General features: G+C 34.6%; 6 protein-coding genes and 1 long non-coding RNA gene across 11 annotated transcripts; 3 read left to right on the top strand and 4 right to left on the bottom strand.

Annotated features, from left to right (window-relative positions):
* Nucleotides 1-24531: 24531 nt before the first annotated feature.
* LOC140015784 (uncharacterized) lies at nucleotides 24532-26445 on the bottom strand. The gene is made up of 3 exons (XM_072068602.1): nucleotides 26209-26445; nucleotides 25249-25253; nucleotides 24532-25102 (listed from the first exon to the last, which is right to left on the bottom strand). Exons 1-3 carry the CDS (start codon nucleotides 26443-26445, stop codon nucleotides 24532-24534), a joined length of 813 nt encoding a protein of 270 aa, XP_071924703.1.
* A 6049-nt stretch (nucleotides 26446-32494) lies between these two features.
* Nucleotides 32495-35181, top strand: LOC113714377 (uncharacterized). Its single transcript, XM_027238186.2, has 2 exons — nucleotides 32495-33992; nucleotides 34646-35181. Exons 1-2 carry the CDS (start codon nucleotides 32625-32627, stop codon nucleotides 34961-34963), a joined length of 1686 nt encoding a protein of 561 aa, XP_027093987.1. The 5' UTR covers nucleotides 32495-32624; the 3' UTR covers nucleotides 34964-35181.
* Nucleotides 35182-54183: 19002 nt separating this feature from the next.
* LOC140015693 (uncharacterized) lies at nucleotides 54184-58491 on the bottom strand. Of its 2 annotated transcripts, XM_072068459.1 has the most exons (5): nucleotides 58375-58491; nucleotides 55213-57833; nucleotides 54927-55130; nucleotides 54618-54803; nucleotides 54184-54539 (listed from the first exon to the last, which is right to left on the bottom strand). In XM_072068459.1, exons 1-3 carry the CDS (start codon nucleotides 58376-58378, stop codon nucleotides 54927-54929), a joined length of 2829 nt encoding a protein of 942 aa, XP_071924560.1. In that variant the 5' UTR covers nucleotides 58379-58491; the 3' UTR covers nucleotides 54184-54539; nucleotides 54618-54803. The 2 variants fall into 2 exon arrangements, with proteins under 2 accessions (XP_071924560.1, XP_071924559.1); XM_072068458.1 differs by having other exon boundaries at nucleotides 55213-58491.
* A 1593-nt stretch (nucleotides 58492-60084) lies between these two features.
* Nucleotides 60085-61801, top strand: LOC113713176 (UDP-glycosyltransferase 88F5-like). The gene has a single exon (XM_027236817.2). It carries the CDS (start codon nucleotides 60239-60241, stop codon nucleotides 61679-61681), a length of 1443 nt encoding a protein of 480 aa, XP_027092618.1. The 5' UTR covers nucleotides 60085-60238; the 3' UTR covers nucleotides 61682-61801.
* A 1273-nt stretch (nucleotides 61802-63074) lies between these two features.
* Nucleotides 63075-66998, bottom strand: LOC113713177 (transcription factor bHLH80). 2 transcript variants are annotated; one of them, XM_027236819.2, is made up of 5 exons: nucleotides 66144-66995; nucleotides 64402-64545; nucleotides 64105-64170; nucleotides 63747-63815; nucleotides 63075-63507 (listed from the first exon to the last, which is right to left on the bottom strand). In XM_027236819.2, the coding sequence occupies exons 1-5, from the start codon at nucleotides 66657-66659 to the stop codon at nucleotides 63460-63462; spliced, it is 843 nt and encodes a 280-aa protein (XP_027092620.1). In that variant the 5' UTR covers nucleotides 66660-66995; the 3' UTR covers nucleotides 63075-63459. The 2 variants fall into 2 exon arrangements, with proteins under 2 accessions (XP_027092620.1, XP_071925277.1); XM_072069176.1 differs by lacking the exon at nucleotides 63075-63507 and having other exon boundaries at nucleotides 63752-63882; nucleotides 66144-66998.
* Nucleotides 66999-72374: 5376 nt separating this feature from the next.
* LOC113713663 (uncharacterized) lies at nucleotides 72375-74317 on the bottom strand. The gene is made up of 2 exons (XR_003453607.2): nucleotides 74180-74317; nucleotides 72375-73272 (listed from the first exon to the last, which is right to left on the bottom strand). It is a non-coding gene; the product is annotated as an uncharacterized lncRNA (long non-coding RNA).
* Nucleotides 74318-89042: 14725 nt separating this feature from the next.
* Nucleotides 89043-114733, top strand: LOC113713662 (uncharacterized). Of its 3 annotated transcripts, XM_072068231.1 has the most exons (4): nucleotides 89043-89288; nucleotides 97538-97650; nucleotides 113749-113804; nucleotides 114509-114733. In XM_072068231.1, the coding sequence occupies exons 1-3, from the start codon at nucleotides 89142-89144 to the stop codon at nucleotides 113783-113785; spliced, it is 297 nt and encodes a 98-aa protein (XP_071924332.1). In that variant the 5' UTR covers nucleotides 89043-89141; the 3' UTR covers nucleotides 113786-113804; nucleotides 114509-114733. The 3 variants fall into 3 exon arrangements, 2 of the variants coding, with proteins under 2 accessions (XP_071924332.1, XP_027093242.1); XR_011822207.1 differs by lacking the exon at nucleotides 97538-97650; XM_027237441.2 differs by lacking the exon at nucleotides 113749-113804.
* Nucleotides 114734-128728: the final 13995 nt, after the last annotated feature.

Below are 128728 nucleotides of genomic sequence, written 5' to 3'. Positions count from 1 at the left end.
CCACCATATACACGAGCATGTTCATTTGTAGTGCTTCTCTATCACATGACCAAATAATCTCATATACTTAATGTATTTTTGCACATTTATTCAACATCAATCGATGGTTTGTGTTACTTTTGAGCAACTTGAGCATTATCTTAATTGCATTAGTAGATTTCTTTTGCATTACATGAAATTTACTAGTCTCAATTTCGATTTAATCTACTAGTGGTTCTTGTATCTAATGGTATTCTAAATAACATGTAAATAACCTTGCTAATTATTGACAAACACTGGTAGTTCTTGTCTTAGATAGCATGACAATATTTGCTTAATTAATGATTTTTTAAAATTTGTGTAGGTGGTGCTGCTGAATTTTGTAGCAATGGCTGGTAAAAATGTTACTATATTTTTTTATTGTAATGGTAGGATGACAACAGGCATACATGGTCTTAGTTACGAGGGTGTTACTCCAAAAGCCATTCGAGTAAGTTATCAGATAAAATACCATGAAATCATGGACAAGATATATGTTATCAATGGCTATGAAAAACATCAAGTTGCGATAAAAAACTTCTAACTTGTGATACCTCTTTGTTTTCCTCATTCCCTATATGTGATTTGCAATGATCAAATAGAACTTACCCATTTTGGAGATAGGATTAGTGATGTGCTCGAATTTAGCATTATTGAAGTGCCTGAACATAGAATGAGTGGATTGCGTAATGATATTTTTGTATTCATTTCCCCTTTGCTAACACTTAAGGAAGTTTCAAGAGTGTGGGTTCAAATATTTCAAAATTGCTTGCAATTGGCAATGATTATGAGACACATTTATTGATTGCAAATTTATTGTAATTATACTATGAAAGTTTATTTACTTCAGAATATCCTGTTTTTTTAGTTCTTTGCATAAGATATGGATGTTGAGAACTTTATTAAATTTTTAAAATTTAATTAGAAAATCTTATTTTTGTCTTTTTTTTTCCTTACAACATGACTTTTTCCAGTAGTAGGATGCCATTTGCCTTTTATACTACTTGATTACTTATATAATAATCAAATTGAAAACTTGAAAATTTCAGTTTGATTACTTTTTGTAAAAGTTCTTTTCAAGGAGTAGGAAGCATAACATAAACAAATATGATAACCTTGAAGTTTTTGTAACTTTTTCTTGTTATTACTTACAATTTTCATTGCAATTTTTGTATTTTGCAAATTTATTTTTGAAAAATATATGAAATAGGTTGATACATTTTTTTAAAAGTGTAGAGACCAATAATAGTAAGGTCAATAACGGTATAATTTATTTTAAATAATTATAAGGAAATTATCAAAGTTACGCAATTTTCTTGTGCCTTTATAATAAAAAAGTTTAAATTTTTAGTTCATGTTGGAAACTATAAACTAGATTAAAGTTTTCCTTTCTTGTTATGCTACATGGAAATCAATTAGGTGACAATAATAACATCATTATGGGAATAAAATTTGAAAGTGAATCACATTGAGAATATTTTTTAGAAAGAGTGTTATTTTGGCAAAAACTCCGAATATCAACTTGATAGTTTTATATCATGTGACCTTACCCTATAGAAATCTACCCTAGTCATTTGCATACCAAAATAGAATGGTCCAATCTTTTCAACTAGTCTGGGCAACAACTTGGACTTGCAGATCCACCAACAACCGTAAATAAACGCACACACATGCTATCTAAGAGAAACCCACAACCCAATCCAAAAGGCATGCTGACTTTCAGGTCACACTGAGAACTTGCAGATCCACTGTTCTAAATTTGGTATAGAATGTAACCTTACGTGCACTTATGAAATAGGAAAATTATACAATTGTCTCTTTAAAAAAGATGCCCAATAACTTTTTAAATTTTTGATTGATCAAGAAATTTGAAATTGCTCAAGGGAAATGAAAGCCACCTTACTTTTTTGTCTAGGGAGAATTTTGATTTATTTGGGATCTCCAAGTTGTTTTATACAAGCTGGCAAAAATCATAAGCTTGGTTCTTGTCGATTGATAGTGAATATAGAATTGATCTCAAGAAAATAAAGTGTTGATTTGCTCTTTTTTTTTTTATCACTTTTTACTTTAGTGGTTAACTTAAAATCAATATGTAACCAAGGTTTATTGATTGATGTCTACCTACTCATACATTTAAACGTTCTTTAACTGTCTATTATTTATTTGAGAACTCGATCCCAAAATACATATTAATCTGGCAAACCTTCCTCTTCAAGCTGTACTTGGAGTTTGATTCACATCTTTCATATCAATCTTTTTTAATCTGGGGACACTCAATTAACTATACAAAATATTTGTAGTGTAACAAACAAGAACTACAGCCCATTGGTGCTCGAAATTAACGGTGGAAATGGTAAGTAAACAATGATAAAATCTTTTTAGCAATGCTAATATTTGTAATTTTCTCAGATTTGAGGTATCTACAGATTCTTCAGATTTATTTCTGTGACCTGTTTGATGATATTTTTTTGTTATTAGTGCAGATCTCATGAATGAAATTATGATTTCTACCCAAAAAAAAAAAAAAGAAGACACTAATATTACAAAAATGAACTAAGAAAACTCCCAATGAAAAACACTCGCATTTCGAATATAGAATTGAAACTGGTGGGAGATGTAAGTAACAAATTAAGATCTATTTAAACGCATTTATCTGATTTACTTCCATCTTCAAGCTGTGTTTGGAGACATCATCTTGTTCTTATTTGAGCACACTCTTATTGAACTATACACCCGATGTTATATAATAGACAAGAACTACAGCCAGTTGATGCTGGATGATACCTCTTTCTATATACAATGCAACAGCTTTGATTTTAGTACTAAAAAATTATAGGGTCACGAACTATTACACTAGTTGCATCTTGTACTCTAAACTATTTTAATAGGTACTTTTCACTGATCGTCAACTGGAAAATAATAAGACAATTAACTCCATCCAAATAATTAATGAAATGATCAATTTATCCTCCATTAAAAGCTTGTAAGTGACAAAAATTACGTTTTTAGTGGAAAAGAATTGTCACTTTAAATGGATTAATTTTCACTTCATAATAAATTTCTAATTAAGAACGTATAACAATAAAATATATAATCACTTCGAATGACAACAAAACAAAAAAAGTAGGAAAAAGGAAAGAAAGGGGATCCATTTAGTTCAAGAATCTTAGCAATCCTATTTTAGTACATATTTCAAGTTAGCTTAGGTGAAAAAAGATTGCTATCAAGGAAAGGGTATTGTGAAGTTCTACTCATTCCTCTAATTTGAAGGTGTATTTTCAGTTTCTTTCTGTATGATTTAGGTGTTTTATTGAAACTTTTGAGTCCAATATTTTATTTACTAATATGTGGGGTTATAATTTAGGTTTGGCATTGAATCTTTATTGCAATGAAAATTTTTGGGTTTTACTCCAAATTTAGTCTTGTGAAGATTCCAAGTGAAATTTTGCTGATTATATAAGGTGACGTTATGATGGGTTGAAGAAAATTGTGAAATTTTAAAAATTGCAACAATAGTCGCTCAATATTTTCATATTTTGCCCTTATTTTGATCCCAGTAGTCTTAATTCTCATTCAAAGTGAAGCAGTATAAATTTGTTAATGCATTAACAATTAGATTTTTTGTTATAAAGTGAAAATTGATCCATTTAAAGTAGTAATCTTTCCTACTAAAATGGTATTTTTGCCACTTGAGTTGTTAATGTATGATGAATTGGTCATTTCATCAATTACATAGATGAAATTAATTTTTATTTTATTTTTTAGTTGGCCAAGGGTATAAAAAGTGCAGTTAATATAATAGTTCATGGGGGCTTTTTGCATTTAACCCAAAATTATATAATAATTTTTTATTCCAAACATACCCTTTTAGGATTTAGGCTTCAATATAATATATCCATAACCTATTTGCTAAACTTCTCTCCCCCTACATAAGTGCTACCACTAATTTTTTCTTTTGCAACGATAGATGTCCTATAACCTAATCTAACTTAATTTAGGGAGAGGGAGGCCAGAGGAGATGGTCAACTAAAACCAACCATCTATTGTGACAAATTTGAGGGACAAGTGCTGCCACTATGCTCTTCCCATTTTTAGTCCTTTGACTGTTCAACAGCCTACTAGTCAGCAAAAACCACCAATGGCCTCCTTTCTTTTCTGTATACCCTTCCCACATCTAGTCCTCAACGATTTAACAACCTACTAATTAGCAAAAACCACCAATAATCTCCTTTCTTTTCTTTTAAAAAAAAATACTTCCATTTATAAATCCACAAGCGACCCAAGAAGTAGGAAAATCCAAATTTCACATATAAATAGGGTGCTTCTCTTCTGATCAAGGGACGTACAGACAAGAGACAAACACAAGTTAAAAGGGACATACGGACAAACAGGAGATGAGATCATGAGACAAGCTTCTGGAGAAATTTCGCTTCAAGTGGCTGCTGGAGAAATTCTACATCAAGTCCCTCAAGTCTACATCAAGTCATCAAATCCTCAAGTGTGTGTTACTAAATCTTCAAGTTGTCAAGTCAAAGTGGTGGATCGTGAGACGTTTTCCCTCACAATCATCGCAAATTTCAAGTGCTGCCAAATCAATGGACTCTTTGTGGATCAAGAGACGTCCTTCCTCCTGATTTGCGAGGCCATCCGTGTTTAAGTGGTACTAAAAATATCCAAATTCCTCTTAGATCTAGAAGCGTTTTTCCTCGAGATCTATGCAAGTGTTCAACTATCAAAGCTTTTTGACAATCTTTAGTCAACTACCAAATTATTATGACAGATTTCCCATCCTCTACGCTAAAAAACCACCGGCCTTTGAGCCGGTAGCCACCACCTAGCTTAGTGGAACCCTTGCCTCCCACCAAAATATCACATTTAAGTGATTTATTTCAAAAAAAAATTCAAGTGGGTGTGTTGTGCATCCGTTTGGTCCGGTGGTGATTCAGTTCTCTCCGAGTTATCCCTAGACCTCCTTAGGTCCGTCCCCTCCTTCTTAGTGTAGCATAGATTAAGGGCCTATTTGGAACATGAATTTTTTGGAAGTTTGTCTAAAACTTTACTGTAGTGCACTGTAGAAGTTTTTGAAAAAATTTTGTAGAAGGTTTTGTAGAGTGAAAAACTTTTTTTTCCTTTTCTTTTTTTTTTTCTTTCTGTTTCTGTTTCTCTTTCTTTTTCTCTTTCTTTCTTTCCTTTTTCTTTTCTTTCCTCTCTTCTTCTTCTTCTTCCTTTTTCTTCTTCTTCTTTCTTTCTTTCCTCCCCGTTACCTCCCAGCAGCACTCATGCCCGCCACCCCCTGTGCCCCTTCCCCCTCTGCCAGCGTGACCCCCTCCCCCCGCCACCCCCTGTGCCCCTTCCCCCTCTGCCAGCGTGACCCCCTCTCCCCGCCACCCCCTGCCCTTTCCTCTGCCAGCGCGCCCCCGCCCCCCGCCACCCCCCCTGCCCTTTCCCCAGCTTCTCCCGCCACCTCCCCTGCGCGACCCCCTCCCCTGCCCTTTCCCTAGCGCGACCACGTGGACGGCGCTGAAATAGTCCCCCAGTTTCCGGCAAAAAGTATCGAGGAATTTGCGGAACTTGGAACGCTTCGTCATGGAGGATTTGCTCTTCTGCATCTAGTTGAATAAAGAAACCATTACGTTGAATTTGATGTCAAATTCTTCTATTCTGGACTTTTTTTTTTTCCCTTTTTTGCCTTTTCTGGGCTATGATTTTGCTTGTTCGGTTCTTGGGGTTCTATGTTCATTTTTTGTGTTTGAAAATGAAGGATTTAAAAACCGCCTGAAATGGGAAAGGGGAAGGGGGTAGGGGAGGCAGAGGGGAAGAGGGGAGGGGGGAGGGGGGAGGGAAAGAAAAAAAAAACTTTGTGTATGGTCGGAACTGGCCGCCGGAATAGTAACCGGCACCGGAAGTGGTGGTGGAGGTGGTGGCCAGCGGCGGAGGATGTGGTGGGTTGGGTGGGGGAGGAAAAAGAAAAAAAGTTTGAAGGAAAAGTTTTTTTGTATATTTTTGAAGTGTGTAGGTAAGAAGTTTTGAGAAGTTTTTTAGGGTTCCTGTAACAAAAGTTGTTAAAAAACTAGTAGATAAAAAACTTGGTCAAAAAACTCACTTCCAAACAGGCTCTAAGTTATACAACTGTTGTTGTCTTCGAAAAAAAAAATCTATGCTAAAAAAGGAGTAAAATTCAAGGAAGTACTTTTACTTTACCTTTTTGTAAAAGAATTCAGAGTTGTACCATTTGAATTTCAAAGTAATTAAATCGATATTTTCATCAAGTTGTTCTTGACTTTTCAGTTGCTTTTTCACATGCTCAAAATTTTGTGTGAACTCCTACTAATCAGCAAAAACCATCAATAACCTCCTTTCTTTCCTTTTTTTTTTAAAAACTCGTATTTATAAACCTAATAAAATTTCCAATAATCACTAAAATATTATATCTTTTTCTTTGTGAATATTTTTTAATGTGCACACACATAGTTTGTGTCCTTGCCACTAGTATATAATGCAGGAAATGATAAACATACATAATTAATGCCAAAAATTAAGTTTCAGCAAGTCTTAGAGGATCGATTATGTTCCCGAGGACTCCCTCAACCTGCTAGACACTAACATCACAACAATCACCTAGAAAAAACCAACCAATTGAAACAGGCCCATAGCCGATATAGAATTGAAACTGGCAACAGATGTAAGCAAAAATTCAGATTTAATTAGTTCAACTTGAAAAAAAAAACCTGTAAATTGATAGTAGCAAAAACATTTATTTTACGGAAAAACTGACAAATTGGAGTTTTTGCAAAAGCAACACTAGTTTCCTTTTTCTTACCTAGCAAAGATTCTCTACACTAATCCATACAAAGACAAGTTTCTGAAAATCCTCATGTCATGTGTTGACTGCATCAAGATATCATAAACTCCCCCAACTTTTTGTAACTTCACTCGACACTCGATAGTATGTGTTACCAAGATATCAAAAACGACTTTTCCATATCTCACAATTATGATTAAGACAATTATTTTGCATTAGATTATCACCAACGATGATGTATACGAAGACACATTAGTTTATTCTACTTGGTGAATTTGTCGGTGCGAGAAGCTATAATTTGACATAACTTCTTGGACCTTTCAAGATTAGCTTCATGTTACATTTGGTATTGAATATACTTTATGCTCTGGTGTAGTTACTTAGGCTCTGTTTGATACTCCCTTCGTCCCGTTTTGTTAGTCTTGGTTTATTTTTCACACAGATTAAGAAAGTGTAATTAATTTGGTTGGAAACATAAATTTAGATTAATAATTTCCTAAAATACCCTTATGCTAATCACGAAGAGTGCCAATTAATATCAGTTACAGCTAATGGGTTAGTATTGGAAAAGTTCAATGTATTCAATGTAGTAGGTTAGTATTTAATAACAATGTATTAATAACAAGATATTTAATAAGGATATTTTAGACAATTTGAAAGATTACTACATTTCTTAATGGGAAAGTGGATTACAATTTGGGACACATGAAAAAGGAAAACAAGACTATTAAAGTGGGACGGAGGGAGTATAAATTTTAGATAAATGGCCAACAACCTACTTTATTGTGTCTGACCCACCCATAAAGGTCTTTTATTACTTGCCCGCAAAACAAAGGGGGAAAAGAAAAAAAAAAAGAAGCTAAATTCCCATAACGAGGGACCCCACAAAAGCTTGGAGTCAATCAATTAACGTCCTCCTATTATTTATGTTGTTTGTTACTCCCTCCGTCCCGTTTTGTTAGTTTTGGTTTATTTTTCACACAGATTAAGAAAGTGTAATTAATTTGGTTGGAAACATAAATTTAGATTAATAATTTCTTAAAATACCCTTATGCTAATCACGAAGAGTGCCAATTAATATCAGTTACAGCTAATGGGTTAGTATTGAAAAAGCTCAATGTATTCAATGTAGTGGGTTAGTATTTAATAACAATGTATTAATAACAAGATGTTTAATAAGGATATTTTAGACAATTTAAAAGATTACTACATTTCTTAATGGGAAAGTGGACTACAATTTGGGACAGACGAAAAAGGAAAACAAGACTATCAAAGTGGGACGGAGGGAGTAATACTGAATCTGAATTCTGAATTCTGAATACTGAAATAATTAATTTGCTGAATTTTAAGCACTGAAAAGAGATATATGAATGTCTGAATCTTAATGCTGAATCTATTTATACTGTTTGATAAATATTCATAACTTAATGCTTAATAAACTAAATTGTACAATTTTGCCCTTGTATCTTTTAATCCAAAAAGGAAATAGAACCTATGATTTAATTAACTTAAAATTGTTAGGTATGAAAATGACAATGATTGTGAAAAGCAATGCATACAATGACAATGTTTCTTTGTGTGGGAAAAGGGTATGGTTTCATCATTTTGAGAATGGGAAAACGAGCTTTTAATACTCCAAAAGCACGTTCAATTACATTTCTCAATCTTGCATGTGCTTGGTTAAAGCGTTCTTCTTTTGATTTTGGACGAGAAGCATTTCGAAAATCAGACAACCAATATTTAATATTTCGATATGGTGTCATAAAGCCACGTGTGTGTGGATAAGCTGTATCATATAAATAATATTTATCTACACAAAAAAATATATATATCAAAATATAAATGTTTGTGGATGAAAATTACTGCAAAAAAATACTATTGTTAAAAAAAATTTTGAATAGAGAATATTAGGTTGTTTAATTAGATAAGGATTTTGAATGTAATTAACAAACAGGGATATATTTGGTAGATAAGATAAAGTAGTTGAAGTAAATCTCTTGATTCTTATCAAATTAAGCATTCAGCTACGATTCTTATGCTGAAAAAAATACATACAAATTCAGCACCATTTAATAAGTTCAGCAGGTGAAATTTTATTTATCAAACACCCACAACATCTGAATGTCTGAATGAATTTAGTTTCAGCACTTTTTTATGTTATCAAAAACGACTTTTCCATATCTCACAATTATGATTAAGACAATTATTTTGCATTAGATTATCACCAACGATGATGTATACGAAGACACATTAGTTTATTCTACTTGGTGAATTTGTCGGTGCGAGAAGCTATAATTTGACATAACTTCTTGGACCTTTCAAGATTAGCTTCATGTTACATTTGGTATTGAATGTACTTTATGCTCTGGTGTAGTTACTTAGTAAGACCATGATTTGATTGAAGTTATTGGGCTTTTCTAGCAACTGCGTCGAGACTCTCGTTAATATACTTGAGTTATGCTTGGCTTACTATATAAATGCACATAGAAATGTTATTGTTTTCCTTACATCTAAATACTTTTCCGCTTTAATTGTACTTAATGAGTGCCCGCCAAACTCAAAGTTATTAGTGAACTTTTTGAAATCTGAATTACAAGTCTTGCTGGTTTCACACTCTAGATGTTACAATAGACCTATGAAAAAACACAAAGGAACGTGGCTCCACACTTGATATATGCCTATTCTTTGGTCCATGGTGTTTATCCCTTCTTATTTTTTTTCTTTCCCAAGTAAAATTTAGAAAACTTATGAATCATGTTTATAACTACCAAATAACTGTCCATAAATATATTTTTACTACATTATATTTCCTAAATTAATGTTGATCATAAAATATAGTATCAAATTTTACAAAATAATTGCTATGAATAATTAATATACACAAATATAACATATATATATGTATGTATGTTCCTATATATGTGTTTTATATTACTTTATAAAAATATATATATATATGTATACTTTATATATATATATATATGTGTGAGTGTAAAATATGCCTTAATCACTAGGTCATACATAAAGCATAAGAGAAGGATGTGGTGCAACGTCACATTAAGTGACTTTTCACAACTATCATTAACACAATTTGTTTTCTTAAGACACGACGGTCGAGGGAAAAGCTTACATGGTACATTTGTAATTTAAATAGACATTCACTTTCCCACATACATACATACATACATATATATATATATAAATGAAATTTAAATTTTAACTCCAAAAAAAGTGAAATATAATGATCCTAGCCTCACTAACTCTTTAGTGTATACTACACGTAAAGCACACATACCTCTTTTGTACAACTACAGGGTTTACAAATTCTGGGGAGGCAAATGTAGTTTTCTGTACAACGCATTTTTGTTGTAATTTTACTTTTGCTAGTTGGGTTTGGATGCTATCAATCATAAGGGGTAATGAAAAATCTTTGCTATGAACATAGATTAATTATTTTGGCATTATACGTGCGCTCAATTTAATAATCTACAACGCTTGTGTATATAATCCAAAATACACAATAAACATATTGACGGATATTGTAAAAGTAACTAAAATTTATAGGTCTTCTTATTTTATAAAGAAGATGTAAAGAATGTAGTGGTAGGAAAAGAGTGATTGAGACAATATGCTGGATGTGTTGTAATGAAAAATTTACCTGGGCTAAATCTTGCTTTTAAAACTAATATTGGATCATTATCTACTCCATATTGCAATTGGTTATCTAGGATAATGAATATTACGGCTGAGGAGACACTCAACCTGTATGCAATTTTGGAACCAAAATATAGAAAATCATTGACAGTTAAAAAGGAAAAAACAGACACGGACACATATATACCACACATCTTATAAAACCTTACCTACATAACTTCTCCGGATGGAAAATCTAAGATAAGGCCGAATTAATCGGTGGAATGTATGCAAGTTTTGTGAAGGTTACACTAGCAATATAAGGCAGAGAAGTAGTTCACAATGGAGTGCGAGTTGGGTCAACAATTACGAGGGGTAGTTTTCGTTCTAGTAGTTTGTTGTGGAGAAGTTGTGTACTATTGTGTTTGTGTAGTAAGTATCGAGATTAAGGGAGGAGTTAAGAAGAAGTTACGTAATATGGGCAGTTGTGTTTGATTTGAATTATAAACGTGATTGTCATGATTCAGAGTTAATTGGAAGTGTAAAAATAGAATTACAAAAAGTGACACTGAAATGTTTATATCAAATCAAACCTTACTCCCGCTTTATTATTATTAGTGACATACATTCGATGTGTGTGCAAGTGATAAAAAAAATCTTCAGTTGAACTAATGAATGTAGATTCATTATTTAACAACAAAATCTAGTAGTGGTAAATTAAAAAGGTTAATACAACAAAATATCATAAAAATCAAACAAAAAATTATATCAAGTAATTATTTGCAAGCAGTTAAATTTAAGTGATAACATGTTGTAGACAATAGAATTTTAATTAATTCTTAAAATTACCATTGGTCTATAAATTATTTTTATGGCTTATTTTTTTCCAATTGGATATTGACATATGTCATGTACACTTCGAAAAATTTGGTTATTAAATAGCCAATTATATTTCGCCACGTGTTGAGTTGAGGTGTTCCAGATCAATTCAAATTACAAGGATATCTCTACCAACCAAATCATATCATGTCACATGTCTATATGACTTGACAGAATTTTGGATAAGTATCTAAATATTTATTTCTTATTAAGGAGATAATATTTAGAGTCGTTTAATCGATATATATTTCTTATATACTGCAATAGATTGTCCAATCAAATGGCGCCACGTCATAGGTCCCTACAAGTTTGGCCAATCAAGGGACTACTTATTGGTATTATCTCTTTATTAATAAATGCAAAATAAAGAGATAATATTTAAGCTGACACAGTCCTAATATGACTGCACGTCTTGCAAGGCAAGTAAAGTGGTACACATGCTTTCAACCTCTATTTCATACCATAGCTATAAATAGGGGTCTCTCTACCAAGACACAGAGACACATTCAAAAGCATCTCATACACTCAAGTATTGAAATTCCAAACTACGAAGGCTTGGGTCTTCAAGCTCTTCAAGTCTTCCGTATAGCAAGACTTGAACTTTCAAATATTTCAAGTTCTTCAAATCTTACATATCAAGATTTGAAGGAGTCGGTGGTTTGTGACGGTCCCACCTCCCCCTAGGGCGTACCCGAGGGTTCGGCGGGCCGCCTGCCCAACTCTCGCCGGGACTCAGTCGTTCACTACAGTCCTCAAATAAATACAATACAAATCTCAAGTATACATCAAATGGTCCACAAATACACATCCGTCTCCAATAATTACATGTCACAAATGCAGCGGAAACTAATCCCAAATATACATAAAATAATTCCAAATCCAAAATTGTACAAAGTTTAGGCCATCCATTCACGTGAATAAGCACAACAAGTCCTTCTTTCGCCACGAGCCCTGTGGAGGGGAATAAAATAGTTTTTGGGGTGAGCTAAAAGCTCAGCGAGTAACCAGAAAATCATTAATCAAATCGGTTTCACAATAGTTCATTTCAATGATGTCATATAGCAATGATGTCATAAATCAAATGATAAATCCGGAAACAACTACAACATTTGCAAAAGAGTAAATATGGATTATCAATAATTCAAGAAACATTTACAATGGAAAGCGATAGTAACATTCATGAAAGGATACATTCATTCTCCTGACATTTTCTCGCTCATTTGGTCATTCATTTCATTTCATTCACCCCGTCCCTGGCTTTTGGCCAGGCTCCACCAACCTACATAGGTAATACTCGAGTATACCAAACGTTCACCCAAGTTCCTAATCGCCTGACCGAGTCCGCTTCTGGCTCAAGACGACCGGTAACAAGGGGCAATGGCCAGTTCAGCCCAAAAGGCTTACATTCATGCGCAAGTAACATTTCAATCGAAAATTTCACATTTATCGAGGTCGAGTGCGATAAAGTACACACTCGCCTCGAAAACTCGTTTTGGAAATCATTATAAGCGCTTAACACGTTATCAACCAAAATACAAGTCATGAAGTCAAGAAATATAGCAAACAAGGCACACTCACATGCCAGCACGCATGATATGCAAGAAAACATTTCAAAAGTAACTTTGGAAACAGTTCAAAAGTAAATAATGTAAGAAACGGCTCATAAATAACTTTAGAAGTAGTTTGAGGTCACTCACATCCATGGCTCAGAAACCATCCATCATATATCATTGCCTTGCTCAAATCCAAGTCTTAGATCACAAACTCAATGCAATCAAACCCTTTAAAACTTCGGACAGCACTTCCCCTAAATTTGCTTACTTTCCCAGCCATCATGGCTTCATTATATCTTCAACCAGTCCCAAAGGTACACATACAACAACAAGTTCATCTAATAGCCATTCAGCAAGCTCCAAGTAATACGAGTACAATTCAAGCTAGGGAGAAGTTCGGAAATGAAAATTAAGCTCAAAACCAGAAAAACAGTTTTGGACGTCATTTTGCGGTAATGGTACCAAAGGCACTACGATTGTGGGATGAAGGTGCAAGACACACCGTTTCGAAGCTAAGAGATAGGGCTACAATATTACAGAAGGTCACTCAACCCAGTTTCGAGTGTAACCAGGTCAAAAATGCAAGAAACTATACCAGAATGACAAAAACAGATTCACAGAACGCATTCTAGCGGAAACATCATAAATCAGGCTATCCAAGTCCAAATCCAGAAATTTCAAAACCAGCTGAAAGCTAAGAAACAGGGCTACATTTCATCAGAAGAGCTCAACAACCAATTCGGAAGCATTCCTGACCAAAACAACCAATTACAGAAGCAATTCTTACATTCGGGTAAAACCAGAACAACAATAGTAATTTCGACTTTTCTCATTCCACACTACTTCGATTGACCTGAAATTTTGTAGGCACCTTTAAAATGTCATTCCATACAACTTTCATGAAGACCACGCAGTCCAGTTCTCACCCTAACTAGGTCAAATTTTCCAAAACAACTCCAGATTTTCCAGTTCGAAATTCACTGCGGAAATCAACTAGCAGTCCTGCTTTATTCACTCATATCTCAGCACACACAACTCCAATTCAGATAATTCCAAAGCCATTTGAAAGCTAAGATACAGGGCTAGAATCCTTAAGAAGACATCAACAACTAAATCAGTAGTATTCCTGGTCAAACTACCCAATTACCAAAGCTGATTACTATTCTCGGATAGAAACAGGGTAGCAGGGGTATTTTGGTCTTTTCATAGGCTACCGAGCTCAGATTGAGCTGAAAATTTACAGGTAACTAGAAAACATCATTCTCTACAACTTTCATGTTTTGTGCTAAGGCCAATTCGGCCTCTAACCTGGTCAAACAGAAACGGGTAGAATAGGGGTTAGTGAAACCCAAATCTGGAATTCATGCATTCAAGTGCTAATCTTCCACAAAACAACATCTAAAACAACTAAAAATCACTAATAAGCAATTAATTGAAGTAAAGAGGATGTTCTTGGCAAAATACCTTAAAACCACAAGAAAGGTAGGAGCTTAGGCTTTGTCCTCCAAAAATCCTTCCATTCAAGTTCCTAATCTTCCTTAACTAGCACTTTGTATGGAGTAATTTGAGTTTCCAATGGTTGGAACTTAAGATTTGGCTTGGATTTGAAGTTGAAGATGAAACTTTTCCTCTCTTTCTTTCTCTCAAGTGTTCAGCCAAGAAGGAAGAAGAAATGGGATATTTTTGGTCAAATTTTGGTATTTAGTAAAGGTAAGAAAGTTAAGTCAAAGTCCAACTCCAATCGGGTCGCGACACCTAGCACCTTTTAATTGTAACACTTATCCTTTTGTCTCTCCATCATTAACCATCTAAGCAATCTCTAATTATCTCTTAACATCCGGTAAATTAAACCCAGTATCCAAAACTTAACCTAACTGGCCGAATTTTTCCGAACTTTTCGCACTAGTGGGTCCCACGTCCGATATACACTCTTTATTTCTCAAAAACTATCCAATACTAGAAAAATCATCTTAAAACTATATTTACCCATAAACTTTATCTGGGAAATTTTTCTAATAAAGAAAATGTAGAAAAGGCGGGCGATTAAATAAAATAAACCCTAAAAAATTAGAAAATTTTCAGGTTCTCGCACTCATACTTTTCGGGGCGTCACATGGTTGATCCAAGAACAAGCTGCAAAGCCCTTGAATTGGCGTTCGAGGAGAAGAATCGAAGGAAGTTCTCTATAAGTTCGAGAAAATTCCAGAGATTGTACCTCCATATTTTTTCAAATTTATATATTACATATTTGTCGTGTATTTCTTCTTTCTTGTTGTTTTGCAGATTTGAAATTTTAATCGCGTACACATGTGTCGCGCCCCATTTTTTGAATAAATAAATAAATGGTTTAAAAAATGTATTTGTGATTGGAAAATGAATTGTGATTTAAAAGAAAAATGGGTCTAAATGGGGTTTTGAGAATGCGACGATTTGACCCAAAATGTAGTTTAAAAAGGGTTTTTGAAATTAAAATCGGAGTCGCCACTTGGTAATGAGTTAAGGTGTACCAAGTCACCTAAAAATGAATTTTTAAAGAAAAATAGGAAAAAGTGGTAAGAAACCCCTTTTAAATGACTTCTAGTCCACGTAAACCAACGAAAAAGGTTCGGGAGTCACATTTGACGAAGGGGAAGGCAAGGATAAAAATCCAAAGCACCCCTTCGACCTATCCAAGGCTAGTTGCGTGATTTAATCAAAGATTTTCTTGTTTTAACCAAAGAATTTATTACATTTGGGTGTACTACATGAATGCAAAAACCTAGACCTAGGGGACATGGGGAAATTTCTCTTCAAAGGTTGAGTGGTGCCAATCACATTAATTGTGAAGCCCAATAATGACCCTTTGAAGAAGTCACGAATAATACGAGTGGGATGCAAATGAATGGAATGCATGTATGCAATGTGAGGATATGAGTTTGAAAAAGTAATAGAATATAATAAATATATAAATGAAAATGTGCACGTGAGTGGGCAAGGTACGGTATGTGAAATGATAATATGAAGTGCATGTGTGCAAGTGATGATAAAAGTGTTCGTGTGCAAGTGAAGAAACATAAAGGTGCACGTGTGTAAAATGGGAGGAAAAATGAAAGTGTGATGAGGGTATAAAATGGTAGAGTGGATTTAAAAATGCATGAGCCTAGGGAATTCATGCATATTGGGTACGGGGAGACCTAAATCGTGACTCAATTTGCCCTTTTATAGAGGGAATACAAGCGTGCTAAAGCTTAGAAAAAGCCACACTCGTCTATATCCCATATTTAAGGGGACTCTCAAGCAAATGAACCCTATAACTAGCATGAAATGCAAAAAATCCTAAAATGGAGGGAAAAGGGGTTCGAGGGGCATGCAAGATGATAAAACTAAAAAGAATGTATGACATGCAATGAACATGCAAACATGTACTAACGAGGAGAAATCCCTAAGGGTCTAGCGTTGGACTAGCCCATTCTATGAATTCCGACTAGCGTTGGACTAGTGGAAACGTACATTCATCCATCACATTCATTCATGGTTATGGAAAGCGAGTAGGCATGCCAAACACTCATAAACACATAGCACATAACATTTAGCATGCTCGACTAGATGCAAGGCCCTAACAAAGCAAATTAACACGTAGCAACTAAGCATGCAAGACACATAAGACAATTAAAGCCCTAACTATTACATTTGCTAGCTAGGCACATGTCTTCAACAGGTCTTCATCGAATGCTCCTCCAAGCCCTATCTATTACAAGCCAAGAGGTGTACACATACCCCATAAAGAATTACTTAAATAAAAAGCAAAAGTAAATGAAGTAAATGAAAGAATTAAAGAAAAACAAAGGAAGTAAGTAGACATGCAAGTTTCACTTAGCACGTTGGATCACATAGGAGAGACACAAAAAGGGATAAAAGAAATTATACCGCCCCCTTTGAATGGTGTCCAAATGAAAGAGAAATGGCTTCAAAACAATAAAAAGGTCAAGGTACCTTAAATAGTAAAGTATAACAAAGTCACCAAATCTCTCCTAATTGCAATTTAAATGAAATCAAACAATACATAGTTTCCAATAAAGGGATCCACCAAGGACTCAAATGCAAGCATTAATCAACCATTCAAAGCCAATTGAAACATTTTAAAAACTTTGAAAGTCCAAGAGCAAGAAAAAGGCCAAAGCCAATTTATTTCAGAAAATTCAAGAAATTAGGCAAACACAAGCTCATTTGATCATAAAGTTCACAAATTCATGCATTGAGTACCACCTAAACAAATGAAAGCAAACGAGCAATCGAATTGCAAAGTTGAGGCTGCCAAGGACTCAATTGCAAACGCTAACCAAGCACTCAAACCTAATCAAACACTTTTAGGAACTTCAAGGGTCCAGGGGCAAAGAAAAGGGCAAGTAATAGTTCAGATTGCAAATACTTTAGGCCTCAATTGCAAGAAATTAAAATAAATTGGGCCACAATGCAACAAAGGGGGACTCGGGGGATCAAAGTGCAAATTCCACAAGGTTTCCATGCATGCATACGAGGAAGATTTGAGCTTCTGCAATTGAGTAAAACAAATCTTCTGCATTTCGTTTCACAAATAGAGATTTATCCAACTTCACACTGAGCAGCAAAGCCAATAACTTTTACAATCAACAATCGAAAACATAGCAGCAAACTATACAAATTCTGATGAAAAATTCATGCAAACTCAAAGAAAATTTCTGCAACAGCAAGTTTCTGCAATATTTTGTTCTTATGCTTTCAGCCAACAAAACAACTCCACAATACACAGATTGTCTATCAAAAATCTGACTTTGCACAGCTTCAAACTACACAAACTACATACCAATCACCATTCAAACAGGTAGACACCTTAGAAAGATCTCCTACTCATACAAAAATTCTGGAAGCATACAAAAACTTGAAGAATACAAACTGCCGTAACTTCCTGCTGTAAATTTGCAGCTCAAACACAAACAGGCATTTTAGCACAAAAACTCAAGAAAACCAGCAACCAAATCGTCATACACCCCAAGCTTCTATTCCCAAACCCTCGACAGATTCACAAACTCCTTAACCAAAACCCAAATGAAACCCAACTTTACTTAAAACAGAAATCAGTCAGCTACGCTTTTAGAAACAGAGCAACATCGGATGAAAGCCATAAAGAAACTACTAAATCCCATGAAACCCCCAAAACCTAGCATCCGATTATCTATAGACCCTATTTATATATATCTTGAGCCTTCAAGACTGGACCTTTGAAACAACAGAAATCATCAAGGCGGAAATGCCAACAAAATGCATATGCGATGAAGAAAACCCATTCGGTGGTAAAAAAAATTATTGGGAGTATCAGATTAGCTAAGTAAAGGATAATTTATTACCTGGTGATGAACTTGAACGAAGTTAACACCAAAGAGACGAACAGATGATACTCCACAAGAATCTTCGCGAGTTCACCGATGCACCGGCAGAGACGATCCGCGACTTTGGAGGGCAGATTTGAAGGCTTTCCTGAGGGTTTTTGTTTTTTTTTTAACAAGATATGAACAAGAATTTCTCTCTTGATGTTGGTAAGTGCACAACAATCCACAGTTTGGTGAATGATGCCGAATTTATGGAGAAAATCTTCGTTCAAGAGGGCTGGATGTTCAGCCTTTTCCAAGGAAAAAATGCAGCCTGCATTCTACCTTTGTTGCTATCGCGTCTTGCCGTTCCTTTTTCCCAACCACTGCCCAGATTTTCAGTCTATCTTCCTCTCTAATCTGAGTTTTCCTAGCTTTTTTGGTTGTCACTCGATGCCCCCTTTCTCTCTTCCCTCTTGCTCTCGGCTCAGCTATCTCAGTTTTCAGCCGTCCAACCAATTTCCACCCTTTTTCCTTTCTTTCCGATCCTCTCCCCTTTGCGGCTGCTAACCTCTTTTCTATTTATACCAGCCCTCTAGCCCTAAAACAACTCAACCATCCTCTCCATATTGCAGCTAAGGGCTCCCCGAGTCCTTTCTTGCAAATCTGCAAAAAATGCAGCTTGCATGCCGCGACTGTTGTTGTTGTTTTTTTTTTTGTTTTTTTTTCAACTTAATAATTTAACAAAAATAATAGTAAAACTAAATAATAATAAAACAACAATTTTAATCAAAATAAACAAACTAAAAAATAACAAAGTTACCATTTTCAATCTTTTTCTTTCATTTTTCCATTTTTCATCATTTTTCTTTTTTTCACTTTCAAGAAATTCTATGCTAAAAACTTAAAAATAGAAATAAAACTAGAAACTAAAAACTAAAAGTCGAATAAAACGAACACGACAAATAAAAAAACTAAAAATAAACAGTAAATGAAATTACACCAAAATTTGGTGTCTACAACATGTATTTCATTGGGTTGTATGATATTAGTTGTTGAGTTAAAGTGGTTCGTGATGTAGAGTTATTTGAAAGGGTAAAAAAAATTATAAAAAGTGACAAGAGATTGTTTACACTAAACCATTTGCTCCTACTTTATTACTAGTGTGAATACCCATGCTACTCACGGTGCTGACATTATTAAAAAAATGAAAATAAAAGGGTGAATTAAAAAAGGTTAAAAAATTGTACCAACACAATTAAAATATAATATCTGTCTAACAATAGTTTGAAATATGATAGAATGTGTATATTATTCAAAAATTACCTTTTTTCGGAAGATAGATCCTGAAAAAATAATAGAAATTTATATTAGAAAATAAATGATATGTGAATAAAAGTGAATGTAATTAAATGTTGTTAAAATAAAATACTTACAAATATTATGCATTCGATTTAATAATCTTGCATGAAGGTGCGAACACTCTTTACACCAATCAACTTTTAGTACAAAAGTCAAAATTGATGATTTAATTAATTTTGTTGAAATTTGTGGAATGCATCCTACAAATGAAAATGCACGATCTTTACATGAATTGATTCGTTTGTTGAACAACCTATCACCATTGTCTTGAGAATTAAGTACGTACGAAATTCAAAATTATTGTATTTTTTTACATAGTTTATAAATAGCATTATAAAAAATAAATATATATATATCAAGAAATTCTACCTTCGTTTGTAATTTTCTGAGATAAGAAGCATCACAACCAAATACGAATCGTGCATGTCTGTCTTATAGATTAAGATGCATGTTCCCACTGGAATCTCTAATTTGTATGTTAACATTATACCTGTTTGATAAATAAAATGTTATATACAATACAGAAAAATACGTTGAAATTAATTATCTAACAACAGTGTCGACCACGTCATTACAATGCATACACACAATTTTTGAAAAATGACTTTCACATAGTTGTCCAGCTCATAGAACATGCTTTCTATGTTAATGCTTTGAATTTAAGTAACTATTTGAAAATATTTAACCTAGTAAGAATGAAAGAAGGTATAGGTTATGATTATAAATTTAAAAAATTTGTGCAGCAATTAAATTAAATAGAGTAAGTTTACCGTAGACATGATTGTATATTCAAATATCCATATTCTCTTCGAATTTGCTATCAACAATGCTTGTGATGTTGTAAAATTGCTTGATCTCAACCACGTAACTAACTTTCGAGCACATGTATCATTTTCAAACCTACAATTTTTTGAAATATATGTTGATAAGAGTATGAAATAACATTAAAAGTTTGATGTAGTGTTACTGATGGAACTCACCAACTGCGCAGGTATCGAACAAAATCTAAATTGTGATTGATATACAATTTACTAGCTCCAATTGTACAAAGTGATGGTCCTGCATAGTATGGTTATATTCGCTAAAAAACTATTCAAATTATATAGAGTATAAGTAAAAGCATTTGATTTACCTCTGAAATTTCGTATGCAAATACCACATGCTAGTAAAATATTATTTTTTTTGTAGTAGACTGATATTATAGGATTTGTAGTATATTCAATAATTTGATACTCAAATCACCGATGAGACAAAGTTTGTCTAAATAAACTTTACAGTGTCCTAACTTGCAAAAAAAAAAAAAACACTAAATAGTCCTAATTGGCATCACAAGTTACAGCAACGTGCCAGTGCCATCTAAGTTTAATTTTTCTTGGATCAAAATTTAGTCCTACTTGGTTCTACTGTTTATTGATCATGTTGTATGTTTACAAATTAAAATTGTATTAAAATAGCATGTGAATGAGCATTTGTCTTTAATTAAGGAGTAAAAAAGATTTAAAGTATAAATAACAAATTATAAACGGTTTATGAAGTAGATTATGGGAAAGTTTTAAATTTTAAATTTAACTGGTGATAGGGTTGGTTATAATCCACTACTTTTTATGTATTAAAATAAATACAAAAATCTATAACCCACTACTTATTACGTTCTTGGGATTTTTTTTAGGGTTAAATATAGTAAACCCCTTAACTTTACATTTAGCTGCACTTCCCCCCCCCTCAATTTTTTATTTAGTTGCACATTTGTGATTTTTTTGAAACGTGATTGTAATTTGCAAAGCTCATTTGTAGAGGTGGTTATAGGGTTAGTGTGGTGACAAATATTTCTTAATTATAAAAATGTAATATTGTATTAAAATAACATACGAATGAGCATTTGTTTTTAATTAAGGAGTAAAAAAGATTTAAAGTATAAATAACAAACTATAAACGGTTTATGAAGGAGATAGTGGGAATGTTTTAAATTTTAAATTTGATTGGTGATGGGGTTGGTTATAACCCACTACTTTTTATGTATTAAATAAATACAAAAATCTAGAAAACAGAATGAGAAGTTTGGAAGTCATTGAGGGGGTCTCTGCTAATAACCCCTTCTGCAATACATATAGATATAGATAGATTATGCAGACTAGTGCTTGAGGCACACCCTAAGTCTGCAATTAATAAAAAATATATTTATCGAAGTTACCACTTTATAATATTTTTTATTGGCCAAATTGTTTTATAGTGTAGATAATTGTATAGAAAGATGATGAAATTTGAGCAGATTATATGGGACTGTGAAAAAGTGGATAATCCCAACAAATAACTACCATTGATTTAACTAGCTCTCTGCTAAATGTGGGGAAACTTTTTTTAATAGACTAGGACAAATTTACCCTCATTATTAAGGGTAGATTAGGAATTTTAAAAGATAACACTGTGTTTACACTACACATTGATGATGCTCTTACTTTATATATATACTAGTGTGAATACCCGTACTATGCACGGTGCTGACATTATTAAAAAAAATAAAAATAAAAGGGTGAATAAAAAAATTAAAAAATTGTACCAACACAATTAAAATATAATATCTGTCTAATAATAGTTTGAAATATGATAGAATGTGTATATTATTCAAGAACTGTCTTTTTTCGGAAGATAGATCCAGAAAAAATAATAGAAATTTATATTAGAAAATGAATGATATATGAATAAAAATGAATGTAATTGAATTTTGTTAAAATGAAATACTTATAAATATTATGCATTCGATTTGATAATCTTGCATGAAGGTACGAACACTCTTTACACCAATCAACTTTTAGTACGAAAGTCAAAATTGATGATTTAATTAATTCTATTGAATTTTGTGAAGTGCGTACTACAAATGAAAATGCACGATCTTTGGATGAATTAATTCGTTAGTTGAATAACCTATCACCATTTTCCTGAGAATTAAGTACGTATGAAATTCAAAATTAGTGTATTTTTTTACATAGTTTATAAATAGCATTATAAAAAATAAATATATATATTAAGAAATTCTACCTTCCTTTGTAATTCTCTGAGATAAGAAACATCACAACCAAATACGAATCGTGCATTTCTGTCTTGTAAATTAAGATGCATGTTCCCACTGGAATCTCTAATTTATATGTTAACATTATACCTGTTTGATAAATAAAATGTTATATACAATACAGAAAAATACGTTGAAATTAAAGATACATGAAATTAATTATCTAACAACAGTGTCGATCACATCATTACAATGCATATACACAATTTTTGAAAAATGACTTTTACATAGTTGTCCACAATTTTTACATAGCTCATAGAACATGCTTTCTATGTTAATGCTTTGAATTTAAGCAACTATTTGAAAATATTTAACCTAGTAAGAATGAAAGAATGTATAGGTTATGATTATAAATTTAAAAAAATTTGTGCAGTAATTAAATTAAATAGAGTAAGTTTATCGTAGGCATGATTGTATATTCAAATATCCATATTCTCTTTGAATTTGCTATCAATAATGCTTGTGATGTTATAAAATTGTTTGATCTCAACCATGTAACTAACATTCGAGCACATGTATCATTTTCAAACCTACAAGTTTTTGAAATACATGTTGATAAGAGTATGAAACAATATTAATAGTTTGAGTTAGTGTTGCTGATGGAACTCACCAACTGCGCAGGTATCGAGCAAAATCTAAATTGTGATTGATATACAATTTGCTAGCTTTAATTGTACAAAGTGATGGTCGTACATAGTATGATTATATTCGCTAAAAAACTATTCAAATTATAGAGTATAAGTAAAAGCATTTGATTTACCTCTGAAATTGCGTACGTAAATACCATATGCTAGTAAAATATTATTTTTTGTAGTAGACTGATATAACCGTTCACCATTATCATTAGAAAATTTATCCCACAATATAAATCGAGCTACTGTCAAACTGTGTTAACAAAATTTTGCTATGTGCTAATCTAAGTTCTCTAAAAATAGAAAAATTTTAAAGAAGTCGGGAATTGTTAACTAACCTTTTGTCAATCAATAACATCTCTCGACCAATTTTGTTATTAGTAGAAATCTGATAGTATGCGCCAATAGATACAACTAAACCAATCACATCTGCAATAAATAAAAAATTTTAATTAATAACATTTGAAATGCAAAAATTTAATAAAAATGATATTAATTGTAAGGATGTACCTATCAATTGCAAATCATTATTCATGTATTGTTCTATATGTTTCAATTTGACCAAATTGAACTTGAAACGGGAGATGGTTGCACAATCATCTAAAATCTTCACTATTTTTGTATCATTTTCAAATGACAACTAGTACTGATGTAGTGCAATCCGGTACTTGGTATCTACTGGGATTACATCTATATTCTGGAACAAATATATCTTACCTTCACGGAGGTATTCTCCAAAAATATTAAGCATACTACTGCCTCTTATTATTCCTTGCATGACAAATTTCTGATAATTTTTTCAAAAATTAGTAAATATTAAAACTCAACATAATTAGTAAGGTATGATTTGAATGATTACCTGATCATTAATAAAAAGTATTTTGATGCACCCTGAACGCTGAAGTACTCCAGATATCGTCATATCAATCAATTTAAATAATCTAACCTTTACATTCCATGTACATCTTTGAAGGTTTAGAGAAATCAAAGGTGTATATCGAATATCTGTAAATATTAAATAACATACTGATTAATTATTTAAAAACTATAGTTGACACAGAAAGTAAAATAAAATGTAAATGTTAAAGATAAATATGAAAGTGTCATTTATTCACAATACATAAAATATAAAGGCAATACAAGACAAATTTTTATTATAAACTGAGATGTATAATTTATGAAAGATTCTCAAAAACCTCTCGATATACAATATTCTTTGTGTAATTCCATGAATCACAATCTCTATTAACAATGAGTATTTTCAATCCAGATGGAGAGGTAGCACGGGAAAGAGCAACATAAAGTTGACCATGAGAAAAAACAGGTTCAAGAAGGTAAACGCCAACTTGCTTAATATTTGACACTGACTTTTGTTAATAGTCATTGCAAATGCTACTTTCACTAGAAATTGCCTCCTTTTAATTGGGAAAAGAGCGCGTATACTCTGAGGTGTTAAAGAGATTCGAGGTATCGGTACTAAATCTCCAATATTGGATCCCGTTATAACTTCTGCTTCGCTAACTTTATCTCCCAATCTGGTAATGATAAGTCGCGTTCCATTGCAAAGACCCTCCAACTGATTAAGATTTCTCAAAAGAATTATGGGTGCTCCTTTTTTCAATTCCAAATGATGATTTGGAAGTCCAGGAAAATTCAATGAGTTCAGAACTTCAGGAGGATTCATGTTTTCAACAATATCTCCTTCGGTGGCACAAAAAGTATCATCACTCATGTATGCACGAAATTGATCGGGAAGCATTGACATCAACCTATCATTTAATTTATCAACATCACAATTTTTTAGAGCCAAAATAGCACGTTCTCTGAGATAACTGCTATCATTATATGAATTTCTCAAATTAGAATAGACAGAATCTACTAATGTTGTAAAAGATTCACTGTCATTTTTTATGAGAAATTGAGATGGTATCTGTATCCAATTTGCTTTCCTAAATTCTGTAAGTGAAATTTCTCGTACCTTTCCTTCACCAACAGACAACAATCAATTTGCAAACCATGTTAATTGTCAACGCAAAGTTTGAGAAAGATTCGAACCCATCACCCGCATATTTGTTTTGAGATATAACACTGTGCAGTGATTCCAAATAGGAGATTCTTTTATGGTGGCTGATACCATTGCTTCTCTCCTACTCTTGGCAACAATGGGTAATGTTTGTTGGAAATCACTACTAAGAATAAATAATTTTCCTCCAAAAATCTGATTTTCAGAATGATTATCATCAAATCTCAAAATAGCATTTAATGTCTGATCAATAGCTACAAATCCATATCGATGTGCTATTGGAATTTCATCCCAAATAATTAGAGATGCCTCTCTAATTAGTTTGGCTAAATCAGAATTTTTATTAATCGAACAACTAGATAATTCATCCAAATTAATGGAAATTTTAAATTGCGAATGTGTTGTTTTTCCACCAGGCAACAGTATTGCCGCAATGCCTGATGATGCAGCAGAAAGAACAATTTTTCGCTGAGATCTAACTCGAGCAATCAATGTCCTCCATAAGTAAGTCTTACCGCTCCCACCATTTCCATATACAAAAAAAAGTCCTCCACGATTTTGAGTGTATCATTGCATAATAATATTATATACATTTAATTGATCCTCATTTAATCTAGCACACAAATCATCGAACAACTGCTGCTCTGATAGAAAATCATAATCAAGTTCCTTTCTTATCAGCTTATTCATGGAGAACTGAGCATTTTGAAAAGATGGTAATGGCATCGGTGGGAAATCTCGTAAAGAGAAACTGTTTTTATTTAAAATGAGTTAAATTTCAACTAATCCCAAATTTTGTAACTCATCATCACCAATATGAATTTGAAGATTTTTCATGTCCCTTCTGATCTAATAAAGTAAATCATCTGTCATATTTTTCCAGTGACGTTGCCATAGATTGAAAGGGTTACTTACCTTAGAGTGCATAAGCATAGTACAGTACATGCTTCGCAACTTTTTTGCAGATGCCCACATAGATGCTTCAGTCAAAACTTCATTCCACTCGTTATCATCATCAAGAAGACCAAGTGCTGCACATGCTGCTTTAAAATTTGGATGTACAATTCCATTAATGGTACGAATATGTTGAAAGCTCACTTTGAGCTCCACGAATTTTATGAAGTACCATTTGCAAATAATAGCGTTCGCCATAGTAGGGATGTGCGTATGGCAGTCGTCCAATGCACTTACCACTCAATCTAGGGTCCCATTGTCCTATGTTTTGCGTCCAGGTCCACTTACTTGGAAACGCACTTACCACTCAATCTGGGGTCCCATTGTCCTATGTTTTGCGTCCAGGTCCACTTACTTGGAAACTCGACAAACGTCAAATTTCTAGCTGAAACATTATTTGTATTTGTTTCGAACCATTTGGTCAACATGGTGCCCTGTATATTTTCATGATCAAGAACATCATAAAGATGATCATCATCGTTGAAAATCACGAATTGATGATCTGGAAGATGATACTACAATCTAATCACAGACGGATACTACCTTTGCATTTCAAAATCAAATATCTTCCAACATGATTCAATTGGTGATAAATATCGATAATCGAGATATTGTTTAATCTCATCAACACTTCTATAACGATGATACCCACCTTTATTTGAGTGTAAAACACTATTCTCGATCTGTACTTTTGCTCTATCAACCATTTTATTCATATATTTGTACAGATATTTAGTGATCTCTGGTCGTGCGACTTTAGTCACGTTGATGTGGCCATCAAATATAACAATTAAATGTGAAATCATTGATGATCACCCTCTTAGATGGATCATCTTGACGCCTGTATGACACAAATCCATCTTCATCGATCGTAGTTTCATTACAGAATTTTTTTGGATAGTGTTTAGAACACTTTCCATTCATCATACATGGAGCGTTTGGATAAGCATCACCACAGGGTCCATGTAACATACACCTAATAACCGTATCATAAGCAAGTGGATCAGCATCTTTATCTGGTATTTCAGCACAAATGATGTCGTCAATTTGTTCTAGAGTAAGTGGTTTATCATTTGAAATTAATGTCAGAGTGATATAAGTATGTGACAAACCATGTGCAGGTATTTGTTCAATATATACAGAGATGTTCAAATTTGTTCTTTAGTATATTCAATTGCAGGTATTTCGGAATGCTAGAGACATTCAGAGTGATATGAGTATGTGGCATATCTCTAGCATTCGGAAATACCTGTACATATGGATTGATCTCATCTAACATATTCTGTAATCCCTCAACTACGGATGCATCAACTGCAATTGAATTGCCATCATGACTATTTAGAAGATTCATACGATTTTGTAACTCATTATCAGTTTAAAAAATATACAGTTGTATGAATCTATCTAATTCTCCAACAGATGGTAGGAGAGATCCAATTAAATGATAATTTTCTCCGCTAATTCGAAATGAATACGATCCAACAGAATTTACTACTAAATGATCTATTTTGCCTCCCATAGATGTAAATCCAAATAGAGAGTTCAACAATCGACTCTTTTCCTTCAAATTAGGAGTAGCAAGGACTTGTTCTAGAAGCTGAGGAGTTTCAGGTAGTAAAGGTAAAGTAACGTCTCCATCTTGACAACACAAATTGAATTTCCGAGCTTGTTTTGCACTATTTCTAACTCTTTCTTCCACCCACATTAGAGAATGACATTTCTGACAGATAATCGTTCTTGGACCAAACGTCTACCTTCTTAAGACATGATATAGGCGTCGTCTTGGACCTATTTAATGTAATTGATTGGTAAAATGAGTATTATACATTAGATGCATATAACTATCAATATGTCGACGATGTAATATAAATTTATTATGTCGAAACATTGGAAGCAGTGTTTTGTGTAAAGGGTATTTATTCTATAGGAATCGAAAAAATGAGTAATTGAGAAAATTGAATTGTTGATAATTGATAAATAGGATAACTAATGAAAATGTCAAAATTGATAAATCGAATATGAATTTTAATTTTAAGAAGCTATAGTTACTCGAATCCACGTATATAATTATTCATCATATAAGGTTAGTTAATGGAATTGATACTTAAATATTAAACAATAGTTGATTATTGATAGACTAATAATTTCAATTAAGAGAATCAATATCCAAATTTTTTAATACTTTGAAACTAATATACTAACATTTATTCCCATCTATATTTTACATAATTCACATTTGTCATTATCATTTATATTTACTATACTACTCTATTTTTTTTCCTATTTATAAATTTTGTTTCATTTATTGCTAATCTTAACTATCATCTACAATTTTCACTTTCTATATTCATCGTCACTAATTTTACTTAATCTGTAAGTCTAAAATTTTACATAAAAATAGTGATGGACATCTATTGCTCTGACCATAAAATAAATTTTTATGCTTACTGTTGCGTAAGGAGTTGTTATTGAATCATGAGAAAATGAGTCTTAAATGATAACCTATTACGTAACATTTCACTTCTATATAAAGACGAAAGATAATAACAGCAATAATCAATCGAAAATATTACAATATTGGGAATAATATTTAAAATTGCAATGGAAATGAACTCCCCTGTAAATGAACCATTTCCCTTGATATTCCATAGAGATCTTGTGGTTGTGGAAATCAAAAGTGATAGGACTAAAATGAGTCATCCAGTCTACTCCCAACACAATGTGCCATCCACTCAATTCCACTACCTTCAGATCAATACCAAACTTGTGCTGATTGACTTCCCACCTGACCCTTGGATAGATAGTCTTGCTGGTTACACATGCTCCATTTCGCACAATGATAGAGAAGGGTGGAACCATTCTGTAAAGTATATCTAATGCAATTACCAGTTCACTGTCAATGTAACTATCAGAGCTACCTGTATCCACTGGAATCAATACTTCCTCTCTATCTATACGTCCTGTGATTGTAATGGTTTTTCTTTTGAGAGATTCTGACAATGTGTGTAAAGACATTTCCATAACAGTTCCTGGATTCCTTGTGTGCTCATCCTGTTCCCCAACTGCATCCTCAAATTCTGATTTATTTTCTTCTTCCCCAATGAAGAAGTTTAAGTGTCCCATTTTACACTGATGTCCTGCCCCATATTTCTCCCCACACTTAAAACACAATCCATTGTTCCTCCTGTACTGTATTTCCTGTGCTGAGATCTTTCTGATGGAGCTATTATCTGGAACTGTCTTCCTTGCACTGGAGTACTGGTGTTGGCTAACAGGGGGAATCCTATATAGATTTCCTGTAGTTGTGTTTGGAGGCTAACTTTTATGCATCCCAAACTTGTTTTCCATTGAATTCTTCTGCATTTCTTTCCTTGCCTGTTTTGCAACTGTAGGGAGTATTCCTGTAATTGCGCCATCTCATAGGCAGCAGATAGTTCTGTAGGTTTTAGCATTCTGATTATTGGCTTAATCTCTTCTTTAAGTCCGCTAATAAAGCTTGACACAAAGTAGCCTTCATCTAGTTGGGGATTTGTCATCAACATTAGTGACTTGAGCTCCTCAAATTTTTCCTTGAAAGTCCTCCACTATATCTCTGCAAATTTTATTACAAAACCTCTTGCACAATGATTGCTCAAATTCCTTCCAACTGAGAACTGTCCTTTCCATTTTAAGTCTTTGAAACCACTTATCTGCCTTTCCTTCAAAAAACATTTCAATTACATCTACCTTCTGACTCTCAGGAACTTGATAATTTAGAAAGTACTTATTACATTTTCTTAGCCATTCCTATGGATTCCCCATAAAAAAGAGGTAGCTCAAGTTTTGGAGGATTAGGTACATAGATCCTACCTTCGTCCCTTTTGATGAAGCCTCCATTGCTAGGAGTGTGCAAAATAAAAAATTTCGATTTACCGATCAAATTCGAATTGAATTCGGAATTTCGAATTCGGTAATTCGATAATTCAGAATGAAAATCGGAATTTCGATTTCGAATTGGTCGAATTCGGTAACGAGATTTTTCAAATCGAATATTCCGATTTCGAATTCACAATTCGAAATCGGAATTCGAAATTCCTATTTCGATTTCAAATATGTTTTTCATATATATATATAATATATAATATAACATTTATATTATAATAATAATTTTTGTATTCATGAATTCGGTGAAATCGGAATTCCTATTTCAATTTCAATTTTGTTTTCACACACATATATATAATATTTTTTTACATATATGTAATATAATATTTATATAATAATAATAATTTTTACATTCATGAATTCGGTGAAATCAGAATTTACCGAATTCCTAATTGAATTCGGAATGAATTCGAATTCGGAATTAGTGAATTCGAAATCGAAATCGATCGAAAATTCTGATACCAAAATTTCGAAAAATTCCGATTTTAAAGTTCCGAATTACCGATTTCGATTTCGATTCACACCCCTATCCATTGCTCTCGCCTTCCTTGTTGAGCCTTTGTTGAGGCGGTGGTGTTGGTAGGAGTGGTCTCTCCCTTGCTTCCTCTACAGAACTCTTTTCTCTGTTCATCATCATCTGCAGGAAGGAATTGAATTTCTGCTCTAGTCCAGTCATTGATGCCTCTAGTTTCTCCAACTTCATGTTGGAATTCTCCATTTCAACCCTAATCTCGCTGCCAAAATCAGCTTGAAACTGCTGCTGAGAAGTGTGGAATGCCTCCATAGCCTCTTGCAACCTTGCTTCTTGTTTCTTGACGTGTTCCTCCAACGATTTCAGACGAGTTCTTTTCGCCTTTGGAACTTCCAAGAATCGATTGCTCTGGTACCAAGTTGTCAGGATCTTGGCTGAATCAGATTGGGAATTTGGAGGGAAAGGGAAAAGTTGAAGAAGTGATTTAGGAGAAATGAGAGAGGAGAAAGAGAGAGAGAGTGAAAATTTTTGTTAACAGAATTCTATTATTACATGTTAGATACATTAGCCAATCATAGAGCTTCTTTTTATAGTTTTGGTGCAACCGACTAACTAACTCTTTAAGTAGTACGACACCGTTTCTACAAGATGCATCCTTTAGCTAAAACGACGACGTATCCTCCTTGTTTCCTAACAAGTGGACCCTGAAAGACATGGTGACTTTTGGAGGATAATTTTGTCAAGGAAACTTTGTCTTGATGGATTATTGGTTTGACAATAACACTAATGGTTAATTTTTTGTCTAAAAGTGAAACTAATTCAGACATCAAGTTATTTTTTTACACGGGAAAAATTAATTGGAAAATAAATGTGTGTTACATGTGACGATAATAAATGTGAATACATGCTACATAATAAGTTAAATTTAATTTAAAGAACAATAAATATAAATATGTGTCACATAAGGATAAGTTAGAGATCGATGTATTATAGGTAATAAAGCATACTTTTTTTTTAATACAAAGGAGAGGTAACACCTCTATTGTAAAACGATAACTTACTAACTACAAATGCTTAATCACGACCTTTTCCTACCACTACGCTCTTTACATCTTTCTTTACAAAATAAGAAGACCTAAAAATATTAGTTACTTTTAAATTATCCATCAGTTAACGTATTGTGTCTTTATGGATTATATATTTTAGAATTTTTAAATTGATCAGACATAGAATTTGCCAATATAACTAATCTGTATGCACAACAAGAATTTTGGTTGAAACAATTTATGTCTTTTCTTAAGTTCTACTTTGTCCTCGTTGAAGTTTTTTATAATAAAAAGAAAATCTATCAAAGATAAATTAATACCCCATAATAGCAAGAAATAAACTCTTTTTATCAACTTTGTTTTTGTCATCATGATATATCTAATGGCTAGGCATAGGATTCGAATATTGAATTTGATAGTAAAGAAAACTTCAAGTGATTACAAGAAATAAACCTTAATAAAGAACTTTCACAATTATCTTTTTTTTCATAATTTTTTTAAAACACACATTAATGTAAAAGGTAAGTAGGTATTAATAAATGAGAAAGGCACATTAATGTGTGTGTGTGTGCGTGCGCGCGCGGAGAATTAATATGATTAAAGCATAATCACCACTTTTTGTCAAAGCATAATTACCACATTGGAATCCACATTTTTTGAAAAATATTATTCTACTTTCACCAAAATCATAAAACGCCCTTCACAGACACGTAGAATTCTACTCAGCCATGTGGCAGAATACGTGTTGCATGTTTAACCCTCATATGCTACGTGGGCTCCTAATTCTATTTCCACGTTCAACCAACCGATCCCTCGCAACACTCCCAAGATCCTCGCAAAAGATTAGCTTCCATTAATTCCATCCCCAATTCAGAGATTTTCAAGATCTAATCTAGTGTCCAGAAAAACACAGAAAAAAAAGACCAATAAGAAACATGATGAACATTGTTGCATTATGTCTGGTCTTAACTACACTTGCAACTGCTGGTGTATGGTCTCCAACCCCAGAAAAAGTTAACAACGACAAAGAAGATGTTATATTGAAGGAAGGCCACAGAACTGTGGTAGTTGAGTTTGAGAAAGATGATGGGAATACCAAAGTTTCAATCTCTCCTCAAGAGGCTGTGCATGAGGGTTTTGTTCACAAACCTTCTTCCTCAAGAGTTGATGAAAAGGGCCCTCATGATTCGTCTATAAAAGGGAAGGTTTCTGACTCGGTGGAAAATGTCAAGGAGAATTTGAAGGATGAGCAAGAAGAAGCCGGTGATCCTCATAAGGCAACTCCTAGAGAACTTGTTTGTGATGCTTTGGGCAGGTGTAAGCATAAGATAGCGAGTGCAATTGGGAAAACGAAGGAGATGGTGTCTGAGAATGCCCATGAAGCTGCTGATAAAGTTTATGAAGTTGAAGAAGAAGCCAAGGAGGCTGTGACGGATGCTTATGACAAAGTGAAAGGTACGGTTGAAAGAAAAGCCCACGAGGCTTCTGATAAGGCTCATGAAGCAAAGGAGAGGGCGAAGGATGCTGCAAGAGACAAGGCTCATGAAGTAAAGGAAAGGGTGAAGGATGCAGCGAGTGAAAAGGCTTGTGAAGCGGAGGAGTCGGTGAAGGATGCCGCGACTGGTGCGGCTAGTAAAGTAAACGAAGCAAAGGAAAGGGTGAAGGATGCTGCGAATTTGGTCTCTGGTAAGGCGAAAGAAAAGGTAGCGGAAAAAGTGCATGAAGTTAAAGGAGAAGTGGGAGAAGTGGTTGATACAGCCAAGACCCTCCAAGGAGATGTAGAGGGAAATTTGTCGAAACTAGTGGAGGCTACAAAAGGAAAGGTAAAAGAAGCAGAAGAAAAGGTTGAAGGGATTTCAAAAGAAGGTGAAGAAGTTATAGAAAGGGTTAAGGAGAAGGGAAAGAAAGGTTTGAAAGGAATTCTCCGGCGAGGCCGAGAAGTTGTGTATGGCTTTTTTGGCTATGTTTTTTCACGGGAAAGTTTGGCTTTCGGTATGAGAATATTGCAGTTATTGGGATTGGCAGGTGCATATGGGATGAGTATTTGGGTGACATTTATTTCTAGTTATGTTCTGGCTAGGGCATTGCCCAGGCAGCAGTTTGCTATCTTGCAAAGCAAAATATATCCTGTTTATTTCCAGGCTATGGCTTATGGCGTTGGGTTGGTGTTGGTAGGGCATTTGTTAAGTCGAAGAAAAAGAGTGTCCTCTAGCGCAGGGGACACTTTGCAAGGCTTCAATCTTCTTGCTTCTCTTTTGATGCTTTCGATAAATTTGAAGTACTTGGAGCCTCTTGCGACTAAGGTATGTTTTGATTTCTTTACTCGGATTTCTGATTATTTTTTGGTTTTAATATTGGATTTGGCTAATTTCTAATTTTTTTTTGGTGTAAATAAATGCATGATTATTCACTTTTGCGGTGCTGTCCCAAGTCTAAAGTTCTCATTTTGTGGGCTATGTTTTTAGCGTTGAAAACCTTGAAAAGCAAATTTTTGGGGGTAGTACTACATGGTTGTATGTGACAGGGATACATCATTTCACTCATGAATGTGGTTCTTCTGGGACTGCGACTTGGGCCTAACCAAAATTTTGGAGGTCTTTAATTATCCATTTGGACTTGGTGCTGCATTGTTCAATGATGTATTGATCAGTTATGTATGAAATTTTAAAATCCACTGATCGATTTTCGAATCTCAAATGTTACAGTCATCAATCGGTCAATAATATTCATGAACCAAATGATTAGACAAGTGAACTTTGATATGTAGCACATAGATTCCTGTCTCAATTTCAAGAATCCTATTCCTTATGTGCAAGGTAGGGATCCTTAATCCTTGCAGGAGAAACAACGGTCTTATTTTGCGATGCCATTTTATTGTAGATTGATTAGTACAAGCTTAGGGTTAATCAAAGACAATTTTGTAGCTCTACTAATATTCACTTTGAACTAATTGCAGGTTATGTTTGAGAGGATGAAATTGGAGAAAGAAGAAGGTAGAGGAGTCGAGAGCTCTAAAGAAGAACAGTCCGACGGAGTGGTTGATTCAATAACCGAGCCATCGTCTGTTAAAGCATCAAGCACCGCAACTAAGACTTGTCCATCATCCTCTACTCCTCATGAAAGCCCAGAAGCTGCAGCTTCACAATGTGAGATAGTCAGATTGAGTGAGGCACTGAGGAAGTTGAATACAATTTCATCCTTCCTCAATGTCTTGACTCTAATGGCCCTCACTTGGCACCTTGTACATTTGGGACAGCTGCTTTCACGCATCTAGTTGATAAGAATGCCGATACAATGTGTTGGTTCTTGTTGTATAACTTTATCGTAGTTGTAGCCTTGTATGGATGGTCTACGTTTTGCTATAGGATTTACTTGGGGTAGCTGATTGATTTGTTAGAATTTGTGAAGCATGAAAATTTTCTTGCAAAAGGAACCAACTTATGGTAATGTATGTTGTGTAGTGTCTGTATGATATTTAATCATTTTGATCCAGTTGCATCAAATTCTTATAGTTACATTTCATGCATGAATCAATTAAAGAACCTTAGGTTGGCTAAGGAGGTCTTGGTCTGAGAATTTAATTAAAGAGCCTTAGTTGGCTGAGGAGGTCTTGGTCTTGGTTCTGATAGTTAAGATTGAAGTCCTAGAAATTAGGGATTCTGGGTTTAAATCCTCGTCTTAAGTTTCATCCTTTCCTTGTTAGGAAATTTTTTTTTTTTTTTCAAAAAATGTCTTCTTGGTGTGGTAGGTAACTTGTTTGTAAAGCCTTGTTAAAGTGATGAAGATAATTTTGTTATCATGTATGATAGTGATTAATGGTTCATCTCATTGATATGAAAATTAAGTGATACGTCTAAAATTTTAAGGGTGTTGAGTGATATTATTATGAATTTTAGAGGAGGTATTTAAATTATTTCTAATCAAAAGGATAGAAAGTTTACAAGTTTAGAGGGCAAAAAACATATATATATTTAATAGTTGGAGGGTTAAAAGTCGACCAACTATATAATTTAAGAGTAATTTAGATTTGTTGCCCAATTAAATCGTCTATTTATGGGTGAATTCTTACTTTGTGATGGAAAAAAAAATGATTCTACAACAAGGGCGTTTTTTGAATGAGTTTCTGTAATTGGGGTGTTCGCATTCTCAGAATGCGAGCTCAATGAGGAGCTCACCGCCAAGCCTCCATTTCGAAAAAAAAAGGCAAAAGTGCACAGACGAAGCAGAAGTGCCTTTTATAGCTGTCGAACAGAAAAACAAAGAATACGAAATTGTACGTAAAAGCACAACAAAGAAAACAGAGGTGGTCGAAGCATCCAAAGACCGGAGCTGAGCGGATGTTCCAAAGACTGGTTCCGCGCGTGCCGCTTGCCAAAAAATTTTCTGCATTGCCGTCCCAACTCTCCAACAGCATAAAGGTTAGGCTTTTTCACTTGCAATGCCTCACTAATAGCATTTTAAGTTTAATTAATACTTGAATACCTGAATCCAAGACAAGTTCAGATTTGTGGTGAAATTTGGGTTTAAATTTGACGTGGGTTGTTCTTATTTTTGCATTTTTTGTGGATGGATTTGAGGATATACGTTATATTTTTCGAGCTCGTACAATGTTTGCACTCTCCAATGTTGGAGCAGTTTATTTGCCGTTTCTGCAATTAGTGCAGAAAAAGCATGATCCGAGCTCGGATACAGGATAAACACAGACAGATCCGAGCTCGGATGTTTTGGATACGAGCTCGGATCCATAATTGTTCACCCGGATCCGAGGGCTCGTCTGATCATCCGTTGACACAGATCCGAACCCTGTTGGATCCGAAGGATGCCATAAATTATCCGAGCTCGGATCTCTGCATTTCATAATACAATGCGAGGTGTGGTTTTTTTTTAAATTTTTTTTTGGGATGCCGTAGTTCGAAAATTCGAGCTCCGTGAGTTCAGTTTTGGTGAATGCGAAGACCCTTTGTACGTAGTCCCATTTGTACGTAGTCCCATGCTCAAAATGCCCCATTTGTAGAATTCTTTTAAAATTCATCATAATTTTTTTTTTAAATCTACTGCGCAGCTATTAGTTTTGGTCGAAACACTATCTACATTGGACAATGTATGTTTTGCAATTGGAGCTTAGAAATTTGGGATGTAGTTTATAGATTGGAGTTTTTGCATTTCATGGATATTTGGATTGTGAGCCCCTTTATAGGGGAGACTATGTCGATATTTTTGTAGATATTTCTTTGTGAGGGCAACTGACTATTAGGTAATTTATTTTATATTACAACTACCATTCCTTATGCATAAGGCTTAATTCGGATTTGATACAAGCCATTAGCTAATTTATGTTATATTACAACTATGGATATTTTTGGTCACTTTGACGAGACGATGGTTTGTTTAATTTTGTGAGCCGTAGAAAAAGGCGGTAGAACATGAAATACCAATTTATTTTAAGGCGAATTGATGGATTGAAAATCACTGACCAACCTTGTAATGTTTTTTGTAATTGGCAAAATCTATAATGCTAAAAAAGTGGCAAAATAAGTTACAGGGAAAAACATTAATTTTGTAAGATTCATTGGTATAATATCACATCATTGTCAATGTGGATCTTGTTATGCGGTGTGAATGTGGAGCCCAAATATATATAACTTCCGGTACATTTCTTACGCTTGTATATTTCTTACCCTGTTTGGATTTGCAGATAGAGAGTTGTAGTCTATTTTTAAGGGAGGCTCTGTCCAATTTTTCCAAAAACTTCGTTCGGAGTTTTAGGCGATTCGTATCGTCATTTATAGTATATTTCATACATGTTTTCAATTTTTTCATAAACATCTGGATCGAAATTAGTCTAATTAATTGTTCCAATTTCGACTTAGAGTCCACCCTCTTTCATTTGTTTGGACCCTTGGACTACTAATTTTAATTTATTGTCCTAAAAATAGGGATACATTTCACAGACATGTCTGTAGAAAGACCTCTGCGGGTAAACCTATACTGGGGAGGACAAATACATTACGAGGGTGACTTTGTTTGTTATTTGCCTCGTACTTCCAACCGGACATTCACTTTGAGGCATAGAATTGGATACGGGGAGTTGGTTGACAGGATTTACCACTATATTGGGGTCGATAAAGGGGTGTTCAAGCTGAAATTGTTTCTTCGTCAACTGTTGGAGAGTTCCAAATATACTGTTTCCGCAGTGGTGGATGATGAAACTCTTGATGTAATGTACGATCTTTGGATCGAAAGAGTTTCATACATGGCGGAGATTTATATCGAGAAGGAAGAAATCGTCCAAATGCCCAGAGTTAATAGAGTATTCACTGGACCAATAGGTAATGTTGGTCCAATGATGTCGCTTGTACATGCATTCATGGATCCAACAAAGTTTAACTTTGGTTCTAGTTCAGTCGTTCAAGAGACTTCATCGGCATGTCACTATATGCATGATGATCGATCTATGTATTCATTAGAACCAAGACTCACACCAGGGTCCATGGATGCCCAGGAATATTTTCATGGCCTGAATTCGATTCCAAGTTTTGAAGATCCAGGGCCATCATGCCATATTTCTGCACATGGGATCGATTATAACCCTGGTCAAGGTTGTCGCAGTTCGGCTGAAGATGATCTATATGCTAGTATACATGATAGACTCCGTGCCTCTGAAGAAGATAATCCGGAAGACGATGACCGGGAAGTTGATGCGGAAGAGGTTGAAGAGTCGGAGTCGCAAGATGTGTCTGGTAGTGATTCGGATGAAGAGCATGAAGGTGGGGGTTTAAGAGTAAACCTCGATATGTTCCAAGAGAACAGACGCAATAGCCCAGCTGGCAGCTCTACATATGTGCCAAGAGGAATGGCCTTTTTCTCCGATCTTGGGAGTATAGATGATGATGATATAGAAGAGGAGGATGGATTGGAGCGTATTGTAACATTCTGTGAGGAGAATAACAATATACGTCTCCATATGAGATTTGAGAGTAAGCAGCAACTCAGCCGAGCAGTTAGGATGTGGTCCATCAATAACAATAGGGAGTTCAGAGTTATTGAGGGTAAGAGTAACACGTGATTTGCTAAATGCAAATCATCAATTGAAAGAACTCCTTCCACTTCAATTTTCCCATCGTATCCACCATGCGACTGATGTGTTAGAGCCGTAAAGAAAAAGACCCATGGAATGTGGCAAATTACAAAATGGGTCAATGACCATAACTGCTTGGGCGATATGATTAGAAATAACAATACAAGCCTCACAGCTTCCGTTATTTCAAGGCACATCCTCCGTCGGGTTGAAGATGACCCTGGATTAAAGGTCAAGAACATACTAAGTGACGTTAAAGAAAACTTGAAGGTTGATGTGTCTTACAAAAAAGCCTGGTATGCCAGACGTAAAGCAATTGAGCTTGTGTTTGGATCTTGGGAGGCGAATTTTTCCGAACTACCACAGTATCTTGATGCCCTGGTACAATCCAATCCAGGCACCGTGGTAGAGTGGTCCCATCATTCGGATAGTTCGGATCGAGTTAAGACCTTTAAATATGTATTTTGGGCGTTTGGGCCGGTTATTGAAGCATTCCACATGTGCAGGCCGGTTATATGCGTTGATGGCACTCATTTGCGTGACGAATACAAGGGCAAACTCCTTGTTGCAGTCACTCAAGATGCGAACAACCACGTTCTACCAATTGCTTATGCCATAGTGGATGAGGAGACGATTTCCAGTTGGTCGTGGTTCATGGAACAATTGAGATATAATGTGGCGCTTGATCGACATCCTATCTGTGTCATTTCTGATCGCCACAATGGTATCATCTATACCATGACACACTTTGACTATTGGGAGGAACCTTTAGCGTACCATAGATTTTGCCTGCGACATGTTAGGAGCAATTTGATGACACACTTCAAAGGTTTACACCTTCGCAAGTTGTGTTGGGCAATGGGAAGGGCAAGACAATTACGCAAGTGGCGAATGTTCAGGAGAGAACTGCGAAGCATGTTTCCGGATGCTTGGAATTATCTGTCAGCCATTAGTCCAGAAAAGTGGTGCCTAACACACGACGATGGCCGTCGTTGGGGTATTCTAACTACCAACATATCCGAAAGCTATAATAATGTCTTGCGGGGGGCGCGTCATTTGCCAATTCGTGCATGCATTGATATGACTTTTCATCGGACAGTTGAGTTATTTAAGAGGAGAAGGGAAGAAGCTTCACATTGTCGCAATCCTTTTCCCTCAAAGATATGGCGGCGTTTTACAGTTGCTGAGCGGAAGGCAAGCGCCCACAGAGTCGTTGAGTTCGATGGCCCATCGGGCGTATACAAGGTCATCACAGGGCGGCGTGTCGATGGTAAAGGAGGCAATACGCAAACCATCAGGTTTTTTGATAAGACATGCTCGTGTGGAAAGTGGCAGATATACAGGCGTCCTTGTTCACACGCTTTGGCGGTGTGCAGGAATAGAGGTGACAATCCGGGATTGCTTTTTGACCAGCATTTTACCAAGACAAGGTGGGCCGTCCAGTATTCAGGGAAGTTTTTCCCACTGCCGCATCAAGATACTTGGCAACAGGCTGGGTGGGACCTGCAGGCAGACCCGAGCAAATTTGTGAAACGTCGGGCAGGGCGAGTTCGAGCTAGACGAATTCGGAATGAGATGGATGAAAGGGATGCAGACGAACCAAGAAGATGTCGAAATTGTCATCAGACGGGTCACAATAGTCGAAATTGTCCGAATTATAGGTCTTGATTTGATCGACTCCCTAGAGATTGTGGACTAATGTTAGTGCATTTCTTTTTGCTCGTGGGGTTCGAGTTACTTCATTTGTGTAATTTTCTGGATTTATTTTAAATAATTACATTAGTGACTTTCATTGTTCATTAGTCAGAATTGTTGCTTCGTTTTGTACTTTGATATGTATTGAAATAACTAGTTTACACGTGCAGCCCAACAGTTTTATTCATTGCTCGCTAAATCCCCTATCCATTGATTTGTAACTTATTTGTTAAAGGAATGCTTGGAAGGTGTGTTATATATGTAAGCACTCTTGCATGTACAGGTGGCAATTTATTTTTGTATATATTTTGGCAGGGAGTTATGGCCGCTTTATAGGGGTGATTCTGTCGTATTTTGATATTAATTGGTAAAATATAAATACAAATACATTGCTGCACGCTATGAATACATAGAGGGATAACAAATGTTATTAAAAAAAATATAAATACAAGGTAAAGAGTTTTAGGCGATGTATAACGGATATATGGTCAAAACTTGCTAAAATTTTACATCCCTACCTTTTTTGATTTGTCAAAAAGTGGATACAGCATACTTTTTGGATATTACTTATTCATTGTTCTTGCAATTTAATCGTTGCAGATATTTGCCTGGGATTATGGCCGACACCCCTATCCCTGCAGGCCTACATCCAGGACCATTCGTGCACGACATTATATCGGCGGAAACTGCACACCGGGCACATTCCATTTTTCACGGACATATTCAGGGCAATCAGTTAGATGTCAGACGGTGTGACAGAGAATTTTGGGAGCATACGCCTATTCCTGATCCGGTTTGTCGTTATATTGCCTTGGCTGGATTTGTGGGGGTGCTAGAGAGTGGATATCAGATGGTTGATCATTCTTTGATCACAAGTTTAGTGGAGAGATGGCGGCCCGAGACGCATACATTCCATTTACCGGTGGGAGAAGCTACCGTGACATTACAGGATGTAGAGGTGTTGTGGGGTTTGCACATCGATGGTCCACCGGTTATAGGGGTAGACACATACCGCAGCATTCAGGAGTGGGGAGCCATCTGTGAGGAGCTCCTTGGATTTTCTCCTGCAGTTGGATACTTTGATGGACAGAGGCTAAAATTGGGATGTTTAGCAAGAGCCTTGGATACAGAGTTGCCAGCCGATGCTTCAGATGCCGAATGTAGGCAGCGTGCGCGCATCTACATCCTACTGATATTAGGTGGACATTTATTGTCGGATAAGTCCGGAAACAAAGTCCCTTTGTTGTATCTTCCATTACTGCGGGACTTGGAAACTGTTGGGCAATATAGTTGGGGTAGTGCGTGTTTGGCGACTCTCTATCGGTCACTTTGTGATGCCACGCATCCTGCCAAATCGGCTATTGCCGGTCCCTTAGTTTTGCTACAGGTACATTACACTCAATAGGAACATCAATCTTCGATTTTTTTCATTTTATCATTTTGCAATTCTAACATTGATTATAATTTTCTAACAGCTCTGGATTTGGGAACATATACCAACCATGCGTCCGGACAGAATCGCGCCGTTGGAGCATTACCCTGGTCCATATGCAGCTAGGTGCACGTTTCGCACCCATTTAGGTTTTTTTAATGGCATTTGATAATCCAACCAACTTCAATTTGCTTAAGCTTGGTTTCCTGCTTTATTAAATATAGGTGGAATAATGACTTGGACGTACACAGAATTGTTAGGCATGTTGTGCCCGCATTCCGAGATCAGCTGACAGGACTGCGTCCTGAAGAGGTATTGTACATATGTCCGGACAATAGGCCTTTGTCAAAATCGTGCCATTCGTCTTTTCTGCCAATGTCTGGATAATTCAAATCATAAGTTTGTCATACTGCATTACATAGGTGGAAAAAAATGTTTGTTGGCAGGGAGTTAACCTCCAGTAATGATGGTTGTTTAGACTTTGATTTGCATGTTATGGCCAAAAGTGCCTTTTTTTGTGTAAAAAAAGGAAAAACGTGTTTGGAACCTCACCCTTCGATTTGCAATGTAGCAGTGTTTGATGTGTTTTACGAGATTGGATATTATACTTTTGGTAAATTACATGTGCGTGGGAGGTTAGATGGCCTAAAACGTTTGTCTCCCGCGTGTTTTGGAATTGTTTAGCAAGAGTGCGAAAAATGGTTGAAAAATTGCAGTTTCTGCTATTATTGCAGAGAACTACAGATCCGAGCTCGGATTGTAAGTGCACAGACGGATCCGAGCGCGTATCCATTGATCCGAGTTCGGATCCAAAAAATTTCAAATAAATCCGAGGGTTCGTCTGTGCTTCCGAAGGTGTGGATCCGAGCCGTGACGGATCCGCACCCTTTCAGGTTCGATACGAGCTCGGATCGGTTTAGTTTGCTCCCTTTGTTGTTTATAGCGAAGTTCTATTTTTCTTGTCGAAATCATTCTTTCATTTTTATATTTTTTTCAGTTCATATGGCAGCCATATTCGGAGGACGTTCTCGCTTCTCTTCCTGCGTATTGTACTGCAGGTCGGAACATTTGGAGGTCCGTAACGTATCTTATCTGCTGGGATGTAGTTGAGCCGCACCTCCCGCATCGGGTTATGCGGCAGTTTGGATTATATCAGTCCCTGCCTGCTATGAGGTTAACGGATAATCAAGCGCATCTACATTCTATAGATCGCCGTGGTAGGGCGAATCAAGACTGGAGCACCACGCATAGACAATATCTTGATATTTGGACTGATCGACATGTGCATGTACAAGACGGCACTGTAATTGCAGATACTACATATCCATCGGATGAGTATGTTCAGTGGTATCGGGAGCGGACGGTGATTTATATCTCAAATCCGAGTCAATTTCCCGCTTTCCCAGAGGGCTTTCAGGGTGATAGCGCTAGGGCACAATATCTTGTACAGTTTGTTTCCAACTCACTGTTAATAATCACTTTGAGCGTATTCACTGTTTAAACTAATTTTTACCCCAGTATCTCATTTGAGCGTATTCATTCTAATTCTTATATTTGTTTTTGCAGAGCGATGCCATGTCTCGAATGTATTTCATGGCACAGGACTCTCTTGTAGTTAGTGATGAACAACACAGCGGATACTTTCAAGAGTTGAGCGACTTTGCATCCACGTCTTTGCATCATGTAGGAGAGTCACGCCGACTTGCATTCCGCCCTCCACACGTACCACATGATATTCCACTATACCCTGATACATGTCGTGTCCAGCGAGCTCCTAGAAATACCCAGGGAAGTCAGCATGGCGGTGGCCGACGTCGTAGACTCCGATCACCAGAACCAACCATACAGACTACCTTCCATGGAGGTTCGATGGCTACGGAAGACCAAGCTGGCGCATCTACTTTTGTCACACCTCAGACCGAAGGCATGCATGGCAGAGGTGTATCGATTGGGCAATCTCACAGGTCCCCTGTGATGTACACAGAGTTTAGAACCGATAGGGACTCACATCGCCATGTTTCTGAGCAATGTGAAGGAGGTGAAGGCACAAGCACTGAAAATCAAGATGCTACACTGTTATCGCATATTACTCAGGTCCATACAATAGTGCCAAACCAACCACGTCGAAGCCAAAGAATACCCAAACCAACAACATGTGGTACTCATGGGAAACTTGGGCACCATTGATTGCACTAATGGTATTGTTATTGTATAAATAACCTTACTTATGGATTACATACTTTTGTTTGTGACATTTTTTTATATATTCTAAATTTTCAGGAATATGAGTGTTCCAACGCGAACGAGTTATCTTAGTTCTCACTTTATATGAGTACTCTTTTAAACACTACCAAAAAACTGCAGTTATATGAGTATTCTTATGCATTATACAGCCCTACACCTCTATTTTATACATATGAAATCAGTTAGATATCGGAACTTCGATCTTGAATGTTCGTTCAAGAACACGTGTCAAAAGGCAGTTTTTCTTACCAAATTGGGTTTTAAGTGCTCCTAGAAATTCCATTGCATATACATGCACTGTGCATTTCAAGTGAATTTTGGTGATATCATGGTTATAAAAGCATACTTATTCATTTTATATGTATTTAATGCCCAAAAATGCCCTTTTAGTGTAAAAGTGAAAAAATGACCAAAGTTCCTCACCCCCCGAATTTTAGGCATGTAAATGTGTTTGTTGTGTTTTGAGAGGTTGGATATTGTGTTTGTGGTATATTACATGTGCGTTAGTCTTTAGAATTGATCCATGTTTGTCCAATTTCCGAATTGGAAGTGGCCGGAAAAAGGAAAAAAAGTTCCAAAAAATTGCAGTTTCTGCAATTATTGCAGAGAATCAAGGATCCGAGCTCGGATCACAAGGTGCCCAGATAGATCCGACCACGGATGAAAGATCCGAGCTCGGATCCAGTTCAACCCAGATAGATCCGAGGGCTCGTCTGTCTTTCTGTTGAGAATGATCCGAGCCCTGTCGGATCCGCGACCTTACTGAACCGATCCGAGCGCGGATCGGTTCGCGGATATAGCAGAAACGAAGCCTCGTTTCTGCTATTTTTAAAAATTTTCTTCCCTCTTCTCACCGAAACCCTACCCCTTTCTTCCAATCTTCCAATTTAACCATCAATTATCCAATCTTCCATCATAAAAACCTCCAAAAACCTCTTCTGATCAGTAACCCCAATCTGTTTTACCAACAAACAACATCAAACAAGGGTTTTGATCTTCAAAACCTCATTTCGGGCCATAGCTGATATCCTCAAATTGGGGGGTATTTTGGCTTGTTTCTGTGTAAAATTTTACACCATTTTCATCCTCCATTATCAATCTACACATTTGAGGTAACAATTTGCTCATTTCTATCACATTTTTTAATTTCTTATTCTGCAATTTTTATAGTTTTTGGGAATATGATGATAAATGCATGTTTGCTGGGATTTCTTGATATAATTGTGCCACATTGTGCTTAACGAGATTGTTACAGCTATTTTCATGCTTATTTTTTTCAAAACTGTGGATTTGGTGATATTTTTAAGAGTTTTTCTCAATTTTTGGGCATGAGCATTTTATTTATTTAGACTTGTGAATGTTCGTTTTCATTGAATGAATGAATTTGATCTGAATTAATGAATTTGATGCTGAATGAATGAATTATGATTATATTATGTCCGAAGTATGAATTGTGAATGAATGAATTATGATTATATTATGAAACAATTATGAATTGTGAATGAATGAATTATGATTATATTGGCATATACATTCTGCATAAAAATTTCTGCCTGCAAAATTTTATCAAGTTGAACATGAAACTATCTCAGCATATAAAAATGCATCCATTATATGGTGTAACTTAGAACTGCGAGGTATAGTATTATAATATGAGAACCCTAATTCAATTTGTTTGTGTTTTACTTGATGTATTCTGTTAACAATGAGCTTCAGTAGTCTATCTAGGATATTTGGTTGTGTTTTTTTGGCACATGTTGGCAGGGAGTTTAGCCCTTTTACAAGGGGAAACTCTGCCGAAATTTTCTAAAATTCTTATTTAACAAGTGTGAGCAAGTTTATCCGTTTTCTAATGAACGTTCAAAGCTTTTTGGTATAGGTATTATGGCTCGCACAAGGAGGGCTCGCATTCGTACTCCTACTCCTTCCTCAAGTGAGGAACACACACCCTCTATGCACGAGGAGTCATCTGAGCAAGAATCTTCCTCACCTGAGTCGCCACCTCGTTCTCGCCGGAAGACCGCATCTACTAGCCGTGACGAGCCACCGCCGGACTACGATACCACACGATTCATATCGCTCGAAAACCAAGAGTGGTATGAAGCCGGACTGGACAAGGAGATCATCATTGAGAAACACTTGGCACCGGAGGTGGACGCGCACTATCACATTTCTACAGCATTCAAGAGACTTGGATGGGAGAACATCCTTCAGTTGCCCAAGCACTACTACCCCAACCTAGTCCGGGAGTTCTATGCTAATGTAGAAAACAAGGAGAGCCACAGTGGCAACCTCATTGTCTCACGGGTTAGAGGCAAGAGAGTGGCTCTCAATCGAGATGCACTGAGACGCTTCGTCGAACTGAAAGACGAAGGCGACGACGTCAAATTGACCAAGGAGTTCAAAGCTAGAGATCCTTGGCAAGTCGGAGAGGCTGTGGAACGTCTAAAGGGCCAGTATCGTGAGCGAGGAAGTTCGAAAAAACTCACGGTTTATGCCGACTCCTTCGAGCATCGGTACCACCTGATCTTCTATCTTTTTGCTTTTAATGTGGTGCCGAAAAAGAGTGGCAAACGGGAGATCCGAAATAGCGATCTCTATTTTCTGGATAAGATGATACATGGAGTGGGTAGGCAGTTGACCGAAATTCCTCTACCCAGCATTATCATCAGTTATATGCGGATCACAGCTCGCATGAGGCCCGGCGACACTTGTTTCGGATTTCCTCGACTACTATCACTTGTTTTTTAGAAGCTCAAGGTTCCTCTTGGAACCGAGAGAGCGGTTGTAACTAGGTCGGCCGAGGAGGTGAATGCTACGATACTCAAATCCTTGGGTATTTCTGCGGATTTTGGAGCTGCTTTGGTCCGGGACACAGGAGAAGCATCGACTTCCACTTAGCCTCCGCCTCGCACTGAACCACAAGCGGAAACTCAAGGGACGGAGGCACAACAGACTCTTCCTCCTCCGATTCCGCGACCACCTCCTCAACCGCACTCCAAGTGGCAAGAGCTTCTAAATGCCATTTGTTGTATGGAGACGCGAGTTGTTGAGCGCATTGACCAAACGGAGCGGATGATGACCGAGCGGCTCGACCGACACGATCGCCGTCTTCGTGCGATCGAGGATCATTTCCATATCCGTCGGTCCCCTACTCCTACAACTCATCAGGAGGAGTGCCATATTGGTACCTCACAGGGTCCTCATGGAGCCGAGGAGGGAGTAGACCCTCGTTCCCAGCAGCCATGATGCTCTTTAGCGGATTGGATCTTTTATTTCTTTATTTTTCTTTTCTTTTGTTAAGACAAACTTTGTACATTTTATTTTTCTTTTAGTTGAATCATCTTGTGCTACTTAAGCATGTTTGGTACCCTTGTTGTCTCATTTTGGACACAAATTGGATGATTGTGATGATTAAGGGCTTCAAATTGCATCACCACCTTTTTAATTGGAAGTTTAGGTTGTTTTACCTTCCTCTACAATGAGGACAATGTGTCTTGAAATGCATGATTTTAGTTGTTTATGGCTTCAAAATGTTGGAATTATATTTGGAGATACTGTACAGAGGAGTTATTTTTCTGAATTTGAGGATGTTGGCAGGGAGTTTCATCCATTTTTATGGGGAAACTCTATCAAAATTTTTCGAAAACGTTTTCCAATATTTCATTCCAAATCTTCCAATTAAATGCCCAAAATGTTCCAATTTGAAGTGTCTAATTCTTCCTTTGGATAAAATGCTATGTGTATTTTAGAAAAGTTTAATTCTTATTTGGCTTGGAATGAATTATTATGCTATTAGGATTTTTACATTTTCCAAAGTATATTTGGTTAAATAAGAAAAATTATGCTTGAAAATGGCTTGAAAATGTTGTCTAGGGCTTGAAACTGTTTTACATTTTAGTTGTCTATATCTTGAAAATGTTGGTTTTGTATTTGGAAATATTGTCATAAGGTTAATTTTCTTGAAATTGAGGTTGTTGACAGGGAGTTTTGTCCATTTTTTGGGGAAATTCTTTCAAAATTTGTAAACAATTTTGTCCACAATTTCAAGTTAATGGCCAAAATGTTCAATTTTGCCCATTTTTTTGAGTTGATTAAATGGGTGGATAAATGCATTATTTTTTTGAGATTGTGGGGGACATTCCATACGAAGTTCATGCATGAGCTGAAATCAATGGGAAGATAGTCCCGAGGATAAAGTGCACAAGAAATTGGGAGAAAAAATGAAGGAAAAACGAAAGAAAAGAAAAATTAGGAAATTTAATGGAAGCGATCCGAGCTCGGATTCGTGAGAGCTAAGACAGATCCGATCCCTCGTCTGTACTTCTGTAGGAGTGTATTCGAGGTCAGAAGATCCGCCCTCGGATCCATCATGCGAATTCCTCGGATCCTAACTATCCGGGGTCGGATCCTAACGATCCGACCTCGGATTTATATTCAAGCTTCCCATCCAAGGATCGGATCAGTGGTCTCTCTACAGCAAGTGTCACGCCCGTCTTCCTTAACCTTTCTTTGCTTTCATTTTTTTCCTTTTCCTTTCCAACTAACAAACAAATAACATGCACTTCATAAAATTAACTTATATAATTTTTTTTAAATAACATTGCGTTATGCAATTTCTAAAATTACGGTTGACATTGTAACATATATTAATGACTATTAACTATTATATTCTTATAACTAATATTCATCGGTGTCAACAAATAAATACGATTGATTAATAACAAAGGAAAATTATAATTTGATCAAAAACATTTATTTGATACAAAAGGAAAAACACTTAATATTTTATTTACAACAAATACTCAACACCTTACATGTTAACAATTTCATTCTATTTTTACATTAATCTATAAAATAGAAAGAACATTGATCTATGAGATAGAAAGAACTATCATGTGTACTTTTTCCACCATTTAAATGTATTATAATTAAATAACGTATTTTCAACCGTACAATTACCAATTTTTGTTATTATAAAAGAATTATGCATGTATAGTAAATTCTATTAAAAAGATTATTGTTAATCTGATTTTGTTTTAGCTCATATTTGATGACTTTAGCCACGTGCAAGTTCTAAAATAAAAAAAAATTTATTCCTCTAAACATTACAGATTTTTAAACAAAATTTCTCTAACCTTTCTCCGAAAAATAAGATTTTCGTACAGATTTTAAAATAACATTTTACTACCGACACCATTTTAGTAAAGGCAACTTCTACAAAACAAACAATATTTACATTTACTTTTATATTTTTTATGGAGCTCGTACATATCATTTTAAATCTTTTTCCTAACATTTTTTAAATTAATTTTCTAAAAGTCATACTTATAAATGCGAAATCTAACAAAAAAGTTAAATACAATTTTTGCAGGTCAAATTTAACAAATGCGAGCTATTTGCAAAATTTTAAATATTTGCAACATTTTTTAAAACAAAAATTAGAAGCTTTCTGCAAATAATTCCCTACCTCTCAAAAAATACAAAATAAAAAAGATAAGAGCTCGCATTTGCTTTCTGGAAATAATTCCCTAGCTCTTAAAAAATGAAAAAAAAAATAGAGAAGAGCTCGCATTTGTGGAATGCGAGCTCAATAAGCAGAGCTCGCATTCCGCGAATGCGAGCTCTTTTAAGCTCGCATTCCGCGAATGCGAGCTCTTTTAAGCTCGCATTCGTGAAATGCGAGCTCAGTGAGCTCGCATTTCACGAATGCGAAGACCCCCCCGATGGAAATTAATCCCAAAATCACCCCTTTTGTAGAATTTTTTTTAAATTCATCACAAAGTTGGAAATTTCTCATCTATTTATCCAAGCTTCTTTTTGCAGGAAAAATAAAAATGAAATTCTAGAAAAAGGGAAATGGAATGATTATCAGGTAATCACACTTTTGCAACAATACTATTAGCTTTCTCTGTCATTAGTTTTCACTTAATTTGTGAGATGACGTAAAAATACAAAAGTTGTGTATAAAATGTGTACGTATATAAACCAGATTGTACATTTGCTGCGAGAATTTGTGCATCTGTTACAAAGGTGCCTCTGGTTGTATTTGAACAGTTATCTCGAGGGTATACAATTACATTATATTAATCAATGACTAATAAGAAGGAGGTAATCACATTATGTTAGTGACTAATATTACAATAACTAACAAGAAGTACATAATCACATTATCTTAGTGACTAATATAAACTATTTTATTTCAACACGAATATAATAAAATAATATAATGTGATTAATATTATAATGATTGACGAGAAGTAAATAATCACATTATCTTAGTGACTATTATGAATATTTTATTTCAATAAGAATACAAAAAAATAATGTAATATAATTGCACATCAAATAACAAATATAATAAAATTTAAGGTGTAGACCAATTGGATCTTGTTGGTTAAACACTTAAATTGCATGAGATACCATTTTTTATTTTTCCCATGTTGAAAAGTCCTGCTCAAATAGAACATATAAATGTTGATGTACTCTATTTAGAACCACTGACTTTTCACATGGAATCCTCAGTGTCACTTTTTCAGTAGTAATTCAGTGCCACTTTTATATTTATGCCAAGTGTCCTATTTATTTAATTTATCATGTGTTATTTATTTAAATTTCTTCTACCATCACGTGATAAGTGGAATTGGCACTGGATTTGACATCGAGTAATGCCATAGAAGATTCCAACTGCTTTCTTTTGGTTCAGTGACCACGAAAAAAAGAATTAAATCTCTTTTTGGACTGTAGGTCAGGAATGACCCTTTGGTCTACAAATGTTTTTTTTGCCGTAAAAAAAAAGTGTCTATTCTAGAATTATCTCTAGGTGGGTACTCATTATTAGCCTATGTTGTTGCTGGGAAACAATTATCACCAGTGGCTTTGCAACACACCATAATCCCTATTAATGGAGGTCAAATATTAACCGTTTACATGATTCATTTTACAGTAAAATATTATTTAAAGTTTTATTTACCAAAACCCACGTAAATGAGAAAAAAAAATCTTACTCTAAAAGACATATGACTTGTACAATAGATTTAAATTAGAAGACAATCCGTCGTTTAATTTTTAGGAGTTTCTATATTTGTATCTAAAATTACACATATCGTGTTTTTAAAAAAAAAATTGGATTTTGTAGGTAAACTCATAAATGAATACTTTTTAACTTCACTAACATAGGCCTGAATCTGATTAAAACTACAGTTGGGTATCAAATTATTTAAGAAATTAGGTGGTTTCCAATTTTAAAATGGCTAGTAGTGTACTTTTACTTTCTCCCTAACCACTATTGTTTCAAATTTTATTTCAACAAATCAATTACTCAAAACAGTGGGTAGTGATTTGTGTTACCAAAATAAAAACTTAGATTAGTAGAGGCAGTTTCTCTACTTTATTTGTCAAATATTCAATTGAATCTGCCATTTTCCTCTTTTGTAATTTTATGAGTAAATGTTTGTGTCAAAAGGAATATGGAAAAGCTTCTTAGTTTTCCTTACCTTTGAAAAGTGTATTTAAACTAATGATTTTGCCTAAAATCGTGGAATCAAATATTTACGGAATAATACAAACTCAAAATCAAATCAACTTATGTTATGTAAATAGTTTAATATTGTAAGAGTTTTCTTGCCTATACTTTTACATTCGAGCTCTTCCTAAACGTTACATTTCAAGCTAAAGATATGTTGGGACAATTTCGCATACCTCCCCTAAGGTTTTTGACAATTGCAAAAAGCTTCCCTAATGTTCTAAAAATTACACTTACCTCCCCAATTTTCATTGTTTAATTGGCATTCTAGGCCACAAGGCTAGACTTTTTTTTTTTCAAAAATCCCAGAATGCGCTTGGGTTATAAATCACAACAAAAATAAAAAGGAAAAAAAATGATTCACTAGCTCTACTTCATTCATTTTGTGTGCTATTACCATTGCTTACCCATTAATATTCAAATCACTACCAAGTAAATACTCATCTTTGTTGTAAAGTCTCTCTTTTACCTAAAGACTTCCGGTGTAAACCATCGAATCAATTAAAAATGTCATATCAGATACATAAAAATTTACCTATAATCTCATATCAACCTCAAATTTTGCTTAACATCTAATACTATACTTATCAATATCCCTAAACTCCAATTCCATCTTTTTGATACAAAACATACTAAGGTGGCGTTTGGTTTGCACATCAGAATCGGATTTGGATTCAAAATCGGATATCCTAGGTTTGGAATGAGGTCATTCATTCCAATACATTTGTTTGGTTCAAGTACTTGGAATGTGTATCATTACTATAGTTGATGTTTGGCTCGTCGACTCTTTTGGAATAAAATATAATAAATATATTATAAACTACATCGTAAATGATAGTTATTGGCTCTTTGTAAATGGGATTTAAGAAATTTCCACTAATTAAATATATTAGTATAAATGTATTAGTAAATTTAGTCTAACTAATTAATAATTTCTATTAGTAAACATGTATAATTATTAGTATAATAATATTAATTATATTACATAAATTAATATACATTATATAATACATATAACTAATAATAATATTATTATAAGTTTGTAACTAATTAAATTAAATATTATATATATAATTAAATGTAAATATACAAATGTTATAATATAAATATATAATTATAATGATATAATATATACAAATATTAATTATACTACTATTTTATATAAATATAATATATATTACATATTAAATAGTTATTATTATATATTATTATATTTAAAATAATAAATATAATTATAATTATATAATTTAGGGTTAAATACCAAAAAACTCCCTGTGGTTTGGCTAATGTTCACTTTAACTCCCTATGTTTTGGAAACCTACAATCTGACTCCCCGTAGTTTCAACTAAAGTGAAATCTGACAGAAAACATCCATAATAACGGATTTTGAGTTGCACGCATGTCTGCTGAGAGTTTTGGTTGCATTACTTCTTCCACTTGGCAAAAATACCCCCGTGTGTTTATCAAAACCATTCTTCCTACCAGATCTGTTCTTCTCTAGACCACTTGACCCAAACTTGCAAGAATTCTGCTCATAGCATGCAATCGATTTGGGAAGAGAGGTAAATAGTCTTGAAGTTGGCGCATCCTGAAGCCAAAATCGCAGGCATTCGAAGCAAAATTGCAGCCATCCGAAGCCATCCGAAGCCATCCGAAGAATCGATATGAAGAAAAATTGGTGAGTTTGGGTATGCTCATAGCATGCAATCGATTTGGGTCCACAATTAAGGAGTCTTGAAGTTGTTAATTTTGAGATGTCTTCAGGAATGTCTTCCTCAAGTTATAAAAGTGGGAATGGAAGTAGGCATTTGAGATATCAATATAGGCTATGTAATTGTGGAAGAAAATCTAAGATAAAAATTGTTGAATCAGAAAAACCAACCAAAGGCATGTTGTATTTCGTTTGTGAGAGAGATGAATGTGGCTTTTGGTCTTGGTGTAATCCAACTAGCCGAGAGCAGCCAAGGTGGGAAGCTAGTGTTGGAAAACCAACTGAGGAAGAGCGACCACGTATGGAAGCTAGCATGATGTCAAAATGGCAGAAAGTGGACGAGGAACTGAAGAGCTTGAAGTTACTCGTTTGTTGTTGTGTAATGGTGACTGTGTTTTCTTCACTCTTAGTGTTGATGTCCAAGATGTGAAATTGATATGTTAATCTTTTGTTTAGTTCTAGTAGTGACGTTGAATGGGGAAGGAAAAGTGTAGTGAAATTCCAATGATGATTCTGTGTTTTGCTTTGTAGAAATGAAAAAGAAAAGTTGCTTCATTGTCTTTATTGAGATGGGCTATGTCTCTGTTTTGCCATAGAAGAGAAATGAAACTAAAACCTGTAGAAGAGAAATGAAATGGGATTGGATTGGATATTCCATCTATTCATTCACACAAGAAGGAAATTGCAATGCCTGCTGACCATTCAACAGCATGATAATAAACCGGAGGCATAATGCGATCTATCTTGCTTTTATATTCCATCCATTCATTCGCACAAAAAACAACCATTCAGCAAGAAGGGAATTGATATGCCTGCAAAATGATAACCATCAACCATCTTTCCATTCATACAAAAATAGCCATTCAGATCGCCCTTACAAAAGTAGAACAAATCATTATCTATTAGGCAAATTCTGCAGTCATCCAAGTCCAAATCATTATCTATTAGGCAAATTCTGCAGTCATCCAAGTCCAATTCAATTCAGTCACCAAAAAATGCCAGTTTGGGCATATTTGCAGTCATACGAATTACACACACATACAATTTAGGAAAATGGATTTGTTCTTGATCTCCTGACCCTTATTTTATGCAGCACATCAGCAACTGTTGGAGGTTTAACTCTCCCACCAACAACATTTTTAACAGGTCCTCCAGCTGTAGCAGACTGTTCAATGAAATGGAAGTATGTTAGTAACAGGACATAAGTTTAAATCTATTATGTACTAAGATTCATGAATGATACCTGAGAAGCTGCAATTTTTCTAGTGATAACCCTATTGACACTAGACATTGTTGGTTGAGTATATGCTTTTCTCTTTGAAACTTTTGATTTAGATGGAATGGGATTATCAACTGGTTCTGAAGTGCAACCAGCATAGTGGTTAGCTCCCTGTGGCTCTGAAGTCTGACCAGCAGGCTCTTGATTTGCCTATGACATCAAAACAAATAAGTTATCAACTGGCTGTAAAAGAGCCTAAGCCACGTATAAGAAGATTGTAACATAACAGGACATATGTTTCAAGTATTATGTACTAAGAATTATGAATGATACCTAAGAAGCAGCAAATGTTCTAGTGATAACCCTGTTGACACTAGATATTGTTGGTTGAGTATATGCTCTTCTCTTTGGAACGTTTGATTTAGATGGATTGGGATTATCAACTGGCTTTTCTTGAGGGGCTGGTTCTGAAGTGTGCCCAGCAGAGGGGCTAGTTCCATATGGCTCTGAACTCTCACCAGCAGGCTCTTGATTTGCCTATGACATCAAAACAAATAAGTTATCAGCTGCTAGTAATAAAGATAAAGAAGAGCCTAAGCCATGCATAAGAAGATTGTACCTTGTTAAATTTGGAATTTGGATGAATTGAATTCTTGCAACTTCTTGAATTGTGTCCAGGCTTGAAACATTTCTTACAATGCACAGTAAGTCCCTTTCTTGTGGATATTTGTCCCTTCTTTGGTTCATCAGGTGCTCTCCTCCGCACCTTCTTTGGCCTTCCAGGCATCTTTCTTATCAATGGAGGATTAATTGGCTCTTCATTGGCCTTCTCCCAATACCTTGCACTTGGTACAGGCATAATTACATGCCTGTATGTCTTTACATATGCCTCTTTGCTGTAGCATTTGTGGACAAAATCAATAATTGGCCTTTTACGTGCTTGTATTGCTGCACATGCATGTACACATGGATAACCTGTTAATTGAAATAACCCACATGTACAAGTCCAATCCTGTAGGTCTACAACTAAGGTTTTGTTAATACCACAATCAACTTCATATATCCAACCATTAGCCCATATAGCAACACATGTCCTACTCAATCTTACATTATTTTCAATCTTCTCATGGATGTTTGGACATATTTTACCTTGAAATTTTTCCATCCCAGTCCTCTTTATCTGGAATCGTTGCATTAGTCTTCTTCTGATCCATTCAAACATCCCAACCACAGCCAACTCCCTTGCTGGAAGAATGTAATTGTTAAACGACTCATTTAAATTGTTAACCAATATGTCACACTTACTTCTTCCACTGAAGTGTGATCTGGCCCACATAGTTGGTGGAAATTTTGAAAGCCATGCTGATGCTTGTGAGTCAACTTTTTCCATGTCTTTCATTGCCAGATGCCAGTCTGCCTCATTTCCAGTACTTGCACATGCCCAAAACATGTCCTTCAGCTCTTTTCCTTTAAATTTTTTGCTGAAGTTTTGATACATATGTCTTACGCAGAACCTATGCTCAGAGTCAGGAAAAAGCTCTCTAAGAGCTTGAACAAGTCCTTTTTGTCGATCTGAAATAAATGTCCAGGGTGTGTTGTCCATCCCCAATCCTAAATCATCCAGTAGAAGATGTAGGAACCACCTCCATGAGTCATACCTTTCAACTTCAACAGCAGCTAGTGCTATTGGGATCATATTATCATTACCATCTCTTCCTAAGGCAGATAATAACTGGCCTCCAAATGCACTCTTTAAAAAGCACCCATCTAAACCAATAATTGGTCTACATCCCTCAAGAAATCCCTGCTTGCAAGCATGAAGACAGAAGTACATTCTTTCAAATGTACCAGTAGATGCTGTATCAGGTTTGTCAACTTGAATCTTCACTGTGCTACCAGGATTATACTTCAGGATCGTGGCTGCATAATGCCACAGATTATGATACTGCTCCATGTCTAATCCCTGTATATCTTCTCTTGCCTTTCTTTTCGCTCTATACAGCTTAGATGGAGTGACATTGACCATCAAATCCCTTTTAACCTCATTCTGAAAACCAATTAAGTTACACTTAGGATCATCCCTAATCTTAAATTGATATCTTTGGCCAAGATATCTTGCTGTAACATGTTTGTTGTTGTACTCTCTACCACAACAATGCTCACCCTTCAAAGTCTTGATCTGGAAGGTACTAGTCCCTTGAACTTTTGATGCATGGATCCTCCATGAACAACCCCTCTCACACACAGCTGTAATTCGGTAGGAATCATTTCTGACCCACTTTGTTTCATATCCCTCTCTTATATTCCATTCCAACAAAGCCAGCCTGAATAATCTAAAATTTTTGAACTTGTGGCCTATTTTTAGTTCAAAAACAGGCTTCTTAAACTCAACTTCTGGATCAAAATCTAGATATTCTTCAACATTCTCACCATCAGAACCAGTCCTCTCAAGCAGCTCCTCATCTGGGATTACAGGTTCATTCCAATTGTGATCTAATCCAACTACACTGTTCAGTCCTTCAAAGTCTTCTAATCCCTGTTGTTGTTTCTGCTTTCCACTGTCTTGCAAGTGTGAACATGCAGAATAGTACTTGGCTAGTCTTTCCCTCTCCTCAATAGTAGGCTGATCTCTTGCAGCCAGTTTCTTTGGACTTTTCAGATCACCCTTCAGAGCAAACACATGCAACTTTGGCTTCGCAGCCTCTTTCTCAGATGGTTTCACAGCAAAAATATCTTCCTCCTCTATGCTTTCAAGCCCCTCATCTAACCAATCAGGTTTATCCACTTTGTCCGCATGCTCAGAGTCTGCTCTATCTGTAGTTTCTTCACATGCGTGGCTAGCATTTGCACCCTCTTTTTGCAACATACTGGCCCCATCACAATGCTCGGGAGGCTCTTCAAATGCCTGGTCCCCACTTACACTATATATCACCCTTATAGGAAGATGCAAATGCGCGTCATTCATCAACTTAATATCATCATTCCCTGCAATTGGCAGTAATCCAGTTTCCATGTCCAAATCCGGTACACACCACCAAAAAGTGACCCTAGTTGCATCCTTCTCAATTAGCTTGAACATTCTACACAGTCCAACTATGGACAGCTCACTTGGATCTCTATCCTTCCATATGGCTAGCTTGTAGTCTCCTACATAGGCTGTGTTGGGCTCACTTCTAAAAATTCCTCCAAAGTACATGTGTATCTCGACCATTTCTTTTTCTTTTTCTTGTGTGTTGTCTTCTGATAACCAGACAAGTGCAAATTTTTTTTTATTGTTATACACATATATAAAGTAAGTTGATTGTACTTTATGTAATAATTTATGTTGACAACTACTACTCACAAGAATCTGGCCCCATCTAGACATTTAGGAATTGCCAACAATAACAACAATTTCTCCACAGCTAGAATTTAACAACAATCTGGCCCCATGACGGTGATATATTTAATTATTTCTTTCCAACAACTCGAATGGCACCAGACAGCAAGAATTTATCAACCTTTTTCTAATGGCTTTATCATAAAAGTCATATACATCTAGATCTAGACATGCGGATTCAACTATTTATTCACAACAAAATCCAGATTATTCAAACAAACTAAGATATATAAGAAATTGGAAACATCAATCGTAACAATCACAGTCCATCTAAGTCTATAAATAATCATTTCAATACATAGTAGCATACAAATCAAGGTGTTTATGAACATTATTATCCAGATTATTTTCCCAAACAAAGAGATCGTCAAAATAGGATGGATTCAAAGCTTAGAAGCTTACCCATCCTGCTACGGGTCTTCTCCCAAGCCTTCGATATGATACAGTTGATGTCTTGTTGTCCTGTGCTTGCAATTGACGTCCTATTCTGCTAGAAATCTTCACTAATCGTTCAGAAAGTTTTCAATCTAGGGTTTCTTTTTGTCGCCCCCTTTTCTCTCGCTCTCTCCGCCTCTTTTTTTCCAATTCACAATTGCACGAAAGCTTCGAAGGGATGGACTTATAGAAGGGCAATTTTGACATTTTTCATTCAGCCGTTAATTGTGGATGTTTTCTGTCAGATTTCACTTTAGTTGAAACTACGGGGAGTCAGATTGTAGGTTTCCAAAACATAGGGAGTTAAAGTGAACATTAGCCAAACCACAGGGAGTTTTTTGGTATTTAACCCTATAATTTATTAATATTATATACATGTATATATTATAATTATATGCACATATAATATACATTTATAAATATGCATATATTATAAATATATTATTATATAATATTAATAAATTTATATTATATAAATATAAGTATATTTAACTAAATAATTATAATATATATTTATATAATATACTAATATTATAATTGTAATATATTATATATATGTATATATTATAATATAAATATAAATATAAATATAATATATATAAATATTAATTATACTAAATATTATGTAATTATAAGATTTTGGAATCACACTTGGGTTTTGGACAAAACCCACCCTTTTACTAGGGAATGGAGAGATGCTAAATTTTTAGAAATCATTTCAAAATTTCAATTCCCATACCAGTGAACCAAACACCAGTTATAGAGTTTATTCCATTATTCATTCCGATACCCTTTTACCAAACGCCCCCTTAGTCATTACCATAAATACCAACATCCAATATACTCAATCAGAATAGAGTTCAAAATCAATTAAATTCTCTCTGTAGGAATGCAATTGCTAATAACTGCAAATCAAAAATAGAAAAACAATACAATGATAAATATACCCAGAACATTGCTTCCATAACAACCATAATATTATAATCTTTATTTAGTCCCTCTTCCACTTCCCACCCCCTAAATTTTTATTTTTTATCACCGCCACCATCTTCATCACTATCTAGTTTGATAACGAAACCATCATTTATCATTTGACAATTTCAATTTGCTAATACCTATCAAAAATTGAAAATAAAAATGGGCACAAAGAAGATGTTTAATAGTAATGAAAGAGAAAGAATTGAGAATATACACTAAGAGGGGTAAGCAGTGATGGTCGGTATGCATGGTGATTTTGTTGGTGGCGACAATACATATTAGGTCAATGAGTTAAAAAAATGAATTAGAAGGAAAGAAGATACAAGAGGAAAGTGATAGAGAATTAAATGTAAACTACTATAATTTGAATCATCAATTCATAATTGATAATTGATGAGAAATTTTTAATTTTTGTTAAAATTTTTCAATGAATTAACAATTAATGAAAGACATTGTTATCTTTTTATTGCATTAAGAGAGGTCCCGTAATTATATAAACCTCAGGGGAGTCGAGTAAAATTGTTAAAAACCTCTTATGAATTTATCCCATCTCATAAATATGTTCTTGTTTACGTCATTGAACAGGGCCCACAACTTTTAGTTTCTTTCGAGGAATTCTCCTCCCGTCTTACTGCACTGGGACCGGACCGGTGGAGGAAGTCATGGTAGTTCCTAACTTCCTACCTGGTACAAATTATTTTTGTATAGGCGTGTGAAGAGTCAGGACCGCACGCAGGCATCTACTAAAGTAGTTAGGCACACAAGGTAGCAAGAATCTTCATTCATAAGCTCATATACCCATCTCCAGTACCATTCTGCCTCTTCTCAACAACTGCAAATCAGAAGCTAGAAGATGGAGAACACCCTTGTCCTGTATCCAGCACCAGGAATAGGCCATATGATCTCGATGCTGGAGCTGGCCAAGTTAATCCTTCGCCACTACAGCAACAAATTCTCAAGAATCCACATCCTCATCACCACTGGCTTTCGTGACATCAAATCAACTTACCTTGACTACATTTCCAGGACTAATCCCTGCATTATCTTCCACCAATTCCCCTTCATTCAAGCGGATTTCTCTTCTAATCTCAGTCCACCTGCCATTGCGTTCAAATTCATCCGCAAGAATGCTCCCAATGTCCACCATGCTCTCCAGGAAATCTCTAAGACATCATCCATTAGGGCTATGATCATTGATTTTTTCTGCACATCAGCGATGCCTTATTCCAATAATCTTGGCACCCCGGTTTACTATTTCTTTACTTCTGGTGCTGCAGCTCTTGCTCTTTATCTGTACTTTCCCACAATCCACAAGCAAACAAGTGAAAGCTTTAAAGATCTTGTTCAGACTAAGTTTGATGTTCCAGGGTTGCCTCCTATACCAGCAACACATATGCCTGAGCCAGTGCTGGACAGAGTTGACCCTGCCTCTGATGATATACTATATTTTTCTGTTCATCTCCCTAAGAGTAGTGGTATCATAGTTAACACATTTGACGAGCTAGAACCTATTGCTTTGAAGGCAATTACAGATGGTCTGTGTGTTCCTGATGCTCCTACTCCACCCCTATACAACATTGGGCCATTGATAGCTGAAGCTGATAGTAGACCAGCTGAAGATGGTGATGAAGGTATTGACTTGGATCAGAGTGATTGCTTCTCATGGCTTGATAGACAGCCGAACAAATGTGTAGTGTTCTTGTGCTTTGGAAGCCGAGGAACTTTCTCAGTTGAGCAGATAACGGAGATTGCTAAAGGGTTGGAAAGAAGTGGTAAGAGATTCCTGTGGGTTGTCAAAAAACCTCAAGGCGACAACAAAAGCACACAGGTTAATGGATCAGGTGGTTTTGAGATTGACAGCATACTACCAGAGGGGTTTCTGGAGAAAACCAAAGGTATAGGCCTGGTTGTGAAGTCATGGATACCTCAGATGCAGGTGCTGAGACACCCTGCAGTGGGGGGATTTGCGACTCACTGTGGGTGGAACTCAATCTTGGAAGCCGTGGTTGCAGGTGTGCCGATGGTGGCTTGGCCGCTATATGCTGAACAGCATGTTAACATGGCTGCACTGGTCCAAGACATGAAGATGGCAATTCCAGTGGAGCAAGGCAATGATGGCATTGCAAGTGCGGAGGAGGTCGAAAAAAGGATTAGAGAATTGATGGATTCAGAGAGAGGACAAGAGCTTAGAGAGCTGAGCAAGATGATAAGAGACATAGCTGTTGAATCTGGGCAACATTTAGGCTCTTCTAGTATTGCCCTTTCTAACTTGATTCGCGTTTTGTTTGGAAACTAAAAGCAACCAAAATTCCCCAATCCCTCCCTACATCTTTCAGGGCTCCCATTTCTTTGGCTAGACCCAAAAAGCTTCAAGTCTTTGAGCTGTATTTAAGATAATAAAACATTGATTATCGAACTCTGTTCATGGCACAAGTTATTCTACTAAGTTGATTAATTAACTGATTCAGAACATTAGTTCACCTTCACCAGCAGCAAATCAAACAACTGCGCCAAGATCGTGTACTTTCTTTTGATTGATCTTTCTTGTCAGGTCCTTTTCTAAGCATCAGATATCAAAGAGAACAAAAACGTAACAGAAATCTTTCCTTATCACATCATGTCGCCCAATTTACATAGGACCGTGAAGCTTTCAGCCAGTATATTATTTCGCAAGGAAAAAGACCTACACTTCCAAAAGCTAGAAGACAGAAATGTCTTTGCACATAGATACAGGCCTTTCACATCACCCACATCAATCAGTTTCAATAATTGCTTGTTACGAAAGATTAATTTCTGTGGAGACATCGAAAATGGTTACTTCTACCAGTTTGATCTTTGAAGCAACACTACATTTTGGTTAATTGAGATCCTCAAACGCCCATTTTGTCTATTCCTCAAGTTAAACTGTCAAACCCCAAAGCTTGTAGTCTTCAACCAATCTAGCACACAGCCTACCTATAAACACTACTATCACTATGTATAATCTGATGACCCTAACGAAGACCATACTGGAGTTTTAACCAATGCAGTTACTTGCATTCGTTTTCTTATGTAAAGACTATTAAGACATTCTGCAGCTTCAGGACAAGTTACAGAATTTCATACTAAGATAGAGAAACAAGACTCGTTTGTTTCACCAATGCAGACCACTTCTTTTCCTTTTTCCCAAGATTGAAGATTTGATACCACAGTTCAAAAGAGACTTGGACTTTAGAATGGACAACAATAAGCTGTTATGGACAATCAGTTAACTTTGCAAGCCTAACAGGTTTGCACATAAAACCACCCAAGTTTATAATCAACGTATCAAAAAGCAGGGTCCAGAGCTAAAGCATTACAGACACAAAAACATATAGACCTAAAGCATTACAGACACGAAAACATATAGACGGTACTTCGGGAAAAATAGTAACTATACCATTTGGTCCTAGGATACTGCAACTATGAGACAAATTCCTCGCTTTCTATATATTACTGCTTCAGTCTCAAATTGGATGTGTTTGCTTGCCGTTTTGTTCTCAAACAGCAACCTTCAAAGTATCAGTGCATTTTGTATTTCTGTGCGTTTTGAATGGAATTTCACAGTTTTAGTTGCAGCAGATGCAAGAAACAGAGTAGCTCCCAAAGGAAGCCCCTTCACTTGAACGAGTCAAAAAGGGACATAAGTATGTCATGCAAGGATTATGTAATTGATTACAAACTTCTGGTACTACCAAAAGTTTTATTGATTAATATCGCCATGGTACATGCAGTCTTTATGGCAAACGAATTTCACCTAAAATAAGAAGCAAAACATAGATAGTTTCCGGACAACATGCTTGAGCAAAGAGGTAATTTACATGATATTTGACATCTACCACAAAAGCATCCAAGAAAGTAGACTCGGTGGTAGACTCGGTGGTAGACAGTGATGGCACTACGGTGTAGATCTTATAGTACCAAGCTCTTTTTTAAGTAGCAGCATCCACAGGTGTAGAAGAAACTGAAGCACAGTAGTGTACCATATTTTCGCTAATACTTCGACATAATTGCCAATTCACTTCAGCTCACTCGGAAAAAGTTTCAGTTCTGCAATTACTCTTTGGCAAAGCATTTACATTTCTTTTGCTGCTCCTTGAGTTCCTGCCACATTTTACAATTATCTGTAAGTTGAAATTCTTGCGCTTATTTAGTCAATATATAATATCTTTAAAAAAATATACAGCTGTACTAGTGCATACTTCTTGTCAAGTTGTTTGTCCCTAAAGCATAAACGGTGAGAGAAGATGGTAACGAAATTTGTTATTATTGCATCCTAACACTCTTCTGTCCAGTCTTTTAGTCAGAAACTTCTCAAACTTATAGACCAGTGCCTCCATTACCTGAATTTGCTTCTGTAGAAACTTGACGTATTCTACTGCCTCTTCTAACATGTCTGCCGTGTTTGTTTGCTGCATGTAATAGAAGCAAAAACTCCCAACATCAAGTTAGGAAAATCGATACAGTCTTGGTATATATCTGTAATATAAATGCCTTCAATTAAAATGTAAACTCAAAGTGAGTAGCTCCGCTCTCAAATTGCTAAAATCTAATGCACAGTACCACATTTAGGTTCAATCTTTGAAAGCCACCCAGCAAACCAGATTTGGTTTTTATTTCTGCATTGACGGTCTTCTGATATATTTTCACAAATCCCAATTTCTCTAATAAAAACTCAATCACACTAGCATGGTCAATTACCTTATCCATATTGGGGACAAGTTCCTGAAGTTTCCTTATCCGGTCACTGATTCGTGTCCTTCGAACCTAATTCAAGAAATAAATAACTCTTCAAGCCAAATAGTGGAAAACATAATATAATAAAAATTTTCCCCAACTATTTGTCACTGCCCCACACACACAACCCCCCCCCCCCCCCAAAAAAAAATTGACCCCATGTACAAACTAATGACAGGAAACTGTCAATTACAAACTGCTAGTCAAAGTTTTAACACAAATAAAAAGAAGCAGAACCTAGAATAATCGGCAAAATCTTACTCTCTCAGCAATGCTACGAGGATGCGTAGCACAACCTCGTTTTGCCCGAACCCTACACAGAACAGCATCCTCCGACAGCTTTTCCATTTCAGAGTCCAACAATCTACCCATTCCAGCATGCAACTGCTCACTTTGCTCTCCTTTCTATGAAGTGCAAAACAAGTTTTGGTCACAATTATACATATAAGGGAAAGCTGGGCAGGTTAAGGTTAGAAGGTTAGATCATCAAGTTAATGGACATGATGAGTGAAGGTATCATCACTATCCACTCTGAGAAAAATGAAGATTTACAGGAAATATATGATATGCATATGTAAATAGACTGTACAAAGACAACAGGGTCAACGGTGCTTATTTAGGTTCATAAGCATACCATGTAACCAATCAACCACACAACTCAGAGGAAGTAGTTAGAAAAAGTCCTCTGTTAAGTAATACGTAGTTACCTGCAGACCAAAAGGTACAACTAGGTAAATGTATTCTAGTGTTTACAATATATAGTGGAAAACCTCCTTTCTGTTTTTCTCAATTTGGTAAGCTAGTTTACATTAAAAGAACAAACAGTAATTACTTCAGAATCCCACTCTTACTGTTTCAAAAGCCAAACATGCTCACCATCAACATATACATCAAGTCAAGATTCATCTTCTAAAATATGACGTGATATATGTAAGCTGTGTGAGTTCTTTTTGAAACTTTGATTTTATATATATAGCTATAGAAACAAAACCAAAGACATATCTAGCAAAAATAGAAAAACATCCAAATTGACAATGATGGATGCATCATAAACACACATGTAAGCACAGGAGAATTTTAGGAGTGAGCCCAAAAAAGAAAAAAACCACAGGTAACCATCAAAGATCACTAGAAGTATTCAAAGTTACAAAAAAATCCACAATCCACGAATAGCATACAAAGAAAAGATCAAGCAGGAGTTTTGCTTTATAGGGTAAAGTTAACAGTGACATAATTGAAGGAGTTCAAAATCAAATTTAAAAGTATGTAATTAGTACAAGTCAATTTTTTCAATTGGCAAAACGCAAAAGGAAAATGCTGCACAACAATTTCGTACTGAACAGGCACCACCTTCCTAACTTGCAGCTCAAATTCCACCAAACTTTTCTCTGCTCTCCTAAACTTGCAATTCACATCAAAAGCACTATCTGTAGCATAAGTACTCCAACTATTCTACAATGGACGTATATGTGGTAAAACTCCAACTCCCTCTGAAGCAAAAGTTGCATGATCTTCCTAAATCTCATCGAATGAAACAGTTTCAGCTACTAATATTTACCTACACTCCTTGGAGCTTCTGCGTCTTTTACCTTCCCTTCAAAAAACCATCAAACAATGTCCATATTATAGATCAACCAAAAGCAAGATCCAAGAGAAAACATGCAATTCAAGTTGCCAGAAGAAAGCATTTAGATCTCATAATTAATTTCAGATGTTTCCACTCCACTTCCTTCTTCCTTTCCTTTTCCTTTTTGCGCCTTTCTCTCGATTTCCAATTTGGAAATTAAGTATGCCCACTTGTCAACTAGTTTCCACTTGAATGCTTATACTAATAGGTAGTTACTGCTACTAGCCAAAGCCTCCCTTTACAAAAATGAAATCCCACCAACTAACAAAATCAACATTTACCAAACAAAATCTTCAAGCTAATAAAAAACAAGAACAAAAGGACATGAATCCTTAGATATAAATGAAGCTAAACTGTGCTCGATTATACAACATACCACTTGAGAAGAAGCTTTTGGAGATGGGTTATTGGAATCAGCCTCTCTGGGCCGCTTGGACGGAGACTCCGACGAAACGTCCAAAGAAGACATCAAGAAATTGTCATAATTGGCCGGAATCCCAAAATTCGAGAAGTACCCATCAGACAAAAGCTCCGCCGGGGAGCTATTCTGCCGGAGCAACCCACTGAGCCCACCTCCACCACTCCCCACCGTGTCCAACATCCCCAGATCAGCCGCATATCTACTACTAGCCGCGCTCGACTGCTGCTGCTGAGTTGACTGAACTGGAGAAGAAGCCGGCGGGTGCAAAGGTGGCTTATTACTACTCGAAGCTAAAACCGGTGGGTCCAAAACGACGTCGTTGTCATCATCATTTTCCAATAGTGCTTCTAACCAAGTCGCCGGAGCTGAGCGAAACCGAGCAAGCCCACCACCACCTCCACCTCCACCACCACCACCGCCTCCACCAAGACCTCTGCTTAATCCGACTCCACCGCCACCAGCCGGTTGCATCTGCCCTCCTCTCCTCTTATTCTTCAGCAATTTTTTCACTTTTTTTTTTTAACAAACTAATTTACTAGTAGTTCCTGTGATAGTGAACTAACTACTAAAACCAGGGAACAAAAAAAAAAGAGAGAGAGAGAGAGAGAGAGAGATGAAGCTCTACTAGATAGTTCTCCCTGTACTTTTGATTATCATCATTTTTTTTATGGGATTTCGCTATTTATTTGGTTGGTTTCAGGTTGGATTTTAGATTGTGGTGGTGTCTGGACTTTTTCTTTTTCTGGAGTGGAGGGTATTATTATCCGTGTTCATACAAAAGTGGTAAAGAAGGACGCTTGGGAGGTAAGTTTAATTTATTTATGGTAAATATGGCTTTGTGTTGCATACACGTAGGGTGGTCATGTGTGTGTATGTCTACCTCATTTTACACGATGACGGGGACCATTGGATCTAAGCCTAAGAACACCATGTTTGCCTTTCAAGAATAATTTTTGTGGTGTTTTTTATTTCTTGGAAACAAAATTGTAGTAGTATAGTTGATTTTTAGGCAGTGTGTATTTGAGATAAAAACTTAGTTGAAAAAAATGTTTTTGAAAAATAAGCCCATGCAAATGAGATTTTTTATGAATTTTCTTTTGTGTTTTTTAATTTTCTATTATATATTGCTTTTTTGAAGCTGTTGTATTTATTTATTACTGAATTAATAGTTATTGGATTTTAATGAAACAAAAAAGAACTTAAACATGATGTTTATGAAGGAAAAATAGCAATATAATAAAAAGTGAGACAGAGAATGGCACAGGATGTGGGACAGAAAATCCGTTGTGGTCATTCTTCGTGTTTGTTTGATTTTGTGATATACACACAAATATATGATTTCAGTTTTGATCTTTTATTTATAAAGTTTGAGTTCTTTAATATAATTCAATGAAATTGCAGTTTAATCAAAGTTTTTTCTTTAGCAACATCTGATATAAAGATGTAACTACAAACTAGAAGCTGAGTAAGAGATAAGAGCATATATTTGCCGAGGAAAAGAAAAATTTTCTATTATAAGTTTTAGCCAATTTGACTGTTGCAAGTTTTTTATTTTTTGTATTTTTTGGGGGGGGGGGGGGAGGGGAGCGGAGGTGTTGGACAATAATTTACATGCAAATATGCATTTCAACTCCAAACTCTTATATTAGAATGCTTAAGTTTTGATTTTGTCCAAATCTTTGCTTAATTATTCAGTTATTTTCCTTGAATATTTCATTTGAAGGGTAGCAAGACACTGTAAGGTTTTTAGATATTTTCTATAATGGTGACAAAATTAAATTGACTTTTTGACATGGAGAAGAAAGCTTAAGGACCATTTCAAGATTTGACGTCCAAGTTATTCTTTAACTCTTCTTTTTCTTGTATATATATTTTTTTAGTTACAAGGAGATTTTGAGCTTTTAAAAATGAGAGTTCGAAAGCAACACAAGAACTTCATGAAATGGCAAGGGATGTAAAAATAACCTAAGATTTTCATAGCACATGTATTGAGCAGTTTGAAATCCTAATTATATTAAAATCCCTTGAATTTAACATAGAAGAATATAAAATTTTAAGAATAAAAAGAACTCAAAAATTATGTCAAGATATTCCTCTAAAATCACCCGGAATTCTGCATCCTTCTATTTTTAGTCTCCAAACACGTAATAAATGGTTGAACTCAACTCATTTTTGCACTGGAGGGTAAATTTTAAGGAATAAATAAAATTTTAAAATTTTTAATCATCCATTCACCAATATTCAATACTCCTACATTATCACATGCCTAAAAGACTCAACTCAAAATTGAGAAGCCAATCTCTTATATGCCCTTCTTGGACAATTTGAACAAGCATATACCCGAAAGAATTGCAAGGCTAATTCTAGGAAAAACAAAAGGAAAAAAAAAACTAGTTGGAGGACAAATAATTGGTACTCTATTTTGAGTAGAAGGAAAATGAAAATACAGTAGATCACCTTCCAAACAATCCCTTAGATGAACGGTACACGCGTAGAGCACAATAGCCCGATTGGAAACGGGTGCGTGTACGGTTACAGACGTATAAAATGTCACTTCCGCCGAACTTTTCACTTCAATTATCAAATCGAACATGCAGCTGGGCGCGTAACTGCCAAATTCCAATTACGGATGGTCTGTTTGTGTAATATGGTCAACGAGATTATGGAAATTGTATTTAACGATGTAGCTTTATCTGAATCTTCTGGAAGAGGCTGTTTTCGGCTCCGTATTAATGGGAGATTTGGAGAAGCGAGTGAAGATGGAGCGTGAGAGAGGGAAACGTTCTACAATATCTCAAAGATTTATGCGAGGATGGGCAGTGTAGTTGAGGGTCACTAGCCTGTGCTTTCCTACTAGAGTTTACCACCGTCGATTTCGATATACGTGGTAAAAGGAATAGAGAAGGAGAGTTGTCATGGCATTTGAGTTTGGAGCAAACAAATAAGTTAGTAATATTTAGGCTAGGTTAATATTTTTTTTGATGTTAATTTACGATGTTGAATGATTGTATTGAGTCTCGACTAATCTAATTTAGAGTCGAACACTATCGGATTCTTTCTTCTTTAGAAGAGTGGTTGATCGTATTATATTCAATGACTATTATGTTGGGTTCCGACTAATTTAAAGTCAAGCATTATTAAATTTCTTTGTGTGGATAACCGATCGCGTTGGATTCCGATTGATCTCAACTCCTTTCGATGGATGATTGATAACATTGGGTCCGATTGATCTAAAGTCGAGCACCATCGGATTACCGTTGGAGTGGCTCTCCTAAATGTTATTTATATCCTCTACGAGATTGGAACCCAAAATTTACTCAAGTGGTAAGAAAATCAATGGCACTTGATCCAACCACCATTGTCTTCTCTTGAAAAATAATCTATTGTTGTTGAACAAGAGAAGTCTGAATTGACTGTGTGATGAATTGCCATGCCTAGGTTATCTCATTATCTTCTTTTGAAAAACAATCTATTGTTGTTGAACAATAGAACTAAGAATTGACTGTATGATGAATTGCCTTGTCTAGGTCATGTATTCTTATACAATAGAACGGCCACGCGTACATTTAGCGTGGCAAAATTGCACCCGTCGTTTGTTTAGAAAATATTATGTTGAGGGTCATTCGATTAAGTAGCCTTAAGGTACAACAAATATTAGACGTGGGCTTTATGTCACTTTACAATAAAAGTGAGCTCACCTTTTTCCTTTTTAGTCTATTATTGTATTTTTGTAAAGTACGGATTAGACAAACCTTTACACTGAAGGTGCTCGAGCTTTTATACTTGATGAAAAAAAAAAGTACAAATGAGATACTCCCTTGGTCGCATTATTATTCTTCTATTTTCACCTGTTTTATATATCAAAATAAGAGCCAACTTTTAAAAGTCAGCATAAATTTTTATTAGCTTGCTCATTTTTTGTCACTTAGAAAAGTTACTTCCCACATACTAGTGCAATCTTCAAAATAATAGAATTTAAATACAGCTACATTGTAAATTCCTTCAATATTAACTTATCATTAATTACACGTTCTTTAAAAAAAAAAACTAATTTTTCAATGAAGGACTCAAATCATGGAATGAAAAGAGCAATAATTCATACATAATACAGATAATTTTTATGTCATAATTACATTAATTGGTAAACAATTGAAGTTTGAGTAGACCAATTGAAATAAAAGGCCAATGAGAGGATATTTCTAAAGAGGAATCTAGTCCAAAATTGAGACCTCATAATCACTAACTAGTCCCTTTCTTCTTTAGAATTCGATGTTCTGGTATCCTATACATAGAGAAATCATACCAAACATTCTGAATTTGGTGGTTAAACTTTATTACTACAATGTAAGGGAGGTCCTATTGAAAATTTGATATACTTCTTCACACAATTCCTTTAATGTAAATTGCACAAATAAACCATTATGTTGCTTCGTAATCACTTAACAAAGTAAAAAAAAAGAAAAAAAGCAAAGGATTAATTTATGTAATTCTTATGTACTTCAAATTGTATTAATTCTAATAGGGTCATTGAAGGTCCCTAATTCCGCTATCAAAATTTTGCTTTCACCTTACAAATAGAGGTGTCAAAATGGGTGATTTGGGCGGGTTTGGGTTGGATAAAATGGATAATGGATATAAGTGAGTCAACCCATTTATATTCATTTAATTAGATGGGTATAAATGGGTAAGTCAAAAAATTACAAACCTCGCCCTTAAACTGAAAAAAAAAAGTTAAGAAATTGCAAAAAAGTTTTTCAACTTTATAAATGCTTATCATCAACCACAAAAATTTGATGATTAAGACAGCAGAACTCCAAAAATGGTCCTCATGCAAAAGTGGGACTTCTGGGGAAGAAAGGAGAGTGAAAGGTGGTCCGGCCGTGGTCTATGCTGGATTCTTCATAGACTTTGCGTTCGAGTGGCAAGAGACTTGTTTCCTTTGTCCTTCAGAAGAAAGACTTGTTTCCTTTCTTTTTAGCCAACTTTTCAATTAATAGCACATTGATTGTCTTGGTTGTCGCAGACCACTTTTGTGGCCAAGATTCGGGCACTTTGGGTGCAAGCTACTAATCAAAGGCCGCTAAATGCACCCCAAAGGGTCAAATTCCGTAATCTTGCAGGTTCTGAATCTTTCCTGTGGCGTATGTCTGGATTGGTATAATCATCCAAATACCAAAACTAATTGTTTTGGGCTCAAAAGAGCTAGATTAGGGAAATACCGACTGAATGAATGGATGTATTTTTAAAATAAATTTTATATACACTAACAGTATTTATATTATTACAATTAAATCTACGATACATTACGTAAAAGTTGAGTTTCAAAATTATGTCATTTATATTCAAGATTAATCCATTTTTTATGACTCTAGACTTCTTTAATGAATCAACGAGCACCAACGAAAATCCTCCAGATCCACTTAGAAACTTAAAAAGGGGGAATCTCTAATTAAGCTTTCTATAGAAACATCCGCCTTTTAAAGATTCAAAGCTGACTGGTGTCAGGCGTAGATTATACATCACAGATGCAAGATTCCACCGAATCATCATCACCCAAATAACATGGGAATCCATCCCATCCTCTATGTCTCGTGGAAGTTACAATAATTTTGTCCTTGCCTAATATTCTTCGATAAGCATGAGAAAATTCTCAAATAGAAGTGCACATGATGCTATTAGGCAAACCTCTCTGCAGGAGAACAGTGGCAGAAGTTGCCATGAGCCAGTACGGCATTCTACAAGTTTTTTTTTAATAACTTTGAACTTCAAAAATCTCTACAAAATTTTTTAAAATATACACCTCCAAATATTTAAAAACACACAAAATTTGTTACTTTCTTTCCTTTCTTTACCTTCCCTCCCAACACCTCAACCCACCATCTCCACCGTCGGCTAACACTTTGCCGAAAATGGCAGCTCCTCCACAAGCAACCTCCATCTTTTTTCACCGCCTTCCCCCTCCCCTTGTGGCCTCTGATCAAGTGAGCATAATTGTTGAGGAGGAGAGGGATGGAGGAGGGAGAAAGAGGGAGAAAGGAAAAGAAAAAAAAAGACTGTTAGCTTCGATCGCTATCAGAGTTGCTGGGGAAGGCAGCCGGCAGTGGGGAGGGGGGGGGGGGAGGAGGAAGAGCACTGGTGGGGTGAGGGAGAAAAAGAGGAGAGGAAAGAAAAGGAAAAAGAAAAAAGTAAAGAAAGAGAAAGTCCTACACATCTCAAAATATTTTTTCTACAAAATCCACTAATAAACTACAATAAAGTTTTATACAACCACCCAAGAAATTCACCATCCAAGCCGGATGTTCTAAAAGAAAGGTCTCAGTCTTGCTATTCAATCATCCAAAAAAATCTACATGCCATATCCTTGCTGATATAGCACTATGCAATCAGATATGACAGAATATTTGTCCTGAGATTTCTCTAGAAAACAAGGCTTCACTTGGCATCCGTGGTTCAATTGCATTGAATATTTTCTCAAAGTGGGCAAGAGTTGGAACTCCAGATAAGAATGTAGTCACCGTGAACTGCAAGCTATACTTTCGATGGCTGCAAAGAAATGTTAGGAAGCAATAAAATTTGGTACAGTGACAAATAAGGACGTAATGTATGTGCTTTTCTATGTTGCCTAAAGTCTTGATCACGTAATTCTGGCTGAATGAGAAATGCAGGGTTACTGAAAGTTGGTTAAAAACAACCAGATTTGTGTAATGAAATACAGGGTTACTGAAATGAATAAGGTATCTGAAGAAGTATATTCAATTGCAGGCAAAAATGAACTTGTTGCTACATAGAATTGAGAACCTGCAGGCCAAATTGAAGTTGTTAGTACATAGAATTGAGGTATCTGAAGAAGTACATTCAATTGCAGGCAAAATTGAACTTGTAAGTACGTAGAATTGAGAATCTGCAGCTGCAGCCCGCAGCATCAGGACTACCTCCACCATTCGTAATGAAATAGCACAGTGATTTTCTCTCCTCTTGCATGAGAAATTGCAAGTCCTGAGGCTGTTTCTAGCAGCATGCTTTGTACTTAAGCACATACATACTCAAATTTGAAAACAGATTGACCCCAGACAGATAACAGCACCTGGAATTTCCCAAAGAGAAAGCCCACAGGGAAAAAAAAAAAAATCAAGAATTCAGCAATTGAAGGAAGAAAAGGAAATGAAAAAAAAATTCATCAAGAGAGAGATAATAATCACTAAACAGGAATAGCAATGTAATAACATCTATAATCTCTTTGCAAGCCAAGAGAGCAATACAACAGAGGCTAACTCAAATAATAAAACCCACCACAGAATTATTTCTAAAGCCTGTGCCTTTTTTTGTTTCGGAGACGACAACAACAACAGTTATATAACATAATCTATTCTACACTGAGGAAAAGTGGGCGGACTTAAGAAGGCTCAAGAATAACTCGGAGGAAACGAAATCACCATCGAACCAAACGGGTGCACAATACACCCATCTGAATTTTTTGAAACAAATCACTTAAACGTGACATTTTCCCTCCCACCCTAAAATGTGACATTTTGGGCTGGTGGTTTTCTAAAGCCTATACAGAGTAGCAAATTTTATCCAAAGCAAAAGGCGGTCTTTACCCGCTCGGACTGGGTACTGATTAGACTCGGTGAGATAGGAAAAAAACAGACGAATAGAGCGAGTCATCCCGATTCAATACAGGAGAACCACCACCACCCCCCCCCCCAACGGCCCCGCAAAAAAAAAAATTTTTTTTGCTCTTCTAAAATTGAAAAAAGAAACCGACGATAACAAGCCAAAAAAGGATGAACAGTAAAATCCATCGGATAAAGTTGTAATTGACACGATACTCAGGAATCGAGTCCGAAAAAACAAAACTACGAAAATCCCATGATAAAACAAAAATCCCAAAATGAATGAACAGTAAATCCACTAGACAATAATCAGCAAAGGACAATAATTGGCGCAACAGTCATGGAATCAAATTCATTAGATAGATGCCAAAACTTTACTCATCCACCGAGAGAGAAAGAAAGAGAGAGCCTCCGGCAAGTAAAGAATGCGGCTGCAGGAGCTAAATGAACGGGGATTCATCAGATCGGGGAGGAGAGGAGAGTCGCTGGTCGGGAAAGGAAGAGGAGAAGCGAGGAAGAAAGTCTTCCCTGCTTTCCGTCTTGGCTTCCGCCGGCGACTCTGCCCAAAAACGACATTTCTCACTTCAGCAGGTGAGTTCTTGACTCAACTAGTTATTTTGACCAATTTGACTGGAAAGACCTTTTGGATCAGTTTGGGCTATTGGGCTTGTAATTTGTGGACATTAAGGTTTAAAAAAAAGAAAAGAAAAAGATTTGGTCCGTTCCGGTGGATTGTGGGAAAGATTTTCTTGCTTTTAATTGATTGGGTTTGATCAGGACAAACATGGAAGGAAGATCTGAAAAAATCTTCTAAAACGTAGTCCAAATCCATTTGGTCTTCCAGTGAAGACTAATGAAAACTGAAAATCTTCCTAATCTTTTTATAATAAGTATTATGTATTTATTTATGCAAAGAGAATTTATTTATGCAAAGATAATGTCATGACAAGCAAGAATATTAGATGAAAATATAGTACACTAAGGGCAGGAATAGAAAAGGTGTAAAATGAGAAATTGGAACCTGAGGGAACTGTAAGATCGAAGGAACACGTAGGTCGCCATGTCATGGGACAAGTTGAAGCATACTCTTTTTCAATTAAAAAATAAAGTTAATCCTGAAAGATGGTATTAAGTATTTAGCAGGAGGAGCTTCTTAGTTTAAACTTTCAGAAATTTCGCAAGAGAGATAAAAAAAAATATAAGCTTTCTTTTCATTCGGCCAAAACTGGAATTTCCAGCAAGAAACCAGCTATAAAACAACAAAACCAGCTCCTAAACTCACATGCATCACTCTAGAAACATTAGACAAGGCATAAAGCATGAATTTCAATCATGATCTAGTAATATTTTTCAAGAAAATGACCAAAGTTGCAGCGTTTTTCTTCCTAATTTGCTGTCTTGAAATTCTAGATTTGATGCTGCTTTAAAAGTTCATCTTTTCTTGCTTTGAACACTCCAAATATCACATGCATGATCAGATTAAAGCCATGGGTGTTGTTTAAACTAAATCCTAATCAGGTTCAACAAAAACTTTTAGCAAGAAACTGAACTTTACTCTATCGGCAGTCATTCTTCATTGTATCAAGAATTCCAACCAGCATTTCATTATAATCTCATCTTAATAGGTTTCGTTTAAAGGTATAAGTTGCATGCATGTCAAGATATGTAAATTAAGGAGTACATATAAGACATGCAATAAAATTTTAACAAGTTTTTGGAAGAAACAGGTAAGAATTTGCAGCTTAGTTCATCGGGTAGCTTGTAGCAACTTTTACCAAAATTTTTTTACCTGAGACATTGCTAACTAAACACAGAAGAAAATTGAAAAACATTTAGCAGATTACCTCTAGTTCTTAATGGCTTTAAGTTAGGAAGATTGCTGATGTCTCTCTTTTCCCGACTCTTAGTTAGATAGACTACAAATTTTTTCTTGATTTTTAACTGGTTTTCACGGTTGAAGAAATGTAAGAAATGAGTTTCTACTTGTGTGTGGTTCTCTGCTTTCCTCTTGATTGTCTTTGGGCTACTTTAAGAAACTAAGGAAGAAGAAAGCTAAGGATAGTTTCTACCATTTCTCTTGGTCGACTGAAATATAGAGCACTAGCTCTGATTCTTCGATGATGAGTAATAATACATTTGCATGTCTTTTGGACAGTTGGTAAGGACAAATGTCCTACATATTTTGTTGTTGCTGTTGCTCTTTTTTTTTTTTTTTTTACTTCCCAACAAAATTCGACTAGTATTAGAATTTTATGGTATAATGATACAATTTCTCATAAGATATATTAATTCATTTGTTTATTAAAAGGAGCAATAAACATGTAAACATGCATTAAAGTGTAAACGAAAATTTTCAAACTCTCACAATTCAAACCTTTTTTCATCCTAATCTATTTTATTTTACAGAAACTCCTTTCAAAACCAGAAAATTTTATGAACAAATTCTTTTAGAAATAGACTCCATAGAGCCTTTAACTTGATATCCAGATAATACTCCATAGATCAAGCCAAATATCATAAAATAAAAAGCAAAAGAATCATCAAATCAAACAACTGGCCAATATCTGGTTATCAAACCTAAAATTAATTCTTTACTCCAAATAAACCTGCAATTTACACTTATTATGATTACATAAAAGCATGGAGATGAATATTTTATTTTTGACCCTTCTCTCACTTTCGTTTCATTCAATTATTACTGTCAGTAACCCATGATTTTTCAATATGGTTCTACAATTAGTGGCACAATTTTGGAGGACTCTTTGAAATTATGCGTTCAATTTTCGCGAAGATTATGACTTATTCAAAAGGCATCCAACTTTCAATGACTACGCGGAAAAACAAGTTGCACTCCATTATTATATCAAGAATAGAATTTCCTGAATTTTTTGTTGAAATTTTAACAAGATTAGTATTCAAGGAATTAATTATTTTTCCAGGTAATTAAGAAATTTTATCAAGATCATTATTCATCCCGAACCCAGCCAATAAAAAAGGATAGATACCAATTCTCAAGAGACCAATTAGAAAATAGAATCCTAAACAAAAGAAGATAAAATGACATAAGAAATGACGTCAACAAGCACTCTCTTTACTCAAGCAATGACTTCAACAAAAGAATATTCCAGAGCAGATTACTCTTACTTACTCTATATAAAGAGAAGCAGACCAGCAATCAGAAAAATAAGCAGGAGAAGAACGGAACCTTTGTGAATTCTTAGAAGAAACAACTCCTCTAATCCCAAAAGATAGTATAATATATAAAGGAAATAAGGGAACTAGCGTGAGGCTTTTAAACTATGAAAAGACTAATCTAGGAAATGAAAATGATGAAATAGAATATACTGAAGAAAATATATTACTAGAAGAACATATTGAAAATATAGATAGTATTGAGACAGAACATAAATTTTATATCCCAAAGAACTAGGAATAAAATTGACAGAAAAAGAATTAATTGACCTAGAAAGACAACTAGAAATTATAGGACAGATAAGTGTAACGGAAATAATATATTATGATAACCAAGGAAATATTCGGATAAAAGAAGAAAATGATATAGAAAATACAGAAATAAATACAGAAGAAATGATGGACTCAAGTAGTAGTAGTTGTGCACAACCTCTATAGCAACCAGTAGTATATAACCCAGGAAACTTATCTAGACCAACATATAACGAGTATAAAGAACCAATAGTAAAATATAAACCAAGAGGTAAAAAACAGCCTCTAAAAATGTTGGATAAAAAGAATTTAATAGATGATGGCTTAATATTAAATTTAACAGCACATGATTCTCAAATTTGGAATATCATTATAGACCATTGGAAATATAAAGTAGTTAGGCATTATATACAAAAAGGATTTGATCATAATACTACAGAAATGTATACATATTTAGAAACATTTTTAGGAGAAACAGTTAAAGCAGCATGGAAAAAATATAAAGAAAAATATCCCAATATATTAGCAGAAGATATGATGTTAGGAAATGATTTCCATAATTTTACAAATAGGATTCAATCACTATTAACGGCACAAAGTCCAAATAGAGGAACTCTAATGCAGCAACAAGAAGCAATCAGGAAATTAGAACAAATTAGTATTAGTAACTAGAATCAAGTAAAACAATTTATAAAAGAATATACATATCATGCACTTTTAGTCGGATGTTTTTATGATGAAGGAATAATAGAAAAATTAGTATTAAAACTCCCAGAACAATTGGGAAAAATAATTTATGAAAAATAGAAGAAAATAGAATGGACTGAACCAACACTTAAAAATATAATAGTAGTAGTAAAGTTTATAATGACAGAACTAGAAGAAAGGTGTACAATGATAGTAATACAAAAACAATTAAAAGGAAAACATAGTTTTTGCAAAAATATTTATACAATACAAAATTGTGATAAACTAGAAAAGAAAAAATACAAAATAAAAAATATTATCCTAAGAAGAAATGTTATCTCAGAAAATCTAGAGTTAGAAAAGCATACTTACAAAAAGAAAAACGTGTTAGAAAATATAAACTAAATATAAAATAAATGAATAAATTAAGTTGTTATGCATGCGGAGAATAGCAGCTCGAATACGAGCTCGACTCGAGATGGTCAATATCGAGTTCGAGTCGAACTCGAGTTAATCAAGTCGAGTTCGAGTTCGAATTCAAAAACATTAAGTTTGTTGGGCTTGCAAGCTCGATTATATATATTTTTATTTTTTTATTTTAATAGTAAAACTAGTTTTGTACTCGTTCGTTGAACGGGAATCATTGAAAAATAATAAACTATTTAGTTAATTTTATAAAAATATCGATATGAAATACAAACTTAATGTCTATTTCATTATAACCTTTCTTAAGTATATTACTATATGCGCATTGTAATATAAAGTATTCTTATAATATAAATTTGAACATCTAATAATTTACTTCGGTAATTAGTTACTTTTCTACTTCTTGTAGTGATAACAATTCTTATTTACTTCGGTTCCCTATGCAGTACACAAATTATTGGCATGAATTTGGAGATATATCTAATAGAGATATTTATGTCTCTTTTATTTATATCGCATTACTTTCCAGTTCCTCTTTTGGGTAGGAAATAAGAATCATATAATATTAAGAATTCTTATAGGAAATAAGAATTGATATATATCTAAACAAAAAAGGAGCAAGTCACGTAGGAAACTACTTGCCGTCTCGTTAAGCCACGTAGAAAAGAGAAAACATGAAAGGATAAGAATGAGAATACGACTTTATTATATATATATATATATATATATATATATGATTATATATATTTCTAATATTTTATTATTTATTAAAATATTATTATTTTATTCATTTTTAAAAATAAAATAATTATTTTTTATTTTTAAAAATAAAATAAAATAAATGAATCGTCTATACTAACTAGTGACAATCCAACTGCGACCCACTTCCTAACCTTTATGTTTTTTATTTAATTTATATTATTTACTTTTCTGGTTTAAGGGGCTAACTCCTCGTCCCGTCTAGTATCAGAGCCAGAGGGTAGTGGTGTTCAAAATGGTGTTCAGAGCCAAAACAACAAAGAAGAAAATAAGAAAAATTTTTTTACTGTAACACCGGAAGCACTGTAGTAATCCGGCAAGTTATTGTGCAAACATGACAACAAAAAACAAACGATGTACTGTAGCGCGCACCGTAACAATATTGTAGCAAACACTGTGGCAAGTACTATGGCAACACGAAAATTTTGCTATAAATACTCCTCAAATCCAACACAATAGACACACCATTCTGGACACCATTTTTGTATCATTCTTCAAACTTTTCCTTCTCTCTAAACTTGAAGAAATTCTCCTCTCTCTCTCTACAAACTAGTTTTATTTTAATTTTTGGAATCAAACAAGGGAGCGAGCCTTGCAAGCTTCCCAAACATTGTAAGTTTTTTTACAAACTCTTATTCAATCTTATTCAATCAAATGGTCGACTGAACCGCCTCATATTCATATTCATTTACTTGTTTTATTTATTTTGATTATACTAACATTTTGAAGGCTTGATAACTTGTAGAATTTGGGCACTAGAATGAGTATTGATGTATTTTTTGATTTTTTCAGAAAATATTGAACAGCACTTCAAACACCTAAATACTTTTGTGCATGTTACCCAGAAAAATGATATGGTTGTATCCCAAAAGAAAATCATACCTTTTTCAAATGAATTAAACTAATATTCTTATCTTTTCTATTTTTTGAAAACAAACAAGCATGATTTTCCAACATGGTTTGTAGCATGGTGCAAAGCACTTTGATCTAATCTGAAAATTCTTCCTCCAGATATCCAACAAAGTTACAAATTATTCATAGATAGATTTGAATTCTCAAACAACTATATACCAATCAGTCTGCACTTCTTTTCCATATTCTCGGTAACATGAATCTACCAGTGGAAATACGAATACATACAGCAAACACAACTCCCTCCATTATTAGTCCGACAAGGATATTCAAAATGGTGGCCAACATTCAATAAAAATTTCATTCAACCAGCAAATATTCAGGCATGATTTCAGAAGAATTCTCGCTCAATAAAATCTGGAGATAGTCAAACAAGCCAGTTTTTGCAGTAGAAATTTATCTCAACAGTCAAACTGGTATCAATCACTAATAAACAAGAGTATATCAAACGATTTAAAGATTTACTTCTACAACTGGATCAATCAAAAGAAACTTTAAACAAAGAGAATGCATTCAGTTCTGGAACAAAACTTAATGAATATGAAGGTCCAGAAAATGAAGATAATTGTTATGAAATTTTCTCACAAATTTCACAAGGTCACAAAACAATAAAGAAGAAAATAAAAAATATTTTTACTATAGCATCGGAAGCACTGTAGTGGTCCGGTAAGTTACTGTGCAAACACGGTAACAAAAGATAAACGATGTACAGTAGCGCGCATTGTAGCAGTACTGTAACAAACACTGTATTGGGTACTGTAGCAACACAAAAATTTTGTTATAAATACCCATCAAATCCAACACAACAAACACACCATTCTGAACACCATTCTTACATCATTCTTCAAGCTCTTCCTTCTCTCTAGACTTGAAGAAACTCTCCATTTTCTCTCTACAAATTAGTTTTAGTTTTTAGTTTTTGGAATCAAACAAGAGAGCGAGTCTTGCAAGCTTCTCAAACATTGTAAGTTTTCTTACAAATTCATATTCAATTTTATTCAATCAAATGGTCGACTGAGCCACCTTATATTCATATTCATTTATTTGTTTTATTTATTTTGATTATACTAACATTCTGAAGGCTTGCTAACCTTTAGAATTTGGGCATTAGAATGAGTATTGATGTATTTTTCGATTTTTTCAGAAAATATTGAACAACACTTCAAACACCTAAATACTTTCGTGCATGTTATCCAGAAAAATGGTATGGTTGTATCTCAAAAGAAAATCATACCTTTTTCAAATGAATTAAACCAATATTCTTATCTTTTCTATTTTTTGAAAACAAATAAGTATGATTTCCAACATGGTTTGTTGCATGGTGGAAAGCACTTGGATCTAATCTAGAAATTTTTCCTCCAGATATCTAACAAAGTTACAAATTATTTAAAGATAGATTTGAACTCCCAAACAATTATATACCAATCAGTCTGTACTTCTTTTCCATATTCTTGATAGCATGGCTCTACCAGTGGAAATACGATATATACAACAAACACAGCTCCCTCCATTATTAGTTCGACAATGATATTTAAAATGGTGGCCAACATTCAATAAAAATTTCATTAAACCAGCAAACATTCAGACATGATTTTAGAAGAATTTTCGCTTAATAAAATCCGAAGGCAGTCAAACAAGTCAGTTTTTGCAGTAGAAGTCTATCTTAACAGTAAAGCTAGCATCAATTTCAGATAAACAAGAGTATATCAAAAAGTTCAAAGATATACTTCTACAATTGGATCAATTAAAAGAAACTTCAAACAAAAAGAAGACCTCTAGTTCTGGAACAAAACTTGATGAATAGGAAGGCCTAGAAAATAAAAATGATTGTTATGGAATTTTCTCACAAATTTTAGAAGGCCACAAAACAACAAAAAAGAAAACAAGAAAAATATTTTTTACTGTAGCACCGAAAGTACTGTAGTAGTCCATCAAATTATTGTGCAAATACGGCAACAAAAGATAAAAGATTACTGTAGCGCGCACTATAGCAGTACCGTAGCAAACACTGTAGCGAATACTGTGGCAACGCAGAAATTTTCCTATAAATACCCCTCAAATCCGACACAATAGACACACCATTCTGAATGCCATTCTTACATATTCTTCAAGTTCTTCCTTTTCTCTAGACTTGAAGAAACTCTCCCATCTCTCTCTACAAATTAGTTTTAGTTTTTAATTTTTAGAATCAAATAAGGAGCGAGCCTTGCAAACATCCCAAGCACTGTAAGTTTTCTTACAAATTTATATTCAATCATATTCAATCAAATGGTCGGCTAAGCCGCCTCATATTCATATTAATTTACTTGTTTTATTTATTTTAATTATATTAACCATACGCGGTTGGTTCAACCGCCTATACTAACTAGTGACAGTCCGACTGCGACCTATTTCCTAACTTTTATACTTTCTATTTAATTTATATTATTTACTTTCATGATTTAATGGGCTAATCCCTAGTTCTGTCTGGTATCAGAGCCAGAGGGAGAAATGGGGTGATGGTTATTTTTCTTTACTTATTATCATATTATTAGTGTAGATCTACAAGTTTATATCTTCCTGATGAGATTGTTTGATGATGGCTATTTTTCTTTACTTATTATGATATTGTTGGTGTAGATCTACAAGTTTATATCTTTCCGATGAGATTGATTAATTTCGTGATTTTCATCTTTCTTTATTTATGATGTTGCTAGTGTTGATCTACAAGTTTAGATCTCTCTGATGAAATTGGTTAATTTCGTGATTACTGTCTAATGTATTCAAATTTATTATAGTATTGATAGTATTGATTTTATGATTTTAGATCTGTCCGAGGGACATGGAGCCTGTAATTGATAACCTCCGGTCCAGGTTGAGCCATGAGATTTGGCAGTCCTGTAGGGATGTTAAGGTTCCTGTGGTCCGAGATCCAGGACGGTAAAGTGTCGAAAGATTAGATCTGATTTCATGGATTTTTGCTATCTATATTATGATTTCATTTAAACTAGAATGTTAGATTCTTGATTTAGTAAATCTTTATGGTTTGATAGATTTATGGGAGACTTTGGTAGATCTATAAATTTGTTTTCCAAAACTTTTTGCGAATCTGATAGGTTTATCGATTCTGGTATGAATTCATAATTTGAAAAAGATTTTGGTGAATTTACTGAGTTTATATGAATTGATTTTGATGGATCTATTAATTCTGCTAGGAGTTCATGAGAGGATTCATGGTTTGTTTGAGATAGATCTATGAATAGATCTAAGGGTTCTTGTATAAAAGTTGGAGTGTTTATAGTTTTTGACATAAAGGATGCATGTTTTGAAATATTTTGGAATGAATATTTGAGTTCTGTTGTGGACTCTTGAGAAGTTTGAGACTCATACTAGTCAAAAAAATGAATATGCTGTTTTGTTTTTCTTAAAAAGTCATAAAAGTTTTCTTATATATTTTTTCGGGGTTTTCCCTGATATTTGTCAAAAAATTATTTTCTTTTAAAATGATTGTGGTTTGCAAAAAATTCCGATCTAAGGTATTGTTTGTCAATCCGAAATTCAGAAGGTTTGTTTTCTAGTTTTTGCTGAATAAGGATTGATTGCTCAATTCGAGCAATTTTGGTTTAAAGGTCATCTAGTGGTTTATTGTTTAAAGAAGAAATAGGAGATTTGGAATTTGTCTTGACAAATGTAGCCATAAGCAGAGACAAGTTAAATAAATAAATAATTTAAACAACTTATAATCCTCTTTCTTTTGGCATAGAATCCTTCAGGATCTATGGAGAATAACCATTTTTTTAAATCGATTATAACAAAGATAATGAGGGAATTACAAGAAAAGATATAACCTTTTGAGAAAGATTAACTATATATGACGACCATATTTTCATCATAATAAAGATAGTGATGAGGCTACAAAAATACATCTAACATTTGAAAAATATTAACTATGTATGACGACTATATTTTCAAACAAAATCATAATATAGATAGTAAAAATTCATGAAATCAGATCTGATCCTTCGACATTTCACCGTCTTGGATCTCGGGACCACAGGTTTCTTAACATCCCTACAGGACTATCAAATCTCATGACTCAACTTGGACCGGAGGTTAACAATTACAGACTTCATGTCCCTCGAACAGATCCAAAGTCAAAAAATCAATAATATCAATAATATAATAAGTTTGAATACATTAATAGTAATCACAAAATTAACCAATCTCATCAGAGAGATCTAAACTTGTAGATCTACACTAGCAACATCATAAATAAAGAAAAATGGTAATCACGAATTTAAGCGATGGAACGAGGGGTTAGCCCCTTAAACTATGAAAGTAAATAATATAAATTAAATAGAAAGCATAAAGGTTAGGAAGTTGATCGCAGTCGAACTGCCACTAGTTAGTATAGACAGTTGAACCAGCCATGTATGTTTAGTATAATCAAAATAAATAAAACAAGTAAATGAATATGAATATGAGGCGGTTCAGCCGACCATTTGATTGAATAAGATTGAATATGAGTTTGTAAGAAAACTTACAATGTTTGAGAAGCTTGCAAGGCTCGCTCCCTTGTTTGATTCTAAAAACTAAAAATGAAAACTAGTTTGTAGAAAGAGAGAGGAGAGTTTCTTCAAATCTAGAGAGAAAGAAGAACTTGAAGAATGATGTAAGAATGGTACTCAGAATAGTGTGTGAATTGTGTTGGTTTTGAGGGGTATTTATAGCAAAATTTTCGTGTTGTTACAGTACTGCTACAGTATGCGCTACAATAAATCGTTTGTCTTTTGTTGCCGTATTTGCACAGTAACTTGTCGGACTGCTACAGTGCTTTCGGTGTTACAATAAAAATAATTTTTTTTGAATTTTGTTTCGATTAAGCCAGTTGTTTGTATTTTTAGCAGATTGTTACAGATAGCTCTTGTTTTGTCTCCTGAATCATTTTGTCATATTCAGGTGTTTGTATTCCTCATTCCTTGAGCCAATGTTTATTAAGGATTAATCTTTGAATTTTTCTCCGTTTCATGAAGCTTTGATCTTTTAAGTTTCGGACGGTATTGTTTGTTGATTTTGCAGCAATGTTGTCATGTTCATGCCTGAAATATGGGGGGATTCATTGTCTAGTCTTTGTGTTGTAGAATACAACATCAAAGTATCTGATCTTGTCTTTCCTACACTCCTGCTTATATGAATAATAATCTTTTGAAATATACAATATTGTACTATCAGCAAGCTTGGTTGGCTTCCAGTTGCTGATTTTTCTAGATGTTGAGCTCGTCATTTTCTTGCAAAACAGAATTTGTTTGTTTAAATGATTTAGAGAAGGGTAAGATGGCATTAGGATCAAGGAGTTGAGGTATTATGCCCTCTTCTGTGGTTTGGTAAGGAATTAGTTGTCGAATAAAGGACATTCCTAATATGACATTGTTGGTTAGTTTTTTGGCTAGAAAAAAGGAATTTGGGATTGATGCAAAGGAGAATTGGATCTAAACATTTGTTAGTTTGAAACTTACTTCAAGTTTAGCTCCATCAGCTCCTCTAAGAACTTCTTTGATTTTTTCAAAAAATTAGGATGGAACAAGATTTTCAAGAATACAGTTTTGGTCTGCCTCAGTGTCAAATAAGGCTTCAGTTTCGATTACGTAATTATTGTTAATTAGTAATCGAATTTGGATCAAGTGATCTTTGTTTTTCTTGAATTTTTTGGATAATTGGTTTAAGAATACAGTATCATCTTGAATATTTGAACCAATAGGTTCTCTGATTGGTACTAGATTTTGAAGAACAAGGCTGTCAAGTTCTTGTTTAGCTTTGACTGCCCTAATTTCTTCTTTAAAATGATCAATTTTTGTTTGGAGATTTTGAAGGGTTAAGGGTTTGGTAGGTTTGGAGGGAAACCTATCAAGAATGTTTGTGAGATTATAGGTTTTGAGAAGTTTTGGATCTTTGGCTAATGGATTTAAAGAGGTTGAGGTTTGGTTCAGGGTTTCTTTGAATTTGTTTAGGTAGAGTTATTTTTTCTCTTTTTCAGGAATTTCTTAAATAGAATGCATAAAGGTTAGGAAGTGGATCGCAATCGGACTGTCACTAATTAGTATAGGTAGTTGAACCAACCATGTATGGTTAGTATAATCAAAATAAATAAAACAAATAGATGAATATGAATATGAGGCGGATCAACCGACCATTTGATTGAATAAGATTAAATATGTGTTTGTAAGAAGACTTACAATGTTTGGGCAGCTTGCAAGGCTCGCTCCTTTGTTTAATTCTAAAAACTAAAATTTAAAACTAATTTGTAAAGAGAAAGGGGAGAGTTTCTTCAAATCTAGAGAGAAGGAAGAGTTTGAAGAATGATATAAGAATGGTGTTCAGAATGATGTGTCTATTGTGTTGGATTTGAAGGGTATTGATATCAAAATTTTCGTGTTGCCACAGTACCAGCTACAGTGTTTGCTACAGTGCGCGCTATAGTACATCGTTTGTCTTTTGTTGTCGTGTTTGCACAATAACTTGTTGGACTACTACAGTGCTTCCGATGTTACAGTAAAAATAATTTTCTTGTTTTCTTCTTTGTTGTTTTGTGACCTTATGGAATTTGTGAAAAAATTTCATAACAATCATTTTCATTTTCTGGACTTTCATATTTATTAAGTTTTGTTCCAGAACTGGAGGTCTTCTCTTTGTTTGAAGTTTTTTTTGATTGATCCAGTTGTAGAAGTATATTTTTGAGTTGTTTGATATACTCTTGTTTATCAGTGATTGATGACAGTTTGGCTACTGAGATAGACTTCTACTGCAAAAACTGACTTGTTTGACTATATCCGAATTTTATTGAGCGAGGATTCTTCTGAAACCATGCTTGGATGTTTGCTGGTTGAATGAAATTTTTATTGAATATTAGTTACCATTTTGAATATCCTTGTCGGACTAATAATGGAAGAAGCTGTGTTTGTTGTATGTATTCGTATTTTTACTGATAGACCCATACTACCGAGAATATGGAAAAGAAGTGCAGGCTGATTGGTATATAGTTGTTTGGGAGTTCAAATCTATTTTGAATAATTTGTAACTTTGTTGGATATCTGGAGGAAGAATTTTCATATTAGGTCCAAGTGTTTTCCACCATGTTACATTCCATGCTAAAAAATCATAGTTGTTTATTTTCAAAAAATAGAAAAGATAAGAATGTTACTTTAATTTGTTTTGGAAAGTGAAGGTATAGAACCATGCTGCCTTATAATCCTAATAAGTATAATCTGGGGGATTAAAGGAAGTGGAAAAAGGTTAAGGTTTAGGTTTGTTTAGATTTGTTCCCCATTCTGAAGGCTTGATAACCTTTAGAATTTGGGCACTAGAATGAGTATTGATGTATTTTCTAGTAGGGTTTCCATTTTTTTTTCTTTCATTTTGATTTTGTGGGATTTAAGGATCAAAGACTTTGAATATGTGAGAATGAGTTTATAATATTCAAGTGTCTTGGTAAGAGTTTGAGGTATGCAATTGTAGGTGTCTGGAAGAATAGTTCGAGCCAGTAATTTAGTTCGGTTTGGACCACAGGAATGTGGGTAATTGATTTGACATATGGGTAGGAAGTTTTGTTTGGTTTTGGTTCAAAGTTAGCCAAGGTCTTAGATTCTTGGATCACAATAGGTTTGGACTGTTTGGGCTTGATGTTTTGGTTTAAAGCCAATTTAAAATGGTTTGGTGTATCCCAAACAGGATATCCTAGTGGATCGGTTGATATCCATGAGATTTAGCCAATTGTTTGAGATGGTCAGAGTATGCTTGTTTTTCATCTTCTTCCTCAGCTATGTTTGCCCATGTTTTTGGAGAGGCTATGGATATGGGTTGAACTGAGGAAAGAATTTGGAATCTATTTGAGGATGAGTTTGAAGAGAATTGTTTTCCTTATTGGAAGGACTGGATGAACTTGAAGAGTCTTGTTTGATTGCTTGAGAGGAAGGCTCTGTTTGTTCTAAGGATTTCTCCTGTTGTTGCATCTTTTCTTCCCTGCAAAAATTCTGTGGTTAGATAATCAGGAATGGAGTTTGAAGACCCCTTAATGTATTCAATGTCAAAATTAAAGATCAATAAAATCGCTTGCCATCTTGCAAAGATTTGTTTAGAGGCAAGGTTTTTGACATCTTTTTGTAAAACATCTTTAGTTGACTTACAATCAACTCGAAGTAAAAACTTCTGGTTTAATAGTTTAGCTTTAAATTTTGTAATACATAAAACTATTGCAAAGATTTCCTTTTTGATAGTAGAATAGTTTTGTTAAGAGTTGTTCTAGTGTTTGAAAGCAAAAGTAATTATCTATTTTTTATTATTTTTTGTTTGTTTAAAAATACCACCATATCCTAGATCAAAAGCATCTGTTTCCACAATTTTTGGAATTGTTGGATTTGGAAGAGCTACGCAAGGAATGGCTTTGACTTGGGTTTTAATTTTTCTAATTGTTTCTGTATGGATATCCGTCCATAAGGGCGGAGTGGTTTTTAGTCTATCATATAGAGGTTTAGCTATATTGCTAAGATTTGGAATGAAATTTGAGACATAGTTTAAACAACCCAAGAATCTTTGGAGCTGTGGTTTATCAAGAATTTGGTCAGAAAATTTATCGGCAAACTGGATTGACCTATTAATGGGAGTAATGGTTCTTTGATGAATATAATGTCCAAGGAACCGGATTTTTGTTTGAAAAAGGCTGATTTTCTTTTGGGATACAACCAAACCATTTTTCTAGGTAACATGCAGGAAAGTATTTAGGTGTTTGAAGTGCTGTTCAATATTTTCTGAAAAAATCAGGATATCATCAATATAGACGATGATGAATGAGGAGTAAGGACTGAATATCTCATTCATAATCCTTTAGAATTCTGAAGGTGCATTCTTAAGACCAAATGGCATTACGTTTCATTGATAATGTCTAAATGGTACTGTGAATGCTGTCTTGTATCTGTCTACAACATGAATTTGTATTTGCCAAAATTCAGATTTCATGTCGAATTTTGAGAACAGTCATGGAATCAAATTCATTAGATAGATGCCAAAACTTTACTCATCCACCGAGAGAGAAAGAAAGAGAGAGCCTCCGGCAAGTAAAGAATGCGGCTGCAGGAGCTAAATGAACGGGGATTCATCAGATCGGGGAGGAGAGGAGAGTCGCTGGTCGGGAAAGGAAGAGGAGAAGCGAGGAAGAAAGTCTTCCCTGCTTTCCGTCTTGGCTTCCGCCGGCGACTCTGCCCAAAAACGACATTTCTCACTTCAGCAGGTGAGTTCTTGACTCAACTAGTTATTTTGACCAATTTGACTGGAAAGACCTTTTGGATCAGTTTGGGCTATTGGGCTTGTAATTTGTGGACATTAAGGTTTAAAAAAAAGAAAAGAAAAAGATTTGGTCCGTTCCGGTGGATTGTGGGAAAGATTTTCTTGCTTTTAATTGATTGGGTTTGATCAGGACAAACATGGAAGGAAGATCTGAAAAAATCTTCTAAAACGTAGTCCAAATCCATTTGGTCTTCCAGTGAAGACTAATGAAAACTGAAAATCTTCCTAATCTTTTTATAATAAGTATTATGTATTTATTTATGCAAAGAGAATTTATTTATGCAAAGATAATGTCATGACAAGCAAGAATATTAGATGAAAATATAGTACACTAAGGGCAGGAATAGAAAAGGTGTAAAATGAGAAATTGGAACCTGAGGGAACTGTAAGATCGAAGGAACACGTAGGTCGCCATGTCATGGGACAAGTTGAAGCATACTCTTTTTCAATTAAAAAATAAAGTTAATCCTGAAAGATGGTATTAAGTATTTAGCAGGAGGAGCTTCTTAGTTTAAACTTTCAGAAATTTCGCAAGAGAGATAAAAAAAAATATAAGCTTTCTTTTCATTCGGCCAAAACTGGAATTTCCAGCAAGAAACCAGCTATAAAACAACAAAACCAGCTCCTAAACTCACATGCATCACTCTAGAAACATTAGACAAGGCATAAAGCATGAATTTCAATCATGATCTAGTAATATAAACTGAACTTTACTCTATCGGCAGTCATTCTTCATTGTATCAAGAATTCCAACCAGCATTTCATTATAATCTCATCTTAATAGGTTTCGTTTAAAGGTATAAGTTGCATGCATGTCAAGATATGTAAATTAAGGAGTACATATAAGACATGCAATAAAATTTTAACAAGTTTTTGGAAGAAACAGGTAAGAATTTGCAGCTTAGTTCATCGGGTAGCTTGTAGCAACTTTTACCAAAATTTTTTTACCTGAGACATTGCTAACTAAACACAGAAGAAAATTGAAAAACATTTAGCAGATTACCTCTAGTTCTTAATGGCTTTAAGTTAGGAAGATTGCTGATGTCTCTCTTTTCCCGACTCTTAGTTAGATAGACTACAAATTTTTTCTTGATTTTTAACTGGTTTTCACGGTTGAAGAAATGTAAGAAATGAGTTTCTACTTGTGTGTGGTTCTCTGCTTTCCTCTTGATTGTCTTTGGGCTACTTTAAGAAACTAAGGAAGAAGAAAGCTAAGGATAGTTTCTACCATTTCTCTTGGTCGACTGAAATATAGAGCACTAGCTCTGATTCTTCGATGATGAGTAATAATACATTTGCATGTCTTTTGGACAGTTGGTAAGGACAAATGTCCTACATATTTTGTTGTTGCTGTTGCTCTTTTTTTTTTTTTTTTTACTTCCCAACAAAATTCGACTAGTATTAGAATTTTATGGTATAATGATACAATTTCTCATAAGATATATTAATTCATTTGTTTATTAAAAGGAGCAATAAACATGTAAACATGCATTAAAGTGTAAACGAAAATTTTCAAACTCTCACAATTCAAACCTTTTTTCATCCTAATCTATTTTATTTTACAGAAACTCCTTTCAAAACCAGAAAATTTTATGAACAAATTCTTTTAGAAATAGACTCCATAGAGCCTTTAACTTGATATCCAGATAATACTCCATAGATCAAGCCAAATATCATAAAATAAAAAGCAAAAGAATCATCAAATCAAACAACTGGCCAATATCTGGTTATCAAACCTAAAATTAATTCTTTACTCCAAATAAACCTGCAATTTACACTTATTATGATTACATAAAAGCATGGAGATGAATATTTTATTTTTGACCCTTCTCTCACTTTCGTTTCATTCAATTATTACTGTCAGTAACCCATGATTTTTCAATATGGTTCTACAATTAGTGGCACAATTTTGGAGGACTCTTTGAAATTATGCGTTCAATTTTCGCGAAGATTATGACTTATTCAAAAGGCATCCAACTTTCAATGACTACGCGGAAAAACAAGTTGCACTCCATTATTATATCAAGAATAGAATTTCCTGAATTTTTTGTTGAAATTTTAACAAGATTAGTATTCAAGGAATTAATTATTTTTCCAGGTAATTAAGAAATTTTATCAAGATCATTATTCATCCCGAACCCAGCCAATAAAAAAGGATAGATACCAATTCTCAAGAGACCAATTAGAAAATAGAATCCTAAACAAAAGAAGATAAAATGACATAAGAAATGACGTCAACAAGCACTCTCTTTACTCAAGCAATGACTTCAACAAAAGAATATTCCAGAGCAGATTACTCTTACTTACTCTATATAAAGAGAAGCAGACCAGCAATCAGAAAAATAAGCAGGAGAAGAACGGAACCTTTGTGAATTCTTAGAAGAAACAACTCCTCTAATCCCAAAAGATAGTATAATATATAAAGGAAATAAGGGAACTAGCGTGAGGCTTTTAAACTATGAAAAGACTAATCTAGGAAATGAAAATGATGAAATAGAATATACTGAAGAAAATATATTACTAGAAGAACATATTGAAAATATAGATAGTATTGAGACAGAACATAAATTTTATATCCCAAAGAACTAGGAATAAAATTGACAGAAAAAGAATTAATTGACCTAGAAAGACAACTAGAAATTATAGGACAGATAAGTGTAACGGAAATAATATATTATGATAACCAAGGAAATATTCGGATAAAAGAAGAAAATGATATAGAAAATACAGAAATAAATACAGAAGAAATGATGGACTCAAGTAGTAGTAGTTGTGCACAACCTCTATAGCAACCAGTAGTATATAACCCAGGAAACTTATCTAGACCAACATATAACGAGTATAAAGAACCAATAGTAAAATATAAACCAAGAGGTAAAAAACAGCCTCTAAAAATGTTGGATAAAAAGAATTTAATAGATGATGGCTTAATATTAAATTTAACAGCACATGATTCTCAAATTTGGAATATCATTATAGACCATTGGAAATATAAAGTAGTTAGGCATTATATACAAAAAGGATTTGATCATAATACTACAGAAATGTATACATATTTAGAAACATTTTTAGGAGAAACAGTTAAAGCAGCATGGAAAAAATATAAAGAAAAATATCCCAATATATTAGCAGAAGATATGATGTTAGGAAATGATTTCCATAATTTTACAAATAGGATTCAATCACTATTAACGGCACAAAGTCCAAATAGAGGAACTCTAATGCAGCAACAAGAAGCAATCAGGAAATTAGAACAAATTAGTATTAGTAACTAGAATCAAGTAAAACAATTTATAAAAGAATATACATATCATGCACTTTTAGTCGGATGTTTTTATGATGAAGGAATAATAGAAAAATTAGTATTAAAACTCCCAGAACAATTGGGAAAAATAATTTATGAAAAATAGAAGAAAATAGAATGGACTGAACCAACACTTAAAAATATAATAGTAGTAGTAAAGTTTATAATGACAGAACTAGAAGAAAGGTGTACAATGATAGTAATACAAAAACAATTAAAAGGAAAACATAGTTTTTGCAAAAATATTTATACAATACAAAATTGTGATAAACTAGAAAAGAAAAAATACAAAATAAAAAATATTATCCTAAGAAGAAATGTTATCTCAGAAAATCTAGAGTTAGAAAAGCATACTTACAAAAAGAAAAACGTGTTAGAAAATATAAACTAAATATAAAATAAATGAATAAATTAAGTTGTTATGCATGCGGAGAATAGCAGCTCGAATACGAGCTCGACTCGAGATGGTCAATATCGAGTTCGAGTCGAACTCGAGTTAATCAAGTCGAGTTCGAGTTCGAATTCAAAAACATTAAGTTTGTTGGGCTTGCAAGCTCGATTATATATATTTTTATTTTTTTATTTTAATAGTAAAACTAGTTTTGTACTCGTTCGTTGAACGGGAATCATTGAAAAATAATAAACTATTTAGTTAATTTTATAAAAATATCGATATGAAATACAAACTTAATGTCTATTTCATTATAACCTTTCTTAAGTATATTACTATATGCGCATTGTAATATAAAGTATTCTTATAATATAAATTTGAACATCTAATAATTTACTTCGGTAATTAGTTACTTTTCTACTTCTTGTAGTGATAACAATTCTTATTTACTTCGGTTCCCTATGCAGTACACAAATTATTGGCATGAATTTGGAGATATATCTAATAGAGATATTTATGTCTCTTTTATTTATATCGCATTACTTTCCAGTTCCTCTTTTGGGTAGGAAATAAGAATCATATAATATTAAGAATTCTTATAGGAAATAAGAATTGATATATATCTAAACAAAAAAGGAGCAAGTCACGTAGGAAACTACTTGCCGTCTCGTTAAGCCACGTAGAAAAGAGAAAACATGAAAGGATAAGAATGAGAATACGACTTTATTATATATATATATATATATATATATATATGATTATATATATTTCTAATATTTTATTATTTATTAAAATATTATTATTTTATTCATTTTTAAAAATAAAATAATTATTTTTTATTTTTAAAAATAAAATAAAATAAATGAATCGTCTATACTAACTAGTGACAATCCAACTGCGACCCACTTCCTAACCTTTATGTTTTTTATTTAATTTATATTATTTACTTTTCTGGTTTAAGGGGCTAACTCCTCGTCCCGTCTAGTATCAGAGCCAGAGGGTAGTGGTGTTCAAAATGGTGTTCAGAGCCAAAACAACAAAGAAGAAAATAAGAAAAATTTTTTTACTGTAACACCGGAAGCACTGTAGTAATCCGGCAAGTTATTGTGCAAACATGACAACAAAAAACAAACGATGTACTGTAGCGCGCACCGTAACAATATTGTAGCAAACACTGTGGCAAGTACTATGGCAACACGAAAATTTTGCTATAAATACTCCTCAAATCCAACACAATAGACACACCATTCTGGACACCATTTTTGTATCATTCTTCAAACTTTTCCTTCTCTCTAAACTTGAAGAAATTCTCCTCTCTCTCTCTACAAACTAGTTTTATTTTAATTTTTGGAATCAAACAAGGGAGCGAGCCTTGCAAGCTTCCCAAACATTGTAAGTTTTTTTACAAACTCTTATTCAATCTTATTCAATCAAATGGTCGACTGAACCGCCTCATATTCATATTCATTTACTTGTTTTATTTATTTTGATTATACTAACATTTTGAAGGCTTGATAACTTGTAGAATTTGGGCACTAGAATGAGTATTGATGTATTTTTTGATTTTTTCAGAAAATATTGAACAGCACTTCAAACACCTAAATACTTTTGTGCATGTTACCCAGAAAAATGATATGGTTGTATCCCAAAAGAAAATCATACCTTTTTCAAATGAATTAAACTAATATTCTTATCTTTTCTATTTTTTGAAAACAAACAAGCATGATTTTCCAACATGGTTTGTAGCATGGTGCAAAGCACTTTGATCTAATCTGAAAATTCTTCCTCCAGATATCCAACAAAGTTACAAATTATTCATAGATAGATTTGAATTCTCAAACAACTATATACCAATCAGTCTGCACTTCTTTTCCATATTCTCGGTAACATGAATCTACCAGTGGAAATACGAATACATACAGCAAACACAACTCCCTCCATTATTAGTCCGACAAGGATATTCAAAATGGTGGCCAACATTCAATAAAAATTTCATTCAACCAGCAAATATTCAGGCATGATTTCAGAAGAATTCTCGCTCAATAAAATCTGGAGATAGTCAAACAAGCCAGTTTTTGCAGTAGAAATTTATCTCAACAGTCAAACTGGTATCAATCACTAATAAACAAGAGTATATCAAACGATTTAAAGATTTACTTCTACAACTGGATCAATCAAAAGAAACTTTAAACAAAGAGAATGCATTCAGTTCTGGAACAAAACTTAATGAATATGAAGGTCCAGAAAATGAAGATAATTGTTATGAAATTTTCTCACAAATTTCACAAGGTCACAAAACAATAAAGAAGAAAATAAAAAATATTTTTACTATAGCATCGGAAGCACTGTAGTGGTCCGGTAAGTTACTGTGCAAACACGGTAACAAAAGATAAACGATGTACAGTAGCGCGCATTGTAGCAGTACTGTAACAAACACTGTATTGGGTACTGTAGCAACACAAAAATTTTGTTATAAATACCCATCAAATCCAACACAACAAACACACCATTCTGAACACCATTCTTACATCATTCTTCAAGCTCTTCCTTCTCTCTAGACTTGAAGAAACTCTCCATTTTCTCTCTACAAATTAGTTTTAGTTTTTAGTTTTTGGAATCAAACAAGAGAGCGAGTCTTGCAAGCTTCTCAAACATTGTAAGTTTTCTTACAAATTCATATTCAATTTTATTCAATCAAATGGTCGACTGAGCCACCTTATATTCATATTCATTTATTTGTTTTATTTATTTTGATTATACTAACATTCTGAAGGCTTGCTAACCTTTAGAATTTGGGCATTAGAATGAGTATTGATGTATTTTTCGATTTTTTCAGAAAATATTGAACAACACTTCAAACACCTAAATACTTTCGTGCATGTTATCCAGAAAAATGGTATGGTTGTATCTCAAAAGAAAATCATACCTTTTTCAAATGAATTAAACCAATATTCTTATCTTTTCTATTTTTTGAAAACAAATAAGTATGATTTCCAACATGGTTTGTTGCATGGTGGAAAGCACTTGGATCTAATCTAGAAATTTTTCCTCCAGATATCTAACAAAGTTACAAATTATTTAAAGATAGATTTGAACTCCCAAACAATTATATACCAATCAGTCTGTACTTCTTTTCCATATTCTTGATAGCATGGCTCTACCAGTGGAAATACGATATATACAACAAACACAGCTCCCTCCATTATTAGTTCGACAATGATATTTAAAATGGTGGCCAACATTCAATAAAAATTTCATTAAACCAGCAAACATTCAGACATGATTTTAGAAGAATTTTCGCTTAATAAAATCCGAAGGCAGTCAAACAAGTCAGTTTTTGCAGTAGAAGTCTATCTTAACAGTAAAGCTAGCATCAATTTCAGATAAACAAGAGTATATCAAAAAGTTCAAAGATATACTTCTACAATTGGATCAATTAAAAGAAACTTCAAACAAAAAGAAGACCTCTAGTTCTGGAACAAAACTTGATGAATAGGAAGGCCTAGAAAATAAAAATGATTGTTATGGAATTTTCTCACAAATTTTAGAAGGCCACAAAACAACAAAAAAGAAAACAAGAAAAATATTTTTTACTGTAGCACCGAAAGTACTGTAGTAGTCCATCAAATTATTGTGCAAATACGGCAACAAAAGATAAAAGATTACTGTAGCGCGCACTATAGCAGTACCGTAGCAAACACTGTAGCGAATACTGTGGCAACGCAGAAATTTTCCTATAAATACCCCTCAAATCCGACACAATAGACACACCATTCTGAATGCCATTCTTACATATTCTTCAAGTTCTTCCTTTTCTCTAGACTTGAAGAAACTCTCCCATCTCTCTCTACAAATTAGTTTTAGTTTTTAATTTTTAGAATCAAATAAGGAGCGAGCCTTGCAAACATCCCAAGCACTGTAAGTTTTCTTACAAATTTATATTCAATCATATTCAATCAAATGGTCGGCTAAGCCGCCTCATATTCATATTAATTTACTTGTTTTATTTATTTTAATTATATTAACCATACGCGGTTGGTTCAACCGCCTATACTAACTAGTGACAGTCCGACTGCGACCTATTTCCTAACTTTTATACTTTCTATTTAATTTATATTATTTACTTTCATGATTTAATGGGCTAATCCCTAGTTCTGTCTGGTATCAGAGCCAGAGGGAGAAATGGGGTGATGGTTATTTTTCTTTACTTATTATCATATTATTAGTGTAGATCTACAAGTTTATATCTTCCTGATGAGATTGTTTGATGATGGCTATTTTTCTTTACTTATTATGATATTGTTGGTGTAGATCTACAAGTTTATATCTTTCCGATGAGATTGATTAATTTCGTGATTTTCATCTTTCTTTATTTATGATGTTGCTAGTGTTGATCTACAAGTTTAGATCTCTCTGATGAAATTGGTTAATTTCGTGATTACTGTCTAATGTATTCAAATTTATTATAGTATTGATAGTATTGATTTTATGATTTTAGATCTGTCCGAGGGACATGGAGCCTGTAATTGATAACCTCCGGTCCAGGTTGAGCCATGAGATTTGGCAGTCCTGTAGGGATGTTAAGGTTCCTGTGGTCCGAGATCCAGGACGGTAAAGTGTCGAAAGATTAGATCTGATTTCATGGATTTTTGCTATCTATATTATGATTTCATTTAAACTAGAATGTTAGATTCTTGATTTAGTAAATCTTTATGGTTTGATAGATTTATGGGAGACTTTGGTAGATCTATAAATTTGTTTTCCAAAACTTTTTGCGAATCTGATAGGTTTATCGATTCTGGTATGAATTCATAATTTGAAAAAGATTTTGGTGAATTTACTGAGTTTATATGAATTGATTTTGATGGATCTATTAATTCTGCTAGGAGTTCATGAGAGGATTCATGGTTTGTTTGAGATAGATCTATGAATAGATCTAAGGGTTCTTGTATAAAAGTTGGAGTGTTTATAGTTTTTGACATAAAGGATGCATGTTTTGAAATATTTTGGAATGAATATTTGAGTTCTGTTGTGGACTCTTGAGAAGTTTGAGACTCATACTAGTCAAAAAAATGAATATGCTGTTTTGTTTTTCTTAAAAAGTCATAAAAGTTTTCTTATATATTTTTTCGGGGTTTTCCCTGATATTTGTCAAAAAATTATTTTCTTTTAAAATGATTGTGGTTTGCAAAAAATTCCGATCTAAGGTATTGTTTGTCAATCCGAAATTCAGAAGGTTTGTTTTCTAGTTTTTGCTGAATAAGGATTGATTGCTCAATTCGAGCAATTTTGGTTTAAAGGTCATCTAGTGGTTTATTGTTTAAAGAAGAAATAGGAGATTTGGAATTTGTCTTGACAAATGTAGCCATAAGCAGAGACAAGTTAAATAAATAAATAATTTAAACAACTTATAATCCTCTTTCTTTTGGCATAGAATCCTTCAGGATCTATGGAGAATAACCATTTTTTTAAATCGATTATAACAAAGATAATGAGGGAATTACAAGAAAAGATATAACCTTTTGAGAAAGATTAACTATATATGACGACCATATTTTCATCATAATAAAGATAGTGATGAGGCTACAAAAATACATCTAACATTTGAAAAATATTAACTATGTATGACGACTATATTTTCAAACAAAATCATAATATAGATAGTAAAAATTCATGAAATCAGATCTGATCCTTCGACATTTCACCGTCTTGGATCTCGGGACCACAGGTTTCTTAACATCCCTACAGGACTATCAAATCTCATGACTCAACTTGGACCGGAGGTTAACAATTACAGACTTCATGTCCCTCGAACAGATCCAAAGTCAAAAAATCAATAATATCAATAATATAATAAGTTTGAATACATTAATAGTAATCACAAAATTAACCAATCTCATCAGAGAGATCTAAACTTGTAGATCTACACTAGCAACATCATAAATAAAGAAAAATGGTAATCACGAATTTAAGCGATGGAACGAGGGGTTAGCCCCTTAAACTATGAAAGTAAATAATATAAATTAAATAGAAAGCATAAAGGTTAGGAAGTTGATCGCAGTCGAACTGCCACTAGTTAGTATAGACAGTTGAACCAGCCATGTATGTTTAGTATAATCAAAATAAATAAAACAAGTAAATGAATATGAATATGAGGCGGTTCAGCCGACCATTTGATTGAATAAGATTGAATATGAGTTTGTAAGAAAACTTACAATGTTTGAGAAGCTTGCAAGGCTCGCTCCCTTGTTTGATTCTAAAAACTAAAAATGAAAACTAGTTTGTAGAAAGAGAGAGGAGAGTTTCTTCAAATCTAGAGAGAAAGAAGAACTTGAAGAATGATGTAAGAATGGTACTCAGAATAGTGTGTGAATTGTGTTGGTTTTGAGGGGTATTTATAGCAAAATTTTCGTGTTGTTACAGTACTGCTACAGTATGCGCTACAATAAATCGTTTGTCTTTTGTTGCCGTATTTGCACAGTAACTTGTCGGACTGCTACAGTGCTTTCGGTGTTACAATAAAAATAATTTTTTTTGAATTTTGTTTCGATTAAGCCAGTTGTTTGTATTTTTAGCAGATTGTTACAGATAGCTCTTGTTTTGTCTCCTGAATCATTTTGTCATATTCAGGTGTTTGTATTCCTCATTCCTTGAGCCAATGTTTATTAAGGATTAATCTTTGAATTTTTCTCCGTTTCATGAAGCTTTGATCTTTTAAGTTTCGGACGGTATTGTTTGTTGATTTTGCAGCAATGTTGTCATGTTCATGCCTGAAATATGGGGGGATTCATTGTCTAGTCTTTGTGTTGTAGAATACAACATCAAAGTATCTGATCTTGTCTTTCCTACACTCCTGCTTATATGAATAATAATCTTTTGAAATATACAATATTGTACTATCAGCAAGCTTGGTTGGCTTCCAGTTGCTGATTTTTCTAGATGTTGAGCTCGTCATTTTCTTGCAAAACAGAATTTGTTTGTTTAAATGATTTAGAGAAGGGTAAGATGGCATTAGGATCAAGGAGTTGAGGTATTATGCCCTCTTCTGTGGTTTGGTAAGGAATTAGTTGTCGAATAAAGGACATTCCTAATATGACATTGTTGGTTAGTTTTTTGGCTAGAAAAAAGGAATTTGGGATTGATGCAAAGGAGAATTGGATCTAAACATTTGTTAGTTTGAAACTTACTTCAAGTTTAGCTCCATCAGCTCCTCTAAGAACTTCTTTGATTTTTTCAAAAAATTAGGATGGAACAAGATTTTCAAGAATACAGTTTTGGTCTGCCTCAGTGTCAAATAAGGCTTCAGTTTCGATTACGTAATTATTGTTAATTAGTAATCGAATTTGGATCAAGTGATCTTTGTTTTTCTTGAATTTTTTGGATAATTGGTTTAAGAATACAGTATCATCTTGAATATTTGAACCAATAGGTTCTCTGATTGGTACTAGATTTTGAAGAACAAGGCTGTCAAGTTCTTGTTTAGCTTTGACTGCCCTAATTTCTTCTTTAAAATGATCAATTTTTGTTTGGAGATTTTGAAGGGTTAAGGGTTTGGTAGGTTTGGAGGGAAACCTATCAAGAATGTTTGTGAGATTATAGGTTTTGAGAAGTTTTGGATCTTTGGCTAATGGATTTAAAGAGGTTGAGGTTTGGTTCAGGGTTTCTTTGAATTTGTTTAGGTAGAGTTATTTTTTCTCTTTTTCAGGAATTTCTTAAATAGAATGCATAAAGGTTAGGAAGTGGATCGCAATCGGACTGTCACTAATTAGTATAGGTAGTTGAACCAACCATGTATGGTTAGTATAATCAAAATAAATAAAACAAATAGATGAATATGAATATGAGGCGGATCAACCGACCATTTGATTGAATAAGATTAAATATGTGTTTGTAAGAAGACTTACAATGTTTGGGCAGCTTGCAAGGCTCGCTCCTTTGTTTAATTCTAAAAACTAAAATTTAAAACTAATTTGTAAAGAGAAAGGGGAGAGTTTCTTCAAATCTAGAGAGAAGGAAGAGTTTGAAGAATGATATAAGAATGGTGTTCAGAATGATGTGTCTATTGTGTTGGATTTGAAGGGTATTGATATCAAAATTTTCGTGTTGCCACAGTACCAGCTACAGTGTTTGCTACAGTGCGCGCTATAGTACATCGTTTGTCTTTTGTTGTCGTGTTTGCACAATAACTTGTTGGACTACTACAGTGCTTCCGATGTTACAGTAAAAATAATTTTCTTGTTTTCTTCTTTGTTGTTTTGTGACCTTATGGAATTTGTGAAAAAATTTCATAACAATCATTTTCATTTTCTGGACTTTCATATTTATTAAGTTTTGTTCCAGAACTGGAGGTCTTCTCTTTGTTTGAAGTTTTTTTTGATTGATCCAGTTGTAGAAGTATATTTTTGAGTTGTTTGATATACTCTTGTTTATCAGTGATTGATGACAGTTTGGCTACTGAGATAGACTTCTACTGCAAAAACTGACTTGTTTGACTATATCCGAATTTTATTGAGCGAGGATTCTTCTGAAACCATGCTTGGATGTTTGCTGGTTGAATGAAATTTTTATTGAATATTAGTTACCATTTTGAATATCCTTGTCGGACTAATAATGGAAGAAGCTGTGTTTGTTGTATGTATTCGTATTTTTACTGATAGACCCATACTACCGAGAATATGGAAAAGAAGTGCAGGCTGATTGGTATATAGTTGTTTGGGAGTTCAAATCTATTTTGAATAATTTGTAACTTTGTTGGATATCTGGAGGAAGAATTTTCATATTAGGTCCAAGTGTTTTCCACCATGTTACATTCCATGCTAAAAAATCATAGTTGTTTATTTTCAAAAAATAGAAAAGATAAGAATGTTACTTTAATTTGTTTTGGAAAGTGAAGGTATAGAACCATGCTGCCTTATAATCCTAATAAGTATAATCTGGGGGATTAAAGGAAGTGGAAAAAGGTTAAGGTTTAGGTTTGTTTAGATTTGTTCCCCATTCTGAAGGCTTGATAACCTTTAGAATTTGGGCACTAGAATGAGTATTGATGTATTTTCTAGTAGGGTTTCCATTTTTTTTTCTTTCATTTTGATTTTGTGGGATTTAAGGATCAAAGACTTTGAATATGTGAGAATGAGTTTATAATATTCAAGTGTCTTGGTAAGAGTTTGAGGTATGCAATTGTAGGTGTCTGGAAGAATAGTTCGAGCCAGTAATTTAGTTCGGTTTGGACCACAGGAATGTGGGTAATTGATTTGACATATGGGTAGGAAGTTTTGTTTGGTTTTGGTTCAAAGTTAGCCAAGGTCTTAGATTCTTGGATCACAATAGGTTTGGACTGTTTGGGCTTGATGTTTTGGTTTAAAGCCAATTTAAAATGGTTTGGTGTATCCCAAACAGGATATCCTAGTGGATCGGTTGATATCCATGAGATTTAGCCAATTGTTTGAGATGGTCAGAGTATGCTTGTTTTTCATCTTCTTCCTCAGCTATGTTTGCCCATGTTTTTGGAGAGGCTATGGATATGGGTTGAACTGAGGAAAGAATTTGGAATCTATTTGAGGATGAGTTTGAAGAGAATTGTTTTCCTTATTGGAAGGACTGGATGAACTTGAAGAGTCTTGTTTGATTGCTTGAGAGGAAGGCTCTGTTTGTTCTAAGGATTTCTCCTGTTGTTGCATCTTTTCTTCCCTGCAAAAATTCTGTGGTTAGATAATCAGGAATGGAGTTTGAAGACCCCTTAATGTATTCAATGTCAAAATTAAAGATCAATAAAATCGCTTGCCATCTTGCAAAGATTTGTTTAGAGGCAAGGTTTTTGACATCTTTTTGTAAAACATCTTTAGTTGACTTACAATCAACTCGAAGTAAAAACTTCTGGTTTAATAGTTTAGCTTTAAATTTTGTAATACATAAAACTATTGCAAAGATTTCCTTTTTGATAGTAGAATAGTTTTGTTAAGAGTTGTTCTAGTGTTTGAAAGCAAAAGTAATTATCTATTTTTTATTATTTTTTGTTTGTTTAAAAATACCACCATATCCTAGATCAAAAGCATCTGTTTCCACAATTTTTGGAATTGTTGGATTTGGAAGAGCTACGCAAGGAATGGCTTTGACTTGGGTTTTAATTTTTCTAATTGTTTCTGTATGGATATCCGTCCATAAGGGCGGAGTGGTTTTTAGTCTATCATATAGAGGTTTAGCTATATTGCTAAGATTTGGAATGAAATTTGAGACATAGTTTAAACAACCCAAGAATCTTTGGAGCTGTGGTTTATCAAGAATTTGGTCAGAAAATTTATCGGCAAACTGGATTGACCTATTAATGGGAGTAATGGTTCTTTGATGAATATAATGTCCAAGGAACCGGATTTTTGTTTGAAAAAGGCTGATTTTCTTTTGGGATACAACCAAACCATTTTTCTAGGTAACATGCAGGAAAGTATTTAGGTGTTTGAAGTGCTGTTCAATATTTTCTGAAAAAATCAGGATATCATCAATATAGACGATGATGAATGAGGAGTAAGGACTGAATATCTCATTCATAATCCTTTAGAATTCTGAAGGTGCATTCTTAAGACCAAATGGCATTACGTTTCATTGATAATGTCTAAATGGTACTGTGAATGCTGTCTTGTATCTGTCTACAACATGAATTTGTATTTGCCAAAATTCAGATTTCATGTCGAATTTTGAGAATATTTTGGCCGAATAAAGCCTCTGAAGCAAATCCTTCTTGTTTGGTATAGGATATCTGATCCACCGAAAAGCTTTATTAAAGGCTTTGTAATTAATTACGAGCCTTGAAACCCCTCTTTCAATCTTTGATTGTTTGTTGGCATAGAATGCTGGACAACTCCATGGAGATTGGCTTGGACTAATAATGCCTTTGGATAGGAGGTCATTAATCTCCTTTTGGCAATGTTGGAGTAGTTCTTGATTCATCTGTATAGGTTTGGCTTTTGTTGGAATATACTTTTCCTTAAACTCAGGTTCATAAGGAAGGTGAACAGTATGCTGTTTCCTTGTCCAAAATGCATTTGGAACTTCTGCACAAACCATCTCTTGGACTCTTGTTTGCAAATTCTGGATTTTTTGCTGGATTTCTGGTTTTTTGAGCTATTCATCTATCCTTTTGTAGGCAATTTCTTCTTTTAAGAAATTGATTTGGCTGTGTTTGAGGGATAAGTAATTTAATATTTTTTGAATTATTTTTCTAGAGAAAGGTAAGAGAACATTTTGACCATATTTTGGTGGTATGATCCCTTCATTAGTGGTTAAATAAGGGATAAGTTTGGTAACAAAAATTGTTTCAAGAATAACATTGTTGGTAAGGTCTTTTGCCAAGAGGAATGTTTCTTTGATGGATACAGAAGAAAATTGAACCTGAACGTTTGAAAGTTTGAACTAAATGTTTAATTGGGAACCAATGGCTCCTCTAAGGCTTTCTTTTATTTTTTCAAAAAACCTTGTTGGAATAAAATCTTCTTGAATACAGCTAAGATCAGTTCCTGTATCAAATAAAGCTTCTGTTTCTGCAATATAATTGTTACTAATAATTAGTCTTATAAGAACAAAATATTTTTTGTAAGATATTATGTTTGACTGAGAAGGATTTTCAATGATATCTTCTTCAGTGGTTTGTTGGGTTGTTTTTTCGATTGTTTTAGCTTCCCTTGTGAGAGAAGCGACTTCTGTTTAAAGATCTTTAACAATTATATGTTTGATACTATGTTGAGTTTTAGATAAGATATTTATTATGGAATATCCTATGTCTTTTCTAATGGTATTATCAGAATTATTCATTGGTTGTCTCAAAAAAAGAATGTTAGATTCTTGATTTAGTAAATTTTTATGGTTTGATAGATTTATGGGAGAATTTGATAGATCTATAAATTTGTTTTCCAAAACTTTTTGCGGATCTAATAGGTTTATAGATTCTAGTATGGATTCATAATTTGAAATAAATTTGTTGAATTTATATGAATTGATTTTGATGGATCTATTGATTCTGCTGGGAGTTCATGAGAGGATTTATGGTTTGTTTGAGATATATCTATGGATAGATCTAAGGGTTACAACTGGGCAATTAAAAGGAAAAGCAAAAATTTTAAAAACAAGTTCTGAAAGGAATTTCGATTAATATAGAGGACAACAAAACGAAGATGATTGCTACGAAATTTTTTCACAAATTTTGTAAAATCACAAACCGATTCAATCAAAGTAAGAAAAACAGAGAAAATTTATTCATACTATAGCGTCGGAAGTCACGATAGCAGTGCGACAAGTTATTGTGCAAATACCATAATAAAAAGATAAACTGTGCACTGTAGCAAACAGTAAAAATCACTATAGTGGATACTATAACAACACAAAAAATTTGCTATAAATACTCCTTAAATCCAATACAAAACATACACAATTTCTTCAAGATTACTTCTGTTTCTAGTTTGAAGAAAACTCTCTTCCTTCTCTTTACAAACTAGTTTTTAGTTTTTAGACTCAAATAAGAAAACAAGCCTTGTGTAAGTTTCAAACTTTTGCCAGTTCTCTTACGAACTTTTATATTCTCTTATTCAATAATATTCTATCTAATGGTGGGCTAAGCTGCCTAATATTCATATTCATTTACTTGTTTTAATTATTCTGTTTATGATTATTGTGATGATCCCACCGCATCTAGAGGCGTACCAAAAGGTTTAGCGGACTGTCTGCCTAACTCGCGTCAGGATTCGAAAATACAAAACAATAAAAGGTATATGAACCGAAAGAGTACTATTTATAATATATACATAGGCAAAAGAGTTCTAGTTACACCATCAAAAGTAGATATCCAGACCACTACTTCATCTTATGATAATAAACAAAATCAAAAAGTAGACCTGAAAAAGGATTCTTACACGGATCATTATAACAAGAAGAACCATCTTAATTATCTGGCTATTACAAACTAAACCTAGTTATACTAGTGACAGTGCCAAAGAGTCTTCCGCGTCGCCTCTGTTAAGGAAAATAAAGGGAAAGTGGTAAGTTATAAACTTAGTAAGTAAACAGGGGTAAAAACGTAAATGGCACATCAAGACGAACAATTACATCACAAAGATGCCAAGTCAAAAGCAAAAGAAATAACAGCACAAATTAAGGATACAGGTTGGCTCCAAAGCCAAGTTATTTGCTATGTGTGACCTCCTGTCGACACTCCGTCAACCACAAATAAGGGTCCATAGAACTCCACTTGTACTTCCACCGTACCCCTTATCACCCTCACTGGCCAGTCAACCGCACAAAATGGCTCGAGCAATCCAAATGAAATCGAACTTGGTTCACAAATGTGGTGACTTCAAGGCTAGGTTGGACTGATTTCCACCAATCCCTGACCGACTCAAATGGTCCGTCTAGGTCTTGAGATCGGGCTCCAAACTCATCATATTTCATAATTCACAAAAGTCATCCAAGCTACAAGCTCAAGGGATTCAATCCCAAAACAATTCATATACACATGTCATGTACAAATACAGGTACAAATAGGGTTTAGGTCGAGTGTGATAAAGTACACCCTCGCCTAAGTACCCTTTCATCCACATGAAAGCACATAAGCGAGTTATACATAGAAACGGTCCGGCTACTTACGTAAAGAACAAGTATAGCAAAAGTACGAAAATCACATCGCGTGCAACAGCTAGTAGGTCCCACTGGCTCCGCTTAACCTGCTACCATTTGTAATAAAAGGTTGTATCAAATTATTCCATAAACGGCTACTAAAATGTATAAATCAAGTAAATTGGCAAAACGGATACACGCGCGCGTGAAAAGTGTATAAATCGAAACATAAGGTGTACTTATTATTCGAGACATGAACAAATAAAGAATACAAAATATAAATGTATATACACAAAAGACACACAGAAGATAACCTAAAAGATTGTACTCAACTATATACATGTATTTACAAGGTCACACCAAAAGATATACAAGTTATCTGACATCCGGTCGGTACAAAACCCATTAAATACATAAGCACTCCGACTCCAAAATCTAGTTAGCCAGCCAAATAATAAAAAAAATCAGCCATATTAGTTATAACAAAAGCAGTCTATCAGATGATCAAAAGAAAGTCTAAGCGGCGACCCTATGCACCTCCCCTAGGGCTCCAATCCCCAATAGAGTCTAAAGTGCCCACCTCATCCATCGGCTCTGGACCGGTAGTTCGGGGTGGTGCCTCCGTGGCCACATCTAACAAGACCTTACAGGTCAACATGATTGTGAGAACCCTGAAAATGGATATATAAGCTAGTGCATATTTCATTTGCATTTCTTTTATTCTTTAATAATTTCCAGAAACCAATTAAACTTCCAAAACAAACTGAAATCTCTGGTTCCAACTTGCGGCTTCCAAAGTTTTCCAGCAACTAATATACTTTAGATTAAATTTTCCCTTGGTTTAAACATGGTGTTAGATACTCAAATTTAGCATTTAACACTTAGCTAGCTAGTAAAAATTTTCACTTCAAAACTAGATTCATTCAGCAACTAAAATTATCCAGAAAAATCCAGAAATTTTGTCCATCAGTAACGGATGAACATGCATGAAGAGATGTTCTGTTTTCATTTTATTTTCTGGGTTAAAACATGCTTTTAAACTCTCAACTCCCTCATGCAATTACTTAGCTAGAAAATAAACATTTCCAGTTCAGAAATCGAGTTCAAACAACAACCATGAACATCAAAATTTTCTAAAATTTTCCTGCTTGACTCGGATGAACATGCTTGGCAGATTACACTTTGATTTCATTTTTTTTTTCTTTTCTGGTTTAAACTAACTAATTAGTTGCATGCAGAGTCTAATTAACTTGTGATCAACTATATAATTATGGTTGTAAGCTCAAACAATAAAATTGAACAAATCAGGCTGCAATAAACAAGCTAAGCTCTCGGCAGCTCCAAAACATGCACATAACCGAACTTCTTTTCTTAAAACTCCCATCCGGCTGCCTATCATCCACATGCAAGTTCTTAGATAACTTAAACTTCTTGTTTTTGATTAGTTAAACACTTAATCAAACTCAGATTGTCGCAGGAAGTCAGAAATAAAACTACAATTTCAAGCCAGCTCCTCGGCAGCAACATTTTAACCGAACAGAAATTTTTCTAATGATTTGATTTCAACATCCGTCTGCACAATCCTTACATGCAATCTCAGATATAGCTTCCTCTACTAGAATTCAACCTAATTAGTCCAGAAATTACCTCAGATATCAGCTAGGCTTACACACGAAAATTTCCAGAAATTTCTTCCCTTGCTCTCGGCTTCAAGTGCAGTCGGTTGGTCCTGATTCCTAAGTTGCGCCTGGAATTGGTTGCAGCTGGTGGATTTGAGTTTGGTTGGTTGGAGTTGGTGGAGATGAAGGTGCAGAATGGTGAAGTTTCACTGAAAATCTTCTCCCTGGTTTCACTCCAACTCACGGCAGAACCAAAAAAATTCTGGCAGCTCACGTTCCCTCCTCCCTTGCTCTCGGATGCTCTCGGTCTAAGGCAGAGGAAGAGGTGAGATGTGGTTGAGTAGAGGAATTGCAGTGATTTCGGTGGAGTTGTGCAGAGAAGGAAATGAAATTTGTGAAGGCGGTATCTTGGTATTAAGAAAGAAATGGTTTGCGGTTTTGTTTGTGCAGAGAAGGAATTGGAATTGCGGTTTGTGTTTGTGATATGAAATGTGAAATAGAGCAAATGGTATTGTGGTGCCGTGGTTTACGAGAAAGGATTGCATATAAGAATTGGTTGCGTATCGAATTGGTAATAGCTGCGGTGATTAGACTTGTGGTCAGAAGTTTCGTTTGGTTTGCATGGAAATGTAAGGGCGTTTTGGTCTTTTCACTTTGCTCCCTAACCTCAACTTAATTTCTCAATTCCAACTTAATTCTAAAAATTATCCCCAAGTGTGATTTGAACGCCTAATTATACCCTAATATACCTAAACCATATTTATCGAATAATTCTCGATTAAATTTGAATATTAAGGTTCCTAGTAATTCTTATATTATTTAGCGATTAAATTAGTTCTTATAATTTTCAATTATTATTTCTCAAGGAATAGAGTTAGTCTAACTCGAAATTTATCGATTTAATAATATAAAGTCAAGTGAAATAATAATCAAATCCAAGGGTGTCAATTTGCACATAAAAATTATTTTTACGCACTTATTGTGAAAACAAAGAAAGATAAGGATATATTTATCGAATTTTCACGCCTTAAGTATGTTTAGTATATTAGAATCATATTTATCTAAAATTCATTGGTTTTCATCTTAACGCGAAAATTCTTATTAACATTTAACATTAGCAACTAATTGGAATTAAACATAGGAATTTAAATAATTTATTTAAGAATAGTAAGTCTATCGACTCGAGTATCATTAATTTAGCATAAAGGAATTTAAGTATTCTAAGTTTTTATGTTAAGGCAAAAATTAATCTAACCCTAAAGATTTTAATTTAGTCTAATCAAACCAAGAAATTTCACAACTTAAGAAAATTATATTATTTTTCACATAAACCTATTTTTACGTACTTAATTGCGAACAGGTAAAAGTAATGCTGGAAATTATTAAAGAATAAAAGAAATGCAAATGAAATATGCACTAGCTTATATATCCATTTTTAGGGTTCTCACATCCTCTCCTCCTTACAAGAATTTTATCCTCAAAATTCACACTTTCTAAGGAAATAAATCAGGGTACTTTTTCTGCATTTCCTCTTCTAATTCCCAAATTGCTTCCTCAAGTCCATGATTTCTCCATAGAACCTTCACCAGAGGAATTTTCTTATTTCTCAGTTCCTTTACTTCTCTTTCCAAAATCTTGACTGGTCCTTCTTCATACGTTAACGTCTCATCCACCTCAATTCCCTCCAGGGGCAGCACATGACTTGGGTCGGAATAATATTTCTTAAGCATGGAAAAGTGAAATACATCGTGAACCTTAGCCATGCTTGCGGGTAACTTCAGCTGATATGCTACATTCCCAACTCGCTTTAAAATTTCGAAAGGTCCGATATACCTTGGATAGAAGAAGCCCAGGAGAAAAGTGAAACTTATTAGGGAAAGGCTTCAAACCGCTCAGAGTAGACAAAAGAGCTACGCCGACACAAGGAGGAAAGATTTGGAATTCGAAGTAGGATACAAGGTCTTCCTAAGAATTAAACCCTTGAAGGGCGGAGTAGTGCCAGTTGTGAAATTTCTTGGTTTGATTAGACTAAATTAAAATCTTTAGGGTTAGATTAATTTTTGCCTTAACATAAAAACTTAGAATACTTAAATTCCTTTATGCTAAATTAATGATACTCGAGTCGATAGACTTACTATTCTTAAATAAATTATTTAAATTCCTATGTTTAATTCCAATTAGTTGCTAATGTTAAATGTTAATAAGAATTTTCGCGTTAAGATGAAAATCAATGAATTTTAGATAAATATGATTCTAATATACTAAACATACTTAAGGCGTGAAAATTCGATAAATATATCCTTAGCTTTCTTTGTTTTCACAATAAGTGCGTAAAAATAATTTTTATGTGCAAATTGACACCCTTGGATTTGATTATTATTTCACTTGACTTTATATTATTAAATCGATAAATTTCGAGTTAGACTAACTCTATTCCTTGAGAAATAATAATTGGAAATTATAAGAACTAATTTAATCGCTAAATAATATAAGAATTACTAGGAACCTTAATATTCAAGTTTAATCGAGAATTATTCGATAAATATGGTTTAGGTATATTAGGGTATAATTAGGCGTTCAAATCACACTTGGGGATAATTTTTAGAATTAAGTTGGAATTGAGAAATTAAGTTGAGGTTAGGGAGCAAAGTGAAAAGACCAAAACGCCCTTACATTTCCATGCAAACCAAACGAAACTTCTGACCACAAGTCTAATCACCGCAGCTATTACCAATTCGATACGCAATCAATTCTTATACGCAATCCTTTCTCGTAAACCACGGCACCACAATACCATTTGCTCTATTTCACATTTCATATCACAAACACAAACCGCAATTCCGATTCCTTCTCTGCACAAACAAAACCGCAAACCATTTCTTTCTTAATACCAAGATATCGCCTTCACAAATCTCATTTCCTTCTCTGCACAACTCCACCGAAACCACTGCAATTCCTCTACTCAACCACATCTCACCTCTTCCTCTGCCTTAGACCGAGAGCATCCGAGAGCAAGGGAGGAGGGAACGTGAGCTGCCAGAATTTTTTTGGTTCTGCAGTGAGCTGGAGTGAAACCAGGGAGAAGATTTTCAGTGAAACTTCACCATTCTGCACCTTCATCTCCACCAACTCCAACCAACCGAATTCAAATCCACCAGCTGCAACCAATTCCAGCCGCAACTTAGGAACCAGGACCAACCGACTGCACTTGAAGCCGAGAGCAAGGGAAGAAATTTCTGAAAATTTTCGTGTGTATGCCTAGCTGATATCTGAGGTAATTTCTGGACTAATTAGGTTGAATTCTAGTAGAGGAAGCTATATCTGAGCTTGCATGTAAGGATTGTGCAGACGGATGTTGAAATCAAACCATTAGAAAAATTTCTGTTCGGTTAAAATGTTGCTGCCGAGGAGCTGGCTTGAAATTGTAGTTTTATTTCTGACTTCCTGCGACAATTTGAGTTTGATTAGGTGTTTAACTAATCAAAAACAAGAAATTTAAATTATCTAAGAACTTGCATGTCGATGATAGGCAGCCGGATGGGAGTTTTAAGAAAAGAAGTTCGGTTATGTGCATGTTTTGGAGCTGCCGAGAGCTTAACTTGTTTATTGCAGCCTGACTTGGTTCAATTTTATTGTTTGAGTTTACAACCATAATTATATAGCTGATCACAAGTTAATTAAGCTCTGCATGCAGCTAATTAGTTACTTTAAACCAGAAAAGAAAAGAAAATGAAATCAAAGTGTAATCTGCCAAGCATGTTCATCCGAGTCAAGCAGGAAAATTTTAAAAAATTTTGATGTTCATGGTTGTTGTTTGAACTCGATTTCTGAACTGAAAATGTTTATTTTCTAACTAAGTAATTGCATGAGAGAGTTGAGAGTTTAAAAGCATGTTTTAACCTAGAAAATAAAATGAAAACAGAACATCTCTTCATGCATGTTCATCCGTGGCTGATGGACAAAATTTCTAGATTTTTCTGGATAATTTTAGTTGCTGAATGAATCTAGTTTTGAAGTGGAAATTTTTACTAGCTAGCTAAGTGTTAAATGCTGAATTTGAGTATCTAACACCATGTTTAAACCAAGGAAAAATTTAATCTAAAGTATATTAGTTGCTGGAAAACTTTGGAAGCCGCAAGTTGGAACCAGAGATTTCAGTTTGTTTTGGAAGTTTAATTGGTTTCTGGAAATTTATTTTATTTTTCCTTGGAATATAATGATTTCGAAATACAGAGGAGTTGTAAGTATTAAGTTGTGTAAGTTGTTTAGCAATGAAATATTTGATAAATTGAAGATGGAACCAGAAAATGCTGGTTTATACATGCTGGAATTTCTTTTGTGGTAGCCGAGGGGTGAGTTGGAATCTTAGCTTGGCTTTTAAATTTTTTTTTCGTTGAAACATGATGGATGAAAATGCCTGGAATATGTTGTTTTGGAGTTTTATAAGAAATGTATGAATGTCCTGTTTCTTCGTGAAACTGAAATTGGGTTTGGATCGAACTTTTAGCTTACTTGTGGTTTAAATTCTTAATTGAATTGTGGTTGGAAGTAATTGGTGTTGTCAAAGGCTAATGATTGATGAATTCCTTGGCCATTTGAATGATTTTATAAGTATTACTGGGTGATGAAATTTAATTGCTAGAATTTCTTGGAGGCCTTGCTGTTATTTTTATTTGTTTAAGCTGAGCTTGCTGAAACCAAGTGCTAATGATTGATGAAGCCTTGGTCATTCATTTTATTTTTATCAGAAATGCATTTGTTGAAATCTAGGGCTAATGATTGACAAAACCCTAGTGATTTGCTATGTGATTTTGCTATATTTGATCCATAATATGATTTCAAAACGGAAGCAGAGCTGTGAAAGTCGTTTCTACCTTGCGAACTCGAGTAACTGTGATCAAATTAATCAAAAATATTTTCCAACTAGTATTAAATTATAAAAATTCAATATCTAGTGTTTTGCCTAAAACTTTCCAACCCGATAATTTCCTTTAGCTCAAACTAGCCTTATTACCTTTGGAAAATGATTTTCCTAGTTTCTAAAACTCTAGCCTTGTTTTACTCCTTTTCTTTTCTCTAAGAATTGTCCTTGGCTAGTTAACTATAGGAAAAGGGCCAAAATACGAGTTTTAATAATTTTAGTTAAAAGCATAGGAACTTGCTCGGCAAGAAATCTTATTTTTAGGTAAAATAGTTTTAGTAATAATTTTTGCAAAAACCATAGCTTTAAAGAAATGTTCAAAGTAACTTCCTAACGTGGATATTAAGAGGTTTGTCGACTTATTTCGAGAAAATAATAGTAGTTACCCTTTTATAAGGAAAAGTATTTTAAGGAAATCTATAAGAAACATTTCTTCTACTTTTGTCAAGTTTTAACCTAAGGGACTCTTGATTCTTCTAAGGAAAAGTAGATTAGTAGTATATTAGATATACCTCGATGTCTATAAGCTTAAAAACTGAGTAGAAACTTATAGTTTCAAATTTTGGTTTTTAGGATATTGCGAGGACGCGGAATTCGATTTCCAACTTGATATCTGAACTCCACTCTTGGTGAGTGTCCCTGCCTGTTCTATGCTTACCTGTTTAAAGTACTTTCTTGACTCGATATGTGATAATTTGCAAAACTGGTTTTTGATCCATCGAAATGAGCTGTGTGTACTTTATCGCACTAGCCGTTCGAGTGGTGACTTGTGCAAAAATATTTTTCTCCTGAATCTTTGATTCTAAATGTAGTTGCGTCGTTGGGTGAATCCCTCGACTTCTGAATCCAACTACCATGAATCTAAATGTAGTTGCGTCATTGGGTGAATCTCTCGACTTCTGAATCCAACTACCATGAATCTAAATGTAGTTACGTTGTTGGGTGAATCTCTCGACGCATGAATCTAACTACAATAATGTCGTTGGGTGAATCCCTCGACCAATCATCTACGGGTATATCTCGAGTATACTGCGTCCTTAGTCGGCGAGCGGGCCCGGGACAAGGGTATGAACGGTGACGGGTTAGGATTAAAATGAGTGGATCTACATGGATTATAAGTAGTGAGAGTTGACGGAGGGTCAACTACGATAAATGGTGATCAAGCGAGGAAAATGGCTCCTGAGAGCCCATGTATCCTACCTTGTGCTGTTATCCGCTTTCCTAACTGTTTGAATTTGCTATGTCATTAACCGCTGTTTGTTATTACGTGATTGCATGTTTTGGGGCACCACTGAACTTTAGCTCACCCCACGTTTATTGTTTTCCTTAACAGGTTCTGGAAACTGAAAGCTGGATGCTTACTTATGTTTTCCTTTTGGATTGTATTTGAATACTATAACTTATTTTGTGGGCTGTAATGCGTTATTTGGAGATAATGTACTTTTCTTTTGGATTGCCACTTGAAGCTGGAAAATGTGTAAACCCTAATTCGATTGCTTGGCTTGTAAGTTTGTATTATGGATTTATGTGTTTATCTATCCGGTTTGGTACGACTTTATACTTTGGTACATAGCACGTGAGACGTTTAAGAGCCTCGACTGGCTAATTTATCACTGCTATCTCTGAAGTTAATGTGGATTTAAGGAAGATCTTATTCGGGAAAAATTGTTTTGTAATAGATTAGGATATTTTTCGAAAAGATTTGGGTTAGAATGCTTGCGTGAGTCCTGGCGAGAGCTGGGCAGACGGCCCGCCAACCCTTTGGTTCGCCTCAGGGGGAAGTGGGGTCGCCACAATGATCCCCCGGGCCCGTTCCATCAGCTGCCCCTTCATAGTGAAGAGGTGCTGGTGTGTCGTGGAGCTGACAACGAAAAGCGTCTGTCCTCTCTTTCTCATCTCTGAGGCCCTGCTCCAATCCCTAATGTGCATAGCCTGCCCGTGGGGCACCTCTCTGGTCTCTTCCAGCTGTCTAATCAAGCGATCGTACGCCTTCTCCAGGCGACGTCGCTCGTCGTCCACCGCCATACGACCTCATCTAGGTAGCCGAACGTCTGTCGGCACTCATATGGCCGGTTCAGCCGACCAAAAGGGGAATACAGCGAATACGACCCCCAGGCCTCCTCTGAAATCGGAGCACACGCCGGCGTAGCACCTGATTCACCGGGCCTCCTGCACTAGGAGGTCTCGGCCCTGGTCCTGATCCACTAGGTTCCACGGTCTCCATACCTACAAAACATTATTTGGTCAGTTCGTCGGCATTTCAGCTTAAAACATACCATTCAACTTAAATAGATACACATATTCCTACTGCTTATCACGTATGTCCCAATTGTTCAAATCCTCTAATTTAAGCGCTTTGATACCACCTGTGACGACCCCACGGCACCCAAAGGCATACCAAAGGGCTTAGTGGACCGTCTGTCTAGCTCGGGCCAGGACTCGAAAACACAAAACAATATAAGCTATATGAATCGAAAGAGTGCTATTCACAATATATACATTAGCAAAAGAGTTCTAGTTACACCCTCAAAAGTAGATATCTAGACCACTACTTCATCTTATGATAATAAACAAAATCAGAAAGTAGACTCGAAGAAGGATCCTTACACGGATCACTATAACAAGAAGAACCATCTTAATTATCTGGCTATTATAAACTAAACCTAGTTATACTAGTGACAGTGCCAGAGAGTCTCCCGCGTCGGCCCCTGTTAAGGAAAATAAAGGGAAATGGGTAAGTTATAAGTTTAGTAAGTAAACAGGGGTAAAAACGTAAATGGCACCTCAAGACGAACAATTACGTGATAAAGATGCCAAGTCAAAAGCAAAAGAAATAACAGTACAAATTAAGGATACATGTTAGCTTCAAAACCAAGTTATTTGCTATATGTGACCTCCTGTCGACACTCCATCGATCACAAACAAGGGTCCGTAGAACTCCACTTGTACTCTTACCGTACCCCTTATCACCCTCACTGGCCAGTCAACCGCACAAAATGGCTCGAGCAATCAAAACGAAATCGAACTTGGTTCACAAACGTGATGACCTCAAGGCTAGGTTGGACTGACTTCGACTAAACCCCGGCCGGCTCGAATAGTCCGTCTAGGTCTTGAGATCGGACCCCAAACTCATCATATTTCATAATTCACAAAAGTCACCCCGAGCTACAAGCTCAAAGGGTTCGGTCCCAAAACAATTCATATACACATGTTATGTACAAATACAGATGCAAATTAGGGTTTAACTCGAGTGTAATAAAGTACACTTTCGCCTAAGTACCCTTTCATCCACATCAAAGTACATAAGCGAATTATACATAGAAACAGCCCGGATACTTATGTAAAGAACAAGTATAGCAAAAGTGCGAAAATCACGTCGCGTGCGACAGCTAGTAGGTCCCACTGGCTTCGCCTAGCCTACTACCGTCTGTAATAAAAGGTTGTACATTATTTCACAAACGGCTACTAAAATGTATACATCAAGCAAATTGGCAAAACGGACACACATGCGCGCGGAAATGCCGAATGGAAACGGAAACGGCCGTCGAAAATATAAACAGCAGATTTGCCACCCCAAACCGTTTTGACCATAAGTTAGGCTATAAATATCGGATTAAGGTGTATAAGACACCATTTCGAAAGCTAAGAGAACGAGTCACAACTTTCATGAAGACATTAAGAGCTAAAATAGACCTCTTCGTAATCAAAATAGACAAAAACTATAGCCACCAAAAACTATCTTAGGCAATTCAAACAATTTAGAGTGTTTGGATCGTTTTGTATGCTTCCAAGGTCCAAACGCTTTGAAATTTAGCAGTTAGACAGATCACCCAAAGCTCTACAACTTTCATGAAGGCCCTTCAACTCTGATCTCAATGGAACTAGAACAAAAATGCACGAAACAGTCCCAGCAGTTTATATTCAGGTTGTCGGATAGCCCCTGTTTGAACGACCATAATTCAGGACTCGTAGATCCAAATCAAGAAATTCTAAAGGTGTTAGAAAGCTCAGTTATAAGGCTATAACTTTTGTGTTTTGGCCAAAAGCTGAGTCAACACGAATCCCAATGAAAAATGGAACCAAAGCTGCAGGATCGCACTGTCCTGTTTTTTTTTTTTTGTTCTTTTCTGGGTAGTTAATTTCCGTGGCGCAAATGCGTGGTCCAAATGCAAGCATCGCATGCAAGTTTTCTAACCATTTCCACACCAATACAACACACATATACCATCTCCCAATTGTTTTATAAGAAACCCGAAATTCCTTTCTCAACTTAACCTCAAAACCTAGCCAATACTAACCATATTCTATGCTCTAACCTTACAAGCCCTAACTAACTTTGTCTATCCATATACCAATCAAGCCCTAACTATTTAAGCCCTAGCTAAGCCAACCTAACTCTCTTTAAACTAGGGTTTCATGACCAAATTGGATTTTACTAAGAATCAACCATACAAGTGAAATTATCACACCAAAATTCCATTGGCAAGCCAAATAACCAACCAAACCAACTTAAGGAATCATGAAGCAAGGAACCCTAACTTCTCCTAGCTTTAGCCAAAATTCTTGCAACAAAATACCACCAAAATAAACCATTAAACTACTCTACAATTACCATTACCATGTATACCATAAGAGTTCACAACCACAACAAGAACATCACTTTCATGGGTTCAAGACTTCAATCACCAAAATTTAACTTTCAAGTGAGATGTTTTACCTCCAACCAAGCTTTGCAAGCGATGGAATCACAACAATCAAGTGCCAAGGCTGTTTCCCTAAGTTCCAAGATCAAGATGAATGGCTAGAAGTAGATGAATTTGGAAGAAATCTCTCTCCTTTCTTGCTCAAGGCTCTCGGCCCTCTCTCTCTCTCTCTCCCTTTGATGTTTGTTTGCTTAATGACTTATGTTTATCTTGTATTTCCTATGATACAATATAAGTCAAAGCCCATGAAAGATATTTTCACCTCAACCAATCACACAAAAGCTTGCATTTTGCTTCTTAGCCCTTACAACTTCACTTTATCTTTCTTACTCTCTTGCCCACAAACATATAGAAGTCTTTCAATTAACTCCATAGGATACATACTTAATCTAGTTTAAAACGCTTAATTCCGCTTAATCGCTTCACTAATCACCCTCCTATTTTAACCGTCCCTTCTTAATCATACCTATCCTACATATAAGCAACTAAACAACAACCTTTTTTATATTAGCAAAATTAGAGGTTTTAAACCCAACTTAGGGTTTCTAATTTATTAGAGCACTAGAGGTTTTACTAGTTTAGGATTTTTAGCTTTTTAAACCTACTTAACCTTTGTAAAATAAATCAAATCCTATACTTACCTATACAAAAACATACATTAGTATGCCTAATACTAACTCCAGCATGAACTTGTGATTAATACGAAAACTAGGGTTTTAGCAATAACCCAAATTAGGAGTTTCTAAATATTTAGAACAAAATAACAGTTAAAGGATTACCACTAACCCTAAAACCACATTTTGCAGCAAAAATGACGCTAATGTTCTTTAATTCACATAATATCAAAATTAAGGACTAACCGGGGTCTCACAATTATAATTATATTTTGTGTATATGCTAATATATTACAATTATAATTAAAATATATTTATAATTATATTTTATGTATTATATATATTATAATTATATAATATATTAGTATAATTGATATTTATATATATGTGTATTATATAACTATATTATCACAGTCAGAGGAGGAAATAGGTTGATGGCTATCTTTCTTTACTTATTATGATATTGTTAGTACAAGATCTACGAGTTTGGATCTAACTAATTGAACTGGCTAACTTGGTATATTTTCAAATGCATTTATTATAATGTTGTTAGTACTAATCTAAAAATATAGATCTGTGATGATGAGTATAGAACCTGTGATTGCCAACCTTCGGTCCAAGTAGTAAAACCATGAGATTTGGCAGTAAGTCGTGTAGGAATGTTGAGATTTCTGTGATTATAAATCCAAAACGGTGAACTGTTCAAAAGAATAATTTATTTTTCTAGATCCATATACTAACTTTATTATAATTTGTTTGAAAATATAGTCGTTATTTATAGTTAACTTGTTTCAAAAGTCCAGATCTAACATTTTAAGATTCGTACTATCTTTGTTATAATCAGTCTAGAAATATAGTTATCCTCCATAGATCTCGAAGGATTTTGTACCAAAGGAAAGAGGATTACTGTCATTTAACAGGTTTAATCTGCTTTATTTTATTTTATTTTATGATTTCTTTTTATAGAACAAAGTCTAACCTTCTCAAATCCTCTCTAAACACCCAACCAGTAAATGATCTGGAAACCGGAATTGTTTGGATCGAGTAATCAATTTTCATTCAAAAGAAACTTAAAAACAAACCTCATGAATTCCAAATCGACATGCAAAAACTTAGATATGAATTCTTTGCAAACTACAATCAGTATAAAAGAAAATAATTTTTTGAGAAATATCAGGGAGAAACTCGGAAAAACATATAAGAAGACTTCTATGATTTCGTAAGAAAAATAAGGCAACATGTGCAATTCTTTGACTGGTATGAGTCTCAAACAACCTAAGTTTTCACACCAAAACTCATAGATCCAGTCCAAACTAAGTCAAAATCCATAAATCTATCTATAGATATATCTCAATCAACTCATTTGTTAGAATACTCAGTAGAATCCATAGATCCAACAAAATCAATCTATGTATCCACACCAGAATTTATTAACCTTCCAGATTTACAAGAATTCCTGAAATACAATTTTATAGAGCTACTATATTCTCCAGTAGATCTATCAAACCTGGTAGAACTACCAAATCAAAAGTCTATCAATACTTCAAAACTTCCGGTATCTAGTCAACTAATAAACAATTCTGACAATAACACTAGTCTTGAAACAGAAAAGGACATAGAAGATCCCACAGTAAATGTTTTGGCAAAAATTCAACCCCTTGTCAAACTTATAACTGTTAAAGATCTTCAAGCAAAAATTATTTCTCTCAAACAGCAAGCTAAGACAATTGAGACTACAGCTCAGTCTGCCACTGAAGTCTATCTTATTACTGGTTATCAGTAATAATTACATTGCAGAAATAGAAATTTTATTTGATACAGGAGCTGATTTTAGTTATATTAAAAAAGGGTTTATTCCAACAATATTTCTTGAAAAATAAAAGAAAGTCTTAGAGGACCCAATGGTTCCCAACTAAATATCTAGTTCAAATGTCCAAATCCAGTTTTCATATGTATCGATTAAAGAGACATTCCTCTAGCAAAAGACCTAACCAACAACATCATATTTGGTACAACCTTTGTCATCAAACTTATTCCATACTTAATCACTGATGAGGGGATCATACCCCAAAAATATGGTCAAAATGCTCTTTTATCCTTCTCCAGACTAACAGTCCAAAAAATACTGAATTATTTATCCCTTAAATACAGCCAAATCAATTTCTTGAAAAAAGAATTGTTTACAAAAGAATAGATAAACAACTCCAGAAGTCAGAATTCAACAAAAAATTCAGAATCTACAAGCAAGAATTCAAGAAATGGTTTGTGTAGAAATTTCAAATTCATTTTGGGTAAGAAAATATCACACTGTCCACCTTCCTTATGAACCTAATTTTGAGGAAAAGAGTATTTCAACAAAGGTAAGACCTATACAAATGAATCAAGATTAACTTCAACATTCTCAAAAGGAGTTTAATGTCATGCATTCATGTTTAAATATCTCCTTTAAGATTTTATCTTAGCATTGGTAAGACTTTGCAGTTTTGTAAGACGGTTGGTAAGTCCGGGAAAGGATGTTCCACGCTTAGACTCGATTGTTCCTCATAAGATAAAAAATTAAGCAAGATATTAAAACATGGCCGCATTCCTTAGCATTCCTTAGACAGTTAAAAATAGGATCTAGTTCAAAACAAGCTAATATAGTATAAAGTCATGAATATCATATGCCCGTAAATAATTCAGATTGGACTATTCCAGAAGAAAAAATAGAACATATTTATAGAATAGGCCCTTTAGATTTCGAAACAGCTTTATCAGTTAAAACTCATGAAGAGACAATATCTATCCAAGAAGAATTTCAATCAATTCCATTACTGAATCATAATACAATTCAAAAATATCTTAGTAAAGGATATATATATATATTCATATTGGATTAATTCAAGTTGCAGTAAAACCTTTATTCCATTCAGGAGTTGATGTGCCTATATACTTAGCTTTAAGAGATACGAGACTCAAAATATATAAAACTTCACTTTTATCTATGATTCAAACAAATGTATGTAATGGACTAATTTACTCTAATTGTGCTCCAAACTTTTCAGTAGATTTAACAGATCCACATGTTTTGAATTCAGTCATATTAGATATTCATTTACAAGGTGATGAATTTGAGAAATATACAAAGAATTTTGCTATAATCTATAGAATATATTACAGGCCTTTGTCTTCACAATTAAATCCAAAATCAGAGTAATCTTTGAAGTGGAAGCTTCTTGAAGCGAAATCAATTTTAAATCTTTATTGATCTCATTGAATAGAAATGCGTACAAAGAAATTTAAAAACTGAGAAAGAAGGGGTTTACAAAGAGATTTTTAAGATAACTTAAAACTCGATACCCTCCTTCTATTTTTGAATCATATTTATAGAGTCTTCTATTTTTGAATTTCATCTTCATTTGATTGCGAACTCTTTCATTTGAATTTCATTTGCCGACACCTTATCTTCTTCTGATTAGTGGCTTTTGAGATTCTTATCCTTACGTTGAATTTGACATCTTGAAATTGGACGACATCTTTATCAAAAATCTGTCGGATTTTGAACACAAGGACCATCGAAATGATCAAAAGTAGATTCCGATGATGACCCAACTGACTCATCTTTTTTGTCTTCTTCTTTTTGTCTAGATTTTGCAAATAATTCAAATATTCTTTGAGTATCTCCGGATTTTGCATCATCTTCTTCATTAAGAAATTATTTGCAATTGTTTCTGATGCTGAGCTACTTGTTTTTTCTTTTTCTTTATTCTGTGGAGTTGTTGGGGTATTAACTCCTTTTGTAGTCTGCTGATTTTAATTTATCCATTTGAGTTTTTCTCCCGTTTCTAAAAATTTTAAAATATTCTTTTGATCGCAGAACTCTTGATTGAATCCTATTCACCATTTGATCTTGAATTCTCTAACTAATGACATTGGAAGTGGTTTTTCTAGTTTTTGATGAACTTTGAAACTCCAGCAAAAAATCCATGGTACTTTGAATTTCATATGGAATAATATTGGTCTTGTATATTCTTCCCCCCTCGCTTTTTTGAGGTATGTTTGGAATCCCATCAGAATATTTGGAGGTAGAATTTCTTTTAGAAGACCAAACCATTGCCACTAATGATTGAACTAAATTGGAAATTCTCTACTACAGCTTTCTTTAAATGTAAAAAACTATGAATAATTGAATGATCTATACAAAAAAAAATGATACCATGCCATTTTGTAATCTTGATAAGTGAATCCATTTGGAATGAATCTGACTGAGAAGGATTTTCTTGAATAAAGAGAAACCAGAACCAACCCAAGTATAAAGCAAGCATATAAAACTTATAGAAAATCAGAGTAATCTTTGAAGTGGAAGCTTCTTGAAGCCAGGTGAGTTTTTAGAAAATTAAGAATATATATTGAACGTGGGACCCACTAGTGCGAAAAGTTCGAAAAAATTCGGCCAATTAGGTTAAATTCCGGATACTGTGTAAAATTTATCGGTTGTTAATAGATAAGTAGAGTGTGTGAAATGATTGATGTGAGAGAAGAAAGAAAGGATAGGAATGCATTTAATGAGGTGACAAGTGTCACATTCTCATTGGTTGGACTTTAAGAATTACTATTCACTTTCTTGACTTTTTTGACCAAAGGATTAAATATCTCAAAAATTCACAAAATTCACCATTTTCATCTCCTTGGTGGCCGGCTCTCTAAGCTCAAGAAGGAAGGAAATTTCTTCAACTTTCAAGCTTCCATATGCTTCAATCTTCCACAAACAAAAGGTTAGATTAGATTTCACTCCATAAAAACCTTTCTTCTAGTGCTAATAAGTGTATTAGTGAAGTTGATTTGAAGAGCTAAGGTGTCCATAATCCCTATCTCTCTTGATTTCTTGGTAAGTGATGCTTGAACACCCTACTACATCTAATGATGCTTATGTTTGGCTTAGAAGTGGCTAAAGTGGTGGATTATATGATTTATTTCTTGGTTTGGCTTGATTTGGTGAAGTTTTTAATTTTATGATGAATTTTCTGGATTAATATGAAATGGATGTTGTAGCCATCTTTGATGATTGGCAATGGACTATAATGACTCTAGTAGGTGTGAATTGTGGATAAATGCAACCAATTTTGGATTTGAAGTGAATTGTGAAAAGTTAGGGTTCATAATCCCCTAATTCTGTCCGGTTTTAGATCATAGGGTTAGATGCCGAATTGGACTTTGTTTAAAACATGAAAGTTGTATGTATTGATGTGTTTGAGGTGCCTGCAAAATTTCAGGTCATTTGGATTAGTGTAGAGTGAGTTATGTCGGAATTACTGTAGCTGTTCTGCTTTGGTCAGAATGCGAAAACTGCGTTGGTATTTGGCTATTTTGACTGGAATTGGTTTGGATTTTGAAGTTGGTGTCTTCTGATGAAATGTAGCTGGATGTCTTAGCTAACATATACCTTTGGAATTTCAGCATTTGGACTTGTATAGACTGAGTTATAGTAATTACAGTTTTGTGTGATTTGCAAACTTGTTTTGGGAATTCTGGTATAGTATTTTGCATATTTGACCTAGTTGTGTTAGGAACTGGATTGAGTGACCTTCTACATTGTTGTAGCTCTGTTTCTTGGCTTCCAAATGGTGGGTCTTACACCCCCATCCGATAATTGTAGTGAGAGTTGTGCCATTACCGCATAATAAGGGCAAAACAGTTTTTCTATTCGGCGCCAAGACTAATGCTATTTCTAATTTCTGGTTTGCTATCATGCTTATTTATGCATATGAAACCCTATTGGGGTTGTGTTCAGCATTATTTTGTGACTCGCTATCGAGTCTCATTGCATTTGTTTACGTGTTCTAGGGCGTGACGGTGGTTCACGACAGTCTCCTGACGGAAGTGCATGAAATAGCACTTAATTGATTAGTGAGTATACTACTCACTTATATGTTATTATGTGGCTTTGCTAAATGTATATGTGATGCTTTGAAGGCTTACTTGGATATTGGAATTGATTAAGGTGAGGGTGTACTTGACCGCCCTCACCCCTTTTGATAGTATCACTGATTGTCCACTGTTTCACTGTCTTACTGAACTTGATATATGAGTTATTGCATTCCATTTTATGGAAACTGATTTGGTGTTGTTTGGATGATGTCCAACGACCTTACTGTATTACTGAGCTCAACCCCGTTTGGTAGTCAATTGGATCGAGCCGGCGAGGGCTTGGTCGTGAAGATTGAATTGCCACGGGGACTGTACTGGGGAACCTTGTGGTATTGAGACCCTTGGTTCCGGTATACTAGAGTATTACCAAAATGACTGAATGGAGTGCGGGCCCGGTTGGGGTATGATGGGTGGAAGGATTTGGAAGTAAAGGGTGGTCTACGGTTTGGTACTTTTAACATTGACGGAGAGTCAATGAGGTTGGATCAAGATTGCAAGCATGGAAATGGGCTCTTGAGAGCCGACCGTATCCTTTTACCGTTTTGCTTCATTGCTTATTTGTGTACTTTAAGTGATTGGATATGCTATATGCTATTGGTTGCTCATGTAGTAGTATACCACTGGGCTTTAGCTCATTCCGTGATATTTGTTTTCCTTACAGGGATATAACTACTTTTGAGAATGGATTGGATAGTCAATTGCCAAGTTGAGCATGTAAATGTCTTTTGTATAGCTCACGAAATGAAACCCTATTGTGTATCGGGTTCATTTCCTTTTGATAGGCAAACCGAATATGTATTCCCATGATGAATGGTTTTGGCATGCCGTTTTGGCTTGTAAATGTTGAATTGATGTATATATATATATATGTTTGGTTGATGTTTGGATGAATTTCGGAGTGACACGACTTTCAAAAGGAAAAAGAAAAAAAATTGGCGAGGATGAACAGTGTTGAATCCGGCCAGGAATCCGGCCAGAAACTGGCCGGATTGAAGGCCGGATTGCTTGGAAAAAAAAAAAGAAATCCGGCCAGTTGCTCTCTGGCCGGAATCTTGGCCGGATTGACGGCCGGATTGAGTGGAAGTTTGAAAAAAAAATTGGATTGCTCTCGGCCTTGTATCCGGCCGGAAATCCGGCCAGATTCCGGCCGGATTCTGACGTGTCTGCTACTGTTCATTTCGGCTTCGATTTTCATTTTTTTTTTATTTTGTGATTCTGACTTGTTTGTGCGCAATGGTATGTACCGGAACGTAATAGATCGACGTGAACTAATCCGTAGTCCTGGCGAGAGTTGGGCAGGCAGTCCGCTAACCCCTTTGGTTCGCCTTTGGGGAAAGTGGGGCTGTTACAACTTCCACACAAAACAGGAATTTTACCTAAAAGAAATTAAACCAATTTCCTAACAAATCTCCACCTTGGCGAAAATTTCTTTTAGCAAACACAACAAACCATCCAAAAAAATAACAATTTTGTCTTTTCTCACCAAGTACCTTGGTGCCTAACTACACACCCGAATCAATACGGTCTTGTTTTCAATTGATTCAATCGGCAAATGAATGTGTGTAGCTAACCGAGTCCAACATCTAGTTGACTCGCGAGAGGGGCCTCAATTCACCCTCTCCCATAATAGGATTTTTCCTCTCACTACCATTTGTAATTTGAGAGCACTCTTGGATCCCCTTCCGCTCCCAATCCATTGAGGTATTCAAATGGTACAGATTACCATATTTCTTCCCCATCAACAAGACCGTCTCGCCATGTGTGATTTTCATGACCCCACCTGCAGCTGAAAAATGGTAACCCTCGGAGTCTAATTGGCTCAAAGAAATTAGATTCCTACGTAGTTTTGGGACATAAGCCACACCACCCAAAGAACGAATCTCTCCATTCAACATTTTGATTTTCACCACTCCAACACCTTTGACTTGACAAGTAGATCCATCACCCAATAACATAAAATCTGCCTTCTTTCTTTGGAGAGTATCAAAATAATCTAACTTGGAGCAAACATGTGAAACACATCCAAAATCTAAAATCCAAGCATCACGAGAAGAAGTATTATTACCTTTGAAAATTGTGAGAATATCTCCACCCGATGCATATCCAACAACATTATCATAGTCATTCTCATCATTTTTCTTTCGATGAGGGCAATATCTTTTGATATGGCCAAATTCATGACAACCAAAACACTGAATTCCACCCTTTCTCTTGACCTTTGACCCACCTGCCTTAGATTCACCGTCAAATTGTTTTCCTCTTTTATTCTCACATCGAGCAATTAAAGCAGCTTCTTGTGTCACATCTTGGTTTGCCTTTTTTTGTTTTTCATGATCCAACAAAGAAGATTGCACATTCTCGAATTTTAAAGTGTCCTTCCCATACAACAGGGTAGTCACGACACTTTCGTAAGAATCAGAGACTGAGGTAAGAAGTAAAAGGGCCTTATCTTCTTTCTCAATATCTACGCCAACCTTTTGGAGTTGATCCAAAATTCCGTTGAACGTATTCATGTGATCCATGAGACTGCCACCCTCCACCATCTTTAGTGCATAGAGTTGCCGCTTTAGATGCAACTTATTGGATAAGTTTTTAGCCAGATAAAGCTTTTCCAATTTTTTCCAGAGGTCTGCTGCAGAATCTTCCTCATCTATCACATTATTTATGATGTTGTCCGTCACATAGAGTCGAATCGTGCTCGCACACCTTGCGTCCAACTCCTCAAACTCATCATCATTCATCCTCTCTGGCTTCTTGTTCTTTCCATTCAACGCTTTTGCCAAACCTTGTTGAACTAGAACATCCTTCACTCTTCTTTGCCAAAGAGTGAAACTTGTAGTTCCATTAAACGGTTGAATTGGAAACTGTATAGTTCCAAACCCCATGGTATACCACCACCCACTCAATTTTAAATAATTAACCAAAACCCCAACGGATCTTTGATACCACTTGTTGGGGTATCAGGCCAATTATTTGAAAAGGAAAAGACCAACAATTTAATAGAAAACAATATCTAGCATGAACGATGAACAACACATAAGAATTAACGTGGTTCAGTTTAATCACCAAGCCTACATCCACGGAGAGAAAAACTTGTTCTTACTACGAGAAAAATACCACAAGATTACAACTTGATTCCCAAGCCCCAACTCTTGTATAACCCTCTCACCCACTAAGAATTCTCTCACTCATTTCTTGTGTATCTTTGTAGTATGTCAATCTATCTATTTATAGAGAATATTACTGCTAAAAAACCAAATAACAATTGGAAATCAACACTATTTCCTAAACTCATATAGAGTAGAAAATAGTATCTAACTAAATAGGAATTTATTTGACTACTACTTTAAGTAACTAAATTCAATTAGAAAACTAGTTACTTCCACACAAAACAGGAATTTTACCTAAAAGAAATTAAGTCAATTTCCTAACAATAAAGATGTCGGCCAATTTCAAGATATCAAATTCAACGTAAGGATAAGAATCTCAAAAGCCACTAATCAGAAGAAGATAATGTGTCGGCAAATGAAATTCAAATGAAAGAGTCGACAATCAAATGAAGATGAAATTCAAAAATAGAAGACTCTATAAATATGATTCAAAAATAGAAGGAGGGCATCGAGTTTTAAGTCATCTTAAAAATCTCTTTGTAAACCCCTTATTTCTCAGTTTTTAAATTTCCTTGTACGCACTTCTATTCAACGAGATCAATAAAGATTCAAAGTTGATTTGGCTTCAAGAAGCTTCCACTTCAAAGATTACTCTGATTTTCTGTAAGTTTTATATGCTTGCTTTATACCTGGTTTGGTTCCGGTTTCTCTTTATTCAAGAAAATCCTTCTCAGTTAGATTCATTCCAGATGGATTCACTTATCAAGATTACAAAATGACATGGTATCGTGTTTTTTTGCATAGACCATTCAATCATTCATGATTTTTTACATTTAAAGAAAGCTGTAGTCTAGAATTCCCAATTTGGTTCAATCATTGGTGGCAATGGTTTGGTTTTTAAAAAGAAATTCTACCTCCAAATGTTCTGATGGGATTTCAAACATATCTCAAAAAAGTGAGGGGGAAAAAATAGACAAAACCAATATTATTTCACATGAAATTCAAAGTACCATGAATTTTTCTATTGGAGTATCAAAGTTCATCAAGAACTAGAAAAATCATTTCCACTGTCATTAGTCAGAGAATTCAAGATCAAATGGTGGATAGGATTCAATCAAGAGTTCTGCGATCAAAAAAATGTTTTAAGATTTTTAGAAACGGGAGAAAAACTCAATTTGATAAATCCAAATCAGCATACTACAAAAGGAGTTAATACCCC

The sequence above is a fragment of the Coffea arabica genome, chromosome 10c (assembly GCF_036785885.1).
Source record: "Coffea arabica cultivar ET-39 chromosome 10c, Coffea Arabica ET-39 HiFi, whole genome shotgun sequence".
Lineage (NCBI taxonomy): Eukaryota > Viridiplantae > Streptophyta > Magnoliopsida > Gentianales > Rubiaceae > Coffea > Coffea arabica.
The sequence above is the reverse complement of the archived record's forward strand: the minus strand, read 5'-3'. Positions and strand labels throughout refer to the sequence as shown.

What these genes read in the sequence shown, in the direction of transcription:
- LOC140015693 (XM_072068458.1), bottom strand. Translation starts at nt 57,960, where the DNA reads ATGTCTAGATGGGGCCAGATTCTTGTGAGTAGTAGTTGTCAACATAAA. An exon ending in CAAATTCCAAATTTAACAAG is followed by an intron (nt 55,131 to 55,212) that starts GTACAATCTTCT and finishes TTGATGTCATAG; the next exon opens with GCAAATCAAGAGCCTGCTGG.
- LOC140015784 (XM_072068602.1), bottom strand. Translation starts at nt 26,445, where the DNA reads ATGGCGAACGCTATTATTTGCAAATGGTACTTCATAAAATTCGTGGAG.
- LOC113714377 (XM_027238186.2), top strand. Translation starts at nt 32,625, where the DNA reads ATGATGAACATTGTTGCATTATGTCTGGTCTTAACTACACTTGCAACT. An exon ending in TGGAGCCTCTTGCGACTAAG is followed by an intron (nt 33,993 to 34,645) that starts GTATGTTTTGAT and finishes AACTAATTGCAG; the next exon opens with GTTATGTTTGAGAGGATGAA.
- LOC113713176 (XM_027236817.2), top strand. Translation starts at nt 60,239, where the DNA reads ATGGAGAACACCCTTGTCCTGTATCCAGCACCAGGAATAGGCCATATG.
- LOC113713662 (XM_027237441.2), top strand. Translation starts at nt 89,142, where the DNA reads ATGAACGGGGATTCATCAGATCGGGGAGGAGAGGAGAGTCGCTGGTCG. An exon ending in GACATTTCTCACTTCAGCAG is followed by an intron (nt 89,289 to 97,537) that starts GTGAGTTCTTGA and finishes TTATGATTTTAG; the next exon opens with ATCTGTCCGAGGGACATGGA. An exon ending in GTGGTCCGAGATCCAGGACG is followed by an intron (nt 97,651 to 114,508) that starts GTAAAGTGTCGA and finishes TTTCCTTAACAG; the next exon opens with GTTCTGGAAACTGAAAGCTG.
- LOC113713177 (XM_027236819.2), bottom strand. Translation starts at nt 66,659, where the DNA reads ATGCAACCGGCTGGTGGCGGTGGAGTCGGATTAAGCAGAGGTCTTGGT. An exon ending in CTCGTAGCATTGCTGAGAGA is followed by an intron (nt 64,171 to 64,401) that starts GTAAGATTTTGC and finishes TTCTTGAATTAG; the next exon opens with GTTCGAAGGACACGAATCAG. An exon ending in TTGTCCCCAATATGGATAAG is followed by an intron (nt 63,816 to 64,104) that starts GTAATTGACCAT and finishes TATTACATGCAG; the next exon opens with CAAACAAACACGGCAGACAT.